Source organism: Triplophysa dalaica, chromosome 14, assembly GCF_015846415.1.
Source record: "Triplophysa dalaica isolate WHDGS20190420 chromosome 14, ASM1584641v1, whole genome shotgun sequence".
Lineage (NCBI taxonomy): Eukaryota > Metazoa > Chordata > Actinopteri > Cypriniformes > Nemacheilidae > Triplophysa > Triplophysa dalaica.
This window is the reverse complement of record NC_079555.1, coordinates 3,610,240-3,754,418: the sequence shown is the minus strand read 5'-3', so window position 1 is coordinate 3,754,418 and position 144,179 is coordinate 3,610,240. Positions and strand designations below refer to the sequence as shown.

General features: G+C 38.8%; 5 protein-coding genes and 1 pseudogene across 6 annotated transcripts; 2 read left to right on the top strand and 4 right to left on the bottom strand.

Annotated features, from left to right (window-relative positions):
• The first annotated feature begins 44,385 nt into the window (after positions 1-44,385).
• Positions 44,386-79,714, top strand: grm3 (glutamate receptor, metabotropic 3). The gene is given in 8 exon segments (XM_056766460.1): positions 44,386-44,506; positions 45,146-45,251; positions 56,499-57,106; positions 59,026-59,050; positions 59,053-59,898; positions 71,734-72,809; positions 74,652-74,829; positions 75,629-79,714. Coding segments are annotated over 6 exon segments (2,661 nt in total). The 5' UTR covers positions 44,386-44,506; positions 45,146-45,251; positions 56,499-56,647; the 3' UTR covers positions 75,706-79,714.
• A 3,399-nt stretch (positions 79,715-83,113) lies between these two features.
• elapor2a (endosome-lysosome associated apoptosis and autophagy regulator family member 2a) lies at positions 83,114-98,795 on the bottom strand. The gene is made up of 22 exons (XM_056766457.1): positions 98,608-98,795; positions 96,572-96,692; positions 95,612-95,801; positions 95,199-95,346; positions 94,303-94,392; positions 94,064-94,169; positions 93,825-93,977; positions 93,621-93,709; positions 92,918-93,098; positions 92,702-92,830; positions 91,908-91,998; positions 90,765-90,867; positions 90,416-90,553; positions 89,687-89,950; positions 89,442-89,615; positions 89,181-89,364; positions 88,175-88,271; positions 87,923-88,024; positions 86,997-87,123; positions 86,708-86,886; positions 86,438-86,609; positions 83,114-84,094 (listed from the first exon to the last, which is right to left on the bottom strand). The coding sequence occupies exons 1-22, from the start codon at positions 98,773-98,775 to the stop codon at positions 84,032-84,034; spliced, it is 3,069 nt and encodes a 1,022-aa protein (XP_056622435.1). The 5' UTR covers positions 98,776-98,795; the 3' UTR covers positions 83,114-84,031.
• A 1,987-nt stretch (positions 98,796-100,782) lies between these two features.
• On the bottom strand, positions 100,783-106,191 carry LOC130435680 (uncharacterized; annotated as a pseudogene).
• A 273-nt stretch (positions 106,192-106,464) lies between these two features.
• si:dkey-5i3.5 (uncharacterized protein LOC565091 homolog) lies at positions 106,465-112,976 on the bottom strand. Of its 2 annotated transcripts, none has more exons than XM_056766458.1 (3): positions 112,702-112,976; positions 107,620-108,118; positions 106,465-107,239 (listed from the first exon to the last, which is right to left on the bottom strand). In XM_056766458.1, exons 1-3 carry the CDS (start codon positions 112,867-112,869, stop codon positions 106,878-106,880), a joined length of 1,029 nt encoding a protein of 342 aa, XP_056622436.1. In that variant the 5' UTR covers positions 112,870-112,976; the 3' UTR covers positions 106,465-106,877. The 2 variants fall into 2 exon arrangements, with proteins under 2 accessions (XP_056622436.1, XP_056622437.1); XM_056766459.1 differs by lacking the exon at positions 112,702-112,976 and adding an exon at positions 112,113-112,196.
• Positions 112,977-115,347: 2,371 nt separating this feature from the next.
• On the top strand, positions 115,348-125,222 carry prrt4a (proline rich transmembrane protein 4a). Its single transcript, XM_056766485.1, has 3 exons — positions 115,348-115,597; positions 117,660-118,391; positions 122,214-125,222. The coding sequence occupies exons 2-3, from the start codon at positions 117,734-117,736 to the stop codon at positions 124,118-124,120; spliced, it is 2,565 nt and encodes an 854-aa protein (XP_056622463.1). The 5' UTR covers positions 115,348-115,597; positions 117,660-117,733; the 3' UTR covers positions 124,121-125,222.
• A 146-nt stretch (positions 125,223-125,368) lies between these two features.
• On the bottom strand, positions 125,369-140,156 carry impdh1a (IMP (inosine 5'-monophosphate) dehydrogenase 1a). The gene is given in 16 exon segments (XM_056766486.1): positions 125,369-126,651; positions 127,689-127,772; positions 127,909-127,957; positions 127,960-128,051; positions 128,304-128,448; positions 128,574-128,717; positions 129,735-129,830; positions 129,990-130,080; positions 131,862-132,061; positions 133,102-133,189; positions 133,518-133,724; positions 133,889-133,963; positions 134,058-134,159; positions 136,004-136,052; positions 138,418-138,516; positions 138,888-140,156. Coding segments are annotated over 15 exon segments (1,542 nt in total). The 5' UTR covers position 138,516; positions 138,888-140,156; the 3' UTR covers positions 125,369-126,629.
• Positions 140,157-144,179: the final 4,023 nt, after the last annotated feature.

Below are 144,179 nucleotides of genomic sequence, written 5' to 3'. Positions count from 1 at the left end.
CATTATATGTCCATGACCTAATGTCTGCACTTCTGTTTGCATTGGTCAGCAACCATATATCACTGTACCACAGGGATACCTTACACCCATTCATCCATCTACCTCAACGGAGGGCCCTCTGCCTTCAACCCCCAGCAGACATCAAAAGAAAATACTGTCATTGCACAACACGACAAATGCTTCCAGCTCACATCCGGCAGGCCAGTAAAATTCCGCCGGAGTGCTGTTGTACCGGTGGCGATGGCTCTATAATCAATCATATTTCCATAATCTTTTCTTTTTCATCTGATTAGTTTCCCGTGAGCATTGCATTGGTCTCTGGAACGAATTACAATAAGCATGCATATGCAGAGATGGCGAGTGTGATACATCACACCTGTCTAAAAGACAACACGATGGTTTCAGTTATAAAGCAATGATGGATGTGAGAGCGATTTCATCACTTGTGACTAAAAAAGCAAAACAGTATTTTTGGGACTCTAAAATTCTATGCATGATTAAAAATATGTAGCCAATCAGGTGATTTGAATCTGGAACATGTCTGGGTCATGTTTCACCACAAAATGAAAATAAAAATACAATGTTTTGCAGAGAAGCCCGTTTTAGTTTAGTTCTCAAAAATGTTAATCTCAACATATCTCTTAATCTAAAAATAAAAATAAATAAAAAAGTGTTAATTTTGTATTATTTAGTATTTAAGTCTTTCACATTTAAATTAAATTAAACTGAGTTAAGTAAAGTTGAGTTTATAAATGTAATAAATATATATAGTCTACTGTTTTGAGCCAATTGACTTAAATGTTTCTGAAGGTGTATGCTTAAATGTTTTAGATTACTTTTGCAGATGAACAAAATCTAAATGTGCCAACCTATTAATAGTTTTCAGTAAGTTAAGTAAAATGTTCCTTAAAATAAGATATGGTTTAGGAAACGGGAATAAGAGAACAGATGGGAACTTCTTCAACTCTGTTTAACATGTTTGGTTAGACTTTCAGAAGCCAGTCCATAAAATACTTTTTTATAAATTCAAGGCCAAGGGTGTCTACTTTAAAGATATAGTTTTGATTTCTTGAAATGCTTTTAGTCACAACATCCCTATAGTTACATTTTTTGTCCATTTTGCCTTTATTACTTTAGTTTTTTTAGAGCGAAGTTACAGCGAAGTGGATGAGAGAGGGGAGCGATCGAGAAAGGACCAGGAGCTGGGATTCAAACTCAGGTCGCCCGGAGCGCAACAGCTCCATATGTCGGATCACTAACCACTAGGCTTAACGGTTTCGACTGGAGTTACAATTTTGTCATGAGCAAGTTTTTTAAAGCAATATAGAAAGAGAAAGCATGTGTTCACCTATATCACTCTTGGAGATCTGTGACACTATTTCATCTGAAGCCTGTGTTTAAAATCCTGCCACAAAGAGCAGACAGAAGCCAACTGCCAACAATCCAGTCGGACGAACTAAGTGAGAAACAGATGAAAAAGAGGGAGAAATGGGGCACTCTTGGCTTTTGATGTGTTGATGTTACATGTCTGGTGGTCTTAGGTAAGACCGGCCGACTTAATAGTTTGTCAGATAAACACACCTTCTGAGGTCTCGTTTGCAGTACAGGAAGTGACTTTATACTTTCCACTCAACCTGTTCTGTGCATTTTTAGGCCTTTAACTTTTTGATGTCCAGGTGACAATTTTTCAACCCTCTCAATCTTAATATGAGGGCTAACAAATGTAACTCAATATTTAAAACTAGTGTGGCCAGATGTAGAATTTACAGAACTAATCATTAAACCGTCTATATAAAAGCATTTCCAGAGGGCAAAAAACTGTACCCATACAAAAGAGAACTGATACACAACTCCACTGAAAATAAAAAAAACCTGTAATCCGAAGGAAACAGAGATGAAATGGAGAACATCAGATTTTTGTGTGACATACACGGATGCATTATGGGTGTGTTCATATGGACATCCTGATAGCACCAGTGATGCATGTGGAGATGCTAACAAGGTCACAGAGTCATTTTCAGTCTGTTTCCTGTATAAAGGGTGACCACGCTTTTTGTCCAACATACACACGCATTTGGTGGGCGTTCTGTTTCTTTACTCATAGTTTGTCCTTTTGGATGGCATGGTTCATTTACATGACACGTCGAAGCGCCAGAGGTCCTGCTGATTGACGCAAACTACCGCCAGACTAAACACAGCATATTTGCTCTCTTTCTTTCTCTACATCGCTTTCACACACACCATGACACCGTCCGTAGGCAAACACGTCCTGTTTCAGTGTGACATTTGTTTTTATATGCGAGCGCTGACATGATGATAAAACATCGCTGAGGGAAATCAGACACTGACACATCTTTCATATACAAAACCGAGGGAAAGGTGTACTATGTTAGTCGGCCAGTTCTGACCTGTGTGCCTCTGTCTTTTTTCTTCACCAGAAAGCCAAATTAAGATATTTTGAAGAATATTGGTAATCGAACAATTGAGGTACCCATTGACTTGCATTGGTTGTGTGTCCATAGTCAGAGTGTACTGCCAAAATTTCTTTTGTGTTCAAGAGGCTGAATAAATCATGACAGAATTTTCATTGGTCATGAGCCAAATATGAGGTCTGAATGTCTGTAGTTACCTTTCCAACATTATTAGTTCTATACAACCGGTTTTAAAATATTTTCTGAAGAAATGTGAAGTCGTACAACACCACCAGCAAGTTATTCACAAGGTTTTCACAAAAAATTGGCTGAAAGAAACAAACAACCTTTCCCCAATTTCCACTCGAAATTTCTCAATAAACGTTTTAGAGCTGACGGTTCTTGTTAAGCCTTGACCGATCTCATTTGCGCTCTATTAAATGAATAACTGAATAGCCGTTTCAACTTCTCGCTCTAGTCTAGAAAGTCCAACTGTTTAAAGTTAACAGCCGTACTCTGCTCATTACAATAAAAGACAAAAGGTTTTTTTTACGGGGCTGATTAAAACCACAGATGTGTGCTTAAAAACTGCTGGTTTTGGCATTAAGCCTATGAAAAGTGAAATGTCTTTGACAGTAAACCAGCAGGGTTTTGCCCAGTAACACAGCGACGTCCCCATTACTAAAACACACACTCGCCAAACCATCACCACAGCTCAAAACATCCACATTAGAAGTTCATTACAGAGTAAATATTCCTTCACTGTATCATCAACATCCAAAGACTTCATTTTCTATTTAATCACAGAATGATTAACTATCTACACATTGTCAACAGGTTATGATACATTACATGAATAATAAAACAGCAGTGTTTATGTTTTCATACCTAGAGATTTAATCAGTAACTCAAAATGCTGGGACGATGTCTCGTGGCTGGTTACGGAAATGTATTTCTCATTGTGAATGTTTTTGCATTTAGATCTTTACTGATAATTTGCACTCGCGCCAGTATAAACCTAGATTCTTCAAAGGAAAAAGGTTCGTTTTTAGCACGCACTGACCCATCCGAGCAACAAAATACAGTGAACTGGATTTATATTGGCTTTGTATGTCTCATTATTAACCAGAAACAGGTGTGCCTGGCAGACCAAGGCCATAATAATACATATTGTAATAAAAGCACACGCTGAAAATAATTTGGCCAAAGTTAAAAGAGAAAGAAAGACCAAGACATTGACCAACACAATCTCACAGAAATTCATAAATATTTTACGAGTTGGCTTATTTATTTTTGTTACACACTATGATAGTCAACTTTATGCGATACAGAAATGGATTTATTCTTAAGGTTTATAATTTTTAGTAATCTTTTAGAAATGCCGAATGGAAAGATGAAATAGCCTCAAAGTATCTGAACACTTAAGCCAAGCAAAATGTTGCACAATTGGATTTAAAACATCAAACCAAGTGGCACCTGCAAACAAATAAAGCTTGCTTCTAAAAACCAACTTTTCTATTTTAGACGATTCATTTTAAGAACAGGACAGCTTCTGAATATGTATGAATTTTGTTTCCTTCAAGAGCTATTATAGTTTTGATTTTAGTTTTATTAATATTTCAAATTAGCTTTATTTAAAAAAATGTTTTTGTGTAAATTGTAGTTAAATGTTAAGCGATTTTGGTATATGCTTTTGTCATTTTATTGTTTTATTTTTAATGTTGCCACACAAGATTATTAAAAAATAAGTTTTGTTTATTATAATATTTTTACTGCTTTAAACTCATTTTTGAGGCAAAATTAAATAAAATCCTGGAGTTAAGTTTTAAAAGGGGTCAGTATATTTGATTTGATTTCAATGGACAGGAACGTTTTTAGTAAACTAAAATAACCTTGTTTCCTTCAAGTTCACAAATGTGTCCTAGAAATGTAACAATGGGTGTATTTTAAAATGTAAAAGAATGTGTTTAACACCATATCAATTGTTTTATCAATTAAAACCTATACTTAATTTAATGAAATGTTTTGCTTGAAAAGCGTGCGTACACTATCTTTCTTTACAATAAATTGCACTTTTTTATCTCGTGCAGTAACATTCATATTTTTAGTGTCTAAATACTTTCTGTGTCCAATGTGGGTGTCAAACAAAAATGAAATATATACATACCGAGTTATGCTTGAAAATTAAAGCCTATAACGGCGGATCTAAAATGTAACTTGTGTACGTTGTTAGCCAATCCATAGAGCAAAACTGCAAATGTGTGTGTCTGTGTTAGTGAGACAGTGTGTATTCTGAGTAAGTGGGAGAGAGAGACAGAGAGGGACTGACATCAAAAAGGAATAGAAAGGTATCTGAGGAGAGGGTTGTGAAAATCTTGAGTACAGTTGATATTACTGCAGGATAAATAGGTTTAGACTTACAGCACCTCTTAAACTTAAGTGAAAATCCCTCCTCACTACAGTATGCCATAAGAAAAAGTATGCAGTAAAGTAAAGTATGCCATAAGCTTTCTCTAGAGGACAAAGAATGCATCAGCAATAAATTTGACACCCCCTCAACTGTATCAGACATCTCATCACTGTTTTACTGTATCCACACATGGGGGCAGATATACGGGCATCTATAAAGCATGTGAAAGAAGTGCAGACCTGTGAATTGAGGATGTAACGAGAAAAACAGGCCTGAAGTAAAAATGTCCAAAGATGATGTGCATTGATATTGCATTGCACCAAACGTGTCCACAATTGCTTAGGGAGATGTCTAGGATATTTTTTTATAAAGCATAGAATGCAAATGTTCTGTATTTATAGAATAGCATTAGATTTGCCCAAATGTAATTTGGGTTTCACATATTTACACAAAACTAATTAGAAATGCAAAATGACTATTAAGAGATCTCTGGTTACTATCAAAATATGAAGAATTAAACTATTTTAAATTTTACAGTACATAATGTTTACTCTTGCCATTTAATGTCATAAGCAATGCAAAGATTATACTGCACGGCATGCATAAATAAACAAGACTAGTATTTCAATCCAAACATGGCACAACCATCTTGCGGTGTTCAAATACAAAACTGCTTACAAATCTCCCAAAGCTTCACTGCTTCAGGGGAAAACATGCCAGGTGTGTGTGTGTCCAGAGGAGATATTCACAGCTGACTCATCACAGGACCACAGGAAGCCCTCCAGTCAGTATTATCAGAGACTTTAAACCCACACATGAGAGAACTCTCGGAGTTGCTTGTGGAGAGGAGGTGATATGACTGGAATAATAATTCCACATCAGAGACACACAAACCGTAACTTCATTCTCTCCACTTTAAGAGATAAACAAAATGCTAACTGTGCTATCATACAGCATGTTTTTACTGATGCAGATTATGTCATTTTTTATTTGATAATGATAGATAAATATATTTTAATTCAAAGTATCTGGTCATCGAATGACAAACTACTGACCAGAAAAAGAAATGACAACTTTAAAAACACATTCAATACAGGACTAGGTCCAGATTGGGTTGTACTTCTAATTTTACAAAAGACTGCCCTCTACTGGGGTCATACGCCTAAAAATGATCCTGGGAAAAAAGTTATACTCACCATCTATAATCCCAGAAGTTAAACTTGTTACCAAGTAAAGCTGCTTTTTCATTCAATGATCCAGCAATCCAAGTGAATGATGAACTGTAAATTATAAAAAAATAAAAATGAATTTAATGACACATGCCTATTATTTATAAACTTCGGTGGTTTTACATAATGCCTTTAAGCCCTTTGCACAGTTCTTACCATTCATGACCACTAGATGTTAGTGTTGTTCATCTTGTAACAGATATTTTGAGGAATTGAACATCTCTCAACTTGAGAATTATACGCTTAGATATTTATAAGTCTTTGGGAAGTGTATCAATATTTTTTTCACTGCAGTATCTTAGTCACCTTTTCTAAATAGAGAGAACTGTCATAATCAAGTCAAGATTCACTTCTAAACTAAACAAAACAAAGCAAACAAATGACTTAATGCCAAAAATGAATCCCTTCAGGAGTTAATTATGATCAGATCAGTCTCCTTTGTTTTTATTACCTCTGGACCGTGGAAAATATGATTTTTTTAAACATATTGTTCACTTTTTGATTAAAATTTCATGTGGATATCTGAAGAAGTGACAGTGTTAAGGATGATGTATTAATGTCCCCTGTGGTTGAAGTGCACTTGCAACTATGCCATAAAAATCCTTGTACACGGAATAATTACTTTTTGACCGCTGTCCATTGTAGTGACCTCTATGAGGGAAAGGGTTAACAGAATTAATAATTAAAATGGAAATAAAATTTGACCGAAACAGAATCGGAAAATTTGTAATCACGTTTGAAAAGAACACAATACAATATGTAATTAAACTACCCTAAAAGAAGTCTAATTGTGTCATGAGAGTAGATAAAAAGGCAAAACACTGCAGTCTAAATGAAACAAATATGTGAAATATGCAAATAATTTAAGCTCTAATCAGGAAGAGCTCAGTGAAGCGGAACCAACTTTTGGTATTATACGCTTGAATTTGCTGCTGTAAATTAAACAGCTGAGCTTATGCTCTAAACCAGCCTTGGGTATATTAAAAAGCATTTAAGAAATCAGATACCCGAAACAGTGGCACAAAACAGGTAGGATCAGTCATTCACAAAATTGTGTGCAGGTGTGGTTTGAAACTTCACAATTCTATCTGCAATGGGACAATTTTTCTTCCCTCTTGGTGTTCCACCAAAGGTCCTATTTAAGATGGGACCCTCCTCTTGAGCAGCTGACACACAGATCTGTGAGGTGGAACATTACAGGAATGACTAAAGCTGTCTTCTGGGCAATGAGGTGAATAATAAAGAAAATCTAGAGGTCTTAAAAAGGTCAAGAGCACTGGCTACCATTCCAAACTCATCCACACACACTAGTTTCTGTGTGAGTAGTGAGTGCATGTGTATATGATTTCCTTCAATGATGAATATTATAGCATCCTTGATATATATTAGATAAAACAACGTAAAAGTCTTTAACCGCTCATGTTCTTTCCACATCAGAACTTTCCAAGAGCATGACTGGATTGACAAATCCCAACCTGTGCCTTCCAGTATGTGGACATCTTATTCTGTTGAAGAATTCAACTAGAAGAACCTAGACCAAAACAAACCATTTTTTGTCAGCTGCCAACTCGAGAGCCCAACAAACATTTAGGAGAAGCATCATAGAAGTGACAGAATCGGTCAGCAAATATCAGGGTGCAGTTTAGAGAGAATAAGGCAACTGGGATATTTACTGTTTGAGCATGCAGTATGAGTTTGAGACAGTCAAGGGACATGTTTGTTTTGATTTACCACCTCCTAAGTAGTCATAGAGGTTTAAAGCTGTCAACCAGGTGCAAGGTCAAACTGTGCATTCTGTATTTTTGGTCAGATAAAAGTAAGATGCATAGCATGAATGCATTCAAGAAGTGATAATCGTAATGTCCACTCTACTGAAGAAAACAATAGAAACCATCACAGAAATTCTAATGTATTATATGGAAATTGTTTTGGTTTTAATGGGAGCTATAATGTTATGTGGAATGTTATATGGCAGAGGGGAACCAAGAGAATAATAAAACCCAAAACACACTACCAACATTTTGTATTGGTTTTAATGGTAAACAGGTGATATTTTTTAATTGAAACCATAAAACAAAGGATAACAGTTACATAAATGTACATATCTGAACTTTTCTGTGCCAGTCTAAAACTTGTTTCTTTTTTTAAACAAATCTGGCTCATTTCTAAGTGTGGTTTGGATCATTGGTTTGCTGTATAATCCAACTGTGCTGTACTGCTTATGGTTGGGCGAGCAAACAATCTTCTTAGATTGCACAAAGCAATGTGATGTATGCTTCCGTTTGGTTGTCTGGGACTTTGGACAGAAAAGCAAATCCACAAAATCAAACTACCGCCACAAAATATTGTTCTTACCAAATGGAGGTGGAGTGTGTCATTTATGTGCTACTAGAGTCAGAATAATGACTTCATTGGTTTCCCGAACGTTTCCCGGCCATACCCAGTTTGGCCAAAATCGTGATGATAAAACAAACGTTGATTTAACAAGATTGTGCTGATTTTAATAGCGCCACCCGGAGTCGCCATGTTCGCTCAGAAATTCAATAATTCCCACTTCAACCTGGACATAATTTATTGAACGGCGCATATAGTAGGCCTACGTCAGCGCGGCGCCTCAATATGAGTCCAATCAAGACTTCCCTATAAAGGCATAAAAGTCAACAAAGACGAATTTTTTTTTTTTTTTTTTTGTAATACACCTAGATCTATTGGAACCAAAGAAATATAAACGTATTGTGTTTTTTTGTCCAGGAACACCCCAACTCCCCGTGCAATAGTGCAGTCTTGTCCGGTCCAACATGGCGGAGTCATTGAAGAGTCGCAGCACGGATCAAAAACGTTCAGTGCGGCTTCTGTAATTTTAACCTTCACCATTTCTCAAACGATTCTTGTAATCGATTTCAAAGAGAAGCAATAACACTTCAAACGCACGTTTATATCATTTTGTAGCATGATTTACCTGTAATAGATATAATGCATTTCCCCTTGAATACTGCAACATTGGGCAAGCCTACATGAGACGCCGTAGACTTGGAGATCGCTTGTCAAAAGACTGGAGAATGAGTTTCCTCAATCCAGATGATGACATTATTAAGGTAAACAACAGTTAAAAACTTACACAAGTAATCTTTATGTAACACACACATCATGAGGAAAATGAACCATGGTTTTAAAACAATAGTTACAATAATATGATTAGCTTTTTTATACATATTACTACAAATCAATATATATTTACTTTAACAACACACTAGAATCAAACCTGCACATCCTGTTATGAACATAAATAATAACATATTTCCACAATCCAAGCAGGTTTGATCCAGCATTTCCATTTGACACAACACAGGAGTGGATGTAATCTAGTCTGTCTGTGTTCGACCCTGCCGACTCCATTTATCCCTTTAATTTGGGTAATTTAAGGTGAATACGATTGCTTTTTTCTCTAAGGACCAGAGAGTGTCAAACAACTCGGTTCATTAAATGAAGTAGAGACGTAAATAGAGGTGTGTTTATTTAAGTTATTTTCTAACTCATTAGGTTTTAGTTAAAGTCTTTTACCGATTCGTTTTCAGAGACATACAATACATAGGAATTCAGTAAAGAAGAAAATGATTTCTTTTGTATACAAATCATATTACGATGGTCCGACTTTTATGTTCGGCAATGCACATTGTATTGCAAATCGAGTCTGCAACAGTTTTATTTTCGTTTTTCGATGCAGTGGTTTCACATGGCATGACACTTCAAAAATTGCTTCATATCTCATTCCACTCAAATGTGTGCAGCTGCGCTATATACATTGACTGTTATGATTTTCACTTATCCTCTCTCTGTAGACATAAAGAATGTTGTGATGTCTGCCAAACATGGGGAGCGTTGCATTTGCATGGCAACCAAAACCTCAACACTTTGAAATGCAAAAGAAAAATAATATTTTTGTTGTCACATTGTTAGTAAAGATGTTTTTAGCTCATATTTTAAGTGTTAAACAAACATGACACAAAACGTATGACCTGTCTTTGCTGATGCAAGGTTCGGGTTAGTACCTTTTGCATTAAGAAGTGTTTCAAAACTCAACTCTGATCAATGTGTATGAGACTGCTAATATACATACGTTTATTTATAAAAAACGGTTGATTATAGAAATATATAGCATTTAATTGATACCCATTCTCAAAGTTCTCACCTGTCTGAAAGCTTTGTACTAAGGAATGCTGGAGGCTCTGATAGTCTGATCAGCCACCGGACCATACAAATTTATCTAGAGTTTAATCCACATGTCCTCTCACATGTTTAGTTTAAGATCTTAGGGACACACTGGATCACTTAGGGGGTACATTTATTATTCATTAACAGCTGAACTGGGGAAGCATCACCAAGCATTAGTTTATTAAAATAGATGATTGTTTTTGGAGAGCTGGGACAAACTCTGCTCACACGGCGCTCTGCTAATTACCACAATCGTCACTGTGTTAAAGTGAATTAAAAAGCACTTGTGGTGTATCCAAACACTGCTTCCATTCTGGGAATTTCAAGATGCTGTAAGATATACTCTGCTGTTTCCAACACGAATTATTTGTGTCTGAATGAGTTACTGTTTTTTTAATGGAGTTTCGAGATATCGGTGGTGCATCAATCTTGATGGTCTCCTTCACCATCCCCTCCCCCCAAGATTCCATTTAGATTAGCAGGAGGCCGAAGAGGAACGTGAAAGATTGACAAGGCCAGCCTGCTTTATCTAACTCCCGTAAAAAACACAAACCCACAGGCGAGAAGCTTCTGAATATGTTCTCATTGTCTGCAGAAAGTGAAAAGCCTGTGGACCTCCAAATCGAGCGTCAATGTCAGATGTGACACGCGTATTGTTGGCTTCTGAATTGAAGCGGTGTAAATTGACTCAACTTGATTTAAATGTACTAACTTGTACTTTTGTTGTGTATTTGATTTGAATTTTAAGTGTTTAAAGTCAACATGAAAACAAAATCCTCATCTATAACAAAATTAAGCATAGTTCACCCAAAAATTTCAATTCTGTCATCATTAACTCACCCTCAGGTTGTTCCAAATCTGTATACAATTTTATTCTACTGAACTAAAAGGAAAATATTTGAAATAATATCAGGGACAAAACAGATCTCATCCTCCATTGACTCCCATAGTATTTAATTTCCCTACTATGGCAGTAAATGGGGGTGAGATCAGCTGTGGTTACTGACATAGAGACTTCCTAGGGTCATGTCGTGACCAAGCATTATTAATATTTTAAATAATCTAATAAAAGCATGCATTTTTATTTCAGTAGAGTTGACTATTAGTTCATCACTTTGACATCTCCATGTTGAGATGCACGATTCACTTACATGATATACAGACCTTCCTGTAATTTAGTTTTATACCGAGAATGTAAATGTACAAGTACTGTAGCATCTACACTCACAAAACGGCTCATTGTGTAATGTAATTGTGTAATTCCGTTCCGTATGTGCGTTCTCTTCCACAGGATGATCAAAACATCTCTTTTCATGGGCAAATGGTGGAATACATTAGACAGATCTGAGCTTCAAATGACCAAAGCGCTGTATCTGCAGGTATCATTTTCGCAGGTGCATCAGACCTTGTTTCGTGATAATAATGTGCTTTGGTGTGGACAGAGATAATGCAAACCAAAACAACAGGACCTCATAATGCAAATATCATCACAATTGAGGCTATTGAGGACACCTTTAGAGTCCCGCACCTGCAGAATGTTCAACCCCGTCCGTGTCGACATCATCAGCCATTTATTTCACAGACGCGACCGGCTGCTCTTCTAAACAAAGACGCTGCACATATCGAAACAACAGCCCCGTCGTCTACACAATCCCAACCCTCAAGGGCCTTCTGTCTGAGTGGAGAAAAATAGGAAACAGAATTGGTTTACAGAAGGTAAGGGTTTGAATTAATTAATGTCCAGATGAGGAACTCTCCTGTTTAGCACATCACAGACTTGTGTTGCATTATCACGGCTTTGATTAGCCCAGCTAATGAATTAATGTGAGCCGGCATGAAACAGACAAGTTGCCCAGGTCAAGCATAATGTGTGGACACAATTAAAGAATGATATTCGCACTTCAGGTGTTTGAGATCTGGTATAAAGCCATTTCATTGATGTTCAGCCAAAAACATTTAATTGGAAGGTAGTGTTAGTGAAAAGGTGATCGCTAAAAAAAGCAATACTATTAGTATTTGGGTTGTTAAACCTGATATTTGCATTATAAAGGTGAATGATAACCTAAAATTGCATGGATGACATTGGGTGTGCTTTTATTTAGTTCAGCTCACTTGAGGTTTTAGCATCATGGATGAAAAACCGTATAATTATGGGACGAAAATGTACAGTTATACTGTAAAAGAAGCCAGACCTCTCCAAATCAAAGTTTTGTAGTGACAAATCTTTTCACTTAATTTATCACGTGCAGAGCTGTACAAAACTTTTCTATGTAAACCTGCTTTTGATTAGTTAATTAAATGTCTCCTTATACGACCACTTTCAACAAGTTGGTATGATTTATTAGGGTCTTCACAAAATGTCTGCAAATCAGTTTAAAATGAAACTAACCTGCGGTGTTCGCCCCTGTTCATTTATAAACATTTTAACGCACATAATGTATTAATATTCATAAAGTTAAACTCCAAGTGTCAATCTGCATTTATATACAGCAAGTTTAACACTGGTTTTGAATGTTCTATATAGCCGATGACTATTTAGCTCCATTCGCTATCATATGCTAACGTTATCCTCCTATATATACGGTACATTTATCGTTGAGTCAATTCAGACTGTTGATATATTTTACTCATATCAGCAGTTTTGTCTAGATCAATCGGCCTTCAACTTTGAAGCTAATCCTGCTTGTGCTGTCCCAGGTTGAAAAAGCGCTCCGGTTTGAAATGATTCGCCCTAACAAGCTGGTTTTTACTTATGGTTTCCACTAAAAATAAAATAAATTCACCGCTGTCACCTCCTAGGTTTGGCGACTACATGTTCAGCAACTACATTGCATGTGGTCCATGAACTTTAGCCATGGCGTCACGTACACCGCTGTCGCTTGTGAAAACAACAATGGCGGAGAGCGGTGGGTGGAACTGTGTAGATTAAGGGGCGGTAACATTATAATAAAATCCGCTTTGGACATCAAAACAAGAGCTAAATCCGAACGACTCAATTTCTCACATGCTTGCAGGGAAAGGCACACCAAAAACAAACTTACTGGGTTCTTACTTTTCATGTTTTCTGGGTTGCTTGATGCACCCGGGGCCCGATAATAGCACTTAAACACAGAAAAAAAGTGGGGTTTTCATATGTTGTCTCCTTTAATACCTTAATCATATTTGCCCAGTTTCATGTCTGCATGCGTTTTTTATCAGGACAGGGTCAATGCAGAGTTTTGAAGTGAGTTGCTGTGAATAGAAAAAATATGAAAACAAATGACAGGGATGGACTGTGTGGGTACAGACAAGGAATGACTTCATTTCGGGGATAATGGTACACAGAATCACGACTCTTAACAGAAATTGGTTTGCAAAATAAATTGAATCCTTGACGTTCTGTGGTTTTGAATATTGGTCACCAAGGTGACAGATTGAATAGAAAGATTTAGTCTAGATTTAATTTTCTATGCTTGCCAGTTTTACCAATCTTAAATCACTGGAATAAAGAGTGTCTTTCGAGGTAAATTTAAAATGATATTTCCATTTATATTTAATATTCTGTAATAATAATTCTTCATGTACTCATGTTGTCCTGTTTGATTTTCTTTCTTCTCTAAGAAAGTCATGAGTCTTCGCAAAAGCAAATTGATAATTTATTCAAAAGACCAAGATACTACTCGCTACAGCAACACTAAACTAAAAGCTTCATTTACACATTGTTTAATGGACAAAAGCCATTATTTCCTACCTGTGTGATGTACATTTCATAATTGCTGTGCAAATGTGTCTCCAGATGTAATTCATAACTGTCAAAAGCACAAAAGGCTTGGGGCTGGACAGGGCTGGTGTTGAACAGCAGATGGGTCCCTTAGTATTACCAAGTTACACTGTTCTGTACACTGAAATGGATATGTGCTCTTTTGTTAGTTCTCTTAATAACATAATTAAGTCTACATCAAATTTAAGGTATTAATTGTAAATATATGATTAAAATGTCCAAAACATTTTGGCATCAAAACGTGTAAAAAAGACCATTGACGATATTGCTGTTGCAGAAACATGGGATGTTTTTATATCTCTTCAAATAGGACCAAAGATAAAGAAGTCTGATTAAATTGCATATATTGACACTGCGGTTTAAATCTGCTTCAGCAATAGTAAATCCCAATAATTTATTATGTTTCTATAAGGTGACAATGTCTGATTACAGAATAAGATGTTTTATAACACTATAAACAGTTTCATCAGACGAATAATATGCATAACATAACAATTTATTTTAGAGTTAATTTATATTAATATTAAATTAATAATATTTTATTGTATTGTAGTTGTATTTCATGATTTTAAAACTACAAAAAAGTTATTTATTCTGTTCAGAGGTCTACGGGACTTCAAGTTGGGGCCATATAACGTTTGGTTATGATGTTGCTGCTGAAATATAATTGATACTGTAAACACAGGACTGCTTAATGCTAACATTTCTGGTTTTTATTTGTATCGTACTGGGGAAGGAGAATCAATACTAAATGCTGTCCATGCTGAATTACTTTGCAACAGACTGGTAAGAAAACTTTGCTTTGACAGCATCATATAGCTCGAGAGAGAAAGAGAGAGAGATTGATGCAAGCACAAGTGTAACTTTATAATCTAGACCGAAAAATCTATATTAATGGTGTTCAGAGAAAAGGGCTTATTGATTAAACACGAGGGATGATAAATAATTGTTACATTCTGAAAATAAGTGTAAATCAGTAGGCTGGGATGCTTTGTGATTTTCATATTGATCTTTCTCAGTCAAGAGGGGCATTATAAGGCATTAGTTTTGTTCAGTATCTGATAAGGATATTTATGAGTGGTGCTTGTGATGAAAATATCACTGCTATTGGTAAATAAATCCTATAGACCCCGATAAATAAAGAGAGGGCTGTCTAAATTATAGCTTGATGAGCTTTTTGTCTTATGGCAAAGAAACCACCTACCGTCTAACAATAACCTACGACAACAGCATGACAATACTAAAAACCACTCCTTATCAACAAAATAGCACACTGGCCACCAACAACATCCTAGGATTGTGTAGCGAGTTTTGCAAGAGGATGCAACACTTACTTTTTCTGTAGAAAATTTACAAATCTGTACTAACTTGTCTATTAATCTCTTTTCAGTATGACAAGTTGTTGGGTACTGAATTAATAGTCCATGATAGTTAAGTTTGTCTTCTATTGTATGCAACAAATGTGATTTTCAAGAAACACCATGACAACTGGCATGTAAGTGATGTTCCTGTACTTTGATTTTCATTTACAGTGGGACTTGTGTTGTGGGATGCCATGGCACATGTTTCAAAGTAATGCGTATTATTATTTCAGTTTATTCAGATTTATATCATTCAATGTTTGAAAACATTACCATCTTGGTCAACAAACCATCAATTATGATTTATAGCATGCTTAAACTCAATTACACGCTGAAGCATGTGTGCTGTTATGCAATAATCTTATTGCCGTAATTCTAAGAAACAACATGACATATTTGCTAGAAATTTAAAGTAGGGTGCAACATGCGATGCACGAGATGTGCAGATTTATTAAATACATCATCACCATTATTAATTGAGAAGGCTGTAGATTTTCATCTCTTTTTAATATTCCAATGGATGACAGATTGGCATTTTAATTGAGTTCATTGTTTTGATGGGTGGTCAGGGAAATTGTGATGGGATCTGATATCGCATTCCACGAGCAGATTCTACCACCAGACGTCCTGTTATTTATAGGGGGGAGCGCCAAGATAAGGTTGGGATCAGTCCAAGCAAAAGTAATGAACAATTTGCCAAGAATCATTTGTATTTTTGTCTCCCAGTATAGATGAACATACAATAGCAAAATAATATACAGAATCCCACAGTTTGTATAAATACATGTTTCCTAAAAAATACATGTTCATTTTTGACAATAGCAATAACTATTACATTTTTTAACTGTAACCAAAAATGATCACAATGATTTTTGCACTTTAAAAAACCTGTGACTAGCCCTAGGAAACATTGCATTGTAAATTTCTTTGTTCTGTTGAACACAAAAGAAGATATTTTGAAGAATGTAGGAAAGCAAACAGTTCTGGGGCACTTTTTACTACTTTTAACAGTTTGGTTACAACCATTCTTCCAAATATCTTTTTCCATGTTCATCAAAACGAAGACATTAATACAGATTTGCTTCTTTTACTTCCAAAAATGTATAATAATGCTTTGCTTAAACCATGGGAATATGCAAAGAAATCCTTTCAGCCATCAATTTACTGAAACTTCTCTGTGCTAAAAAGAGAGTGTGAATCATCCAAGCGATCACTAGAGAGGAAAGTTTCTCACTATGTGACACGTATTCCTACATTCGAGAGAGTTTCTCCCAGGCCTCTTCAAACATGTGCATGGAGAAAACGGTGAAAGAATTCATCTAATCTGGGCATTGGCAGTTGTTTGTGCGGCAGGATTTGGGAATGGCTGGAGGGGACGGAGTCAATGAGAAGCGGTGGGTATTGTGTTGCGGATAGGAGGCTGGAGAAGTGGTCTCCTCAGAGGAGCTATAGAGACAGAGGCTGTTCCCATGCTCCAGTGCTTTGCATAACTGTGCAATGTGTGGCCTCTACTTCAACCCACCAAAAAAGCCTCTCCTGACCTCTAATTACCCACAATTCTCTTCTCTCCCATCTTCATTCCCTTCTGTTTCTGTTCCTCTTTTTGTCTCTCATCGCAATACAATTTTAAGTGTGAAACTTTGACATGTCAAGGTTTCATCCGACGTGCGATTATTTACTCTGATTATTTCCTCCTTGCATTAGCTGGGTGCTTATTTTGTGGTTTGGATTTAATGTGGGAATGTTTGCTGCATATGAAGTGAGCTTCAACAGCCAAACAGAATTAACACAAATTATGTGAGGCAAGTCCATAGATCAAATGATACAAGGAGATTCGTCAAAAGTTGAAAACCTCCCCAGAAAGGATATCACTGACTTTACATCACAAGTCAACTTATCACATGTGGTTACATGAATATTTAATGTCCAGTATAGGAAAGATGAGAATACGTCTTGTCTGAAATATGGATTTCCTCATTGGGGCTAATAAATATTTGACTTAATAAGAAGCGAGACAGATTAATGATTAGCTGAGTTTAAATAGTTAATAGGGGGCAGATGAAGAGAGACGTGTCATTATGTGAAGTCGTTGCTGTCATTAAATCATCAGAACTGGAGAACACGATAATGAACCCGACTAATCACGCTGATGATGCTGTATAGTCCCCGTGGCGCTGGTTCTTAATTCTGGTCTTGAAGACCCACAGCATCGCACTGAAATGTAAGTGTCCCTTATTTAACACACCAGAGATCATAATGGGAATTATCCTGAGCCTTGAGTTTAAAATTTTGCACACATTTCATCCTTAAATTAATAGTTCCCTTCACCCTCATGTCATTCTTTCTTCTGCGGAACACAAAAGGAAATATTTGGGGAAACTTTGGTAACCAAACAGCATTCTCCCCAATAGGCTTCCAAGAACACAAAACCACCTTAACATTTCTTAAAAATATCTTTGTTTGTGTTCCACAGATGAAAGAGTCATTTACAGGTTTTATTTTACATGACACGAAGGTGAATAGATTATTTTTGGTAAATTAGAATAAACATATACTACAAACCTGAACTGTACTCGAAGCTTAGATAACAGACAGGCATGCATTTACACAGAAAGCAATTATCTTGTATAACTATACCCAAGATTTGTGTGTCACTGTGGGCCAAAGAAAAATCATAAAAATCCATCAATCTCAACATGATGTCCCATAAAACTAGTTAGAACAAGCCCTCTTTCATTTGACACTTTATGCAACAGGAACAGAAAATCCATTTATTTACGATGACCTTAAAGACTGCCGCCTTCTTCTCTTACAATTACTTCTGCCGAGCTGAGATACATCTGTAATTTTACTTTTGGTTTAATGGAAATATGTTTCCAGGAATGTTAAAGCTTTGCTGAAAGTAGTTGTCATGTAAATGCTTGAGTCAGGTTATTTTACCTCATTGTTTCATTTCTAAGCCCATTACTGTTACTTGTACACGGTGTACTTGTGACTATAAAGTTTGTTGCTTATAGAAAATGAATTGCATTAATAAAAAAGTTGACTTTTATTACTTTTAATAATATGCAATAAATTGTATTATTATTATGTCATTTCAAAATGGTAGAAGAACTGGATAGGATTACCTCCGATCAGTGGAGTAGTCGGGGCCATAAGCACGTATACACGGTATGCTTTTTCCATAGCACTGTTTGCGTATAACGACTTATGAAGATCTATATTAGGGAAAACCCAGAGCCGAAGAAGAATGAGCTTGTTTGAGAAGCATTAGCAGTGATAGCGGCAATTAAACGGTCACTTGTGTTGCAGCTTGAGATGTTAAATACAGAAGCACACATAATTTACTTAGATAATTCATTCGGAAATGCATTTGAGTAAACATGATGCTATCGCAGAGTTTTTTTGACCTCAGGGAGGGGTTCAAACAGACCAATCACAGCGCTTGCGGTCCACGTAGGGTCTGCATTGAGTTTACCCGTGGTTAATTTTTGGAGAGGTGCGCGTCAGGCTAGGTTAAGAAAGAATGCATCTTTCGTTTCTGACACTTTCTTTTTTACAATTATACATGCATGGGCACATTATAACACACCAAAGACACAGAAAAACACGTATTCGCGACATATGACCCCTTTAGAAGCTCACGAGTCAGAATTCCTTTTTTTACGTTTTCTTTGTATCCTCATTCCCTTTACAGTTGTTTTAAACCTCCTCGTTACGTATTTTCACAACAACATTTACTTCATCTATTTATATCTTCCCCTTAAATGAACAAGTATGCCTATTCACACAGAGATGGCAGTAGAATCTTGCATATGTATTATATCATATTTTGTATGTGATTTATTAAAAACATGATGCTTTGTAAAAAATATTGTATTTGGTCAACAGTACTGGTATAGACCTTTTTTTTTCCAAAGCTCATTCTAGAAACATAATGCTCTATTATGTAAGGTCTTTATACACCTTTAAAGAGACCTTTTGTTAATCTAGGTCAATCCTTAAATGCATTACAGTAAATTCAGTAAAATCAGTGTGTGTGTGTGTGTGTGCGTGTGTGTGTACGTGTGTGTGTGTTGTATGCTGTACTGTATCTGCATTGTTAGCTTACTAACATGATCAAGTCAGACACTATCAAAATCATATGTGTTCAACAATATATATTTGCCTGAATGCATGTGCACAAATTCACATGATCAGCGCTAGTTTTGCAGTGAGTTGCATTTCACATCCTTTAAATCAGATACAGACCCAGCTCCAGCTGTACCTCCCTGTTGCTATCTCTCCTTTTCGTTCAGTCCCCTATATTACAGTCATACAGCAATGTAATTGTGTGTGACAACTGGGGTTTTGATGGTACCTTTCATAGCTGCATTATTTCTTCAGGGCATATTTATGTGTGTGTATACTGTAAAATGGTGCAGATATTCAGCGCGCATGCTCACACGTGGGTACATGCGTCCCACTGTGACTGAAGCCCACTTTGGGCTTGCATGTCAAGTGATGTGTGAAGATGATCCCGGGAGATCGAATACACTGTAGTGCGTGTGAATGTTTTTCCTCAAAATAAGCAGCACGGATATATCCACTCTGTGAAATATTACACACTCCTGCACTATCCCTGTCTTCCTCTCACCATATCTCTCTCGCACACACACAAACACACGAACAGGCGTATGAGTTTCTCTCCTGACTCACTCATCAGTCACTCCCACTCTCCACGCTTCCAAACAGCAAGAATAGCCAAGAAAGAATAAACAAATATTTAGCAATGTTCTGTTTCCAGGCCTGCATGAGAGACCCTGTCACCAGATATATGTTCATTATCCATTATACTGGCACATTTACGCTCTGTTTCTAACCCTGCTGAGATGTCTTGCTGTCTGCTGTCTCTATAGGTAGCTTCCTAACTCAAACGAAACCTAATTGGGGGTGGGTCTTTATCTTGCCACTGCAGAAAACGGTATGTTGTGAAAAAGGAATTCGGGCACTAACAGAGCCTTTATGATAAATATTGAGACACTGATGATTCAATTTCCTGTGACATGATAATAAGCAAACATAAATATTAAAGGTCTAATGTGACATTTTTTGGAGGATCTATTGAAAGAAATGCAATCTAATATATATGTCTTCAGAGTTGTATAAAGACCTTATGTAATGAAGCGTAATGTTTTTATTATCTTATAAAGAGCTATTTCTATCTACATGCACTGCGGGTCTCCTTACATAATTCATCATGTTGTTTCTACAGAAGCTCTAAACTGACAAACTTGCTTAACAGAGCACGTAAATATTTCATAAATATTATCTTCTTTGGCAAAGAAGTGAAAAAGTAATGACATCTTAGTTCAGTGTCAGCCACCGTAGTGCTTCAAAAGGGAGGGGTGGAGTGAGCCATTGGTTGCAATTTACAACCTCACCTTTAGAGGCCGCTACATTCTCCACATCGTTCCGTTGAATTTCATCCCCAATTTTTCCTCTCAGAATGAATTATTCTCTGTTTTTGTTTTTGTAAATGTTACTTACTCAACTTACATTTATGTAGTTTTCTCCTTTGTTTCTCTCCAGGATTTGTTTATTGCTGCAGATGCCAATATGACACACAAAATTAAAATTCAATAGAATTTCGAATTGTTTGAGAGAGAGAGAAGGACAACAGAGTTAACTATCAATTGTACTGGATATCGAAAAGAAAGAGGCGGTAGTAAACTGAAAGAAACAAAGCGCTGACTTTAGAAGGTGACCGCGTACATCTCCCCATCATACTGCGACATGCAGCGAGTTTGTCTTCGCATTCAAATGCATTATTTTCATACCATTCACTCGCCCACTGCAGACTTTAAGAGCTGCCTCTCCTGTGGGCGATTAAACAAACACAAACACACGTCTGCTTATCTGTCTCAGTGCGCTTGAAGGCACCTCCACGGGCACATTGAATAGATAAAGACTTACGTTGTGTAAGGCCACGGAGAGATTTGTTGTTTTATACACTCAAGCCTGGCAATAGCCCCCACTGACTATTGATTAGTTACACACCTACGCATGTACACGCATCCCCCCCGACCCACACCCGCAGCCCATATTTTCCGTTTTGTTCCTGTGAGGCTGTGACTGATTTCACTCCAGGCTTTGCATAACAGTGTTTTCAGACTCGTGGATGATGGCAAAGACGTCTGCTGTGAGTCGGGGGGTTTCTCTTTGGAGCGGCCTGGCGAAACTTGGACGCTAAGCTGAATTTGACTGATATAGAAACAAAATACAAATCATGTCCATGTGGTGACTGAGATTTCGCCAAGCGGTATGTGTTTCTGGACCGACATCATTGTTGACCCTTGTACAGTATTGAGTTGGCGACGCAAGGGTCATGGGTTCGATCCTGCGGGAGGACATGCATTAATAGTGTAAATGTGGGACCTTCAACAACATCCTTATCAACCTCTTGTTACTTTTATTGCAGTTGATAGCACTTGACTTTGTTTGTTTGACAATTTGACATATAAAGGAAGACACAAATTACAACTCTGCATTTCTACACAGCTCCATTGAGACAGTTTGTATTGTTAAAAGTGCAAAACAAACTTGAATTGACTTGACATCGACTTCCCATCCAAGCGTGATAATCGTAAACAAACCCATCTTGATTGAATAATGGACTTTTACAATCCCATGAAGTTTATGAAGCGCAGGCTGCACATCGAGCCGAGATAACAGAGCGATGTTGGCGTAAAACGTCCGTAATTCAAAAGCCATCGCATTAAACGAGAAAGCATTTACAGCACCAACATTCAGGCCATCGCGGGTGATCACATTAACCGGCTTTATTAATGGGCCATTGAGTTTGGATCTGATTGGCCGTACGTTCCATTTATTTATGTAAATAATCAGCTCACGAGGGAAATGTGCCATTGCACAGCTGAATGCTGATATGATTAATGTATGACGTCCCAGAAAACATGACGGGCGGACCTGAGGCCCAGCGCGTGCCTTGCGGTGAAAGAATTAAACATGAACAGAGATGACAGAGAAATGCCGCGGCCGATTGGATGCGACAGCTGCTTTGATAGTCTAATTCAGAAACGTATTCGACTTTAAGCCACATGATAAACAAAGGAAGGGACGTCGCTTGATGGATGCGACACAAGAATCTGAAGGTGAAACAAATTCAAACGTACACAGGCTTGTTGCCAATAAGGAAGGAGAAGGTCGTAGGTCGCTTTGGATAAAAGCGTCTACTAAATGTTAAATGTAATGTAAATGTGTGAGGAAAAGATACTTGAGAGCGCTGTATTCTGTTCAGATAGAGACACGGATTCTTGCTTTGCCTTCGGCGTGTGTTCATCTCACAACAGAAGTCATCAGTGAACAAACGCATGCGTTTTGTCTGAGTTTTTCCGCACGCATTGAACGTTTGTGTACGTGTTTAAAGTCTGTGCAGCCCAGCATATCTAATCCAGCGGGGACTCTCTCTCTCTCTGTACGCAAGAGGTGTTGTAAAAGTCAACCTGTGATTTGGACAAATACATATTCTGAAGTCATACTATACCAAAGGTTTATGCCAAAGGTTTATTGCTGGTGTAATGTATAGTTTCCTCTGGATGGGTATCTAGATGGTCAGTCTGTCCGCAGGCTCTCACCGTAGGATGACACTAGGTGTTCCTACTTGAGAGGGCATAATCTGTGGTTTCTTTGGGATGGGTATCCCGAGGTAAGGGGAGGAGGGCAGGTAGAGAACAATTAGCGTAGCTGCTGTTCATTTACTTATGAAGAAGAGATAATACTGGTATGCATCATTTGGAATACATGCTTTGCTAAAATGATGTGTTTTTAATCTAGATTTATATGCGAGAGTGTGTCTCACCCTCAAATAGTATAAGGAACGCTATTCAAAAGTTTAGGTACTACTTATGAGAAAGCTGTACCCCCTTTGCTGGATTTAGTTATTCTAGGTACTATCAGAAGTCTGGAGTTTTGTGATCGTAGAGAGCGTGGTGGGTTGTAGCGTGAGAGAAGCTCTGTTAGATAAGCGGGAGCTAAATTATAAGTGATTAGAATTACTTTACAGTCTATACGGTACTTAATGGATAGCCAGTGTAGGGCTGATAAAATTGGTGGTATGTGGTCGAATTTTCTAGACCTTGTAAGAACTCTAGCAGCTGCATTTTGAACTATCTTTAGTTTGTTTAATGATAATGCAGGACAAACACTAAACAGTGCATTACAATAATCAAATCTTGAAGTCATAAATGCATGAACTAGTTCTTCTGCATCAGAAATGCACAGAATATTCTGCAGTTTGGCAATGTTTCTAAGATGGAAGAAGGCTGTTTTTGTGTTGTTTGAGATGTGGTCTTCAAAAGATAAGTTGCTGTCCAAGGTACCGCCAAGGTCTATAACTATATTTGCCAAGGTAACTATGCATCCTTCTATTTGCAAGTTTTAATATTCTGCTTACAGGTATTTGGTCTAATAAGTAATATCTCTGTATTATCTGAATTTAGCAGAAGAAAATGACTAGTCATCCAATGTTGTATGTCCTGAACGCACTCTTCTTATTTTCATTTAGTTTAAGTGTTTCAAGTAATATTTAGTCCAATACTTAGTTAGACAATTCTTCGGATTTCTTCTGAATACAACATCCAAAAAAGAAAGTCACATGTATTTGGAAAATGTCAGCATTCAAACATCAATTTTTCTACACATATTCCTTATTTTCCATATATTTTTCTCTAATGTACGGATTGGGAGTGTACGAGTGTTTAATACCTGACCTATTTATGATTTTCTGATATTTTCAGATGAGATAACACTAATGAATGTTTCTTACGCATCACAACAGACTCGCAAAACAGATTCTCAAGGACTCTCTTGTGATTTAGCGCTAATTTCAGCCGTGAAATGTTTTTTTGGCAGGGCCGAGAGCGTGTGATTAGAATGTTATTAAATGCTTTTATGTCAATGCTATTGAACTGACTGCCAAAAGAGACCGTGTGCGCCTTTAGCGTCTCAATCTGCTGTCACAGAACACACAGCCCACGGTTTGAAATGAGTGCCGAACTCTTGGAAAACAGAAGCAGTGTCGTGATCTTTGCTGCTGTTTTCTACGGTTTCAGGAAGATAAATACAATTATTGATTTAGAATAATTTCCTATACCTTTTTAAAAAGTCACATCAAACAAATAAAAAAGTGAACTGATACTTTGGTATAGCAACTTTTAAGTATGTTTTAAGTAAGAAATAAAATGACTATACGTTTAAGCTTAAAATCTATTCTGCAATCTATCATTTGCAGCAATAAACACATTTTTACTACTACTACACGACTACTGCAATGCTCCAGAAAGGGACAGTTCAACCAAAAATGAAAATTCTGTCATCATTTACTCACCCTCCGGTTGTTCAAAACCTGTGTAAATGTCTTTGTTTTGCTAAACGCAGGAATTTATTTGAAAGAATGTCAGTAACCAAACAGATCATATTCCCCATTTGCTGCCATAGTATTTATTTTCCCTATATGGCAGTGAATGGCTGATGAGATCTGTTCGTTAAAGACATTCTTCCAAATATCTTCCTTTGTGTTCAGCAGAACAAAGAAATAATTTTCAATTTCATAATCTCATATAAAGATTATTCAACTTGGCCCTGGATTTCACAGATGGGCTCACATGTACAGTTATATGAAGATAATAGTATGTATCGCTTATTGTTATTATTATTAGTGAAGCATGCTGAAGCAAGCCTCACTATAACTGTTGCTCACAACTATACCCATCATTTTGCCTAATGAATTTATACAGTGAAAAAATATCAGCAAAGCTGCCATCCACTTCCTCTTTTTACAGGAAATGAAAAACTTTCATATCACATGCTAAAGCAATGATAAAACGCGGCAAAGTTTTATTAGAAATCAATCAATGTCAAATTTAAAATGAATCATTTACATAAGCAAGAAGATCTGCGTGACTGTGTGTTCAATGGAATGCTGATTATACCATGGTGTGCATCTTTCAATTATTGTGCCTAAACAAATAAGTGAATATCATCCATCATCTATCCACTTTGAAGAAGCCATTTAATATTAAAAATCAAGAAACTCCCAGCATGTTTGTCTGTTTGACACAGCGATTGCAGAGTGTAAGTGGAACGATAAGGAGATATCTCGTGACAAACAATACAGCGCTCTCTTTTGTAAACCTTCACAGAGTCCAACAGTCTGGGTGACGAAGACAGAGATGGATGTAGACGTCTCCGCGGCTGTGAAGAGGCTATTTTCATGATGAGCAGAAAGACATGAGGGGCCAGTGTGTCCGCTCTGTCAGGAGAATCTGTTTGTGCTTGTGTGTGTTCCACTGCCACCTCAAAGTCAATGCTTTGGCTGTGGGCATAAATGTCTTTGTCATGCTTCCACACAAGTGTACATTGTCTTCATAAAACATACTGTAGAAGACACACGTGAATTGGATCGTTGAATGAACAGGTGTCTACAGTGAATCGATTTCTCTGACTTAAACTGTAGTGAGGGATGATGACAATAAATAACACTTTATAATGCATCTTTAAAGATCTGTTACTTGTTTCACAAAATAACATGGCACTTTCAATGTGAAAAGAAATCAAATTTGGCTTTCTGTCTCTGGAGGAGGTGGTCCTGTCCAAACGGAAGGGAAGATGCCAGTAGAACTGTCACTAGAGACAGGTGGGTGGCGGCTTATATAAGCTTGAGTGATGATTGACAGGAGAGAGTAATCAGGCTTCAACTTTTATTCATTATTTCTTAACATTTCTTAGTCAAATAGTATTTTTGGTTGTATCTCAAAAACTTGTCATACTTCAACTAAATAAAACTCCAGTTTTGTGCTTTATTACTAGCTGAAGTGTGCATATGTCATTGTTCCAATCATACAGCCTTCATCAAAATTGATTGTTCCCTTTCTGTCGGTCTCTCGACGTTGTGTCGAGAACGACAGATGGGGTTCGCCCTTGAGAACCAATCAACTCTGACTACTATAGAAAAGGCCAATGAAATTTGGCGAATGCAATTTGCATGCCGGGCTCCGCCCCCGGAAATCCGGTATAAAAGGAGGCCGGCGTGCAGCATTCACTTACCTTTTGTTCTTCAGAGCCATCGCTCATGAGTACAACTCAGGATTCAATCCTCTACAACTACACGCTGGTGCTACGACGTGTTACAGCGGATCGTCCCTTCCTGCAGCGACCTTCCCCTGGGCGTCTCGGCGGTTCCGGAGGTGTTAGAGATTTTTTCTAAAAGTCCTTTTCAGGACTGACTGAGCATTCTCCAGCGCGGCATGTCCCGCTGTTCTCTTGGGTGCGGCACCCTCATCGAGGAGGGGGATGGACACGATCGCTGCATTAGGTGTCTGGGCGTCCAGCACACTGAAGCAGCGTTCGTTGACACATCTGCCTGCACTGCGGGCAGATTGTCATTCAGAAGTTGCGGTCACGGGTGGCTGTCTTCCTACGGGAACCAGCCACCATTTCGTCTGCTACCCGGGCTGTGACATCTGTGGCTACGGCCCCGATGACCACCCACGTTAGCAGCGTTAGTGATACGGGGAACTCTGCGAACGTAAACCCGCCAGCCAAGTGCTCACGGGCCGATCGCACCCCGATTCGCTCTTCTGAACGTTCCCCAACCGGCTGTGGCATACCGTCCGGATCCTCACGCACACACTCGGAAACGATGTGTGACGTAGATGAGATGTCGCTCGCAGCATCGGAGGGAGACTGGCATCCGACTCTGCCGAATCCAAACTCCACCCCCAGCGGTCGAGTTCAGGAGGAAGCAGAAGTGATGTCATCCGTGCTAACCCGGGGATACGTGGTTCCCGAGGTCGGTGCGCGGTGCAAACCGCGCCCACCCCGGGTGCCATGTTTTTCCCGGAGGTGCATGAGGAGCTGTGTAAAACTTGGAACGCTCCACTCACGGACCGTTCCAGTGAAACCAGCTCCGGCTCCCTTACTTCCCTCGATGGTGAGGCAGCCAAGGACTGCGTCGAGATCCCCCGGGTGGAACGTCCGCCTGCGGTGCACCTGTGCCGCGGACGGCTACCACCTGGGGGGGGATCGACCACTCCTACCGTCCAAAGCACGTAAGACTTCGGCATCACTGGTGTCGAAAGCTTGCGATGTTGCGGGCCAGGCTGCCTCCTCTCTCTATGCCTTGGCCATCCTGCAGGTCCGCCAGGCCAGGGCGTTGAGAGGGCTCCACGAGGGTAAGGCCGACCCGGGTATAATGCAGGATCTCCGTGCCACCGCTGACAGCGCTCTACGGGCGACTAAGGCGGCGGCACGGGCCCTGGGTCGGACGATGTCCACGGTAGTGGTCCAGGAGAGACACCCCCGGCTATACCTTGTGCAGAAGAGTGACAGCAAGGAAGTCCGCTTTCTTGATGCACTCATCTCGCAGGGTGGGTTGTTGGTAACACCGTCGAGGACTGCGCTCAGCAGTTTTTTGACGGCGAAGCAGACAGTGGCAATTAACCACATTTTTTTCACGCCGCGACTCGGCCGCCTACAGGCCTCCGAGATCTCACGTGACGTCTGCTTCCCTGCAACCCAGGACCCTTTCGGCATCGGCTCCGGTTCCTGTGCCCCCACAGGCGGCAACCCGGAAGCAGAGGTCGAGGGGGAAACCTCCACCCCGTCAGCAACCTCCTCGCGAGAAGGGACACTGACGGGAAGACCCCAGGGAGAACAACATCGGGCCCGAACCTTCACAGCCACGGCTCTGATCGGTCGGTACGGGACGACTCCTGCCTCGTCACCAAAGCCGGGCCCTTGTTAGGGCTTGGCGCCCACTTACTCACTGAGTTTTCTGTTCTCCCCGGGTTTACTTGCAGCCGATCGCACACTCCACTGGACTGTGCTCGGCGAACCGACCTCACACCCTGGCGAGGCGTGAGGTCGTACACATACGACAGCCGTCACCACTCTCAAACCGACAGTGCGTGCCGTTGTCCCGCCAGGCAGGTAAGCAGGCGGAGCAAAAACCTTCCCTCCGGGGACTCCCCGCGACATGGTTAGCTCCGCCAGCCGACGAACCACCCCCCGTGGGAATGATGAAGCAGACCGTCCCCTTGGTCACCCTGTCACAGTCCCTGGGAGCTCGAGAGCTGCCCACACTGTCTCGCTGGCTAATGAGGGCGGTCCGTCTTGGTTACTCGATCCAGTTCGCCAGAGACTCACCCAAGTTTCGGGGCATCATCTCTCCCTCTGTCAGAGGCAGGGACGCCTCCGTACTTCGGGTAGAGGTCACCACCCTTCTGGCAAAACAGGCATCGAGTTCGTCCCTCAAAACCAAGATGTTCAGTGGGTCACCACCCGCACTTCATCGTTCCCAAGAAAGACGGCGGGTTGCCCCCAAAGGCTGCGTACCCTGAACAGAGCACCTTCACAAGCTGCCATTCAGGGTGCTCACACAGAGGCGCGTCCTGACATCTATGAGGTGTCAGGATTGGTTCGTGGCAATCGACCTGAAGGACGCTTACTTTCATGTCTCGATCCTCCTCGACACCGGCCGTTCCCACGGTTCGCGTGCGAGAGGCGGGCATATCAGTACAGAGTCCTCCCTTTCGGTCTGTCCCTGACCGCCCTTTCTCCCTGAGAGGAGGAAGGCGAGCGGGTACTAAACTATCTCAGCGACTGGCCTATCTTGGCACACTCGCGAGATCTGTTATGTACACAAAGGGACCTGGTGCTCCGGCACCTAGGTCGATTGGGACTCCAGGTCAACCAAGAGAGGGGCAAGCTCTCCCCAGTGCAGAGCATCCTCTTTCTCGGTATGGAACTCAACTCTGTCACCATGTCGGCACACCTGTCCGCAGTTGTGCCCAACCAGTGTTGAACTGTCTGAAATGAACATTTTAGGCAGACAGCGGTCCCCCTGAAACAATTCAGAGGCTCCTGGGACACATGGCGTCCTCGCGGGCTAATACCCCTCGAGTTGATGCACATGACACCGCTCCAACACTGGTTTCAGAGTCGAGTTCCGAGGAGAGCGTGGCACACCGGCAGCAGGCGCATGGTGATGCCGCCCTGCTGCCGACGCACCATAACCCCTAGTCTTTATGACTTTTTCGACGGACTCAGGTCCCTCTGAGCAGGTTATGAGGCAGGTCGTGGTGACGACTGAAGTCTCCCTGCAGGGGTGCGGTGTAGTGTGCAACGGGCACGCAGGTGGGGTGTTGGACGAACCCCCGCCTGCGCTGGCATATCAATTGCCAAGAGTTGTGGGCTATGCTACTTGCACTGAGCAGGCTACGGCCTCTCGTGCGAGACATACACGTGCTGTTCCGAGGACAGCACTATAGCTGTAGCGAATACAGATCGTCAGGGTGGCGTTCGCACACAGCAGCTAAACACAACTTGCTCGACGCCTCCTCCGGTGGAGTCAACAGGTGACTCGTTCCCTGCAGGCCACACACCCCGGGCAAACTGAACTAGACAGCCGACGTGCTTTCTCGCCAGTTTATGCCTCGTGGAGAGTGGCGACTCCACCCCCGTGCAGTCCAGCTCATTTGGAGGCTGTTCGGGTAGGCCCAGGTAAAACCTGTTCACCTCCCGTAACACCACCATTTGCCCGCTTGATAGTCCCTGCCCTCGGCACGGATATCCTTGCGCACAGCTGGCCGCGGGATGGGCGGAAGCACACCTTCCCCCCCCAGGAGCCTTCTTGTACAGACTCTGTGCAAGGTCAGGGAGCAGGAGCACCAAGTGTTATTGGTTACACCACACCGGTCTAACCGCACTTGGCCTCAGAGCCGATGCTCTGGATAGCGACTCCCCCTGAACCATTCCCCTGACAGAGGACCTGCTCTCTCAGGGGAAGGACACGTTCTGGCATCCCAGATCAGACCTCTGGAACACCCATGTCTGGTCTCTAGACGGGACGAGAAGATCCTAAGATGGCTACTCCCCCTATACGGCTGAGACCATCACCCAGGCTAGGGCCCCATCTACTAGGCGGTTACACGCCTCTAGACGGTGCCTCTTCTCGTCCTGGTGTCTTTCTCAACGAGAAAGACCCACTGAGGTGCTTGATCAGGATTGTGTTCCCCTCCTCACGAGACTGGAGACTAACATCTCCCTTCCACACTGAAAGTGTATGTAGTCGCTATTGCCACTCATCACGACTCAGTCGGTGGAAAGTTTCTAGGGCAACACGACCTGGTCACCAGGTTCCTAAGCAGCGAGAGGGCGGAATCCGCCTCATCTCCGCTCCATACCCTCTTGGGACCCTAAGTGGTCCTGGGGAGCCTCAGGGCCCCCCAAAGAGCCCCTCGGAGGTTCCGATCTTCCTCATAGAGTAAGACGGCCCTCCTGACGGCGCTCACTTCCTTCAAGAGGGTAGGGGACCACCGAGCATCCTCCGTGTCCCTGGATTGCCTTAAACTCGGCCCTGGAAACTCTCACGTTATCTTGAGACCCAGGCCCGGATGCGTGCCCAAGAAGTTCCCACTATTCCCTCCGGGGCCAAGTGGTGAACTTGCAGGCGCTCCCCATAGGGGAGGAAGACCCAACCCGATTAGTGTTGTGTCCAGTACGTACTGGACCGCACGCAGAGCTCTGAAGCTCTGACCAGCTCCGTGTCTGTTGGAGGACAGCAGAAGGGGAAGGCTGTCTCCAAACAGAGGCTGGCGCACTGGGTCGTGGACGCCGTTACGACGGCATTCCGATCTCAGAATCTCCCATGCCCATTGGCAGTGAGGGCTCACTCCACACGGAGTTTAGCCACCTCCTGGACACTGGCAGAAGCGCCTCTCTAGCAGACATCTGTAGAGCTGCGGGTTGGGCTATGCCCAAACACCTTCGCAAGGGTTAACAACCTTCGCGTAAACCCGGTGTCAGCCCACGTCCTGCGTGGCGACATGTAGGACTGGCATCCGGGGGGGCGTATGCCTGCGAAAGCACCTTTCCACCCTCTAACAGGTTGGGTCAGTGTGCTATTTACCTTTTCTTCTTACCCGAACACATCGCTAAGAAACTGGTACCTCACCAGCCTCCCTTCTTACCCAGACACTGGTTAAGAATAGGCATTCCATCCATCACCAAACAAGCACCCCCTGGGGGCTGGCTGGGCAGAGCAGCCTTCCCCCTTAGGCCGGGATACCATGTGAGCTATCACAGATAGCTCTAACCGGACCTAGTGCTACCGGACGTCTGTAACACCCCCTCCGTGGGCTGTTCCGTCTGATGTATCCTCATGAGAATGGTTCCCACTCCTGGTAACCCATGAGCTTCCCCAGGTGGGCCTCCACCTCGCGGTTAACTACTCAGTCCGCACGTTCCATGCGTTCTCCTCCAAGGACGAGACCATACCTATATCCACCATATTCCTCCCCACGGGTAGGAGGTGGCCTCTGTAGCGCTTCTCTGATTAAGAGTCGCGCTTACCCGGTGTAAACTGATCTGGACGGCCTCTCGCCTATAGAGAGCTAAGGCCCCGTCCGTGAAAGTTACCGGTCAGGGCTGTACCCATCTTTCTCCAAGAAAGCTCTGGAACCCCCCGACCACCACACTGGAAGGTTACAGTCTCACGAAAGCTTCGAGATGACACGCCAAGGCTTGTTACCGTCGCTTCGCTAGAGATTGTGACGCGATACAGCGTTGTGGCGTTTTCCATAGGCAACCCCATCTGTCGTTCTCGACACAACGTCGAGAGACCGACAGAAAGGGAACGTCTTGGTTACGTATGTAACCTCAGTTCCCTGATGGAGGGAACGAGACGTTGTGTCCCTTATGCCACGAACACGTATCGTATTCTGCTGCAGTTTGAGAGGTCTCAGGCTCTTCAGAACAAAGGTAAGTGAATGCTGCACGCCGGCCTCCTTTTATACCGGATTTCCGGGGGCGGAGCCCGGCATGCAAATTGCATTCGCCAAATTTCATTGGCCTTTTCTATAGTAGTCAGAGTTGATTGGTTCTCAAGGGCGAACCCCATCTGTCGTTCTCGACACAACGTCTCGTTCCCTCCATCAGGGAACTGAGGTTACATACGTAACCAAGACGTTCCTCCTTTTGATAATCAAAATATTTATGAACAAACCAGTATATAGCACTTCAGACATGACTGACAACCATATTCTAGAGACGTTGTTCTGTGTAGCAACTTTCGCAAGGTACAATGCCAATTACATGTTTAGAGAACAGACAGTCTTGGCACGTCTCTGTTTGGACACCTTCCGAATGCTAAAGATGGCCAAAGATTTCTAACTACCTGAATCCATAACAGCAGGGCTCATAATGACATAATAAGGGGACAACAAGCCAAACCAGAGGAAGACGAAGAGACCTGAAATGACTCCATTCACAGAAGTCGCACTCAGATCAGTGAAGAGCTTTTCAAAGAGGAACAAGTTCTTCTCGTGGAAAGTTTTAGTAAGAGCGGGTTGACTGACCCTCATTTCCCCTGAAGCAAAGACAGAAGTGAGAAACCTGATGAAAAGGATGTAAAACTTTGGCTGGTATGAAGATATCGGAGAGGTGAGGTGTATAGTCATTTACTCGTTTAATTAGCCGTGTAGTGTGTGCGCAAATGACGGAGAGCAGCACTTACGATAAAGACGGCCACAGAGGGGACATCTGAAACTATGAGATCAGCATCACAGACTTTCGGTCTCTCTCTGGCACACATTGAGAATTCCATCAGTCTGGCCATATGCTTTATTCACACAGACACATACACTTCTTTGGACAAGACTCCAAAATGTCAGACACAAACAAGTCCACTGATAAGTAAATTACATATTTCTTCAACAGTATCAGATATGTCTGTCATTGAAATGTGTAACTATCTAAGACTCTAATAATGTAATTTGTGTTATTTGAAAAGTAGCCTAACTTCTTAAACTATATATGTACAAATTGTCTAAAAAGATGTGCTAATCTGCATTGTTTAGCACACTCACGTCACATTATACATATAGTATGTACCAGTACTTGGCCCTTTTTTCGATAATACCATAGTATTGTTAAAGTACGAGTGAAATTTAAATATGAAATAAAACATGGGAAACTTAAGAGACCACTTAACTTTTCCCTTTAATCAGCATTGTGGCAATTCCAGTCCAGTCTCTGGAATTTGAAAGACTAAGAGAGTGAAAAGACCCATGGATATTGTGAGAAAATCGTATTCCATTATACAATCATTTTTGAAAAGAAACTGTAATACTTTAGCATTGTGTTGAATAAACATGTATATATACTTTTTTTATTTATTTTTAAATTCATTGGAATTAGGGAGAAACTATTCACACCTTACAGAATGAAAACATATCTTTTTTAAATTATTTAGAAGTTGTCTATTATTTTTTTTCACAGCTGTATGTACAATTTCAGCTAAAAGAAAGACCCTGCATGCCGAACTCTATTAATACCTTGAAATGATCAGACAATTGTACATTTTTTTAGTTTTTAGAGCTTTTAGAGCTTATCCTTAATTTAATGTGATTGTAAATGTTAAGTAGCCAAATTCGAGCAGAATTGTGACATTGACTGTGTGAAATTGTACTAAATGTGCAATTTTCATGCTTCTATTGCAATTCACAACATGCTCATTGGAACATTTTCAGAACACGCTGGGATTACATGGACCGTCAGGTTTAGTATAAACTTTCTGAGTTCATGCCAGCTCAAACACGTTGTCAAAAGACTGGACACACAAATTCTTGATTTCAAGTATGTGTTTCTTTCAACTTTTTCCTTACATTGTAATTCTGATCATTCATAATGTGATTTGGTAGTGAATCAAATAAGCAATAATAAATATAACTAGTTACTGCAAAACCCTCTGAATCGTCACTACCATAAAACCACATAATACTTTTTAGGTCAATCCACCTAAGATGATTTGAGGGTGTGAGCAGAATCTCTCTGACCCGAGGGAAGCCACCAAAGATGAAATTAATGTCTCTGTGTTACGATGAGATAGATTGCTTCATAAATGTTACATCTTTTTTTATCAAATCGAAGAATTAAATATTCAAAAGACAGATAATGAACTGCGCCATTCTCTCTCCCAGCACACTCCTCAACGGTTCTGACAAAGTGACTAGTAAGATTGACACAACAGACCAGCCGTCAATAATCCTCGCGTTAAACCGCAGGCTGAATCTATCAGCCTTTGTTATTGGACCGGAGATCGTTAAATCCCGCAAATCTTCATGTTTGCGAAGTTGAATGAGAATTTTCCAGTTATTTCGGGCTGAGCTTTAAGCTTATATAATAAAACATGTCAGCAGTTCCTTTTAGTTGCTAACAAAGGCTCGGTAGAGGAGCTAAAAAGAGTCTGGAAGCTTCTTCTCCTGTGTGACATTTTCCCCATTACAGTTGTGACTGTGGCACTGCTGAGGATGAATCTGTGGCAGAGATCTTAGGCGGCGCTCACAGAAAGAGAGAAGATTGACACTATCAAAGAGACGGGGCCGTCAGGAGCCCAACCTGGGGAATTAACTTTCCGTCTTCGACCTACAGAACAACCCAGAGAGATAGTACACCCACTCGAAACACAAGCGTGCACACACCATTTCATAACACTGACCACGTTTACATGGACGTCAGTAATCAAATTATTTACCTTATTGTGAGTAAGCTAATATTACGATTAAGGTGTTTACATGAGTTGCTTTAATAATATACCTTTCATGAATCCTGTTTACATGTTTCACTACATAGTTTGATTTATGACACACGTCATTACATCCTTAATCTAAGCCGTTCGACGTTCCCTCCATAATTTAATGTATCAACAAACAGTTCCTCTTCAGTTTTGGTTGTTTCACTTATTTTCTAGAATTGTTGGCATCTTTCTTGTTTCCCGTTCGGACGAAAAATGTGCTTTCTTCCTTGAAGCCTTAAAAGAAATGGCTGTCCACTGCCGTGCATGTGTGTAACCTGTCGCAAAGTGCCGCGAAAGTTCCTACGCACCGGTTATTAAGGTGTATACATGTCTATACCGCACTTCGATAATGCGACTAAAATAGGAGTACTCAACCTGTCTTAATTCTATTTGTGTTTACTACGATTATGAGTTTATGAGTAAAATGTTTCGCATCCTTATAAAGGGGGTCAATGTTGTTCTGTTCCCAACGATCTTCAAAATAAAAACCATACAGGTTTGGAATGACATAAGTGAGTAAATGATGTCCCTATAAATTTGGAGTGTTTATAATTCATCAATGCACCATATACAATGTTTGTCTTCACATTTCTCAGCCTTTAAAACTTTCTAAAATCACCAAGCCTTCTTATTTTACATCCCCACCGACCATCTGGCATGTAGTGTCCACTTTACACCCTCCAGTAAATTCAAGATGGATAAAATCCCGACTTGGAAACATATCATGCTAGGAAACTATGGTATACATGTTTACGTTTTTTTCCTCTGTCTGCAGCACTATTTTTCTGTTTTTATTCTATGTCTGTCTGGCTCCAAATGTGTCTCACGGACAGATTGATAGCCTTCCGACATCGTGGCCTGTAGCTTCTTCTAATGTTACGCTCTGTCGCAAATATCATATGTTAATGGTGCAGGTAATCAAATTAGGTCTACGAAGAATCCGTGAAATGGACACATGCGATTCAGGTAACGTGATAAAGAGGAGCAGAGAGAAGACAGCCGGGGTGGCAGATGTCTCCTCCATAGGCGGCTGAGGAACGAAGGCATTCGAGCAAGCCCGGCACAGTTCTCTCTCTTCAGGATTAAGCATCCAGCTCAGCTTCGCACACTGTGGGTCACCTCCAGAAGTTAATGACCCTCTCTGGTCTGAACTTGTCCACCGCAGGTGGCGCATTAACCCCGCGGCACGGCAGAAGTGGCCTGTAAACTTTTCCCAGCTTGAGGACAAATTTATCAGTTCTGTGTGAGCAAAAAACATTGACAGGCAGGACAGCTAGACAAATCTCCTCGATTTACCCACCATCCCTCAGTGCATGTCACTGCGGTCTCCTACCTACAAACGGGTGAGCATGCAAGTGTCTTGATAAAATTGGAGTGTGTGTGACGTGTCGACCAATCGCAGAAGACTTGTATACTGTCTTTCTAATGCTTGTGAACAGCTGAGCCGAATTATTAATCAATAATTCAGTACGAGGAGTTAATGTTTGATGGTGGCCATGCTGGTTAGCAGGTTTCGATTAGGTTTAAAAGACGACAGACTGTTAGAATATGCAGAACAGAGAAAGTACAATTTAATAAAATACAAATTCTGGCATCATTTACTAACCCTCATGTCAAGCCAAACCTGACTTTTGAATAGACTCGGTTACCAAACAACATTGGACCACTTTGACTTCCATTGTGTGGACACAAAACCACTGAGACATTTCTCCAAATGTCTTCCAAATATGTCTTACCCATGTCCTCCATTGTTCGCACAAACCGGTAATCGCACCTCAAATGCATGCCATTGATTCAGACGACAGGGGTTTTCCTTCATAGACAATTTTGACGCCTGCAGTTAGAGGAGGAGTGAAAACAGCACAGGCAAGACGGACACTTCCCAAATCGCGTTGTTGAATTGCCTCTGCTTTTACATGAACGTGGTTATGAGGACAATATATTTTTACACAGGTGTGTTTTTTCCACATATAAAACACAAGAACTACTTCAGTTAATGGACTTATTAATGGAACAGTTAAGAAAAAAGATATCAACTGACATTCTCGCCGAATGAGCTTTTAAGCTGTATTGTGTTTCCCATTGTGCTTTTCATCAACACAGTTGGGGGGGAACCAACTGCGCGTGCCTGCGAATTTCGGCCAGGCCGCCTCGCCTTTGCAAGAGTTTTTTGCCACACTTCAGCGTGACATCAGAGCAAGACGGACGTGACGCGGACACATTTCCAACCAACATTCCTCTTGCACTGATCACCTGTGATCGACCCTGTGTTCCAACTGGGATATATGACCCTCTGAAGGGCCCTACTGAAGGGTCGTTCCAAACCGAAGTGCTCATGACCGGCCACTTCAAAGGGCCCTTCGGAATGAAGGATTTCCGGAAGGTACAACTGATGGTCACTTCGGGCTCCCATGATTCTTTGTGCATATTCTTTGCATGATGACACGCCTCCTTATGGAGGCGGGATGGCACGGAAGGGCACCTGTGTTTGATCCCGTACACCCTTTACCCCTTCAAAGCTCTCACTCCAGAGGGTAAACCATTCGAAGGGCTTAGGGCATAGGGATAAGCCCTTCGAAATGGAACGCAGTGCGATTCTGCTCACAATTTGCCCATCTCAAACAAGCCTAATGTGATCAGTTTGACACGCAAATGAAGGACTTAATTAAACCGAATCATTTTAAAATCAGTTCAACATCTCAATCGGAGTTCAGAGAATCAGTTGAAGCTAATAAGTAATCAGATTCACCCCAAATTATACAAGTAACAAGGTAATGTCTATTTAAATACCACAAAAAATCAGTTTTTACTGATGTGAGAAGCAATAATGGACACAACAGATCAGTTAAAAGAGAATGGAAATAATAGTGAGAGAGAGGCAAGCGAGAGAAAGTCGTCATATTTTCTTTCATGTATGGCTGTAGTTCAATTGAAAGAGCATGGTGCTAGCCACAAGGTCATGGGTTTAATCCCCAGGGATTGCAAATACTTCAAATGACTTTATAGCATAGAGTGGTCTCAGCCCACAGACCATTGCCTAAACGTCTGATGCATTAGGCACACTTTTCTGTAAACACTTCAGCATGTTAGAAGTCGTCCTTTGACACATTCGTGAATATACACCGGTTTGTTACTGCTAGGACATTTCGACACCTCTAAACATGACTCGGCACGAAAAACGAAACGTGATTGGTTGCTTTACCTGTCAGTCATATGGCCTCTTGGGCGGGCCTTGGCCAAAGATAGCGGCAAAAGCTTCTGGTCTGGCTACGTGAGATTAAACATCATCTAAATTGCTTTGGCTAAAAAATGCTTATTGTACTTGGAAAGTATTTTAATCTTCAAATGACACACTTCACCTTACTTGTTGCATAAGACTTGCAGGACGTTCGGCGTTTGTCTGCCAATATTTTTCTGAAAGACGCACAGCATCAGGCGAGTGCTGTTACAATGACATCTTTGCTTTTAACGGAGGGAAAGAGAGATGTTTTGGCATGAAAGACCACATAAACACTCATCGATGCGTGTCAGGTGGCTCTGTTTAAATGAGACCCTTCACACTTCACTTCCCTTTTTGAGAGACCCTGGATTTCACCTTCATTAAAATAAGAGCGGCATTCTTTAAATAATCCATATCCAACTTTGAAGGATTTTGGGACTGTGGTCTCAGACGTTCATTTAAAAGTGGCTATATTGAAGGACGGGGACATTGAAATGTGTTGCTGTGGCGTTTGATATGTAAGAAATTGACTTTTGGAACTCAGTCTCTGACTTTTGAGTTTTTTAAAGACGGTTTATAACAGCTCTTTCCCCTTAAAATTCCCCAAAGTTGTGTTTGTCTAATGCATGTTATGTAGGTCAGTAGCTTGGAATCGAAACACTGTGAGGTCAGTGACGTTGTTTGAGAGATGGTGAGGACTTTTACAACCTCAATCTGCTGTTCATGCTTCTGTTACCACAACTCATTGTCATCCAGCCCTGCAGTCATTCTCATAAACTGTCCCCAGATGAGCCAAAACATGACGTTTCACCTTCACACTCGCTTGCCACTGACACCTGAGCACAGCATGCAACAGGTGTGGTCAAGATTGGCTCTACCTGTGAGCGTCAGATTTCGGTAAATGTCCTTTTTAACATCCTCGCCTTGGAATTATAAATTGACATTTTGGTCAAAATTGATTTACATATTCTTATTCTGTGACAAATTATTTACATCATGCAATGTTTTTTCAACTTCACGTGTGGATTTTGGATTTTTGTAAGAAAAAAAACAAGTTCTATGTACAAAGTATGTACAAATATGACTTGCTATAAAGGTGCTGTGTGTCATTTTTTGAGGATCTTTTGACAGAAAAGCAATAAAATATAAATAACTTTGTCTTCATAGGTGTATAAAGACCTTTCATAATGAAGGGTTATGTTTTAATTACCTAAGAATGAGCTATTTCTGCTCGCATAAACCGCGGGTCCCCTTACATGGAATTCTCCATGTTGTCTCTACAGTAGCCCTAAACGGACAAACTGCCCTATGGAACGCATTTCGTAAATACAGTACCTCCTTAGGCAAAGAAGCGAAAACGTGTCAGCCAAAGTGGTCCTTTCAAAGGCAGGGCTGGAGTGAGCCGATGTGTGCCATTTTCAACCTCACCGCTAGATGTGGCTGAATTCATAAACTGGACCTTTAACTTTTAGAATATAAGCAGGTTTGTGTGAGGGAAACTTTTAGGTGTGATGAGATTAAATGTCATTATCATAATAAGAAAGCTATTGAGTCCATGAGATGCCTTCAGTAATATAACTAGAGCCTGTGGGGCATTTTGGTTTTGAACAGCCTAAAACGCACAAAACAATGTTTTAATGAAAATGCAAAAATGTCAAAGGAAATTGTGAGGAATAGCTTTGGGGTAAAAAGTAAAGAAATATCATTAGCAAAGTGGAAAGCATTCAAGCAGAGACGGTAAACCATCACCGTGTGTGGGATAGGAATAGTAATACCAATGAAATAATATAGGGGATGGAATATACAGTTTGTACAGCATAAAATATATTACTTCTATTAAAATTCTCCATTAAACGCGTGCGTGCGTCCAATGCTCATGTTTATTTGAATATCAAGTCAGTTGTAAGTAATTTGCTTCAATATAAAAAGAGACTTTGGATTCAGAGCTCTTAAAGACAATATTGAGGATTTTGTTAGGACAAACTTTACTCGCTGTGTTCTGCAAACCATACTTGCTGTAATAAAAGTCACATGAAGAGGACTTCTTGTAGATCACTTCTCAGAGATGACTCTCAATATCCTTCCAGGAAATAATCATCCTGTTTCAGTTTAGTCAAAGTTGGGATTTTTAGGTTTGTTATGTTGGCTTTGAGGCCAGAAAAGCCTCGGTAACTGAGCGGCCGTGCTATGCATGCAAGATGGTGTGCATGGCCTGAGCAATAATCAAACGGTGGAGCATGGCTGCCATTGTGCATTTGATAAATTAGCCATTTATAATCGTATTAATACGTGGACTCAGCTGAACATTAAGGCCATGCGTGTCCACAAAGGAGATAACAGATGGACTCGCCCTATGTGGGGGAAGTGTCAATGTCTCTTTTTCACTGTCTTGCTCTCTCACTTTCTCACACTGACTCTAATTCTGCACATTAAAATGTTTGTGGGGGGACGTGTGAGGCGGTGGGCCTCTCTATTTTCTGCTCGTTTAGGTTCCTATCTGCCTTCTTTCCCTTTTCTTATGTTGTTTTCCCAAATTTTGTCTTTCTTTTCCCTAATTTCCTCCTCCCTCTTTTACCAAACTTAAGCATCACTTTTTACTTCCGTTTCCTCTTTTCTCTTTCAGATCATGGAGAGGCACCATACAGAATAGGGCCGGCTTTACTCTGTGTGTTTGTGTGTGTGAGAAAGAGGGAGAGAGAGAGGCGTTTGACCAAACAAAGCAGTTCTGTCCAGCATACATCCATGCAAACGTACAAAGCCTCTATTCTTCAGAAGCCCTGAGTTGCCTTTGAGCCGTCCATCAAAGCTGCAGTACCAGCAGCGGGGCTCTGAGAAACAACATCGGGAAACAGCTTTGATTGACGGGCTTATCATAACACTCATACCTATTCAGATGATGAGAGGCAGGGGTCAAGGGCAATCCAGTTAGCCAATGATTCCTGTGCTTAACGATTTCTCTCTTTTTCTGTTGTGTTTACAGAACATACATTTTGTACTCTATTTTTGTTCAATCAACATGAAACTGTATTTAAAGGGTGAATTTGCAAAAGCATATAACTCAGTTTTAAAATATGTTTTATTGTTTATCATGTTTTTTGTTATTAAGCTTTATTTTTGTTTTGTTTTTGTTTATTTTAAACTACTGCAGTTTTATTGATATGACTTAGAATTCACAATAAAAAACACAATAATTGAACATTTTTAGGGCTGTCAAACTATTAATCATAATTAATCAGATCCAGAATAAAATTTTGTGTTTACATAATAAAAGTCTGTGTCTGTGTACTGGATATTAATTTCGTATTTCTAAAAACACATACATACACACACACACACACACACACACACACGTATGTTTAAGAAAAATATAAAAAGTTATTTACTATGGGCTGTTTGAATACTCAATTCTGATTGGCTGGAAGATGTGCATTAAAACCGCTTAATCAACAAACTTGTGGATGCGATTAATCGCAATCAATTTGACAGACTAAAATATTTGGAAAGAGAGTTATATGTTTTTCCAAATGGACTCTTCATTTACACCCATTGCAGAAATGTATGTTTCTACAAGTTACTTCATTGGTCAAGTATTGCATACACCGATCAAATGTTTACCTTGAATCAAAGGTCACGTTGGATAGAAGTGTCTGCCAAAAGCGTCAATGTAAATATATGATTGGATTATACCTTTGACGCATTTTTTAAACAGCTTATAATTTTTTTGTCACGTACAGGCATAACTTTTCTACCACACTGATGAGCTGATGAGTCATAGCCTCCATATTTTGTTTTGTTTAGCTAGAGGCAAAAAACTGTAAATCTAAAATGTGTTTGTTTGCTTAAAGTTGACTTTTAGGAGTACACTATAGCTAACAGACATGTACTAAAACGCACAAAATAACAATGTTATCTTCATGGGGTTCTTGATGAATTATGTTCAGTATTCACAGCATGTTGTGTTAAACGCTGTAATTTTAGTAAATTTTGCCCGCAGACCTGTTTGTCGATCATTATGCATGCATTCACATATCCATTTGTATAAACGCCACACATTCCACCTCTGAAAACCGCAGCGAGGACTTATAAAATCTGCGATTACATGCCTCAATAGACATATTAAGCAATGACATGGAGGTTACATAATTCACATTGGCGACTCATAAAAGTCTTCCATCTGGAAGTCACAATTCATTCCCAACAACATGCATCCCCATGCAATAACGCAGGCGCATTTGTAAATCTCATATGTAGCTGTAAATGGCCTGTTAGATTATCTGTCACTTTTAGAGGACACTGCGTGAGAGAGAGAAAAAGTGAGAGTGAGGGAGGTCTAACAGCGTACCCCGGAGGGTCCTTGCTGAAATAATTCCTCTCAAATCTCATTTGTTTAGAGACAGCCCTGGTGTGGTATTAATAAATGTTGCCTATTCACTTTCCCCCGATGCTCGTTTCTCATCTAAAACATACACCATTAGAGGTCAGTCACCATTTAAATGCCGGAAATATCCCTTCTAGGCCACCAATTTGTTATGTACGTTTAGATGTGAATCATGTTAATAAGTGTTTTTGGAGTCAGTAAGTAAAATTAAGCTGACATGTGTTTAGTGCATGATGATACACGCATGTATAGCTCATATGAACTCACTGAAAAACTGGTTTATATTTATGAAAGCTAAAGTTGTTTAAAAACATTTCGTACAGCCATTTTATGTGATTTCTAAAAGGTTAAATTAGACAAATCGTGTTTTGATCTAAATCTAATAATGTCCACAGGTCGGTTGTGGGAGAGTTAGGTTTAGAGATGGGGAGTGAAAAGAAAATATCTTCTTGTAGGAATGTAATGAAAGTCTATGTGGGGTTGGTATAGTGAAACAAACCTCGATGTGTGTGTTCGTGTGTGATCCGGCTGACAACAGTTCTTGTACGACATTAAAAAAACACTCCGCCTTGCATGCCAAAAAGCTTATCACACGCACACGTAATTATTACTTGCTTCCCTACAATACAGGAATTAGACATCCACATTTTCAAATTCTACGCCACACCTCACTAGCCTCAGAAAAGTGGCATGAATAATTAATAGCGAATCAATTATTGCATTTCTCCCAAATTAACATTTCGTATTTTTCACGCTGTTGAGCGTGGACATAGGCAGAACGGTTCACGCACGCGCCTCTGGCCCGTCCAATTCCAGTCCATTCGAGGGGAACCACAGGCTTAAATACTTGCATTTTAATGACACACGATGACATGGCAGAGGCAGAATGGAGGGATTAGCAGAGCATGAAAGCGACAGAATCCAACTACAGATCTACAAATATCAGGACCAACACAATGAAACAGGAGTGTTTAAACACACTATGATATGACAGATTGCATATATTAAATAAGTTATCTTAACAGAGACATTAGATGACTGTAATCTCTGTTTAGTTAATGAGATCTGAGATGTGACTATTAATGGATGCTGAATGAATGTGATTTGGCTGCATGTCTAACATAAATGCGTACTGCTGTGGGCTGAGTGCTGTCCACACAGAGCAGTTGATACCCCCCACCAACAACCAGTCAGTGTTTTGTTGCATTTAAATACATTTTATGACAAGGCCTTTATTGTTTACATTTTAGCATTAAAGCATAAAAACTTTAAATGCTTTTAATGTTTGAAATCTTGATCTATGTGTTAATATAATAAATTACTGTTTATAGCCAGACAAATAATATCAGTGCCGAGGTGACCGCATACAGCACACCTGAGACCCTGACCGTGTGCTCTTTCAGGTAAAGTCTCTCTCTCTCTCTCTCTCTCTCTCTCTCTCTCTCTCACACACACACACACACACACACACACACTCTTTCTCTCTCTCTGTTAACCTTGCACTTTTTAATGCATTATAAAGGTAACTGTTCCATGTCCGTTTGAGCGTGCAGTTCGTATTAATTGTTGAAAGGTGACTTTCCCTTCTTTGGCCAATAAAAATTCATCCTCTCTAGATCGATTGTTGTTGCTAGGAGACAGAAGCATCCTGAGGCGAGGCAGCATCCCGAACGCCAGACGCGTGTATTCTACAGCAACGGCAGAATTTCTCTCTCTCACTCTCTCTCTCTCTCTCTCTCTCTCTCTCCGATGGGTGAGAGGAGTGCTGTCAGCTTCTCTGCCGCGCTCCCCACTTGCGGACCCACACTAACGGAGTTAAGGAACAGTTTGAAATAACGCACAGAAGAGGGAAAATGCGCGATTGCCAACAAAAGGAATATCTAACCAAGGTAACCTAGGGGGAGTTTTTTCACGCAGAATATTGAATGAGGTTTGCTGCTGTTTTATCAGAATGGAGAGGGTGCGTGCAAAAAGAAAATAGCCTGACATAATGCTGTAGATCAATGTGCTTTATAAATCGCGTTGCGGGTAGATGTGGCATCATTCATTTATGAGTAATGCGTAAGAATGTGCATAAAACTTGATGACAATAATTGTTTCGTGTCTACATAGCCTAATGGTTTAAATGTTACAGGTTCGGAGAGAAAACGACACTTTCTAATGATAGGACTACACAGGAAAGTTTTGCGTTGCATGGCTTTACTCGCATAAGATCGATCATGGCAGGTTTTGTGTCGTAGTTTCCACGAACGCCATGCGTAGAAGTGCGTCTTTGCTAAACGTAAACACTCTAAAGAGAATCAAAACTTCTTGGTGAAAGGTAATGTGCTTAATTTATTCTGATATCTGTTCATTCTTGTGCGTAAAGACATCCCAAAACTACGATGTTTGTGAATTTCATAAAACAACGTTTTTTTGTTAAATTATAGGAAAACTGAAGATGAAAACGCACAAAAGTTTCGTTGAACTTCTGGGTCGCATATTCATTATGATACCATGTTTATTTTCATGTTTGCATGTTTGTTTAGGGTCTCCAAAGCGTGTTACCTGTAGGGCAACTGGTGTGAACAAAACCCATCATTGTGCCCTTGATCAAAGCGCACAACCTCCCAAGGTGCCCAGATGGGAACTAGTGTAAGTTTACTGTAAGTCCCTTTAGATGCTGATGGACTAATTGCGTCTCTCTTTTACACGTTCTTGTACACCAGTGTCATCATCACCAGTGTGGTTGTTTTGCTTTAGATTTCACCTGGATCTCAACGATAACCAGAGAGAAAGACGAGGATGATTCATAATTTATTGCGTCGGGGGTCTGCGCTGAATTTTAATATCTGCGTTACGCTGGAGCAATGAATGTTATAGTGGGATGTGAGGTTGTAAAGCTTGATGATGTGCTGATATTCTGCGCGCAACAGAGATGGGGCTTTAACTCGTATGGAATAACAATTAGCAGAAGTAGGTAACCAGGAGAACGCAACAGAACAAAGCACACATTAGAAGAGAACCTCACTTTCACTCAACTCCACATAGACAAACACTCGTTCAACGTCTGGGTTGCGTGTACAGAATGCGTCATTAAACGTCTGTTATGATGCATGTATTTGATATGTTAATGTTTTGTGCCTAATGTTTACTATGTACTTCAAAATACGCCAAAGCATTTGCATTTTTTATAAATAAGAAAGATATGTATTTAATGCGTTGATGAATTGGTCAACCTAACACATATCTGGTTTTGAAAATCAGCAATGTAAATCTGGTTTGAGTGTGTGCGCACACTCTTTGTGCTTTGAAATCAGAGTTATGTTGGACTGAAGAAGTTGGCCTTGAATAAGCTGGACGACTATTAATATGCACTGTGTGTATGTTATTCTTTGCACACATTCTATAGGCATGCATATATGTCCATGCCTTGGAGTGCTTACAGCTTGTAATAAAATTGCACATGTTCATGAGTGCACATTATAGCCTCTGCTAATAAGTATTCATCCAAGTTGTTAGTGAAACTGTCTCTTGGGATATCCAAGTTTATGCATGTGTGCACAACCGTGCTTTTCTCCACTGACACGTTTAGACATTTGTGTGTGTTTAAATGAAGGACGTGCAGTGACTTTCAGTGCTGTGAATGTTCTTGCATTAGAACGGAACTGAATTGATGGTGCATAGCTGAAACGCATTGTGGTATAATAATAATTAGTCTTTCAACAGCGTGGTTTGCTCGGCGCATGCAAATAAGTTCTCTGAAAGCATATCAGTGCAAATAAATAAAAACCTTTTTAAAAAGGATATCACAAATGTAATGTTTTGATCACCTGAAGCGCAGTTCTGTTTGGATCTTTTTTCATTTTTGGATCATGTCACCAAAGATCTGCACATTCGAACAATCCAAAACAATCCAAACACGTAAACCACGGTTGAAGTATTTGTGCAGTGATGCGTGTGCTGTTTATCTCCATAAGCGTTGAAGAATCTCGACTGCTTATATTTTTTTCCTCCCACGCATGTGTTCTCTAAGCTTAGCAAATCTACCTTTGTTAGACGACTGCGTTTTCTCCCCCGACGAAGCCATTGGGTGCAGAGCTCTGTTAGAAATTCTGCTTCAGTGAGAGACTCCAAGGCCCTATCAAGCTTTCAAACGCCTTGACTTCATATTCATTAATATGGAAAGAGTATGGAGCTGTAAACTAAAGATGTCATCAATGCGGCGTATGTTGCTCTTGTGGTTGCGCACGTACACAAAAACAGCACACGGATGCACTTTCAAAGCGCGTCCCTCTTATGGTATAAGCGCTCTGTAATTACCTGAAGCATGTTTCCATTGACAGTTCATTGTGATATCGTTCACAGTGAGAAAGTGATGCCCGGCATAGAGGCAGCCAGAGTGTGCGTTCCCACTGAAAATATTTTTTTTAAGTAGGCTAGCCTCTTTAAAACAGCAATTCTGTTACATAAGTCATGCATCAAATCAATAAAGAGATGTTCGAGTGTGTCTGCTTTGTGCACGCAGAGCAGAAGGAAAGAGAAAGTGATATGCAGAAATTTCAGCAGTCTGCCAGTCCCACTCGCTGCCAAGTAAATCCATTTCTGAGCAAAAAGAACAGCTTTGTAGTTTCTTTTCGGTTTCAGAGGAACGACGCTGTTTCTGCGGAATAGTTGTATATTATACAGATCTCTACAAGTTCCCGTAGACAAAGCAAACCGAGCCACGAACAAGATTTAAACACACAATTAGCATGAAAGTAAACAAGAGTTCTGAGAGTTGTGGCTTATGTCGATTAGTTTTCGGACCTGACAAATATATTTTTTGCGAAGAAAAGATGAGCATATATTTAAATATCTATTGACTCCTTTAGTAGGAGAAACGACTACTGTACTACATATTGGAAACAATGGTGACCCAAAACGGCTTAGTTACAAATAGCCATTAAAATAGCTTTAATCTTTATATTCCTTTAAAAGTAATGTGTAATTAAGTAATAAAGTAATATCTTTAAAAGTGATACTATTCCTTTAATATGTAAATGGATTAGTAGTGTACTTAGCCTAAACTAAATGTATTTTAAATACATTTTAGCACATTTATTTTTCACCGCAGAAGATTTTTTTCATTCATTTTGTTTCTTCTGTTTGTGTTGTAGAATGCAACATCAGCGTGTTTTATGACCTTATTTATTTTATTCAGTTTTGCAGTGTTGATGAAGTATCTCCCTTAAAATTCACTTTAATTGATGTTGAGTGACTGAACCAGACAACATCTCAAGCACCGAAGATGTTAAACATAGCGTAACGCACATCTCTCCCAGACTGGAATGAACTTTCTAATGATAGTAATTACTGACAGCGACGGCTTGGCAGGAGGGATCGCAGTTTGAGTGAAAAAGTTTGCGCGTGTTGCCCAAACTGAACGAAACTACTTTTGTGTTCTCGAAGAGCGCGCTGCTGATTGTGTGAGAAGATTGATCTATTTTGTGTGAGTGTGACTAAATAAATGATGTGTTTTATCAGCTCAAGCCTGTGGCTTCTGAGGGAACTTCTGGAAGTCGCCACTGCAGGGCCGCGTCCCCTGCTGAGTCACAGCATCCTGACATACTCGCTCTCTCTGGAATCTCTGAAGGAAAAGTTCCTCGTCCCAAAAAAACATTTACTTGTCATTTTGAAGCCATATGCTTTTCTATTTTTCATTGCAAAACAGAAGTTTAAAGTGGCAGCTCACCTCAAAACAAAGTTGAGCCGTTCTTTGTAGCCGATATATTAAAGGTGAAGTGTTAGGATAAAAGTGTTATGTGATGTCACTTTCCCATTTTTCAATGCCTCACAGACCTCTCACCATTCAAGTTAAACTGTCCCATTAATTCACAGAACACTATACAAAATAATAATCTCTAATCTCTGGAAATGTGCCGTTCCCTTAGTTCTACTCAAGGACTTGATAAAACACACCATGTAGGTCACTTGGTCTTGTAGGACTTGTCCTCGTGTTTAGATTTGCTGTGTTTGGAGTTTTTCCCGCTGCTCAGCGGTTTGTTTGTGGATCAGTGGTTTACATCTGCTATACTGTAGATGCATTTTTTATATTTAATTTACATTTAGTCATTGAGCAGACGCTTTCATCCACATTTATATTTAGTCATTTAGCAGACAGTCTTTTTATCCAAAGTGACTTACAAAGAGTGTAAGGAGCAATAAGCGATATGTCATAAAGGAGCAATAATGCAATATGTGCCAATACAAAGTTACTGGTTTCAACAAATGCTAGACCACTACCTGTTGAGAATTGTTGTGTCCCTCGACTATGGCTTTTCAAAAGGTATTCTCTAATCTACAATGCATCTATCATCAAACAGCCATCGTTTAGTATACAGCCACAGAAAAAATGAAGTGACCAATTTCAAAATCACTTCTCAATCAAATTTTTTAACTTACTACAATAGGTGTGTGTTTAGTGACCGTTTTTGTTTCATTCTGTGAACTAAGGATAGTTCTCCCAAATTCGAAATAAAAATGTTGTTTTGATTTGCATTTATTTGCAGAAAATAAAAACTAAGGAAACAGGTAAAATAAGATGCTCTGTATTTGATCCGACCTCAAATATTGCAATGAAACGAGTTCATATTCACTTTTAAACAATACAACAGTAATAATATTTAAAAGTTCAAAGTTGTATTATCATGCTGTCAGTCTTTCACATTGCTGTTGGATGTTTTTGTCACTCCTGAGGATGGATTTTGTTGAATTTCAACAGACACTGGCCTGGAATGGCCACAATACAAAAATGCTGATAAAAGGGCTAAAGCGAATATTATAATTTGTTTTAGATGTAATTGTGTACACACAATTTAACGTTTAAAAAAGCTGTATTTTCCACATACCGTGCATCCTCTGAAACGACCAGATATTTTACAAAGCTCATCGCTCTAAAAAGCGAGGTGTGCTATGATTGGCCAATTAACCTGTGCATAGTGATTGGTGGAATACTGCAAGAGTGTGACGCAAATGTAACGCCTCTTACCATATTTGAAACATCAGGTTCAGGAACTGACAGGTACACACACCTTACTTGCGTATACTTTTGGGCAGTCTTAGTCACATCATACCACGAACTGACGTAGATTTGTGGGGGTGTGGTTACACGAGGCGTTTCAGGCAGGTCTAGGTGAGCATTCGCTTTTAGAATGCATCTTTTGTTCCTGCACTTTCATTTTTGCTATTTTACGTATCTATATATTATGTATCTATATTTTACAAAGTATGAGGAATAATAACATTTTTACAAGAATAATTTCAAGGTTTTAAATGCCATTTCTTTTCATTGGTTTTAGGGACTCATTTAAAGCTTTTTGCGATAGCCTACATTTATTTCAGAGTCCATCTTGCAAAGCAACTTTGATAACAATATGTGGCTTCTTCCAAAGCACAATGGTCATGTGAGATTTAACCTCTGGTCTTTGAAGTAACAGGTCAGACTCTTGGCCACCACAGCCCCAAACAGACAGCATACAAATGAGATTAAGCTACATGGGAAACAAATGAGGAGCTCTTTGGTTGTGAATAGCTACTTCCTTTAGTGGTGCTTGATCCATCAGGCTTGTTGTGGTGTCAGGTCTCAGGTTTAGTACTCCGAACCCAACGCTGATTGTGGGAAAGTGTACCTAAAGACATTGTTTAAGAAACATACTATATGCACAACACACGTCAATGTACTTTTTTGTCATACTTATATTACTATACTTGAAGGGAATGTTCACCCAAAGATACAAATTCTTTCATAATTTCTTTACATTTATGTCACAAAATGCAGAACACAAAAGAAGATATTTTTTCAAGAATGTTGGTAACCAAACCACAATGGTCCTCGTTGACGTAGATTGTATGGACACAAAACCACTGAGACATTTCTCAAAATATCTTCTTTTGTGTTTCCACCGGAAAAAGTAATAGCCTATAAAATATATCAAATATTATATTTTATGTAAAAAATATTATATTTTACATATGCTGGGTTGCATCGTACCTATATGCTGGGCTGTTTTAACCTATTGTTGCATCAAATAATATTACAATTCTGGGTTAATATACCCCAGCGGTTGGGTTCGTCTCTTTTTTACCCAACACTAGCTTGAAATAACCCAGCATTTTTTAGATTGAAAAAGATTGAGCTGAAGTCATGAAATGATTCTGTACAAACCCAGAGACCTGATTGGATGACCTCAACTATAGTTCACATGATGACTTTAAACAGATTTAGATGAAAACAGAGATTCGTAATGAGTTGTATCTGTTATCATACGCATGGGCGAATAAAATGTAATTTGTCTCCATTTTTAAAGCATGCGCTATAGCTCAATACAGTGTGCTGTGGTAATGTCCTCCCTTGATCTGTTTGCTGATTGGCAGATGAATCGATTGGCATGCTGGTTAAGACTCTCCGGCGTCTCGTTTGGTGCGTTTCATCATCTAAGGAGAAATTCACAAAGGGGACGAGTTATCAAAGATCTTGTGCATGTTACAACTTGGCAAATGCAAGTTCTGATGAATGATTGGACGATGTCAAATGTGTCAGCCAATCGCAAGCTCTAATTTTGCTGCAGTAAATCATTTTTGTCTGTACTGGGAGTTATGGAGTCTGTGTAAAATCATAGATGGTGTATTTGAAAAGGTTTGAGGTGCTTTGAATTCTGGTGACATTCTGAGACAAATCATGATTTGTAAATATTAAATATAAAAAGTATATGAAAAAATATTTGTACAAAATTTTTAAGTGACAAAAAAGCCATTACATTTTGTGAGCAAGCAAGTGAATATATGTTAAAATTGAGTATTAAAAAATTTATGATTTGTTTAAAGTTTCTTTGAAAGCGTACATGTACATCTACAAATTACCTCTGTGGCAGCTATAAATTCATACACTGTTGATCAAAACATTACATTTGTGTGTTCTTTTAAAGTGTTTTTTATTTATTTGCACTGATATGTTTTCACTCCAGAGAACTTATTTGCATGCGCCGAGCAGACCACACTGTTGAAATTGTTATTCTTGCAAAACCTCACCTGTGTAAGAGTGACAACATCATATTTACTAAATAACTCAAATTTCAAATTAAAAACTATCATGACTTCGCCAACACAAATCCTTAAGTCTCTCATCATGCCTTCCTTATTGATAATACCAAATATTACTTTTGAACACTAAGTATATCATTTAGTAGAAGGCATTTTGTTCCAGAAGGAGTAAGATTGTCTTCATTAAAGATCATCTCCAAATAATAGTTCCTTTTTTAACCTTGTAGCAAGCAAAACAATTACATCGTTGTCACGGATGAAGAGCGTGATGCTTACATAAGCGAGAGAATTTTGATATTTTTTCCCTTTCTTTTTTTGGCACAGGATTGTGGGATTGATTTTCTCGAGCTGACTGTTTGATTTAAGCATGCTGTTAAGGAACTGCCTGCGAGCTAAATCCAATTAATTCCTGAGCCTCTCTGCACCCAAAAACGCCCCGTACCGCTTTTCTTTCGTACCCCTCTTACCTAATTAACATGATTAGCCAAGAGGAACTGTTTAAAGACAGGCTTCAGTAGGTGGCTGAGGGAGGGAACGAAAACGCCTGCGACTTCCCTTCACCGAGATGTTAATACTGTGTTTTGTCAAAATCTAAGCGTTTTGATTAGATTGATAATGACGGTCTGGATGAATATCATAACTCATTTTCAAAAAGCTGACCTTGGGTTACCTTTTCTGTATTGAGGTGTAGCGCACACTAGAGCCGTGACTCAAGAGACGGCCTGTTTAAAAATAAAATAACTTGTTTGAATTTGGTTTTTAATGAGCGAAACTCAAGGGTTTTAAATGATTATCTCCCTAAAATCCGGATGGCTATCAAATGTGATTAATTGGCCCTCTTTGAGAAGTTTTTCACATGCTAACACCTGTTCTTAAAATTAGATGCCAGCTTGGTAGAATATGTAAATAATTCATTAGCATCAATTTTGCATTAAGGCTCCCTTTGTGTACGATAACGTACAGCTGGTTATTATATTCTCACCGATTTAAGACAAACATATTTACATTTATAAGCTTATAATTTGGTGCTTTTATATTGAATTAAACATGACACATACTGAGTCGACATAAAATGGTGTTTGCAAATTTAGCATTATTTGAGGACGAACAGCATGCAAGAACATGCACCGTAAATTGTGCACAGTAAGACCATTTAATTAAGGAATAGTACAAAAACAATTATATTATTTACTCATCACCTGTAAGATGTTTTTTTAACTTAAGCAAAAAGAAGACCTGTTGCAATATATAATTAATGACAGAAGTGACGTTCTATTCCACAACAAATCATTCTATTGTGTCCAATGTTTCAATGAATTAGTTGACCCTGTCCACAAAACCACTCTTATTGATTTCTTTACAAAGTAGACTTATTCAATTTAACTCACTGATTTAATTTTCCACTGCTCAAAGTCTTATGGGGGTCCCAGCTGAGGATTTTTTTAGGTGGGGTGAAGGGATTGGTTAGTCCACAATGAAGTGAATGTGTTTAAAGACCTTATATAAGGAAGCGTTATGTTTTTTATTGAGATATTTCTATCTATTCTACATACACTGTCGTCTTGCATTGAATTTGCCGTGTTGTTTCTACAGGAGCTCTAGACTGACAAACTGCTTTAGTTTCCCATCGCTAAATTTCATACACTGTACCTTTAAGGTGACTTAAAATTATGAACACAACAAAAAAAAAGTATATATAAAATAAAAGAAATAAAGTAAAATAAGTATTAAATAAGATTAAACAACTAAAAAACATAAAAGTTCTTAGTTTTTTTTTTATTATTCTACAGAAAATACAACACACAAGTTTCGATTGATATCATTTTTTTATTTTGAGTGTTCTGTTCCTTTAAGAAAGTTAGTAACAGTCTCATGATTTGATGTTGACTGTTAGATCTTAGTATGTCTATGGTCTTGATTCAGATTTCTTTCAAATACAGATAAAAGCCTCAACGGTGTCTCTAATTAAACAAACACAACTCAGGCAGATCCACACGTGAACCTGTGAGTTATGCTCAGCATCAGGGTGTATGTAGGGGGAAACAGGCGCACATTTCTTGTGTATTCACAAAGATTCAATGTGTAAAAAGACACCAGTCCACTTCTGAAAAGCCGTCTCCCTCCCGTTCCCCCGGCCCACCAGATCCCCCGCTGGTGTCTCGGGAGAAAGAGGAAGACGCTTTAAATCGATGGCGGCCGCGCAGCTCTCGCTCAGCGAGGGCACCATTGTTACTGTGTGGCTGGTAGACTGAATCGCGACAGTGGAAAATAATGACTAAAGCTGCCGATGGTGTGATGCTGCCAGAGGCCTTCATGTTGTGCTTTGTGTTGCGTTGTGCGGTGGAGATAGCATCACTGCGGTGGAGGGTTATCCAGCCCTGAAGCCCATCTCCGGGCCAAGCTGAGAGTCTTTGTGCATCTGCCAGAGCTCTGGAGCCATCTCGCACACTTTGTGAATCCATCCCCCCGCCTCCATCGCTCCCACTCGCCCACCGTTCCGAAAGGGAAAAGAAATCAGATTATGGCTGTTTGTTTTTTGCAAGCCCAAAGATCAAAACCAAGGTTTAGATATCAATCCTATGGGTTCAGTGTTTTACGGCTAATGAAGCACACGCCCGACATCAATTAGTGCCAGATAACTTTCTCTCTTTGGTCGAGCTCTCAGCTCTCAGCTTTTTATCCGGTGACTAAATCTGTAGGATTTTCTAACAGTCGTAGGTTTAAGATTTAATTAGCGTTTCATAACTCTGTCATCTGAGCTCCAAGTGAACAATGGGAAAATCCAGGCGTTTCCGAAAGTGAAGAAACACTAATCTTCATTTAAAAGATGCTACAAAACATGACGTACAAGACTTAGCACCGTGTGTTTTTTTGCTTGAGAAAACAGGTGCTAAAACATCAGCGGATGCAGTTCTTTCCTGGCGAATTCCCCCCCTCTGAGATGTTTTTCTCAAACCTTACGTCTTCACCTCAGCAGTTGTTCTGAGCTTCTGTGCTGATGAGTTTATCATTCTTGGGTGTTTTCCATACTCAGAGTCTGTTTCGACAAATCTGTTCGTAAGGGTTCGGGAGACGCGGGGGAGTTGGTGATGGGTGCGTTTGTTGAAATTTGTTTTTGTGTTTGGCAGCCTGTTTTCAACAGAATCTTCTTTCAGCTGTTAACGGTAAACTGTGATTACAGAGCTGAACACACTGGCCCTAAAAAAAACACAAGGGAGCCTGAATTATGCTTAACTTTTTCTCATGTCTTCTATATTGAACAGTTTTATCAGTTCGAAATAAAAGTATACGGGAAAATATTTTTATTATCAGTATTTCTTATGTATTATTACATATACTGCAATGTATGTTTTTAAAAATATATGTAATTATTTAATAGACATACATACATTTTTATATAATTATAAAGCATGGCGCTAGCAATGCCAAGGTCGTGGGTTCAATCCCAGGGGATGGCACATAGTCAGAAACCAAATGTATAGTACAATGCTGCTTTGGATAAAAGCGTCTGCCAAAAGCATCAATGCAATGCAATGTAAATATACAATATTGACAGTTGATATATAGGAAAAATATATTTTCCTTGACAAAGGGTGTCTGTTCCAGCTTGATAAAGTGATAAAAAAACGTCAAACAATATGGGTCGGTTTCCAGACACAGTAGCTTAACCCCGGACTACACCGTAGTTAAATTAAGATATTTATGTCGCTTTTATAAAAATGCCTTAGAAGAAGACATTACTGGTGTCCATCTAGAGACAAAACAAAGGCACTTACGTATTTTAAGATATTTCTAGGCAAGTTATATTCAGTTAAGACAGGTCACACATCCTTTTTAGTCTGTGAAACCGGGGCTGCGGTGTTTAGATCAACAACACCTTGCACTGAAATATCTTCAAATATATTTTATATCAAATAGGCCTAGTCCTGTTTTAACCTAATCCCTGTCCGGGAAGCCGTTCCTATTATATTAAACAATTTAGCGTTTGTAAATTGCATTATACCATCTCAAGCAAAATACAATTGAATAAATTGGAATTGAATACATAAGAAAATAAATACATCTTCAGAAAGGTAACATGGTTGATAGATTTGAAGTTTAATTTGATTTGATTATTTCAATACAAGCTCAAAAGAATTGTATATATATTATACAGTATATTTCTTCAAATATACTTTTTACTACAAAACTACAGACAAATATTACAAAACATTTAAAAAAAGGTAAGGATGTCAGTGACAACTCTGTTGCACAGTTGCAACATATTATTTTTAAAATAAAACCTACACACGTTCACAGAAATAATAAAGAAAAGGGTAGTTTTTATGTCTATATATTGTTCTCATAAAATAAAGATATTAGCAATGGGAAAACATAAATATAAAAAGGTTTTTCCATTTTTATAGATGGTTCCAGAAGCAACACCATAAGCAAATGTTATGTGACGCAAACTTAACTAAGGGTAGACCTACGCTAAGAATCTACTGTATAAAAACTGTTGAGTAGTTTTAAAATAATTTAATACCACTTAAAGTACAATGAAATATCAATATACATTTTAAATATTATTATTAACTTAATATAAAATAAATTGTTATTACAACCAAACAAAGCCTGGAAGTTAACTTCGGACCAGGCATTGCGTCCAATGAAACCGTCTATACCTATAATCAATAACATAACTTTTTAGTACAGACATATATCAAAGTATCATAAAGTTCTTTTTACATTGCTTTTAATATTATTATCTCAATTGTACAGTAAAACATTTATTTGTGTAGCTTATACATATGTCATTTATCCCTGTCTGTTTCTCTGCAGCTCAAAGGCAAAATCCAATGCTGTGGATCTCCATGAGTATCCAGAAGGAACTCCCTGCTGCCCCTTCATGCCTCTTTCCGGTCTCTGACATCCTCTCTTCACCCTCTCTCTCCCCACCTGACCATCACACCTCTTCAGTCTTCCCTTAAATGATGTCGTCCGCAGTCCGAGCTCTTCTCCTGGTGCTGCTGGGGGCCGGGGTGCTGCTCTCCAGCGGAGACTCTCCCCGCAGGGAAATTAAGATAGACGGAGACCTAGTCCTGGGCGGTCTCTTTCCCATCCACGAAAAGGGTCAGGGCATGGACGAATGCGGCCGTATCAACGAAGACCGTGGTATCCAACGTCTCGAGGCCATGCTCTTCGCCATCGATCAGATCAATATGGACGTGGGTCTGCTGCCCGGTGTGGTGTTGGGCGTCCATATCCTGGACACGTGCTCGCGGGACACGTATGCTCTGGAACAGGCACTGGAGTTCGTCAGGGCGTCTCTTACAAAAGTGGACGATACTGAGTTTATCTGTCCAGATGGCTCCTACGCATTTCAGGAAGACAGTCCGCTAGCCATAACAGGTGTCATCGGAGGATCATATAGCAGTGTCTCTATACAGGTGAGAAGAATCGACAAATTTAACTAATATAGTTCATTTCTGGGGGTGATGCTCTTGTATTTGTGTGCTGTTTGGATGAATTCATCGATTGGTTTTAGTGAAATATAAGGCTCTAATTTCTTTTGAAGCGCACTTGGCAAAATAACAGAGCCCTTTAAGTTTACCAACTACAGCATAAGATACACAATCCGTTATTTAAAGTGCCGCCCTCATATAAAACTGTACCACCCCTTTTCCAGTCTATCCCTGTGAATTCAGTTGACTCTTTTTCCTTCATTCTTGTGCATGTGGATGAGTGCTTCAGTTATGTGTTGCTTTCTTGTACCTTTGGTGACAGAAGCCTGTGAATTTGCATACAATTTGCATAACACCCTCCCATTTGTGGCTCAGCAAATGCTGACTTCCAAAATCCGTATCTAAACTCCCTTACGTCCTATTTCCTTTTTCGCTTTCTCTTTCTGTGTTATTTTATCTAGAGATATTGCACTTCTGGCAGAGAGCTAAGAGTGTTGCGACCTCATTGTGGTCTCTTGTTAGATAACCATTGTATCTGTTTCTTTCATTGCCAGCGACCGGGCATTGTTTTCTCTCACGACGCCAGCTGTTGTTTGGCAGTCCAGCCTCCCTCGCTCTGGCAGACTCTCTCTTTTATTCCTCTATATTCTTTTTAGGTTACATCACAGCGTTCAAAGGGGTAAAGTAATGCATGTTGTTGACCCAGGGAGAACATTTCAATTAACCAATCAGATTTGAGGGTTAGGTGCTTCTAGCCTATTGATATTTATTTATCATTTCCTTTTGATTTTAGACATATATCATGGTTAGGGTTTCAGGGTTTATCTATTTTTATATATCTCTCATCAAGCAAAATTTGGTTTTCCTTTACCTTTTACTTAAATAGAAGTTTTAAAAATGGGGCAACATTTTTCCAGGAGCAATTTGGGACTCCTGAAAACCTCTCCGCTGATCAGATTTTCTTCATTGTGATATTTAAATATAGCTATTTTTACACCCAATTACCAACAAGTGATACCTTTCAAGTCTTAAGTGGTTGTTTTAGCAGAAACTGTAAACATTTGATCCAGTGTTCAAGACTGCGGATAGATAAAAATCCAATCAATCTGTTGACATATGCAAATCATTAATCTGCGTATTAAGTCAAATACATCAATATTTGAGAAGTTAATTTGCAAGATCAGATAACTTGAAATGAATTTATCTGTTTTTGCAAATTAACTCTTCCTTTTTCCGGAGGTAAGCCCACAGATAAAGAACATTAAACAATATTACAATATTGAGTGAAGTAAATCATTTACAAAAACGTAATTGCAGAAGACAATATTTAGTTTAGTTTTGTTTCCATATCACTGAACAGCCCATCACTGGCCAACAGTCCACAGACTTCAATTTGTCAAACTATTAACTTATTATAGAACGGTGCACGGGTCAGCAGGCATGAGTGATTGCGTTTTTAATTAATCACATAAAATGAACATGTTAAATTGACAGCTCTGCTTATATTGTATTTGAAATAATTAATGCATTCGTCGGGACCGAACTGTCAACTCTCGCTTTGACGTAATGAGTTAATTCAGTGCCGCAAGCTGTGATTGTGCACGCCATCGTTATGCGGGGAAAGAGACGTTATCTGCCGCATTTCTGCGCACTTAGCGTGGGATGTGTCATATGGACGAGCCAAGCTGTTTCTCACCAAAGAGAAACATTTCCACTCTGCTCAGCCCTGCTGAGACTGCCTGTGTGCTCTTAATTGGGCTAATGTGACTTGATCTATTCAAATAAAATAGAAACAGAATATTTGATATATTAGAGACTATGAAAAATTCATTCATAAGTGTTAACTTATTGATTTAAACAGAGTTTGTAATGCAATGCTCTATGTGTTTGTGTTTCTCTCCCAGGTCGCCAACCTGCTACGGTTATTCAAATTCCTCAGATCAGCTACGCTAGCACCAGCGCCAAGCTCAGCGATAAATCCCGCTACGACTATTTTGCACGCACCGTACCTCCCGACTTCTACCAGGCCAAGGCCATGGCCGAGATCCTGCGTGCCTTTAACTGGACCTACGTTTCTACTGTTGCCTCCGAGGGCGACTATGGAGAGACAGGTATAGAAGCGTTCGAGCAACAAGCCAGGTTGAGAAACATCTGCATCGCCACATCGGAGAAGGTGGGCCGATCTAGCGCGAAGCGTTCTTCGTATGAGGCGGTCATCCGTCAGCTCCTACAAAAACCCACGGCTCGCGTCGCTGTGCTGTTTCTGCGTAGCGACGACGCACGAGAACTTATAGCGGCTGCTGCCCGTCTAAACGCGTCTTTCCTCTGGGTGGCCAGCGACGGCTGGGGGGCGCAAGAGAGCATTGTGAAAGGGAACGAGTTCACGGCGGACGGTGCGATCACTTTGGAGTTGGCCGCTCACCCTATACCTCAATTTAACCGTTTTTTCCAGAGCCTAACCCCGTTTAACAACCATCGCAACCCGTGGTTTAAAGATTTCTGGGAGCAAAAGTTTCAATGCTCACTGGGCGGGACTTCCTCGGCAGTGACCGGGACACCAAAGCCACCGTGTGACCCGGAATTGACAGTGAATGATTCAAACTTTGAGCCTGAATCGAAAATTATGTTTGTGGTAAACGCCGTGTACGCCATGGCGCACGCCTTGCACCGCATGCAGCGAAGTTTGTGCGTCAACACGACACGGCTATGTGATGCCATGCGCAGTCTTGATGGCAGAAAGCTCTACCGGGACTACCTGCTTCACGTCAACTTCAGAGGTAACCGAGCACGATCGATTTAACACACTCTTTATTTTTTCATTTACCTTCTTTAACTACTTCCTCTCTGAAAACGCTACTGAAAACCGGCTGTATGTGTTTGCCGTGTATGGTGTCACTCTGCGGTAGGGTAAAGACAGGTTTACAGGCTCTGGAATTAGACACAGTGTGTCTCCCAGTTGCAATCAAGCAAGAGTCTGGCGTCTTTTGTCAGGGCTGCTGAGAGTTTGGCTTTGACTGACAGCTGAAGAAGAGAAAGAGAGAGAGGCAGGTAAAAATAAACTATGTAAAAGTGCTCTGCACGCTTAGGCTGGCAGGTAGATGGGATTATGCCACACTTATCTGTGACTGTGCACAAACACATTGAAAGACAAACTCAGAGCGGAGGAAAGTGCTTGATAGCAAGTTTGAGGAAAAGTTGAGGATTTTAGGGAAATAGCAGCACAAATACACAATAAATGCTAAAAAGGAAGAGAGTCAGTTAGCCATTATCACAAAACAAACTCTGACAGGACGCATATCTGAATCAGTGGGAATTGATTCATCCTGAAGTGGTTTATTTGATGCATTTACCTACTCAATATGTACACTATTTATAAGAAAATAAATAAATGAATATGAAATATTGATTAAAATCATTTCATTATGTGAGAGGAATGAGAGAGATGTGACAATAGCACAACTGTGCATTAAATAGTTTTATACCACGGGGCTGTGGAATGCTTGATTCTGATTGGCTGACGAAGGTTCTACAGGTGTGCATTATTTTTCAGTCAAACTCACACCTATGAAGTAGTTCCAGATCTGTCGACCATACAGTTCGTTATCACAGCGCGTTATGACAGATTTATCCTGTAGCTAGTCCACCACAAACAGCATTGAAGACGATTTAAATTTCCAGAAAAATCTTTTAACATTTATGGAAAGTAAGAAAATTTCCGCAATTGGGCGAAATCTGTACTTGACAGATTGATGGAATAAAAAGGTAGCATTAGCAAACGTCATAAAACACTCACTCAAGATCAACTAGACAAGATTGAAGGTGAAAAACACAAAAAAAACACCAAACAGACAACAGTTTGGGCAGTAAATGTGTTCAATGAATGGCTTAAAACAAAAAATACGTCTGCTTAAGAGGTTGAGGACAAACACTTTAAACAACCAGCTGCGAGCTTTCTATGCAACTTCGAGAACTTTAGCTGAGACTAAATGAATAAATAAACATCGATTGAATACTTGTTCCGTTTTTTACATCATGCTTATAACTATAAAATACCAACAAAGTAATTTGTAAATTTGAAAGCCTACTTTTCCGGAGGGTTTTGTCATTACTATTACGTGTGCATGCGCGCTCTCTCTCAAAGCCTTTAAAATGACGTCTTGGAATAACCGGCAGCTTCGGATGAGAAGTACAGTAGCATTAGTAGCATTAGAAGAGCGGCAAACAAAACAAATCTCTTGGAATAAAACACCTGAAAATTACTTGTGACGTGGTAACCGTGGTATAAGCCGAATAATTAACTCCTGTCTTTCAATTAACGAAAGTTAATGCACACCAGAGGTGAAAAGGGGTGTGCATAAACTTTCGAAAATTGAACGGCCCGTCGTCCATTATTCCTTACATATATAAGACCCTCTTAAAGGTACATTCCAACCCAAAATTCTGTCGTATTTACTCACCTTCTTGTCATTTCAAACCTGTATGACATTCTTTCTTCCGCAGAACACAAAAGAAGATATTTTGAAGAATGTTGATAATCGAACCATGGCGGTGACTTTGGTTTTGTGTACACACAATTTACTTGAATGGGTACCGCTGTCGTTTGGTTACCAACATAAAACATCTTCTTTTGTGTTCTGCAAAAGAAAGTACGATGTGAAATGACAAGAGTAAATGATGAAAGATTTTTTGTGTGAACTATAAATAAAGATGCTACACGATGCCTCAGAAGAACCATTTTTGGCTCCGGTTCCACAAAGACATCCAAAGGACCTTTCTGTTTCAAAAAAGGTTCGGAAAGGGTTCTTGCAGGTAATCCTTTGACAGAATGTGGTTCTTTGGGAAACCAAAAATAGTTCTTCCATCGCATTGCTGTGAACCTTATTTAGTTCAATGAACGTTCAAAACAAACAACTGATGATGATGGTGGTTACAGTATGACCATACTGTACTCTTGATTGTAAGATTATATGCCATTATTTACTTTACATTGGAGTATCACATAAATACCATTTGAAAAAAACATGGTTTTACAAGCGCTAAGGTCACTGGTTCATATTTAAGGGATGACAAATACTGATAAAATGTACAGTTTGAATGCACCGCAGGCCGTTTTGTGTAAAAGCATCTAATAAAGCATTAATGTAATCGCACATAAATATGATAATCATCCATTGCCATGGTAACGCAACAGTATGCGCGTGAATGAAAGACAGCAGAGAGATATAAAGCTATGTTCACACACAGAAAAGAGAGAGAGATAGAGCAGATAAAATGACAGTAGAGAGGTTGAGTGGGCTGGTACGCATCAGAAGAAGAACATTCTCTTTGAAGTTCACCATCTTCATTTTTCAAGCGCAGAATCAAAGACATGTGGGGTTTGCTGTCTGGGGCGATTGAGAAAGAGGCTCGAGGCAAAGCCATGCAGGAGAACAGGAGGAAAGATCGTCATCATCGTGCAGAAGGATATACGGAGGGAGAAAGACAGAGGATGGGCAGCTTGTGGAGAGAGCGAATGATTTTGGATGTGCTTGGAATCACAAGGAGGGAGTTGGTAGATGATCTGCTATGAAAAAAGGGGCAGGAGAAGGATGGAGGGAAGAGATGAGAGGAGAAGGATTTTGAGTTTACAGTCTTCTGCCTGAGTCAAAGTCCCTCACCATAACCCAACATTCAAACTTACAAGATCACACTATTGCTGTTCGCTTTCTTTCTGGATGTAGATAGAAGTCCAGTGGCACCTGAAAGACACTGCTGAAAAAGTTAGCTGTATTTATCATATTTCAATTTAAAGTGCTCTAAAATTATTTTACATTTTTAACTTATTGAAAATAACAAATTAATGTTTTCAGACCTCAAATACTGAAAAAAAAACAAGTTGTTATTAATTTCTAAATGACAGCCTGCTAATATTTAAAGTGTTTTTTAGGAAGAATTATATACAGTGTATATGGTTCTAAAGTGAGATACTATCAAAAATCTTTCAAAAATCAAAGATTACTGCTTACTAACACAATAAAACACAAAGAACATGATAACATAATAAGAAACATGATTTTTGAACATTTTTGATGTTTGTTATCTCATTTTGGAACCAAACTCTTCATATAGATATGTATATTAGGGAGAGCATATAGACAGTATACATATATAGTAATTTATAGTATAGTATACTATATATACATATAGTAAAGTATATATTAGGGAGAGCATATAAACTGTACATATAGCTGCGAAAAAATTAAGAGACCATTCCAGATTTTCATTCAATCAGATGTAGTCTATATGTATTGTGGTCATTCCAGTCCAGTGAATTTTAACAAAATCAAACCTCAGGAGTGGCCTCAGTACATCCAACAGCAATGTGCAAGACTGACAGCATGACAAGACACTTGAAAACTGTGATAAATCTAGGTCATCACATCATTTTTTTTCTAATTACATTTAGAAATGTTACTGTTGTATTGTTTAAAAGTGAATATGAACGTTTTTCTACGATATTTGAGGTCTGAAAATATATATTTTTATTTTGACCAGTTTCTCCTGTATTTATTTTCTGCAAATAAATGCTAATAGAAACAATATTTTTGTTTGAAAGTTGGGAGAAATATTGATAGTAGTTCACAGATAGACAGATTTTTTACAGTCTACTGTTTCTAATCTATAAAAACTGAAAATAATTTTGAAATGGTCTTGTGCACACACACACACAGTCAGAACAACAAGAACGATGCATTGTTTGCAGATCTTGAATACTGCAAAGAAAACTCGTTCATATTCACATTTAAACAACAAATTACTAATGTTTAACAAGTTTTTTGGATTGGTTTTGAAATAATCATATGATTTAATAAGGCTGATTTTTTTCACAACTTTCATGCGTCTTTCACATTGCTGTTGGGTTTTGTTATTGCTTGTGTTTGTTTCCGTTCAAATTCAACAAACACTGGACTGAATTTGTCACAGTAGATACAGAAATGCTGAATTAAGGCAAAACTGGAGTGCTCTCTTAATTTGTTTCCGTGTTTGTACCTGTACACATGGTGACCCTCACCTCAACAAAATTTCATCACAAGATCAGCCCATGTGTTTATACATATAAAGGAATCCTCCCCAGTTTCATTTCTGGATCCTTGCATGTTAAAAGTGTTAGAAGCAGTTAGCTAGATGTCACAAAGTGTGATTCACAGCACAGTTCATGTTGACAGTAGTGTTGTGAAGACCTTACCCTCTGCGTCAGAGTTTTTCTGTGTTGTGAGGAGCCTGTCACATCTCAAGTCGCTCTGTTTCTTGAATACCCTAACACGCTGTGGCAACATGACGTTGCTATAGCAATTAGGTCACCACATGGCATCAAGTGATGAGGTAATCCAATAAGATAATACGAGGATGTTTTGTCAACTGTTGAACCAGAGCACGAGAAAGGAAGTTTAAAGGAAAGTACACAATGCTGCTTTTGTTTTGTGGTCAAAGCGAGTAATCTTAAATTGCAGCATAGTTGTACTTTCCACATTTTGGAACAGACTCTTCACGTCAGGTTCACCCTTAAGATGCTTTAACCGTCTACGAAGGTCACCGAGGTTTTGAAACAGAGCTATACACAAAGACACTCATGAGACACAACAGGATATTTGTGTTTTTTCCTTTTCTCAGACACTTTCAACCCACACACCATGAAACAAAACAACTGCCCGCCCACCACCGACACACAAACACACAGGGAGACACACACAATGAAAGCTGAGTTTTACCCATCACCTCCATCCACAACCACTAGATCACTTACAGCTAATTAACCGCCTTTCAAATTCACCGATCCCGAGTAAATATTTATCATGCCTCACAACAAAAGATTATTATTTCAGCGCTACTGTATTTCAGGAGCAACAAAAGCGCCTGGCGCTGAGCGTCTACTGAAGAGATTTCACCTTGCGCGCACACACAGCAGCATGATAATACACTATGAAACAAAGCAATCCCTCATCCACCCACCATTAACACAGACACACATTACTCACTCACACACACATTAAACAGCCATCACAAGAAAAGGAAACTCTTGTATTTGTTCTATGGAAGATTTAATGTGTGTGTATAGTGATTCGGTAAAGCTGAGATTAGATATCATCTCTGTGCTCATACAATACACACTCCTACACACACACTCCAATGTGCAGATTTAAGTGTTGCTATTGTATGGCAAGGTGATTAATTTATTAATGTCTGGGTCATTATAGTTAGGAAATGATCATCATTAGCAGTTTAGAACTATTAAATGTAAAAAATGATGTCTTGCTTATATTATGTTAAATGCACCTATTTTATACTTGATATCGGATCAAATATAAAATATTTGATCATGTTTTCAACAGCAATAATCCTATGGGACTAATTATGATAGAGATGATTGGGTTTTTATCCGATGTCACACAGATAATGATAAATAATATATCTTCTAAAGGACTCTCATCGGACTTATTCAAATTTAACACCGGTGGTGTCACTTATGTTTATTAATTTGATTATATTTTTGACTGAATATTATAGATAAGATTTCATTCGTCGTGTACACAGTTAGACACTCTATTAAAAAAGGTGGTTCACGATACCATAGAAGAACCATTTTCGTCTGAATGGTTCCACAAATCTTTAACATCTTTTCTGTTTTCCAAAAGGTTCTTTGTCGTAAAAAAAGATTAGAAAACAGTTGGAAAGAACCTTGGTCTTGTAAGAACCTTGGAGTAAAGGGTTCTTTGGGGAACCAAAAATGGTTCTTTTATGGCATTACTGTGACAAGTTTACAACCTGTAACTAAACGATGTAAAAAATAGTTTTTAGTGTTTAGCTAAAATTATCATCTTTGTTTCATTCTGTAAACTACTTACAATATTTCACCTAAATATAAAAAAAATTGGTAAAATATATTTATTTGCTGAAAATAGAAACTAATAAAACATCTCAAAATAACAGAAGAGATACTCTGTATTTTTTCAGACCTTAAATACTGCAACAAAAACAAGTTAATATTCACTTTTAAGCATTACAACAGTAACATTTGTACATGTATTGAAGAAACTTTCAAAAAAATTTTTTTTGAGTGATAACCTTTGATTTTTTCATGTTTTCATGTGTCTTGTCATTCTGTCAGTCTTCCACATTACTGTTGGATGACTTAACGTCACTCCTGGTGTTTGATTTTATTGAAATTCAACAGACACTGGACTGGAATGGCCACAATATATCAAGAAATGCTGATTCAATTCAAATTTGGGATGGTCCCCTAATTTTTTCCCATTTTGGGGGGGCAGAATATTGGAAGTTAATGTTCAGACAAGTTGCTTATTGTTGGAAACATTCTAATGATCGCAGATGTTTAAATGTATAGTAATGTGACAATCAGGACCAATGAGACTTTAGAGTGGGCGGTGCTACCCCATGCTGCTTATTCCAAAACACACTTTCCTCTCCGACTCAAACACAGCAGTACAGCTGAACAAACGTTTCCGCACATAGCTGGTAAAAGCTGTGGATGTGTTCATGACTATCTCCGCATCAAACATCTCTCTGTATCTGTTCTTTGTGCCCTGGTTTCTGTCTGAAGGAACTCTTCAGAACTCAAGTGTCAATCTCAGCCCGTCTGTGTCTTTGAAAAGAGGGCTGTATCTGAATGCTGACTGTCAGTTTAATAGGTGTGGGCGGTGAAGATTCATTGTTTTTTGAACCCCTGAATTTCAGGAAATGTCTCGGATGCCAGATTGATACATTGCAATACCTCGAAGTGGAGTGGATCACGTACAGAAGTGATGTCACATCATCAGTGCTCTGTGTCTCTGTCAAAAGTTAGAATAATGTTACAGTGGAGCTTAAAGAGTAACTGGCGTACGTTACCTGAGAGAGAGAGAGAGAGAGAGAGAGAGAGAGAGAGAGAGCAAAAGTTGCTAATGTGACATTATATTTATTACCACCGTCCTCAAATTGAGGTTAGCACTATTCTGTTGAACGCAGGGGTGATCTGTCATACTGAAGTGTCATGCCAGGACATTTGCATCTATAAATAAAGTTATTTTTAAAAAGTATAAATAAATAATGAACCGTTTTAAAACCCAATAGGGCAGAAATCAACCATCACACTTTCTGCATATAACTTGCTTTAAATAGAAAATCGTCTCAGCATCTACCCATCATCACATCACTCGATTATATTATTTTTTGCTTTTGGCGCGCAAAAGGAGTTTTATCAATATGTCAAGGATGTTTTTTCATACAGTGTAAGTGCATGTTACCACCGGCTGTCAAATACAGCTGCAATTTTGGTTTATTAAAGAATAACATTATATATTACATCGGGATTTGAACCAGGTCCCTTTGCATGCAAGCTGAAACCTGTGCCACTACAAGAGACTTTCTTACACTTACAATAGAACAACCGTTTTATTTTTGATGCAATGCCAGGGCAACCGCTGATGTGACCTCAAAAATAAACCCACATTTTTTTTACACTTACAATCTTTTGTTTACGCATCAATGTTTCAAAAGCTGTAAACATGTCCATAGCTTCCAGAACATTTGTTCGTTACAATGAAACAGGTAAATTAGAAAGTCACGCTCTCAGAAATCATTCCGTAAGGAGACCTCGTATCCCTCTGCGCTGTAAACACGGATTTGTGTTGAACACAAAACTCAGTTCGACGGCTCAAACTACTTTATATGTTAATACTTTAAAATATCAGGGATGCAACAATATTTTGTCTGCCACAAATTGTCTATAAACATGATGTGGCCATGAAAATGTACATAAATCTATTTTGTTTGTAGAACGAGCATCAATTCTTATTATGATGTAGAAGCCAAATGGCATAAAATACTGCAAGATCATACTGATAAAGTGATAGTCAGCCAAAAAAATCACAATTCTTTCAGTATTTACCCTCATGTCATTTCAAACCCGTATGACTCTCTTTCTTCTGCAGAACACAATAGAAGAGCAACCTGATCTTACGGTAATTTTACAAGATGGCTTATTGGTATGAATTTGTACAATCATACAAAAACATACGATTACTAGAAAAGAAGCAACACTAAAGCCCCACCCTTACATAACTGGCACAAAAGCAAATCTTACTAAAAGACCACATCATAGTACTTACGTTTTTGCTGTGAGATTGTGTTGGATATTTTAATGAACGTTGGTATCTAAACAGCATTGGCCTCTAATTACTTTAATATACCACAGAGACATTTCTTCAAATATATATTTTTGTGTTCCACTGCAGAAGAGTCATATGCAGGTTTTGAATGACACAAGGGTTAATAAATGATGACAGAATTTGTATTACTGGGTGAACAATTACTTTATGAATTGGAGAATTTATGAACTGTAACTTTTGCCTCCATATTGCCAGCGCGCTTTAAAACACAAAACTGTAGGTTAAACTGTAAAACTTTGCTTTAGTTTTGCTCCAAGTTTGTCAGTAACTTACCGTAGATTTAATTCACACTTCAGTTCAAAACACAAACTTACCTAGTTCTTATATTTTCTTTCATGAAACAAGACTTAATATCTTAGATCACTTTTCTTGATATGTAAATGTATCGTAATTTAAGAACTTTCAAAAACGTAAAAAAATACAAAAACTGCTTAGGAATAATGTCATTTATTGCATTTTCGCTGTGCTATTATCAATCTCTTCTTGCTCATTTTGAATCTCAAAAGTCAAAGTGTTTCTATGTAAGATTAACTCAAATCAGTACTGAAAACAGTACTAATAGGAAAATGATTAAATCTACAGTAAAATACTGGCAAACCTACTGTAGGTTTACTTTCTTGCTCAAAATTACCCGGCAGCTCAAATTCTAAATCAGTACGCTAATATAAGCTTGCCATTGTGAATTGTGGTAAGGTCAGAAGACATTTTTTAAAGAACCGATTCTTGTTTATGTTGAATTAATAAAAAAAACATGTTTACAGCCTGATAAAAAAAATATTTATTACAGCAATAAGCCCCAAAAAACAGTTGGTTACAGTGCATTTTATAACAGCTATATAGGGCGTTGTTAGGCACGATGTGAAGCGGCAAATACCAAACACCTGTTTACCTTATTCTTCACTCTTCATTTGAACAATTTCATCCAATAATAAAATCCATCCATCCTACAAATACGAAATCCTCGAAATCTAACATGAAACACATTTGCTGTTTTATGAAAGGTGCGTCCACACTCTCCAAGGCTCGGCGCAAACAAATGAACTTCAATTAGTGTTTGTGGGGCGTAATTATATTACACTTCATTTTCCTTTTAGCTGATTATTTAATACAGGGTTGCACTCTGCATCCGTCACCAGTGAGAGATAAGTGCACGCTGTGTGGCATCAGATCTGTACGTGAACAGATGAGCTACAGAAAAATAAACTATGGGCCGCAGAAGGTTAATCTGATGCAGTGCACGATGCAGTTCTGGAATACAGAACGCCGGCACGAGGGTTTCATCGCACCTCAGCTGTATGCGTGTGGGGTACACGTGGGTGTGCGAGTGTTGACGTTATCTGTGAATGATGGGGTTCATAACATCTAACCTGTTTTCCTTATCTGATGAATCATCATCCTCCACGTGGTTCCCAGAGACCCTCTGAGCCATTACACAGAAAACACACTGCACCAGGATCAGCTGTAACCCTCCATTTGTGTCTGTGTGTGTTTCATAAAAAGTCTCATGGTATTATCACAGTTTTGTGGATGTGCTATCAGCATGGTGTAACGGCGGTATTCTTAAAAGATCCTATTTGTACAGCATATGGACCATGGTATACATCTCCTCTTTCTTCTGCCAGGATGAAAATATAAGATGTTATATAAACAAAAGTGACAAGTTCACCATCATCCCTTGAGGACATTTTCTTCTCCTATTTTCTCCTGGTCCACAATATCTTACTCCCCGAGGCTGAAAGCAAGACAGAAGCATCAGCTCATCTGTGCTCATTTAGCCGTGTCTTATTTGGCAATGTGCTGACCAAGGACGCTTTCTCTCAGAGCCCCAAGGTACAGAGGTGTGTGGGAGACTTCATATGAGTGATAAAAATCATACATAAACCCTGATAGAGAGCAGCTTGAATCTAAGCCACTATATATATTCTCTCTTTAAAGTGAGATGGCCATTCTACAGAAGCGCTTGGATATTTTATACACCAAAGGACGTGTTCATGCCAAAAGATTTCCTCCAGTTTGTTTGTTGCACAGATCGAGATTGTTATTGTTATTAGTTTACTAAAACTATTAACTTGATAGTTCACCCAAAAATGAAAGTTCTGCATTGTTTATTCTTCCTCTTGTCGTTTCAGACTTGTTTGACTTTATTCTGCAAAACACAAAAGATGTTTTGAAATGTTGTTATCTGGCCCCCATTCACTCGCATTGTGTTTTGTGTCCATACAACAGAAGTGAATGGGTGCCTGCGCTGTTTGGTTACCAACAATTTTCTAAATATCTTCTTTTGTGTTCTGCGGAAGAAAGAAAGTCACACAGGTTCGAAATGACAATAGAGTCAATGATGAGAGAATGTTATTTTTGGAGTGAACTAACACTTTTTTGTTCATAGAAATTTAATAAATGCTAAAATGTATTTCACTTTATTGCCGAAGTAACGAAAAACTTAACTAAAATCAAATAAAAAACTCACTTTATATAACAACATAACTAAATAAATGATACTAAAATTATTTAAAAAATATAAAAAAAATTATTTACTAAAATTAACATAAAACATAAAAATAAACAAAAACATAAAAAAGCACATATTTAGATATACTTTTAGATCAAATAATATGTGAAAAAAATGAACAACTAAATTAACGAAGTAAAAATATTAAACTAAAATCTAATTCAAAACATTAAGACAACTACAATAAAACTCAAAACAAAACTGTAATAACTCTAAGTTACAGATCATAAAACTGATTGTTTGCAAGTTTAGAGTAATGGTTTTTCATTAAAATAAAAGTTGTTGAAAGAAAACTAATTAAAGCTGAATCCACTTTGTTTGTTAGGGTTGTATGCTGCACAGTAGAGGTCTGCAGTACGGTTCACATGGGGCTAAACTTCTCATGCAGTCAAATGTTGAGAAGGGTACCCTGTGATGAAATACAAAGTTTGAAAATGTAAAGATAAAAAACTACTCAAGAGTATAATTTCACAGACGTGGGTGGGTGTGAAATGAATCTCTCAGTAGTGGGATGCAAAATCAATCCATACAGACATCAACACTGCAGTGAACCAAAACTTTTCTCAACAAGAGCTCGAAAGAGCATTTTTAGCAGAATGAGATGTAACTTATGTTAACTACTATAAAATACATAATTATTTTCTCCCACATGTCGTTCAAAACCAGTATATGACTCACTTTCTCTGTGGAACACAAAATAAGATATTTTGAGAAATGTCTCAGTGGTTTTCTGTCAATGGAAGTGAATGTTGCTTATGTTTTCCGACATTTTTCAAAATATTTATTTTGTGTTCTCCAGAAGAAAGACAATTATACAGGTTTGGATTGACATAATAAGAGTAAATGATAAAAAAATGATTGCCACGTCTATTTACTTATTTACTTCTCTTTCTCTCCAGCTCCATTCTCCCCTCCTGGCTTAGAGAACCAAGTCAAATTTGACGCATATGGTGACGGGATCGGACGCTACAACATCTTCAACTATCAGCGTGTAGCAGGTAGCGACAAGTATACTTATATCAAGGTGGGAGAGTGGGCGGAGAGTCTTTCCCTTAACGAGGCCATGATTGGCTGGCCGAGGGGAGCAGACGTGCCCACCTCTCAATGCAGTGACCCTTGCGCCCCCAATGAGATGAAAAAGATGCAAGCGGGGGAATACTGCTGCTGGATCTGTACCTCGTGCGAGCCCTACGAATACCTGCCTGACGAATTCACCTGCATGCCCTGTGCACCCGGCCAGTGGCCCAGTCCTGATCTGACCGGATGCTATGACCTGCCGGAGGACTACATCATGTGGGAGGACGCTTGGGCCATCGGGCCCATCTCCATCGCATGCGTGGGCTTCATCTGCACCTTAATGGTCTTCGTCGTTTTTATCCGGCACAACGACACGCCTCTGGTCAAAGCTTCTGGTCGTGAGCTGTGTTATATTTTGCTTCTGGGCGTCTTTATGTCTTACACGATGACTTTTATTTTCATCGCTAAACCGTCGCCTGTCATTTGCACGCTACGCCGGTTAGGCCTCGGCACCTCGTTCGCCGTGTGCTACTCCGCCCTACTCACGAAGACCAATCGCATCGCTCGTATCTTCAGCGGAGTGAAAGAGGGCGGGGCTCAGCGGCCGCGCTTCATAAGTCCCAGCTCGCAGGTTTTCATTTGTTTGTCACTGATCTCAGTGCAGCTGTTGCTGGTGTCCGTCTGGTTCCTGCTGGAGGTACCCGGCACACGGCGGTTCACTACACCGGAGAAACGCCAGACTGTCATATTGAAATGTAACGTGCGGGACTCTAGCATGCTGCTGTCGCTGAGCTACGACATGGTTTTGGTGGTGCTCTGCACAGTCTACGCCTTTAAGACCCGCAAGTGTCCGGAGAACTTCAATGAAGCGAAGTTCATCGGCTTCACCATGTACACTACCTGCATCATCTGGCTGGCCTTCCTGCCCATCTTCTACGTTACCTCCAGCGATTACAGGGTAGGTTTCTCAAAATATGACACAAGCTGAAATACTGGTTGTTTTTAAAGTCCAGTTCAGTGAAATGTAAATGCAGAACGATGCAAAATATACAATGCACAGTCTAATGAAAAATCACAGGTATAACATGACAAAATTATTTGAAGCTAGTCTATCCTTTAGTCTCAATTTAATTTTAAGTTGAATATATTAAATGTAAATCGACCTTGGTAAGTTCAGTTTACTAGTCCTATTTAAGTACCTAGAAAATGGAAAAAGCATTTATTTGAATAACTTAAAACTTTCTTTAAAGTCCTTTATTAGTTAATTGTCCTCCTACATCAAACCCCAAATTCTACTTTTCTTAATTTTACTTGTTAAATGTCAATACTGTGCAATGATGTTATAAATATATACAACTTTACAAAATACATACGTATATGGGTGGTTGACAAATATACTGTGTATACGATGTTAGTGTCCTATATTGTGACAGTGAAAATGTATAAAACAAACTGTTAATAATATATTGTTTTATATTATTAATATTAGTATAATAATGTAATATAAAATAATATAAGATATATTTTTCTTCATTGTTCGTTTGTTTTCAAAAAAAATGCTGTCACACCATACGACGCATGCATGGTTTATTTGTCAACTACCCATACTGTATGTATATGTTTATACAATATAAAATATAAAATAAGAAAATTAAAGAGTAAAAATAAAAACAATATATTTTATAATATACAATATACAATAAATCTTCTATTGTACAATATAAATATTAGTTACAAAACCTGCATTAGCATGCAAAAAATATGTTTTGTTACCTTGCAGACGTGCTTGCGGGACCTCGAGATGCCTGCTGTTCAGATAGCTGTTACATGTATTAGAAAACACCCAAAGCAAGCAGAACTGTCAGATAAAAATCTGTTGAGAAATTTAAGTCTGCAACAAAGTTCTTAATAGCTTATTGACGCAACAAACATATCACGGTGAGCGATTTATTGTGACAGTACCTGAGCGTCTTTATAACAGCGTCAAGTGAATCGAGAGGAAAGAGTCTGCTCTGATAGTATCTCAACAGCATTGCCGCTCAAGAGACGTGCAGGGAATGGACTGCAGACATCCACACAGACGTCCTGCTGACGCCAGGGGGAATTCTTGCAGATAGCAGTGAGAACGGGGGTCTTTGTAGGCCACAGTCAATGAAGTGAGAAGAGATGCTCAGAGAGCACTCACACGAAACGCTGATGCCTGTGCTACCAAAAGAGAGAGCTTTGTAAATCGCACACACTGATTACATTGCAGAAAATCACAGCAGATTAGAAACGGATCGGACCAACAGGACGGCTTATCTATCCGCTTATTTTTAGTTGGACATAAACGCATGCACGTGGGTAACAGGCCGTGATAATCCGAGACTTCATTTAGTTTCGGTGAAATCGTTTCTTAAGTGAAACATTGTTGAGCTGTTAAAGAAAGTCTAGATTTGCCCCGGGTTAAGAAATTCACACTTAATTCAAAGCTGTTTCTCTTATTCTACGCACGGCTCACAGTGGCGTGCCCCGCAGAAGGCCTTGTCAGAGGAAAAATCTCTCAAACCGCATGGAGGAAAATTGTGTTGCTAATGGGAGATGTTCAACTAATGCCTAATCAAATGGTATTTACACAGCACTTGTGCTAAACGTCACTGTTATTATACCCCCGCGCTCCACCTCCCCATTAGCACGAGAGCTTCTCCAGTTCCCATTAATAGCTTCTGATTATTGGAATGAATGGGAGTCACCATAGAGACAATTGAAAGGGTGACCGAAGTAAAAAATGAATTGCGTTTTTCATCTCTTTTTATCTAAGGTCCAAACCACGACCATGTGCATATCTGTCAGTCTGAGTGGATTTGTGGTCCTGGGATGCATGTTTGCTCCTAAAGTCCACATCATCATGTTCCAGCCGCAGAAGAACGTCACCAGTCATCGACTGAACATGAATCGCTTTAGCGTGAGCGGGCCCACCACCAGCTATGCTTCCCATGGTAAGACCTACAGTACAAAAAATACATATTAACATTGGAGTGTACAGTATACATTAAATTGTTGTTTTTAGTATTGTTTTAATAAGCTACTTACCTGTTAAACTTCACTGTGATGAGAATAATCTTCATCGTTTGTATGTTTTTATACATTTTCACTGCCATTTTGTTAGTTCTTTTTTCTAAATCTTTAATGTCACACTATAGGACACATGTATGGTTTATTTGTCAACTACCCATACTATATATAATATAAAAAAGTCAAAAATAAAACAACACATATCATAAAAATATATTATATCATATAATATGATAATATAAATCTTGTATTGTACAATATAAATAAAAATATCAGTGTGTTTTGGACATGCATGATATATGTCAAAGTTGCGTAGATAACTCAAAACAACCACATATAAAAATGCTAAACATAAAAAACACAAACATTTTTGAAAACACTGAAATATGTTTAAAATATGTGGTGTCTGTAATGGGAAGATGCAAACCATAGAATGTTAAGAATTACGAATGACAGGGGTTCACTGTTTTTTCACATACTTTTTTGGGTAAATTATAATTTTTTGTTTATTTTGTGCCTTATAAACAAGAAAAAACATGCAATTAAGTTAACAAGCCAACAATATTAGAAGTTGAGTTGCGTTTTGGAGCTAATGTTGCATCACATTTTTATGATAAATAATAAAATTATCTGAATAATACTTTTTTTTTTACAAATATCTGATTTTGGTTTTCAATAAATGTAATATGCTCAATTTCTGTCTCTTACTCTTCTTTTCTCAAGCATCTGTGAGCGCCAACTACGTTCCCACAGTATGCAACGGCCGAGAGATCGTCGACTCCACCACTTCCTCTCTGTGACCCCGCCCCCTCCAAAAACTCCTCCTCCATAGCGACTGTTAGCAAATCAGCACACATTGTGCTCCGCCCAAGAACTAGGTCTGCCTACAGTGTGTAGAAAGTGTGTATTATGAGTACTATTAAATTATTTTTAGGGCTCGTTGTAAATATTAACTGACATTGTTGTAGAGAAACAAAAGAACAAAAAAAAACCTTTTTAGAGAGATTTTGGAAACTTTTGTTTGATAGATTTATTATGTATGTTGTTAACGGCCATGACGTGATGATGTAAACGTTTTTCATTGGGCCACAGTAGTGACTGACAGACCGGCTCCGCCTGCAATACTGGACACAATTTGTGGTTGTTTTCTTTTGTAGGCCTCATTGTAATACCCTAAACTGTATGTATTTATATGTTGTATATATTTTGTACAGAATCTAAACCGATGGTTTTAACAGCACAAGTTGACAGTATTAGAGTTTTTGCTGATAGGGTCACGCAGAGGGCGAGCGCTCACGCTTTCAACTTCACGTCGTCTCATCGTAGGCATTGGATGATATTGGAGGTTAAGACATCATTAAACTTTCAAAACGTGTAAATGCATATTACATTAACTGCATCTAATGAAGCGACATGTTTATGGATGCGAGCATGTTTATGTTGAGGCGCAGATATGCATTAATGTTTACACTACCTGTGATGACAACCCTTCTGTGAATGAGAGAATAAGCGCTGTAGTGAGCTATTCATCTTATCTACAGATTTGATAAAGTCAACATACAGACTTTTGTCAGGTGCACAATCTGAAACTGTTCTGCACAAGTGAACCTTTGAACAGCAGAACGTGGGCTGGAGAAAGCACCGTTGTTGAATTTCGCTGCTGTCTTTCTGAAATCTCCATATTTCGTGATTTTTAATATATCTTTATAATTAGTCACCCCTTTGTCTTGCAAATATTTCACAAACAAAAAGTGTTTGTTAACTCTGACAACACAATATATAATCATTTAAGAAGTTTAGTGTTTTATTTCCCCGAAAACAGCAAATTTAGACATACAAGGTTTCAAAAGGACAGCAACGATATGCTGAATTACACACCAGAACCTGTGAAGTCGTAAATAGAGTTGTTTGACGTAAGTTTACGAACACACTGCAGAATCTGAAATGTTTTTAAAATGTAAGAAAAGTAAGAGAAATCTCAATATTATAAATACTGTTTTTAAATCACCCATTCAAAAGTTTACAAACTTTTAAAAGCATTATGTTGCCTTCAGTGAATGTGTGAGTCTCTCAAATGTCCAACGAGTCCAAAGATCTCAACATTCATACAGTCACTGTTGCAAAAAAGTCAAGAAAGAAGATGGAAAAACAGGCATTTTTCTAAAGAACAGTTAACAAAGAGACAACTATCACAAAACATTGGAAAAATCCATTGTACTTCAGATAACATTGCAGAGTATTTAAAACCAAACATTATTACACCATTAAACTGAGTTTTCTTTGTACATTTGGTTATTATTGGTGTCGTAAACAGTTGTAAACAAAATTCCTATTTTTCATGAATTATCGGCATTTTCAGATTCTGCAAGATGTATTTAAACGTATAACCTGAACTGTATATAAAAATACAATTTGTGTTTATTTACAAAATGTTCTTATATTGTATTTTCAAATTACATTGAATTCTTAGGATATAAAATAAGTTCTTAAAAACTAAAAGAAAACGTGGTAAACAAATGTTCTATATTGATGTAAAATGAAAACATATTTACATGAAAGTCAACACATTCAGGTCCAAACAAGAGGTTTCCAGATATCCGTGAAGACCGTCACCTCCGGCACAATTTTAGTGAAATGAGTCACATTTCTGATGTGTGGATTGCTTTGTGATGCAGTGAATGTAAAATGTACTCCGTCGTTTCGATATCGGCTCATTGTGCCTTATCATTTGTCCTGTAGTTTTAATACGAGAGGGTCCTGAGAGCCTTTGAGAGGAAGGGGCCTGAGCCATTTTTTAAAGATGTCTTTTTTTACATTTCAGAAGTTTTATACATTTTTGTGTGTTTGTGTTGGATCGTGTGGACGAAAGGATGCTCGGTGACGTTTATGGGGAGCTATCGTTAAAAGTGTGTTTGTTTTTAGTTTGGGGTCTTTGCGGGGTCCGGGGGGATTGTGTAGAATACCACTTATTGTCTAACTGTATCATGGCATTGTTGCATTGTAAGATCAACAATTCTTGGCGTGTCATAGAGACATAGTAAACAAACATGTAACAGTAACCTAGAAATGCTAAAACTATCAACATTCATAATTCATCCGCTCGGCAGTCACTGGCGTGTCATTGAACAGCACCGGGAGGTGAAACAAAAGCAAATAATGGTGAGGAGGGAAATAATAGCCAATCGAGAGCAGATTTCGTCTTCCAATGGGATCAGGATGACTTGCTTAAGGCAAAAAATACAAACGTACACACACACACTTCATTAGTTCTGGCTATAAGACACAGTCCTGCTATTAACACAGAATCACATACTGGCAAAACCATAAATGGGTTTTATGGTTTTCATAAACGTTATCTCCAATCATGCAGATTACAGAAGAGACTTAATTTTACTTTGTGGACAATAAACAGGCAGAATAGAAACCCATAAAGGGATAGTTCACCCTAAAATTCTGTCGTTAATCGACCCTTAAGTTGGTTCAAAATTAGTTTGTTCTGTTGAACACAAAAGAAGATCTTTTGTAGAAAGTGGGAAACCAAAAAGTTGTGGGCCACCACTGCCTAGGAGTTTATTCTCTATTATGGAAGTCAATAGTGCCCGAGATGTGTTTGGTTATAACATTCTTCCAAATATCTTTGGGTTAAATTAAATTTATACAACTTGAGATGAACAACTTCATTTTTGGATGAACTATCCCTTTAAAATAAAGAAGGGACCAGAGCCATATTAAGGGACCAGAATCATTAGGGACTCTTTACGTCGGCCAGTAAACAACCACCTAACAGTGCCCTATACTCCAAAAAGATTTGTATTGTTTCAATTCATGGTTGGATCAAATTCTGACAAACCTTTAAATTTACCTAAAAAATAAGCATGTTTTACCAAACCATGTGTTTTAAACCACCTAGTTTACTTTAAACCCAACGGTTGGGTTGAAACAGCATTTTGCATTTTTCTAGAGACAGGTCACCTTAGCAATCTATATCAACACCCCAGCAACCACAAACAAACAACCTTGCATCTTTTACACAAGACGCACCCCTTGCATTCGAAACCAAGACTGTAAATATGTATGCGAGTCTGTATCTGGTTATGTAAAGCAGTCTCCCGTCCCATAAAGCATCCAGCAGAACGCTCAGCAACCCTGCTCTTTTGTTACGAGGCTTACACAACACCCTCCCAAAATCCGCACGTAAGTTAAGTTGCTAGGGGACCTGGTTCCGGCATTAGCCTCTTAAGGAATGTTTTTGAGAGAAGTCAAAATGTAGCGGTTTCGTCTGAGTGGCTTACAGTCGGTTTAGGGGGGAGTGGAGACTGCAGTCTGCGCAGAAACCAAGAGAGAGAGAGAATCTCTTATCCTTTGTAGGACTCACCCACTGCAGCAATTTCATTCGAGTCATAGTGTGGATAGAGGGCTTTACTGCAAAATCAGCCGACTGTGTCTGAAGCACACTGTACGGGAACATTTAAAGCAAAGTTTTAGAGATTTAGTGGGATACATGTTTCAGGCATAGTCTACGTTCACACCGCAGTTGTCAGGCCTGTTTGGGGATCCAAACACAGTTTTGATCTGAAATGTGGGCGACAACCACATTCTTTAAATTAAGTTATTGCCTAAAATTTAAGAGCATGTTTGGTTGATACAAATAGATCTGCAGTCAGATGGTAAAAAATATCGCCGCTGTCCTTCCAATCTCTAGATTTTGTGATTTTTATTTTTCAACATAATTCAGTTATTATTGGTCGCCCTTTATGTTTGTCACGGAGTTTTGCAAATGTTTAACCAATAAAAAGTATTAAAAAGACATTTATCATTTAAAAAGAACAGTGTCTTTCCATTTCCTAAAGAAGAATTGAGACATCTGAGGATTTGAAGGACAGCGACGATATTAAACCTAGATGAGATTAGGTTTAATATCGTCGGAGCTAAAAGCAATATCATATCAAATAAACAAACATTCAAGGGGCAGTTTTAACACGGAATATACCTTAAAAATGATGCCAATTCTCTGGAACGTTCAGCTGAATTCTTACATTACTGGTTACTGCGACACTAGGATTGACTTCAGTTTCGTGTCCATATAGATTTTCAATCAGCTTTGAGCTGCTAATGGGTGTACAACCGTGAATCTCAACCTGTTTCACTTAAAAGCCCCCCCAGTGTCCAAAAAAACATTCACCACGTTTTTACAATATTCAATTAAACCTGATAAAATATTCTACAGCTTGGCATATATTCATTCAAAAACACTAACAAACTTGATTTTTAGTTTGGATTTTAATGCTTGTTTTGTGTTCTCCAATCATTCCAAGTCATCTTGAGTCCCCCAGTTGAGAAACACTGATGTACAGGACAAATCAAGAGTCCTTTTTAGTAAGTACGGTCGTCAATGCCAAATGACCCCCTTTCTGGTCTGTCTCTCATTTTGTGCATCAATAACAGTTTAAAATGACATTAACTTGTATGTAAGGGTTCAAGAGTAATCACAAAAAACGAACTCAATAAGGTACAAAAGACGTGTACTTTATGATGGCACTGAACTTTTAGGCTTGAACAAAAAGCAATAGAACAGTACCCATGGTGCAGTGTGCAATAAAAAGGACATATGACATCATAATAAACAAAACGTAACGCTTCATAGTCTCCGTTTCTCTGATTTCTGTCACTGTCATTTGGGTTATGTGGTTCATGATACACAAACCTATATCTCAATTCAGACACACTGACACCATGTACTCTCATCTCAAACGCGACCACTGCGACGGATTCAGACGTCTCACAATGACTAGCCAGGTCAGCGTTAAATCACTGTAATAAAGAAGAAGTTCCAAGGGTGCCATCTCGACCTACCAAATTATTCTGGTGTGGTCCAATCGACTGGCTTCCGGGGACGAAGTGGAGATTATGAGCGGGGAAAATGAAATGCAATTTTTGGGCCCGAATAAAACATGGAAAGTGCTGCGTCCTTTGAAAAGCTTTCCTTTTATCAGCCACATGGCTTCCTCTGAAGAGAGCGAGGAAAGGTGAGCGAGAGAGGCATGAATGAAGTGAGGGAGGTTGGCGGTAAAGCAAAGGCTGAGAGAGAGAGATAGTGAGGGAGTTTTTCTGGCGAATTGAGCAAATCGCACTTTCCTCGTCCTCTGTGGAATTGTAATGGCTGTAGAGTCAAAGCTTTTATGGGAGATATCAGCACCGCTCCACTTTTCCAGGTTAGACACGACCTCCTTCTCCTCAAACCACATTATCTCTAAAGCCATGAGAGGAGGTACAGGAATGAGTGATGGGGAAAATCAAGAGAGAAAGATGAAGAAGTGAAGAAGTGATATACAGAGAGAAAAGAGAGAGAATTGAGCGAATGAAGACAGCTTTGGGGAAACAATGGTTTCAATCCCTTTTCAAATATTGTAAAGGAGTTAAACAACAAATGAAACTTTGTTCTTAACTTTTTCTTTTAAACATTTTTGATTATGCAGCTTATTATAATTATTATTATTATTGACAGGTAATACAGTTTATAGACCACTTTGCAAAATCCATCAGCACCTCCTGTTTTATTTTTTTACGTATAATATAACATACACTGTTAAATCTTCAAGATATTGATTTACCATTTTGATTTGGTTATAGACGGTTTTATCGGGCGCACACGCCTGGCCCAAATTCAACATCCAAACTGTATTTGGTTTTAATAACAATTTATTTATTTCATTTATATGAATATTTATAATATGATATAATTTACTTTACATACAATATAATTTAAATTATTTATGCATTTATTTAAATTAAAACTACATAGAAGTTAATTCTTTGTGTAGGTCTACCGTAAGTTAAAGGGGTCATATGGCGCGAACACGTGTTTTTCTGTGTTATAAGTTGCCCATGCATGCATTAAGTGTCGGAACAAAAGATGCATTCTATCTAAAAGCGAATGCTCATCCTTGACCTGCCTGAAACGCCTCGTGTAACCACACCCCCACAAATCTACGTCAGTTTGTGGTATGATTTGACTATGACCACCCAAATGTATAAGTAAGTAAGGTGGGCGTGCCTGTCAGTACAATTGTTTTGGAACCTGATGTTCCAAATATTGTAAGATGCGTTACATTTCCGTCACATGCTTGCAGTATTCGACAAATCACTACGCACTGGTTAACTGGCCAATCATAGCACTCCTTGCTTTTCAGAGCGATGAGCTTTGTAAAAAATCTGCGCATTTCTGCGAGGCAGAGCAAAGAGGAGATACAAACATGCACAGTATGTGAAAAATACAGCGTTTTTTAACCTTAAATCTTTTTTACACATCACATAACATCTAAAACATACGATAATCTTTGTTTAAGCAGTGTCATATGACAACTTTAACTTTGGACCACATAATATTTGTTTTGTTGATTGTATTATGTTCAAACGTTTGTGCAGTTTTAAAACACTGGACCAGTGTTGAACCAGCTTTGTTCACGTGGTCTATAGAGAGTTTATGTCAAGCTGCAAATAAAATACACAAATAAAACACCACAAAAGTAGTCCAGGGTTTTGTGCATTCTTCCAAATCCTCTAAAGCCATAAACTGTCTTCGGAAGACTCCGAATAAACAACATGAGTCATAGTGACTACTTTACCGGTGCTTGTGTGATGTATCTTGTCAGACGCAGTCATTATGAACAGTCATACCTTGTGGGCTCCATAAAAAAATGACTGCAAGGTTTGAGAAAGCAAGGAACAGAAATAAAGACGAATTTACAAACTTTCTTAAAAAACTGACTGCATTGAACTCGTTATGCAGATATTACCTACAGTAAACGTTCCATAAGGCACAGCGGATGATCATCAAACCAGCCACCAGGATACCTAAACATACGATTATTGGTACAAACCGATTTAACAATATTTAAACGCATGCAAAAACTTTACTTAAGATGGAGAACGTGGGACTACAAACTTGATTGAGAGTGCGGGGTGACTGATTCGATTACGATATTCGCGAAGCTTCCTGGAAGTGGGCAGACACCACAAAGATCTATTTTCCGAGATTCCCGTTTCCATGGTAACAGCAACTTCTCGTTGATTGATCTCACTACGAGCGGTGATATGAAATTTGAGGAACGATGCAAAAACTAAATCATCGTCGGTATGGCGTTCACAACATGATTAGAAATTCAAGATTTGGCGAAATGAGATATCAACAAGACGTTTTATACATACGAGAGTGCAAACAATCCTTTATTATATGTTGTATCAAAATCAAAAAGTTTCGGGACACACATCTGAACATGTTTCAGTTACAAACACACACACAAGAAATCACAAAATAAATGATAATTTTGGCAACATCTAAAAAATGAATGATGGGTTTGACCTCAAACGAGAATTAATGTGCCCGTCTTTGCTCACAAGACCGCACGTGGTCTTAAAATTTGATGAATCAACCCCCCGTCTCCCCCCGATCCAATCACTTCATTAAGTTTCTTAATTAGGTGACAAATCCAGCAAATATTTCATTACTTTCAAGTGCAGCTGCTGTTCTGTATGAATTTCCTTCCCTCTAATCTCCCGTGTGTTTGTTTTTATATTGTTCCCTAGTCACAATGACACAGAGGTGTGTCACAAATCACAAAAATAGCTCCCGTGGAATGCCTTCTGCCTCTCCGTAATCTCTTTATTCATTCATTTCAAATGTCGTACTCCATTTGAAATGTCACCGTCCCGCAATGACAACGGCTACCTGAGCCAAACAAATAAAACATGTTTATTTCTGCTGCGTTGTTTACCCGGGATTGGAAGCGTCTGTCAGTAAAGCTTAATGTCTGGTTGTATTTGTGCGTTTCCCGTGACCCTCGGCTATATTTGCTCTGACAGGGAGGAATCCTGTAAAGTTGTGGTTGTCGCTCCAAAAAGCTTACTGAGGAACACGGAGGGAGGGAATGTTCATGCATTTACAACAAAAATACAAGAAACGACAAAATAAACCAACTGTGAAGAGACACACGTGGTTACGTACAGAAAAATACATGGTGACACACAAGAGTGTTTCTCCAGTTCCTGAGGGCGGGTTTCACGCCAGAACTTCACGGGCATGTCTTTAAGGCCGCTGTATGTGATTACGTCCCGTTTCCTCTTCTTCTATCCCCACACAGACTTCTCTGTATGGCAGAGTTGGACAGCTTCTCCGCTCTTCTTGTTGCCCTAGAAACAAGAACACGGATTTGAAAACGCAGCTGAAACGGGAACAAATCATTGAGCGCCAGCGCGACAAATGTACACAAACAGAGCGCAGAATCGCTCCTCGTCGAGGTCAGCTCTCTTTGAAAAGCCTGCCCCCCCGAAGGCCAAGGACTGTCCGTGGACACCGTGCGTTGCCAAGGCAACCAGCGTGCAACTCAGAGTGTTGCGGTAAACCGGGTCTGTTAAACAGAAAGACGGATGACCTGCTTTAGGAGCCTCGGTACGGCAGAGATGCTAAAGAATTTGCGCGATTCACAAATAAACTGAGCTATCTGAACCCGGGCGATTTTTGTCTTAAGATATGACAGAAAGCATCAGGACAGATATTAAGAGCATTTTAATATACAAATATTTCTCATCTTCATTCCTGTGAATGGATAGTTCACACAAGATGAAGGTTCTTTATTATATTTATTATTATTATCTTTCATTTATTATTTACTCACCCTCATGAACACAAAAGAAGGGTTTTTGACGAACGTTGTCCTCCAAAAAACATTATCCCACATTGACCTCCATTGAATGGACACAAAACTGACACATTTCTCAAAATATCTTCTTTTGTGTTCCACTGAAGAGTCGTATACAGATTTTGAACAACAAGAGGGCGAATAAACAATGACAGAATTTCTGGGTGAATCATCCCGTTAAGACAGCATCGCTTTACACATTTTGCAGACGAGGCAATCCCAGAATGCACTTCCACAGAGACATCCCTGATAACACGCAACCGAACTGACACTGCATACTGCGGGAGATCCGAGCGCGTTCCCACGGGAGGTCGTATGGCATCTCTTTGGAGTGAAATTTTAAGTGACAGTGGAAGTTCTGCTTGAAGAAAACTACTTTCAATCTCTTCTAATTGGCTGCGAACACAGCGTGACACGCCGCACCTGCCTATACGACTCAACAGTCTTTAATTTTACAGATGTTTGTGGAAGCCTCTCAGCAGCTCCTTCAATGGCCCCAAGTAAAACAAAAAGATATAAACACACATACACAGATTCTCACAGCGAGCTTCTGACTGAAGTCACTCTGAGCGAGGGTGAGAGAGACGGAAGGGGTCGAATGGAGGTGATTTCACTAATATAGACACACGCAGACGGTGGAAGGGAGTAATTGTTCAGGACTTCAGCACTTCCAGAATGACCAGTAGAGGGCACATAAATAACAAACACTTGCAAGGTGATTTTATGAGGCATAGGTACTCAATTTCAAAGGGAACTTCTCTAAACGTATAGCCACGGTTTCAAGATTATTTTCAGATAATTCTGAATTTACCATTTATAGGTATGTGTTTAGGTAAATTGATCATTTTTGTTACATTCTATACATTTTTTTACAATATTTCTCCAAAATTTCCATAGAAAACAGGAGAGACAGGTCAAAATAATAGAAATGAGGCGCTGTTTTTTTTCAGACCTCAAATACTGCAAAGACAACTTCAGATTCACTTTTAAGCAACACAACAGTTGTACATGTATTTAAGAAACATTTTGAAAATAATTATGCGATTACATTGAATTTTATCAGAGAATGACAGCATGACGCGAAACGAAAACTATCACGTTGCTGTTGGATGACTTTGTCACTCCTTAGGTTTGATTTTGTTGAAATTCAACAGACACTGGACGGTGCTGGCCACAATACATCTAGAAATGCTGATTAAATGTAAATTTGGTCTCTTAGTTTTTTTCGTGGTTGAACATGTACACAACTGTACAAAATTCTTTATTGTTATTCTAAATGTGGGAAAATACTCATCATAACAATGAAATATCAAAGGTAACTATATGAATAATGTTATTCAAAACTCTTTAAATCTGTACAGATGTAATATTTTAGAATCTTCAAACCACAGTAGGCCCCAATATGACTAGAATTTGACTAGAAAGTTCTCCAGGCATCTTATGGGCCACCATCTTGGGTCTCACCATCCTTGAGATGCTTTTCAAAAAGTATTGAAGGACTTCCATTCTGGGATATTATTGACTACTTTTATGTATTATTCAGGCCATTTTACCAATTTTTCAAAACATTTTTAAATAGAAAATAAAATAAAATTTGTCATTATTATTATTATTGATTACTTTTACTAAATGAATTTCAAACATTTAAGCAAACACCATCAGATCAAATGGGTTTTTTTATCTCATAAGAAACTAAGCTTTTGAATAGCAGTGCATAATATAATTTCCCATGATACAACTTTGTGAGGTTCAGTAGGCGGGAAAAAAGACATATTTATAGAAAAAAGCTGAAAGTTTTAAACAACATTTAAAACGATGCTGTGCTTTGACTCACCTTGGTAGTAATAGCCTTCAGTTTGTCCAGAAGAGATAATCTGTTTGCAAAAACCAGCTCCTCTTCCTCATTCTCCTCTCCCTCTCCTTCCATGATGGCACAGCTGTCTGCCGCTGGTAACTCGCACTCCTTATTGGCTGACATCACCAGCTTCGAATATTTATACTCCAGCCTATCAGAACCCAGAAACATGACGCTTGTTACTAACATTTACAAGAGCGATGATTATGCATTTCCTAATAACGTCTGAGATCAACAAATATCTCATACTTCTTGTTCTTCTTCCAGATGTAGCAGGTCAGGGAGACTAGCAGAACGGCACATAAAGCTCCAATTCCAACTCCAACCTTCAGCCAAAAGTCTATTGATTCACATGGAGATGTTTTCTTCGGGGGTAAAGTCAGTCCTCCAGTACACAGGCGAGGTTCAGTCCACACATATAAAGTGTCCTAAGAACGAAAACACATCACACACACACACACACACCAGACATGTTTTTATGAAACACGTTTTAATAAGACTTCAGGAGAACGTCAATAGCACTAATAATGTGAAGTACCTGAACTCCTGCCTTGCAGGCTCCTTCTATTAAGTGATAATCTGCACCGGTGCAGCGTGGACATGCACTGGAGCTCTCCCACAGGAAGTAGAATGTGCAGCCGTCACACGTCCCCGCTGGACATTCACTGACAGAGAAAGGGCACGTTAGATCTACACGTTATCACAGAAGTGTGCACGAATACAGAATTAAGAGGAAGATTAGACCATCTTCATTCGCTTATATAAAGCTAATTTAATTAGCGAAAAAGAAAAACAATACTTTTTTTTTTTAGGGAGTGTTTTAAGTTCTGCCGTGTTTGCATGCATTTTCTTAAATAAGAGAGTTGAAACATTAAATAAACATAAACATAAATTCCTTTAGAATAATTGTGTTTATATAATATATATATAGACAGTTTCATCAGATGCACAAGCCTGGGCCGAAGTTTTGTTTTTCGGTCTGGCTAGAGGCTAATAATATAACTATAAATATTTTATTTATTTAAATTCATATTTTATTGTATTATAATTGTATTAAATAAACAATTGTTGAATTTTATTGTATATTCATTTATAATTTTTTAATGGGTTGTCTAACTTTGTTGCATTTTGCCACCGGTTCTTCTGGTAACCCAAAATAAAACTGGCTAGACATACTTTTAACTTGCTAGCTTATGTAATTTACTTCTTTGTAAATAATGCACAGGGACTCTATTCTTTGCGGATGTGTACCGGAAGTTAAGTTCGGCTCACATAAGCGTGCATGCAGTCACGTTTGTTTATGTTGTTGCTTTAAAATGGTCTACGTAATTTTTTTTGTGTATGTCTTCAGTCATTTGTTCTGACGGGGACAATTTTTCATAAATGAGAAATGAAATTGAAATGAAACAAAATATTAAACGCATTAAACGACAGTGTATTTGCATACAGTATGTGTTCGTGTACCTCGGCACGGATATGTCTCCCCTTGCCGTTTTCTCCAGATTACAGCGCAGTGACACCACTGCATTTCTGCCTCTCGGACAAGAGGTTGTGACCTGTGTAGAACTACACAAATAAAAGACGCCATTAAACACATAAGCGAGGACAAACAGCACATCCTATTATGAAAGCCGTAAAACTTAATCCCTAGACAGCCGTCCGTGATAGAGGACACGAGAGGCACTTTGGGTTTGATGACAATCTTTCTGCCAGTACCTGTAGAAAAAGTGCACATCTGAGATTTTCCTGGACGGAGATGGGAAAAGTTCCGGTCTGACGGTTATTCCGTTGAGTGATTTCTCCACTGTGGCTCCTGTGGCACAAACATGCAAAGAGAGCTTGTGTTAGAGGACGCGCGTATGACCGCACAGAGAGCTTTATTGAGCGGGTGGGCTTTCTGTGATTTCAAATAAAAAAATCACATATGTCATCAAACAAAAACACTGGTTATTATAATATGGTTATGCTTCCTTGATGTTGCATTATTGTAAGAATGAAAATCAAATGAAAATAACAGCCTCTTTGAAAATATGCATCAGTTCAGATGCATTTCAGCAGTTAATGTTAACCATTTCAGATTTGTCTGAAATTCACCTCCCAGTTTATATCTACATTGATTCCTTTAGCAGACACGTTTATTCAAAGCGACTTACAAATGAGGGCATTAAACATTTTGCCTCGAGAGCCAACAATAAGCATAGACACTATTACATTCATAAGTAAAAAAAGTATTAAAGCTGCAATAGAAATGAAGAGTATAAAAGAGATGTTTTTGACAGCAATAAAACAAAAATGATTTTTTAGCATTAGCGTAAACAGAAAAAGTATGTCAGTATATTTACCTCTTTAAAACAATTGTGCATTTAAATATTACAGACGTAATGAAAACAGTGCCCTGCGGTCTTCATTAACATCAGTAATAGTGTCTTTCTCATGGGTGATATTTTATATTTGCTGTATTGAGCTTTGACTCCCTTTAAATTCCGCTAATTCGCTTCTTTTCCTTAAAAGTCCCTTCTGGATTTGATTTCCAATTAAATAAGCCATTAAGAAAGCAATTACATACTCACAAATGAGAGTCTGTGAATTCATCTCAAGTTAAAACTTTAGCAGCGTTTCCAATAATTCATTCGAATGAATAAAAGCATGAACGTACTTTTCTATATCACAGTCAAAACAAATTTCCAACTTTCCTTCAGATATAAAGTGATCTCTCTCTTACCCTGAAATGTGTCCGCAAGGCTCATGGACTGAGAAGAAAGGGCTGTTCTTAAGCCCCGCCCGTCAGAAGGTATAATTGTTGATTGACAGATGAAGGCCTGCACTGAACTGCCCAGCTGAGCACCTTCAGCATCGTCGTTGGGAAGGTCTGTAACGTTATCTCTGCAAACCGCTGACTTGCGACCCTTAAAAATGCAGAACGAATATAATTATTTTTAATCAGCAATGTACATCCTATTCATTTCAGGTGTGTGTGTAGTACCTCCCCTCCACACAGACTGACGTTAAAGAGGTGATAATACTTTGTGCCTTTAGCAGTGAAGCTCGGTCCGTTCATAATGGACCCCGCGGAAACCAGAGCGTTGAAGTCAAACTGAAGAGTCCGATTCCGCTCCGTGTGTGTGAACAAACAGTCGCTAAAACACACGCTGTGCTCCTGTCATTCAAATAAGACTGGTTATAACCTCCATCCTTATTACACAACTGTATCGTATATAAGGTCAATACCTTGTTGGTTTTGCTGCCTGGCCCACATGGTTGGCAAGCGTCTTTGCCATAGATGTGATGCCCAGACAGGACGGTGTTTGGAGGGCACTCTAGACACTGGTTTGTCTCTTTATCGATGTAATGCCCAGCTGGGCACGGCACACAGGAAGAACCGGGCTGCTGTGACCTCAGGGCACATGCCCTGCACCCCGATGCCACCCCGTCTATGGCATTAGTGACCGATATTGAGTAAATCTTCACCATGTCATTCGCATACTGACGTACCTAATGGACAAAGATAGAGAAATAATGAAGTCCTTAAGAAAAGTATTATCCAATGAAAATCTTTCTTACAGGATCTAATTGTGTTGCTATGCTGTTGCTAAGGTGTGCCAAGTGATTCTTTTAAATTTTGCTATGTGGTTGCCACTAAAATACTAAATATTGTTTTAGAAATATTTGAAAAGTTTATTTTCAAAAACAGCTTTTTTATTTTCGAAACGACCCCATAAAAGTTTGATATTACTTGGAACTCGCAATAAAAAGAACATGATTTTTGAAAATGTGTGTGTTGTACAACAGCTTGTATGTTGGCCGGTTCAAGAAAAACAACAGCTGATCTGGCTTGGAGTGGCTTTTATGCAGTTTATTTATAATGCATTTTATTCTCCAGATAAAATCCTGCATTTCAAAGCATTTTAAGCATACTTTCCATCCATCCGTGTGTGTGTGTGTTGTTTGTATACTGACATCATTAGCTTGGCTCGTCCGCTGAAAAGCCCAGGTGAAGGCGATGCTTGAGTTTTCAGTCATGATGTGCAAGTAGCTCTGTTTCGTTGCACTCCCTTCCCACGATTCAACCACATTTGTGCTCCGTCTGTTCACATCCTGCAACGTCAACAAAACCAACAGCACTTCACGTTAAGACTGGAATATCTGCCCACGCCGAGGCACAAATAACTGCCCGCTTTCTGTCAATCACAGCACGGTTGTTGGACAACACGTACATAAATCTGTAATAGCAACCACCAACATACAGAACATTGTGTGACACACATACGCTGCGTAAACACGCTCGCACAGATGCCAGTCAACTCACCATCATGAAGTAAAACTCACAGTCTGCCGAGCAATTGCTTTCAAACTCAAAACTGATGCGGCCGTACTCACTGCCAGACGTCCCTTGTGCTGACATGGGCGATCTGATGCAACAAACCATACAAATGTATTATAGACTTTTCAACGGAGCACATGTTTCTTACACTTAAAGGTGCTGTGCAAAAAAACAAAAATCTGTCATAATTTACTCTCCATCGAGTTCATCGAGTAAATTTCATTGTTTTGATGAACACAGAGAAAGATATTTGGAAGAATGTTAGTAACCAAACCCTTCTTAGCCACCATTTACCACTATAGTAGAAAAAATTACAATGGTAGTCAAACGTGCCTCAGAGCTGTTTGATTTCCTATATTCTTTAAAATATCTAACAGAACAAAGACATATATTTAGTAAAATTTATTTATAAAATATATGTTAGTCAATAGTGGCCAAGGACAAGCACTCTTCCAAATAGTTCATCAGAACAAAGAATTTTATACAGATTTGGAAATTTCATTTTTGGGTGAACTGTTCCTTTAAAGGTACTGTGGTGACTTAAATTTAGACTTCATTTTATTGTAAAGCATGTACTCATATTATTTATTGCTTTTAATAAACAAATACTCGACAACATTAGCATACAAATCTTTATTAAAGGCATAGTTCACCCCAAAATCTAAATTCTTTCAATATTTACTCACCCCCATGTCATTTTAAACCTGTATGAAGATATTCTGAAGAACGATGGTAACCAAACAACACTGGACCCCATTGTATTCCATACAATTTCTCAAAATATATTCTTATGTGTTTCACAGAAGAAACAATTATATACAGGTTTTAAATAACAGGAGGGTGAATAAATGACAGAATATTTATTTTTCGGTAAACTGTTCCTTTAAAAAGCATCTCTAAGGGATAGCATTGGACAAACGTGTCCCAAATGTATTATGCATCCCTGGCATTGCTTGCCCATCATTGACCATGACTATCAGCACTAAAAAACGTAATGCTTTACAAACAAGGATAGGAATCCGTCGATGGCACAAAGCTGTATTAAAACAGTCAATGAACACAATGTTCTGTGGGCGGCACTTGAATATCAGCGTGCTTATGAGAAGGTGGGCAAGTGCTCATACTCACTTGAATCCAGGCACTCTGAGGGTTAAGATGAGATAATCGTTATCTAAACGTCCTGTTCCAGAATGAATGTGATCTCCTGCTACCTCCCAACCTAACAGACGCACACAACACGCAAGGAACTGAAATTAAGCTTTTGTGGACAAATCTTAAGGCAAAAGAGAAAATAACAGAGGACAGATACAAAGAATCATAAACTGAACACCATACATTTTCAAAAATAGACAAGATAAGCATTGTGTATTGTTTTCCTAAAGAAGAGGTTTTAAAATTGACTGAGACTAAGAAATAAATATAAAAGGAAAAAATAAATAAATAGGTCCAAATAAATATTAAAACATACATTATATTGAATTGTAACGTGATTTAAATTGAAAATGATTACCACTTATTTTATTGTATAAACTATATTCTATTAAACTAAAAAGACTACTATACTGTAACTAAACAACAGATTAAAGGCATAGTTCACCCTTACTCACCTTCCAGTTATTCCTATTCTGTATAAAAAATAATCTTACTCAATCGAAACTATCAAGTTTCATAAAAACTATAAGCTATCAGATAAATGCTTATTAAAATTTAAAACTGGGGTCCCTTACACACATCATTCTTGGAGGTCAGTGGAATCTAAGACCACAAACCCCTGCCCTTAAAGCCCTTCTTCCAAATGAAGTGATAAAATCATCTCCGTCTTTCACAGAGCAGAACAGAAGCACAACAGCGGCATCTACTAACAGAAACAGGCATTACAACCGCATTCTCTAACACCATGCTATCCTCATGGAGTCTCTCACCATTCAAGCCATCACATTTGCTGTTGGCCACGTTGAAGCAGGATGTCTTCATGTTGGCAGGCAGCACGTTCCACCACTTATATTCATAGCCTAGGACAGGCTCTGTGCCAGCCGGGCAAGGTTGGCAAGCTGCGGATGCCACACAACCCAAGTATTGTTTAAAATCATATCCATGCATATGAGAATCAAGTCAAAAAATGAAATTTTAGAAGCGACCTTTAACCCCATCAGAATAGGTTCCAGGTGGACAGGGAGAACAGGTGGCTGTGTTGTTGTTATAGAAACCAGGATTACAAGGAGGACATGGCTCCAGTTGACCAGAAGGTGGCAGTGTTGCTGCACCCGGAGCATCTTTCAAACAAACCTGAGGCTCTATCCATTTATATATGACCTGAGTCTGAGAGAGAGAGAGAGAGAGAGAGAGAGAGAGAGAGAGAGAGAGAGAGAGAGAGAGAGAGAGAGAGAGAGAGAGAGAGAGAGAGAGAGAGAGAGAGAGAGAGAGAGAGAGAAAGTCTTTTTTTATTTGTTCGGATCATTATGTAGCAAAAGTAAGTGGTAGATTTACATTATCTACCTAACTTGCTGAATCTTTTAAAACAAATACAACAATATCTTTTGAATTTTTTGTCCACAAGAAGACTAATATTATAGACTTATAATACTATTGTAAACTTATATTCTGCGAGTAATAGAATGTGGATCTGGCATACATGTAGTTTCAACTAGGTTTAAATATTATCCTACATTTAAAGTGTTTTCAGACAATATTTCTGATATTTTCGGTTTTGTGTACAGATTAATTTATTCTTGAAAAGAACCTGGTTGAAAGAGCCCAATGGAGGTGGACAGTTTCTCTATCCCCTGCATATCATAACTTGATTCTGTCATTTTTCACATTTTCAATATAAATAAAACGAACCTTGCTCTCCTTGTCGCAGGTGCTGTAGGTCTGGATGTAGTCTTTTTCTGAGCATGGAGGTCTGCTTCTGCACATCGAAGAACCTTCAGCTGTTAAGAGACACATCGCACGAGAAATATTATATGAAAAACATCACCATTATTTACAAATTGATCAAATGGAAAATGATTTTAAACACGTCACATTACACAAATATTTACTCACAGGCGTAGTGTGTTTTTGTATTGCATGGAGTACAGGAGCTGGCCCCTCGGCCAGAGAAGGTGTCCCGGGGACAGGGCTCACAGGAGGAGGAGCCTGGGGTGCGACTAAAAGTCCCAGGCTTACACGGGAAACACTCGGATGTGTACGCAACGCCTGAGGAGCAATTGAGAGAACAGTCTGTGTAGGCTCTCAGTGACAAGAAGTGAATTTCAAAGAAGGAACTGGTAAAACCTTGTCACCTTCAAGTCTTATGTCTTTCAGAAGCACAGGTTTGACTGCTTTAGCCCCGAGTGTGATTCTTATGGTCCTCCAGTAAAGGATATTATTGCCGGAATTCAAACTGAACTGAACAGAAGACAATCATCTTCATTTCTACACTTTAGATGTGATGTTTAGGTGCCACAAACAGAAATTAATAAATATTTACAGTATATTAAGCATGAGAATGTGAAAATTTTTGAACGTGCGTGTTACTTACAGTATGTGTTCCCCACTCTCCGTGACTGGTCAATTTGATCCATTTTTTATTTGAATCCTGGTCCATCTCTTGACACTGGTCATTCTGAACCTGTTCCAAATATATTTAAAGCACCAAACAAAATAAAAAATTATTTTAATGGTTTTAATTAAAAGTAGCATTTCTACTTGTAAGTCCCCTTGAACCGGAAGTTACAAGCTTTTTTACTTCTGTATTTTGACGCATTTCTGCATGAAATAGAATTTCTACTGAGAAACATAGTGGCCGTGGCTTTCGTCTTTCTCTGCAATTTGATTGGATGTTAAAAACAGCCGTTCCCTACGAATTGATTGGAGGTGTAAAGATAGCTGTTGCATTTTTAAATGAAACTGGTAGCATACGGAACATGAAGGGGAGGAGTTAATGGATGCTCCGCCTAAGCCGTCTAATTTATGTCATTTGAGATGGATAGTCATCAGGTCGGAAGTGCATTTTTAGATTTTAACTGAAGATTACGAGAGTACATGAATTTTAAAAACTAATATTTAAAAAATATATAGTATAATGCAATGTAAGTCGCTTTGGATAAAAGCGTCTGACACATGCATTAATATAAAAAGAAAATGACCCACATTGATAAGCTATTTACTCCTAAGAAAAAAAGAATTCACATTTTTAATTTCACTGGGAATTGATGGATAGTCATTACGGGAACGAAGTGCATTTTCAGATTTGAACTAAAGATTATGAGGGCATTAAAATGTTAAAAAGAGAATGACCCACATTGATAAAGTATTTACAATAGACGCTGCAATATTTCATAAAAAAAAAATAGGCATTGTAATTTTTTATTTCACTGGGACTTTAAATGTATTTTAAACATCCCTCACTGAATGATCTGCTCATTGCAAACTCACAAAGAACTCAAAGAAGATGCTGTTGTCCACATACTGGTAGTCGAATGTCACAGATCCGGGTTTCTTTAAATGCACAGTGTAGATCAGAGACACGACACACTCATCCCTGTGGGACTCTAGATACGAACCCTGTGAAAGCCACTTTGCGCTGCAAACACAACAAACCGCACACATCCTTGTAACTTTTGATTAAAAAAGGATCACTGGATAGAAAGAATCATAGTCTCAAATAAAGTTTCTTAAAAGGGTTCTTTAAATGCACTGTAGTATTTAAAGTTAAGTTTATTATTATCAGTTTAATACTTATTCTTTGATGTCGCTGAATGTGTGCGTGGTCCTGGTAAACATTTCTTTGTATGGACAGTTTTACTTATTAGTTTCCTATTGTAAAAATACAATATGATGTCACTCACCTGCTGCAGGTGGATGAATTTTGTCCACTGTGTGAGTTATCAGGGTTTGTGGCCAATGTGCTGAATCCAGGAGGGATGTCGTCCCACTCATCGAAGCGTAGGCCACTGCCCAGAGAGTAAGTGCCGGCAGCACACTGTGTGCACTCCTGAGCAGACATTTCTAGAAACTCCCCGGCCCCACATGAGAACGCTGATGAGAGGGAGGGGCGTAAGGAGAGACAGAGGTCACACTGAAGCATTTGAATTGATGAAATGTTAGATGTGTCAAACAGTTTGTAATAGATATTTATTATTGATACTGGATCGTAAAAAGTTAATAGGTTGATTCTTTCTTAGACGAAGATTACCGAATTTTTGTGGAATATCACGTGGTCACTTCCATTCCATTGCAATCTTTATTTTTGACGATAATTTCTGGTTTTGCGGAGCCAGAAGTTTGTAATAACTGCCGTATTTCTTTGTTTTGGAAACTTTGTTCTGCTATCCATTTTAGTTTTAATTAAATAGTAATCCTTTTTGTCTCTTGTTGTGTTTTTTAACACCAGTCAGAAGTAGCGCTCTTGATTTTGTTGTATACAGAGAGACAGTATACAATGATAATAAAGGCTTTCCATTCAATTCAATTCAATTATAAGATTTATCAAAATATGGGTGATATGTTGGATTTAATGTCATCTAAAATTGCAGTTTTTGGTTCATATACAAATCATCGCGTATGAGCACACTCCAAATACAAGGGCATAGGACTTTGGGAAGAGATTTGAAGAATTTATTCATGGGGGCTATAAACATATTTTCTCTCAGAGGAAATTCCTCGGTGCTGATAAGGGATGACCAAAAGTTGTTTTAAAAAAACATGCTTTTGGTGACACAATTAGGCAGAGACATTTATGCACAGCCACACAAACACCCACATAGACTGTCAGTTTCTTTACACACACACACACTATGTGAACCTACTGCAGTCTGTGCCCTGGACAGGATCTGGTAATCCTGTACACTGTTTGGGGCTTAGAGGAATGGCCACCCTCCATCTGGATCCTGTGCTGTCACATTCTGTGTACTGGTAGTAAAAGTCCCCCTACAAAAAAACATCACAATCGAAAATTAACAGAAACCATATGTGTGCTTGTGTTGTGGGTGTATATGTGTGAAGTTTGGGTAGAAGACAACAAATCACATGGATGTTAATACTTCCATATATTATATCTAATGTTAAAGTTTGTGTTTATTTCCCTGCTGCACCAGCAGAAAATGGAGTACATATTTCATTGCAACACAGTGAAGACACTATCCTCAATAACCAACAAAGCATTGGATAGTCTCGACGAGAGAGATTATTGACCGTCATCATGAAGTCATGTCCACTTATTTTGGTGTAGAATTACCCACTTAGACAGATAAAGATCAATATAAAACACTGGACCCACTCTCAATTGAGTTTATGTGCCGATGAAGCGGCAAATGTGTTCTGTCCAATATGCATGAGAAAGACAGTTAACAGACCGTGGATGTCCTAAGCGGAGACAAAGCCATGTGGGTCATGTGCATTCATGCAACTTATGTATAAGAAAACCTCTGACCGAAGAAAAGGCGTTTAGTAAACCAAGCACACTTGACACAAACAACTCACAGTTTACGATACTAAACAAGTGAATGATACAGATTTACAATCAATACCAACACAACAATGATTCAGCTGTTACTCACTAACAGATTCGTTGCTTTGTGACCATGAGGACTGGCCAAATGCATTAGAAGACTGCCAAATCATTTTTAATACTGCTGTGCTGTGGCCCTTCGCCACTTATTGAGTGAGTGGGAAGGAAAGACCGCCATCAGGAGGAAACTGATAACGAATCCCAGAATGCTCTGCGGGTCAACATACGGAAGGGCAGAGATTTGGACTTCAGACTACTTCCCACAAGTTACCATGCAAAACACCAGCGTGTCGACTTGAGAACAGCACCAGCTTGATTTATACGACTTAAACAGTGCGCAAGCATTGATATGGTTGGGAAAGAAAAAATAGAGTAACAAAAATGTACAACAACTGCAAATGCAAATGAATCAGAACGTTAATTGAAATTAATTGTACAGACATGTTTTAAATAAAGGGAACTGTGTATTAGTGCATATTTTGATTAATGCGTAAACCAACAAGTTAAATATATCTCTCTCTCTATATACATATATAGATCCTTTTCTAGAATTAAAGAGACTGTAGAGAATTCAGTGTCAAAAGGATTACAGAAATCTCAAGGATTTTAAATCAAAGTTGTTGCCAAAAAGTAGATGTCTGTATTGCCATAATTTAACGGAGCACACAAGAGGCCAGAGGTGGTCAGCTCTTGAGGAAAGCTGCTTCAGAGAGGATATTTTTAGCATCATATCATCAGGCTCCTGAGGTGGGCACACAGTGCTGACATCTCTGTGATAACGCTTGACACTCAAATGGAAACTTATTAAAATAACATTTAAGATAAAACACATCAAAGACAGATTGTTAACACCCAAAATATTTCGTAGATGTCAATTTGAAAGGGATGTTTTGGGTAAGTATCCAAAAAGGCAATCTGACACCAATCGATATATTTCAGATAAAACCCAGATCAGTTTCTATATGAATTAGAAAGAGGTTTAAAGAAATGCCACTGTTTAAAAAAAACATATAATAAATAAAAAACATAAATAATCTTCTATAAAAATAAAATTTAAATTACTCAAAAAAAGTCCTTAATTTTTCCTAAGGAAACCGATGGTTACCGATGCACCTGCCGATGTTCCTTCCGAGTGTTTAAGGTGGAGGTCCCCAAAAACGAAAACGATGAACTCACGTGTCATTTTGTAACTTTAGCTTGTCATAAAATATAGAAAAAACACACGTATGCTAAGCACAGTCGCTCAGAGGAGCACACACGCGCAAACAAACAAACACGAGAACTGTCGCACAATTTACGCACAAACTCTGGGAATGATGTCAAGTTGTGTCTTACCTCTTTACACTGTCGGACACGATCAGCAACTACGGTGGACGCGTTGAGGAGTAAAATGAACCAAATCCATGAGCAGAAATTGGGCAGAAAATCTTTTCGGTTACAGAGGAAGGCTTTCTTTACACGCTCCATCTCCCGGTGAGCGGAATAACCGGACTGTCCCATCATTTCTAAGACGTCAACGCGCAACGTCATCTGACGGAGCCAGTGGATGTGACGTCGAAATCTTGTTTCCCTGTCGGTTACCTGGGCACTATTAAAGTAATGCTTGAAAAGCTTACTGCCTTAAACATCATGATAAGGGAACAGTATAACACAACATGGAGAACAGACTAGATTGCACGAATAATATGTGTTGTAATATTTTGTTAACTATTTTTGTAGTATATTTGAATAATACAAAGCTTTACATTACATTGACTAAATCATTCCAAGAGATATAAATTTGTCCTTGTTCAGCGAACCACAAGATGGCAGTCGAGAGACTGAAAAAGGTTCAACATAAAGGTTCAAATGTCACTTATATATATACACTCACCTAAAGGATTATTAGGAACACCTGTTCAATTTCTCATTAATGCAGTTATGGTGGTGGTGTAATGGTGTGGGGGATGGGCATCGTTTAAATGCCACGGCCTACCTGAGCATTGTTTCTAACCATGTCCATCCCTTTATGACCACCATGTACACATCCTCTGATGGCTACTTCCAGCAGGATAATGCACCATGTCACAAAGCTCGAATCAATTGGTTCCTTGAACATGACAATGAGTTCACTGAACTAAAATGGCCCCCACAGTCACCAGATCTCAACCCAATAGAGCATCTTTGGGATGTGGTGGAACGGGAGCTTCGTGCATCCCACAATTCTCCATCAACTGCAAGATGCTATCCTATCAATATGGGCCAACATTTCTAAAGAATGCTTTCAGCATCTTATTGAATCAATGCCACGTTGAATTAAGGCAGTTCTGAAGGCGAAAGTTGGTCAAACACAGTATTAGTATGGTGTTCCTAATAATCCTTTAGGTGAGTGTAGATTTCATTGTCAACATTTAATTATAGTTTATTGTACATTAAATGATTCACTGTGTTGCAGTCATTCAGTAAATATTGTTCAATACGTTAGTCTTTCATTTATGTGTATAGCTGAATATGATTTTGACACATAGTTTACTCCTGTGAAATACTATTTAATTATATGATTTTTTTAGGCAAAGAAGATCAAAACTAATTACCAAAAATACATCAGCATGAGACAATCTTTGGCATCATTTGAAAACTGTCAGATCTGAACACGTATTTACATTTATCTGCCAACATCGTGGAAGTACAGATTGGCACACAGACACAGAAGAAACATGGAACCTATGGAATAATAAATAAGACCACGGAACTTGGGATCCAGATCTCCTTGACCATACCAAAATATCTGAAATGAAAACATCAAATATCAATGATATTATTAATTGACAGTTTATTTTTAGTTGTTATTTGGGATAGCCTAGACCGTAAATGTTTCTGTTAAACTTTCACGACTTTGCAAAAATGCAGATCTTGATAATAAATATTATGAAATTGTAAAAATAGTGAACAGCACTAACCAGCACCAATATAGAGGAACAGATCATGATAATGCAGAGCATGAAGAAGATGTTTAGTGATGGGGGTGGAGGTGCAGGAAAGACAAAAGAACTGATGACAGTTACCTGGAAAAGGAATAAAATATCAGCAGATCACAGCATGCATTATTAGAATATCTGTCAAGCAAACGTGACATAACAATGACATTTACTGTGTGTGTTGCCACTATAGCCAGTCAACAATACTTACAAGGACAAACACAGATGTGAGTCCACCAACAATGAGGTTTACAATTTTGTCCTGAAAGAAAAACAAACATGATGTTGAAAACGTTTAAGTTTGTGAACAAGCTTGTCTGAGGAACACATTGAAAGCAAAGCACTGCTCATTACTTTTTTTAAACAAAAAAAATAGATTTTTATAAATAAAAGCCGCTTTTCTGTTACCCGCCCCTGTGTCTCTCCAAACGGCGGTCTGTTTTGCGTGCCATTGATCCGCGTGCGTAAATCATCCATGTTGTTGTATCGAGAAGGGTTGTGCTCATGAGAAGAGGCTGATTTCTGAGCTCTGCCCCGGCCTTCTGCACTCATGATCAGCTCTCCAGAGAGACAATCATGCCTCAGGTCCAAACATCACTTACAAGCGTAAAGAACCCATCACACTGTGTCTAACGGAACACAGTTAAACTTTGTTATGATAGTCACGAGGTTATGTTTGGATGTAAAGGCAGCAGAGAAAATACTGAATCGTGTTGTCTTTGAAGCAGTTTAGATGTTATATTTAGTTTGAAACATGCTGACACCTGTGACGTGTTAAATCAGTAGGTGTGCGCGATGTGGAGTTGCGCAGTGTTGGACACTTTTGGGCAGTCTGCTCTCGCGCTATTTAATGTGATGTCGTAAGGAGCGATGCATAAAATGCCAAATTTACATTTCTGTCTATTGACGTATAGGCTAAATGAAAACCTAAATACTTAATTGTATGGATTATTGTAGCCAAATTAAAAGAAAATGAGTTAGAAGAGTGTTTCTAATCGTCTGTCATATATGTGACCCAAGACGACAAAACCAGTCTTAAGGGTCAATTTTACGAAATTGAGATTTTTACATCATCTGAATGCTTAAGGAATAAGCTTTCTATTGATATATGGTTTTGTCAGGATAGGACAATATCTGGAGTGACAACAACTGTTTACAAAGATGGATTCTGAGGGTGCAAAAAAACCTTTGAAAATTGTCCATCGTAGGCACTGTTGCAGGCCATCCACTCACAAAAAGAACGTTTTTATACATTTATGGTAGGAAATTTACAAAATATCTTCATGGAACATGACTTTTACTTAATATCCTAATGATTTTTTGAATAAAAGAAAAATCTGTAATTTTTACCAATACAATGTATTTTGGGCGATTATTAAAAATGTTCCCGTGCTACTTAAGACTGGTTTTGCAGTCCTGTGTCACATTTATTCATGTACGATCGCGCCATCTTGAGGCTCATAACTATACTGCGCACTTTGTATAGTATTTAAATGTGCATTAAAAGCACAGGCATATTTTAGCATATTATCGATGAAATGGATTTTACATACTTCACAAACTTATAGAAGAGCATGCACAGATACGGTGGAAGATTTGTGTACAGTGTATTATAAACATCATTAGACTTTTGGCATCATTTTCATTGGCAGGTTTGGACAAGTGGCTTATTTAGCCTATTTAAAAACATAGATTTAAAATGAAAATGTTATTTGCATAGTCAAAATAATCTTCACTACCAAATTCATTTTGAGATGAACTACTGTTAACATTATATCCTGAATATTTACCCCCAAAAAGATATACCCTCTTAAATGGACAGTATGAGATCTGGAGGATTTGAAGGATTGTGGCTTTAAATACTTGTGCAGCAATTAAGCAAAAGCACAGACATGTTGTTGAAACAAAACTTGAAATATTTTTATAAGACTTGCAAGGATTAAGAAACACTGTTCAGTTTTGCAACAAAGAATCTGACCTACTACCGCCTGAACCAAGAAGAGCAATAGGTATAGTGACTGATAAAAACCAGGCTGATATGTCTGATATTTATAAGAGAATGTGAAGCTACGTCACGCCGTGTTGAATGTTGAGAGATCCTGTGAGGATGGCTGCTAGTGCGTTCAATGCAGAGTTTTGTTTTTCTTATTTGATTAGGAAATATAAATGGTAGGTCGGTCTTACTGTGATAAAAAGTGCAATCGCATTGCACATAGTCACCCATGGTTCTTTCACTTTCAATTTCTCCATATATCAAACAAAACAAGTAACGGTACATATCAAAACAATGACAGCGGTGGAGTATGATCCTCCCAAGATGGCGGCGCCTGCACAATGCAACATAGGCGTGATGTCAGCTTCACATTCTTTATAAAAGGCAGAGACTATTTGCACTAACTTTGCCCAGCAATATGTGATTGGAATAGAGAAAGTGTAAGAACGACGCCATTTCTAACAGCGACTCCAAATAAATATACAGCTTTTTCGATTAGTGTAAGCATATCGCTTAGAAATGCTGCTATTTTCACTTAGTGTAAACAGAATCTAGCATTTTAACTTTGTGTAAATAGCATCTATTGCTATTTACACTTAGTGCAAATGGCCTCTGCCGTATTAAAATGAGTGATAATCACTCAAACATCAGAAAACCAGTTTCACATTTTGGCCTTCAGAGGCACCTAGTTGAGAGATTGCACAAAGTCCTCCAGTGTGGACAGATATTCCTGTGGGTGGGTACGTAGATGACCAGCATGAATAGACTTCTCCCATTTCTTGCTCTCCACAGTAATGCCCCGCTTCCTCCAAAACTCTATCATCTCCTCCAAGCTCTTATAATCACACAGCGCATCATTCTCAGAGAAGAAGAAGAGGGCAGGCTTCTTCACGGGAGTGTTCCAGAACACACTGACTCCCAAGTTAAAATAGTCGACTGTCTGACGTTTAAAGGCACGGAAATACAGACGGCACGTTCTACTCACAACACTTTCCAGCCAAGGGGACATGATCTTACCAACACCTGGAGAACAAACAAACCACAAAAATGATAAGAAGTGTGACGGTTTTCAAGAGCTAGTGAATCACACTGAACCAAATTATCAAGTTTCTGGAAGTTGCACTGGATCGCATGGTTGTCTTAGGGGTTAACAATTCATAGCTGGTCAGCGATCAGTTTGAAGGGGATTTACAAAATTTTACATTTATTCATTTGGCAATTTTTATTGCAATGTTACTAAAGCCCAATGTGATATTTTGATAAGTTAAGAAAAGGAAGAGTTTTGCACTTTATATAACATAGCAATCAAAATTTCTAAATATATTGTTATAAACACAATTACTGCTAAATTATGAAATCACTCATTACTCATCATTATAGCATTTTAATTATGCAACCATGCAACTTTTTGAAATGAATATACAACACATTCCAAGTTACGTACCGACAGTCATGTGATTTAACGAACCCATGACCAGGCTGTCGAAGATGTGACCCCTTATCCTTTTCGTCAGCTCTTGGCAACGCTGGGTGTCTTTTGCCAAATGAATAAGTACCTGATTGAACAGGTATCCCCCTATGGAAAGGGCATGGACCAGCAGGGGGCCCTGAGAAAAGCGCTCGCTCTCTAATAATTTAAGCACATGGGCACCTTATTCCAGGCCCCAACGAGGCCATAAGAACTGGCTCAACTCACTTTCCACGACAAGTATATCGAAGTCATTGCGGATGTAAATTTCACAATACTTGGCGATGGCCTGTGGTCTGGCGCCGAGCCATGGCAACAACAGACACAAAGGTTTGAGCTGACTACTAGGTGGAACGGCAGACGCCAGAGTTGCCACTTGGTCATTCCTGAGGAAGGTGATATGCTTACTGATCTTGTGGGCTGTCACCTGTCTGGATGGCATGATATCAGGAGAGCAGGTGAGCTAAAAACAGAACAAAGTTGGGAAAAAACGATTTCTAGTTTGTTAACAGAACAACTGTCATTGACAAAGCGTACCTGCTTTGTCAATACTGCCCTCAGGCCACATTTATGTTGGCACGTTTATGAAAAACTTACTGACGTGATTGTACTCAGCATGGTCTGGGATTCCTTTTAAAGGGATAGTTTACCCAAACCATTCTTTCATCTAAACCTTACGCTATTCCAAAACAGTATGACTTTCCTTCTTCTGCAGTACACAAAAGAAGATATTTTGAAAAATGTTGGTAGCCAAGCAAGACTGGCCCTTATTATGGACACCAAAGCACAGAGACATTTCAGGTTTTGGAGAACCTGAGGGTACATAATTACAGAGTTTTCATTCTATCCCTTTAATTCATTGCCAATAAAAGGAAAAAGCCAACCAAATGCGGTTGTGTGTACTCAAAGGTCAACATGAGCAATGTGTGCCTGTATTTTGATGCAGGTCAAAACATCAGTGGTATGCTCTTTAATAAGAATGTTGACAGACCTCCAAGCACACACAGTACCGAACATTTCACATGGACTTGACTGTATTGAAAACTAGCTAAATGATCTGCTTATTTACACAACTAGTACAGAAAGTACTTAAGAGTACATCCCCCTGTGTACTCGTTTCTAAGAAACACATGTGATGTTCTTTATTGCATTATTTAGTTATTTAGTAAACTGCATGTGTGCTCAAAAGTGAAGGTGAATCACAGTGGCAAGAAACTGAATTTCTTTCATGCCAATCATCCAGCAGCATCCGCCCCTCGGAGTTCATTCCAAGCCATCAAATACCATGTACTTAAGGTCATAAACTTGAAAATCTGCATACTCTTTTTTTATTTTAGAACATTCAATGAAATGATATGTATGCTGCTGTATAGCTCTTAATATTGTGCCTTGTTCTAGAATTGCCGATTTGCATGCACATGGATTTTATGTAGTCCACATATTCTGCTCTTATAGTTCCTATTTTGAGCTGTGTATATTAAATAATAACATAACACAACGATAAAATAATTTAATATTGGCTAACACATGCCTAAAGCATTTAAATCTTACAACTCATCATAAACAAAATGTATTTCTATAGTGCTTTTATAACAATTTAGCTTGATTAGAAAATACATTTTAGATATAGAAATCAGTTATAGAAATAAGGGGGGTATAGAAAAAAAACATAATACATTTCACTTACCAGAAATTCACTGAAAGTTAGGTCAGCTGTTTCAATGTTTCGCTGTGTTTTGCATTTATAATATTTTAAAGTCGTCCTTAAAACAACAATAACTACGAGAACCGCTGCAACAACCTGAACCGACATTTCTGCACTTGCTAAATGGCCCATCGGATGGAGAGAAGGCTCTACACAAACACTGCCTCTTAACACTTGAGCCAAATACGGGAAAAACTTAATCCATGTAGTCAAGTGTAAAACTGCAAGCGTGGGTTTTTGGCGAGAAAAGCACGCCTGCCGTTAAAGGCGCCCCGCCGCCCCCCCTCCGCGGGAACGCGCATTTGCTGAAATTCTTCTAAATATAAAAGGCAGAAACTGCAGTGATGTTTAAATCCACTAGATGACCTCAGTGTGTTAAATTACATCAATAAAACCCTCGAAACAGTTAAAAAATGCAATTGCTTTTATAAAACGGTTACTGCGTAGCATGGTTTCATAAATACAAATTAGGCGTTTTATAATTTTATCAAGCAATTACAAAAGCTCTATTCTGACCGCATTGCCTATTGGTGATCAAATGTATGCATACGGACAAACAAAAAACACTCTACTGTGCTTTAAAGTGGTCAGAACGGATTCACAATTTTGGATTTGTCGCCTGTTAAAAAACCCAGAGATCTCTCAACTAAACAGTTATAACGTTAGTTAATCCGGCCGGGAATTTTTCCGCTGGTGGTGAAATTAAAGACCGACATTCTTTTACATTATCTATATACAGCCACTAGTTGACATTATTCATAAAAACGTTGACTACGTTTTCACATCTGTGCTGTTGATATAGATTAATGTAACCGCTCCACTTCCGAATTGCATGCTTTAAAGTGCTCATTCAAAGCGACCTTGTGCTTGTTGAAAGGCGCTGTATAAAAATTAATGTATTCTAAAGAAACAATGGCGCCATCTTCTGGCTCATAGTCATTACTGCACACTTTTAATAGTATTTGAATGTACTGTAATAGCATGTCCTGAATTCACTTTCCTCAAGGCAAAATGAATATTAAATCACATACTGACATGTAATCGGATTTTACATACTAGTTCAAACATGCACAGATTAAATGGAACATTTATTTTTATAAATATCATTAGATTTTGTTATTTGCAAGTTTTTTTTCATATTTGCAAACAAGTTAATAAAAATAATCTTCACAGTTACTTCATTTTAGATAACACTTCTATTAACAATAATATATACTAAATATTTACAAAATAATGTTATACAGTTCTTCCTGAATGAACAGTACTGTTGAAATCTGGATGGATTTGGGATCTTGTACAAAATGAACCAAAAGCCATTTTGTTGTGTTATATCTTTGAAAACACTAATTTAAGGATTAAGAAACACTGAATCTGACCAAATATCACTTGAACCAAGAAGACAAAAATGTCTTGTGACTGATAAAACCCAGGCACTTCAGGCTAATCTGATATTTGATCAAATAAATGACAGTGACAGCAGAATCACATTTTGGCCTTCAGAGGCACCATATTGAGAGATTGCACAAAGTTCTCCAGTGTTGACAGATATTCCTGTGGGTGGGTACGTAGATGACCCGCATGAATAGACTTCTCCCATTTCTTGCTCTCCACAGTTATGCCCCGCTTCCTCCAAAACTCTACCATTTCCTCCACGCTCCTATAATCACACAGCGCATCGTTCTCAGAAAAGAAAAACAGGGCAGGCGTCGTCACAGGAGTGTTCCAGAACACACTGATTCCCAAATTGAAATAATCGACTGTCTGGCTCTTAAAGGCACGGAAATACAGATGGCTAGCTCTCCTCACGATACTTTCCAGCCGGGGGAACATGGTCTTACCAACGCCTGGAGAACAAACAAAGCAACAAAATGGTCAGACAGTATAAAAGATGGAAACATTTAGTCTGACAATTAACAGCACATGAACGCACAAAGGTGCGGTAATAAAAAATATTAATCCATTAAGATTATTTAAAGTATGTGTAAAAAGAGAAGTATTAAAACACACTGAACCAAATTAACATATCCTTGGAAGGGTCAAAATAACACTGGATCACAGTCTTGTCCGTTAACAATTAATAGCCTGTCAGTGACCAGTTTGAAGGTTATTTAGGTAGTCACTGCAATCTGAACATGGTGAATTTACTATTGAAGTTAAAATTATTCATTAGATAACACTTTGAAAATTGAATACACACGTTTTGAGAAAAATATACAACACCTACCGACAGCCATGTGATCCAATGAACCCATGACCAGGCTGTCGTAGATGTGACCTCTGATCCTATTTGTCAGCTTTTGGCAACGCTGGTTGTCTTTAGCCACTTGAACAAGAACCTGACTGAATGTGTACCCCCCTATGGAAAAGGCATGGACCAACAGAGGGCGCTGAGAAAAGGGCTCGCTCTCTAACAATTCAAGCACACGGGCACCATTTTCCAGGCCCCAACGAGGCCATAAGAACTGGCTCACCTCACTTTCCACAACAAGTATATCAAAGCCGGTGCGGATGTAAATATCACAATACTTGGCAATGGCCTGTGGTCTGGAGCCCAGCCAAGGCAACATCAGACACAAAGGTTTGGGCTGGCCTGGTGGAATGGCGGATGCTGGAGTTGCCGCTATGTCATTCACGAGGAGAGTGACATGCTTACTGATCTTGTGGGCAGTCACCCCTACCATGATTCCCGCTCTGGAAAGCATGACATCAGGAGAGCAGGTGAGCTAAAGAGAGATCACAGTTGGAAAAGAACAGTTTATTGTTTTGGAACAGTACACTTGACTTTGACATACTATACTCGATGTGTCAACTGGCACGAAAGAAATATGCTCACTACTGCCCCCTGCCCCTGCCACAGATATGTTACTTTGCATTTACAGTTATGCATTTGGCAGATGATTTTATTCAACGCAACTTAAATTTTATTACACCTTACATTTGTTTTTGAGTATGTGCAATCCCTGGAATCGAACCTCTGACCCTGGGTTTGGTAGCGCCTTGCTCGAACCAATGAGCTGGCACATGTATTTAAAAATGTATTGACCTGTGATTGCTTTTGAGGGGATAAAATTATTTTATTTATTTGCCGTCCTCATGTCATTTTAAACCATTAAGACTTTAAACCTTCTTTCGTCTGCAGAACACATAAGATGATATTTGGAAGAACGTTGGTAAACAAACAAAACTTGCCCCTATGACTTCCACTTTATAATTATTTGTTTCATTATTTATTTAACCAGGTAAAAAAACTAATTGAGTTTAAAATCTCTTTGACAAGAGTGACCTGGCCAGAATGGCAGCTACATATTACAAATATACAAATTTACAAAAAAACACCTTACACAATCATGACTCACAACAACAAATTATCAAGGGACAAAACACATAATTTGTTAAAAGTGTATTGAACTCATTTAAAGATGGAAGTACAGTCAGCTTTAAGATGTTTGTTAATGATTCCAAGCAAAAGACGCACTATATATATATAAATGCTTTTTTCCCTAGCTCAGTTCGAACCCGAGGTAATTTAAGGTGTAAAGAATCGTGTGAACATAGAATGTATCTTGAATTTCCATCTGAAAAACTAAGAAACAAGTGAGACAGTGTTAAGCCGTAAATTGATTTATAAGTAAAACAATACCAATGAAAACGTAAAGCACTGTGAAATACAGTATCAAGTCTTTTAAGGTAATGAGCATGTGCATTCATGTATAGCAAATCTCTTTTGTGTTCCACAAGGAGTCATATATAAATTATGATATGAGGATGAACTTTTGCTAAACTATCCTTTCAATGCACTGTCAATTCTTGATAACAAAAGGAAAAATGAAAATGGCAGTTTCCCTCCCAGTGGAAAGTTGGAGTATTATTGCAACAAGGTCAAATGCAGTGATAACATGTGTGTACTCAAAGGCCAACACGTCAATACCTGGCTGTTAGAAAACATGCACATGTACTTTGTTGGGGGTCAAACAGCACTGGAATGCTTTTCCAAGATAATGTTGAGAGACCTCTAAGCACATAAAGTACTAGAGGTGGGTGGAATGGCCAAAAATCTATTTCACGGAATGAGCATTTTTCATTAACGGTAACGATATATTTCACGGTAACAATCTCACATTATAACTCTATATCTCATACCTAATTTTACTTAGATTGATTTCCTTTATTTATTTATCACAGTTCATTTAAATGCCCAGATTAAGTTCTGATAATGACATTTATTATTTAGTTATATTTATCTTCCGATATATCATATACGTATACAGTTGGAAGATAGACAACATGTATAACAATGAATATATGCACAAACAATGAGAATACAGTATATGACTGATGACTTAACTGGTGTTCATGGGGTCTGTTGTCTTTAGGGCTCTTCACTCTCTATTAGATGAGCATTGTGTGTTGCAACTATTTGTCTTTAGGTTTGTTTATTCTGGCGCTTGTCATTTCACTGCGAGTCTCTGGTGACTACACATGTGTTTCCCAAAACAAGGAAAAGCGGCGAGTCACATTAAAGTGCATTTCAACGCAAGTTTCATCTGAGCTCGCCTGAAGTTAAACTTTATTAAAACTATTAACAGCTTCACAAAGCAATCTGACTTCTGAAATACGAGCTTTTTTATATGCTTGCACAGATCCCTTCACCCCTGTATAAGCACTGCGGGTGAGAGAGAAAGTGCCGGACTTGAGCAGATCACAAAACTACGGACTGAAAGAAGGTCAAGAATTTAATTTAATTTAATACGTTAACTTGTTATGGGTGGATTTATTAACTTGTTTTTTCAGAATAACACCCAACTTGCAGAGCGCCGAATTAGCCAAGCCTACTTATTTACAACGAGGTTGACATTTTATTGCACGGTTAAGGAATATTCTGTCATACCGCCCAGCCCTAAAGAGTGCATAACAATTATTTACTTTACTCAACACTAGATATCACCCACAAACTTACACTTCCAGTAGAGAAGCGTCTGTTAAAATAAGGTGTTTAAAGTCACCATGAAACGTAAGTTGCGATTGACTTCTTTTCCGTATCTCGACGTGTATCCGAGTGAAACAGCTTCTGAAATTTGTAAAAAATGTAGGGCAAGGCTAGGGCTGATATGGGGAAAATATCTAATTGCGATTTTTTGGACAGACAATGCGATTGCGATTTGATGTTTCTGAATCAAGCTTCAACTCTATATTGTCAATAGTGTGCCACACAATATGGGTATAGTTACCCTGCTGAAAAAAATAAATAAAAACCATAAGAAAAATTATTTTGATTAAGGAATTACTGTTTCCTCTATAGGTTGTCAACTGCTAGATTACGCCACATCAATAGAATAGAATGAACACTTTATAGTTTTCATTCAAACAAATACAATGCCCAGTATAACCCTTAAATCCATAAATTGTATCATTGAATTAATACAATGGAAAATAGGTTATACAGTTTGATTTATACAATTTTAAAGTAAGCCTAGGCCTATATGTGACTAGTAAAATGTGAAATTAGTAAAGCAGTCAGATATAGTTTACATTTGTTTGAAATGCAGAGCCAGGCGTGAGTTGACACAGGTGCGCTCGTGCGTAAATGCTCGTCCATAAATGCTCGTCCATATTGCCAGATACGCTTGTGGAGACATGCGGTGTGGAGCCAGACTCAAGTATAACGGAGACGCGCCGCACGGGGCGGAGACGCGCGAGTATGACAGGTTGTTTGTTCGCGTCAAGTTTAAACGAAGCGCGGGCACGGGGCGCACGAGTTAAATGTTAACGGAGAGACGCGCAAGATGGGGCAGAGAAGCACGCCGCAAGCGCGTCAAGTTTATACGGTTTCTCAACGAGTAGCACAACGCAGGTCAGAGAACCGCGAGTAGTCCCACTCTCTCTCCCGCAATGTTTATTAATGACTGAAAATAATATGTGATAAATCATTTATAATGATCACTTCAACACTGTGTAACTTGCACGAATATCTAAGATACACGACTTGCTCCTTTACAAACCATGCTTTGCAAATATAACCGGTTTTACTGCATTACTTAAATGGCTAATCTAGTCCACTAAAACTGCTTATGTGCATAACAGTCAAGGTCAATGACAAGACACACAGGCCCCTCGTGCTTAAAGAGAGATCAGCTCAAAAACAACTTACTGATCGGTCCTATACATTAGAAAACAAATGATATTTATAAGAATGTGCATGTTATTGACCAAAGTTACAGTAATGGCCTGCTTGCCTTCTATATGGTGTTTTGTATGATGTTTAAAACAAAACCCTACAAATATATTTTGGAAAAGAAAAATAAACATTTCCGACAATTGCCATCTCTTAAACTCTGATGAAATGTTACATACTCAAGGAGGGAATTAATCTCTATTTATTCAAATCAGCTAACACAGTTAGTCACAAACTGTTATGTAAATATCGAAAATGATGATAAATCAAATTAAAGTAAAGACAAATGTCTGTACGATACTGTACTCAAAGTGCACTTTAATCCTTCATATATAACGTTAGTTACTAAGAGCATTCGGTCGTTGTTTCAGCGCAGTTTCGTGTTAGCATGACTAGCTTTACATTAGCAACCCGCAGAAACCACAACAAACCACAAAATAACACATTTCCCCCCTCATTTCAATGAACAAATATCAGGGCATAATTCCGACACCTGCTCGTTAATTTATCTGTCGATAAAACCTATTAAACAACACTATTCTTACCTGCTTCTGCGCTGAATTGCAAGCACTGGCGGATGCTGTAGTGACGTGAATGTGACGCCGTGCGCGGGGATGCAGGCGCGTGCACGAGGAGATGAAAGGAACTACGCGACGATATTATTGAACACACGGGCTACGTAACGTGTAATAGCATTTCATCAACGTATGGCCGGGTACCGATTCTTCATGCATGCTGTCTGACAGATGAGTGAGAGGATAAACATCACTGGTATAAATGTATCACGGCCAAGCCATCAATAGACTTCAATGAACTGTTAGATACATACTGACACGGACGCGTATACAAATTAACCTTTTTATAAACTTGCAAATGTGCACACATATAAAAATGACATGTATGCAGTTAGCTGACGTTTATTTCACGTTATTGCGCCTCGTTCATCCCTACAACCGAACTGCGTAACATGATAAACCTTGTTTCAATGGAGATACGTTCAAAACGCATTTCTATAGTGCGTTTTAAGTTTTGCATTGCTTTGTTTAATGCTTTACAGAAAATGAATCCCACAACCATCAAAATAGAAATAGGGGGAATAAACTCTAAAATACGTAGGCTATACATTTCACTCACCTGAAACGCACTCAGCTCATCTTTTTCAGAGTTTTGCTGTGTCCTGTATTTGTAAGTCGTCCTAAACAGAACAATGACAACTAGAACCGCTGCCACGATCTGAAGAAACATTTCTGCAGTTGTTAAATGCGCGCCATCGCTTAATGATAAGGTTCCACACACACGCATGCTGTCTTCACACCCACTTGAACGAGTACGGAAAATTCTTCGTGCATGTAGTGGTCAAGAGACAAACAGCAAGCGTGGGTACGCGGACAGTCTATTGCAGTTGCATTTGCTTGCTCTTGTTTTACGCATGATGCGACAGAACAAGCTTGATACGGAGGCTATACTACACTTTATTCCCGGCAGGTGGCGTAGTGAAAAAGTGCACCAGCAATCACATCTGTCCAAGCTTTTGTCAGATAATAGTCACTGTGGGTATTTGAGGACACTTTTTTCCATTATTTGGCATTCGGGGATACTTCGGGATTTGGACATTTCTTAGTCGGACTCTGTGATATATTTACTGCAATTGCGTCACAATCCCATCTGCATGCTTAGTTTTTACTGCAGAATGATGGTAGTGGTGCTGTCTTGTTCGCACAGCATTGCTGAATGGGTTCACAATCTCACAAGCCCCCTTCACATCAGCACTGATGCATATGATTGGTAAGGCCATAAACGCAGCCTGTAGCCTGGGGGATCTGACCATGCACCGGGCTGATGTCATATGTTTAAATCAGCTCATCTGGGTCATTGTTCAAAACCAAACACCCCTTTAGTTCCAGCTCATTTGGTGCCTTCCTGTACACAGAGCGTGTTTAGTGCTTTTAACCATTTTGTAGTGTACAGAATCTGTTATGTCAAACTGAAAGGTTAACCTGATCCGAACTATTTAACGTAGGCATGAATATAACATAGAATTGATAATAAATAATATATATTACGCATAATCAAGTAAGGCTTTAATGCAGAAAGTACAAGGATGTTCGTTCATGTTTTTTTGTATAGGATTACGAGATATCATCATCAGTTTACTTACTAACATTTTAGTGCATGAGCCCTAACCATTCCTAATACAAGTAGATTTTTATGGGACTGCCCCAGTTTACATTCTCTCGGGGTCTGTTTTAATAAGGATTGATCTACATCCTGCTCATTCTGTCTGACCACACAAACCGGTGAATCTATCTGAACCATCTAAACCGGACTCATTAAATTGTAAAATGATAGTTTGCACAAAAATAAAAATTCTGTCATCATTTTTTTACTATCATCTCGTTCTAAACCTGTATAAGACTTCAGAAACACCAAAGAAGATATTTTGAGAAATGTTTCAGTGGTTTTGTGTTCATACAACAAAAGTCAGTGGGGTCCAATGTATTTTCGTCACCAACATTCTTCAGAAAATCTTCTTTTGTGTTCTGCAGAAGGAAGAAAGTCATACATTTAGAATGAAAAGAGGGTGAGTAATCGATGAAGGAATTTTATTTTGAGGCGAAAATGCCTTCAAAACACATCAAGTGTTTATGTGTTATGGAAGTGTTTGTTTACACTAACACTGGTGTGGATTTCCTGTCTAACAAGATTAGTAAATGGAAAAAATAAATTATTAATATAAAAAAGCTAAAATAATGGACAGTTCACCCAAAACTTTATTCATCCTCAAGCTGTTACAAATCTGTATCCAAATCCCATTTCTTTGTTCTGATGGACACAGAGAAAGTTATTTGAAGAATGCTTGTAACCAAATAGTAACTGGCCACCATTACGGTAGTAGGATTTTCATTTTTTTTGTTCAAAATAAGATATTTAGAAGAATGGAAAATAGTTCTGGGGCACTTTTGACTACCATTGTCATGTTTCCTTCTATGGTAGTCAATGGTGGCCAAGAACTGTTTAGTTACAAGCATTCTTTCAAATATCTTTCTCTGTGTTCATCAGAACAAAGAATTGTATATACAATTAATTTTGGATGAACTGTCCCTAAAGTAAAGACATTTTTATCTGTAAATGAATTTGCAAAATCAAAATAATCGAGATACGTATTATGCACTTTCACATATTCTAATGACACTCTTGCCTTTTAAAGTTTGCTCCTTTTAAAGCTGCACTGCCCAGCCTGAAGATATCCTTATACTTGACAGGTCACATACTGCATGAGACTTATAAGGTGAAACCAGAGACAGAAAAGTAGACTGGTGAGAAACGAGCACATCAGCATCTAAAACACAATGTTTTAATGTTTCAATTATTCAAATATTATTTTCATAATGACCAGCAATGCATTATCATCTGAGGATACAGAATAACACAAACAGTACAAACTTAGATACATGTAGGAAAATAAAAATGTTCTGAAGAGTTGTGGCCCTTCAACACACTGATTCATTGGCTGTACATTGATCTCAGTCTCTCTAAGGGATGCAGAAAATTACATTTGATAATGTGTATTGATCCGGTTAACTGAATGGGCTGCAGAGCTTTATCCTCTTTCATTTGAAATATACTGCCTCTCTACGGTTTTCCTTTTTTCAGACCATCACTGCAGTGGATAGCTTGCGGCTTCTTCTACACCAGCAGTATGCTCAGTGATATAACACAGAAAGTGAAACATAAACATGGTTAATCCAGATCTGGAAGAAAAATGGGATCAGACACCTGACGCTTTGGGGCAGACGCGGATGTTGTGAGAACAGAGAGAGAGGGGAGATGGGATACAGATAGGGGGTGTGTCAGATAGCGTGTGTGTGCCCATGCGAAAGGGACTGAGATGTGTGTGTGTGTGTGTGTGTTAGAGAGAGTGCTAAAACAGACGCCCATGCAGGCACGGACAGAATCAAATATTTTCTGCACCAGGACGGCAGGAAGAAGGATTACTCTTATTTTAAACTCTTTATCCATACGTCCCAGGGTGAGCACCTTTCTTGTATCTTAAATCAAAGTTTGTGTCTGCGTGCGTTTGTGAGTTGGATTGCTGCGGTGTGAAAATGTGTCACTGGATGATGCCAGAAGATGCAGAAACAGTGCTTGCTCGGTGTGCATACCAGCATCTCTTTCTATTCCCCAAACATAAAAGATAAATGCCGCATCGAAGATCTAGAAAAAAGAGTAAATAGAGATTAAATGCTTCTGGTAAAATACTGCATTAACTGTCCGATCATTTCACATAAATCTAAGCATTAGGGAGGCTATTCACAGTGTAATAGTCTTAATATGTTTTCAGATCTCTTATCAAAGACTGTTCAGAGTGCAATGTATATAACCTTTGTTTATGTCATAGGGTATAAGATATTGAATATTGTCTAAGCATAAGAAAACTGACAGTGGTATACTGTACATCAGTGTGGTTTTTTAATGTCCCTGTCCTGCTCTATAAAGTAGTGATTTTGGTCAAGTGATCTTGAGTGTCTAAAGCATGCAGGGGTTTTTAACCTTTAAAAATACAAAGGACACCAAACCTCCCTCCTACCCGGAACCTGCAGCCAACCCTGGGAACCCAAATACAAAAAAGTTTTTTCCACACTTTATAACATATTTCATAAATAAACAAACAAATAAATAATACATTATGGAAATTCCAGCGTTATGGACGTGACATTTTGCGTTATGGGCGTTACATAAAAATGCTCAAAGAATGAACCACGATTATGATTATTTTGAACCATCTGTTTATATTTTACTGAATCCTTGTTGATAGAGTCTAAACATCAAAAAATGTCAGTCTGTGAAAAAAAAACTATTTAAAAAGGGAAATAAACATGCGTTATTGAATGTGACAAAAAAGGCAAGGTTTTTGGGAGACAATAAACTTTGTAGGATTTCTGTAAAATAAAATGCACAACCCTGAAGCAATAATACCCAATGAATGGAGAAAAGATGCCTCTTTATAGAACATCAAATAATTACATTGTATAATTTTTCATGGTTCCATTTTTATGAGGAATATGTAGCGTTATGGATGTGACAATCCTGAAAATGGCACTTACCTGAACATGAAAATGTATGCATTAAAAATAAAACAAATGCTTTACAAATTTGAAGAGAGATCTCACATGGGTATTTGAACCACCAAATGTTAATATCTATGCTGTTACCATAGTAATAACCGCTGGTAAACACATACTTTTTTCATAGTAAGGTTGACGTTTTCATGGAATTGCCCATTACGTGTTTCATATAACATTACATTCTATTCCGCTGTTCAGATCATTAACTAATTCTCCTTTTTCGCTCAGAATTTGACATGTTTTTCATATATAGAAATATACAAATCCTAAGAAATATACTTTAGCGTAAAAGGATTGCTCACCCAAAAATTAAAACCCTGTCATCATTATTCAACCTCTTGTCATTTCAAACCTGTATGACTTTTTCTGCAGAACAGAAGATATTTTGAAAAATGTTGGTCACTTGTTTGGTGTCTATACCTATTGAATGGGTACCGCCATTGTTCGGTTAACAACATTCTTTAAAATATAATTATTATGTTTCCTTAAAAGAAAGAAAGTTTTACAGGTTATTTTATCAAAATTAAAACTTTGAAAGCATGTCTGTTTATCAAAATCAAATCAAATATTCCCCTTAAAATAAAATGTTTGCCTCAGAAAGAAACTGAAATAAGTTTAAGGCAGTAAAATTCCAACAATAATCTAAATCATAAACAAAAATGCATACATTTTTTAGAGCAACATACAAAATATTCAAACAAATAATAATAATATAAATATAAAAATAAAAAACGAAAAAAAAGCTAATAAAAAATATAGTGAAACAAAAACTAAAAACAAAACTATAATTCTGGTTTGGTATGACAAGAGGGTGAGTAAATTATGACAGAATATTTTTTGGGGGTGAACTATCACCATAATTCCGCAATGGACCAAGATATACCCAAATGTAAACAAATATTTGTTTGAAATCTGCATCTGTTTACCGAAATTCAATGATCTGTTGTCATTTTGTGTACTCTACAGGTTCCGATCCAGCACAGAATGTGAAAGTAGACCAGTGACTTTCTGGGATGTAATATCTTGAGTAGTGTGTCAGTATGACCCCTCACGGCCGAGCGCTCCTGCTGGTCTTCAGTTTCTGGCTGTGTGGTAACCTGAGTGCTGTATCTCTAAATAGAGCCCTCTCTTCCACCGACACAGTCACAACCCCTAATTCAGCCAGCAGCCCAGCGTGGACGTCATGGCACACCAAAATGTTCATGACTACTCCAACCATCCTCAGTTTATCCACAAAATTATTAAACTCAAAGGAGACCGCCAAAGGTAAAGTGACGGCACTTCCGGTCTTACTTTCAGCCTCAAAAGCACCATGGACCAAAAGTTCTTATCCTAACATTCCTTTAGACATCCAGAGAGATGAAGAGGGACCTCAAACGGAAACATTTGATGAGGACAATATCAGCATGAAAGGCAAAACTGCGCAGTCATTTGAAACTCATTCATTGACAACACTAAAGCCAGATTTAGGACCCCAGAACTGGAGTACAGAGTCCATTACACCTATTGCTTATGCAGCGACATACACATCCCAGATTTCTACCAAACAGGGAACTTACCAGACACCCTGGAAGTCCTCTGGTACTGTTCAGACACCATATGCCAGAGGAACACTAGATGGTACGAATCTGCCAAGAGGGCTGATAGACTATGTGTGGCCATCTGAGAAAACAAAAGACCTGACAGATGCCCCTACAGGTAATTGAATTAACAATCTTTTAGCACCAACTACTTCATGACAGACCCATGATATCGTGTGAACAAACATGACCAGTTTAAACCATCATGAATTTCAGTGCTGGCTCAGACTGGTTTATACTGGTCCAACACATACGCAAATGTACTTCACTGTACTTGTAAAATCCAAACTTGTAATCATATGAACACATAATGTCCTTTAGATAAATATACAAACATCCACGGCATGTGTACAACAGTGCTGTATACTCAGCTGTTAAACAGCACCATGTGCTCGGCCTAATGTTCCTGAAGCTGCAGTGAAAACATCAGTATTCCAGCAGCGAACAAGCAGTCTATCACTGCAGATGTGAGCCGGCTTCACGCCCCCTAGTGACTCTTGTCAATTTCTACTGAATGTGATGTAAAGCTACAGATTTAAATCAGATGGAATCAGATTATTCAGGGAGAATAAAACACAACAGATCTACTGAACGATGATGATGAGGTACCGGTTTAGCCGTATGTCTGTCAGAAAGCATGAGCTCTCGGTTTCACTTCACTTGTTTAAAACAGGCTTGTATCTCTCTCTTAAATATGTATACAAACTGGAAAAAAAGAATAACAGTAATAATATCTCCAGGTTAAAAAGGGACAATGTGACCAACCAACTAGTATAGTGATCAAGGTCACAAAGACACATCCTGCAGATATGCAGTATACTATTTCATTGTCAAAACCTTTTTACCGGTTTCAGCGGCAACAACATATAAAAATTTTATGTGGACCAAACTTCCGGTAGTCCTTGGCAAAGAATCAATAACTGTTGAGTAGTTTTAGTTTAATTTAATATACAATTAAAATATTGGAGTGTCAATTTACACTTAGGTTTATGGTAAGTTACGGGTAGGTGTAGGGCTTTAATATCTCAATAAATTGCCATCATTTTAATAACTTATAAATATAATGATTTACACTTATTGCATAATGTATATGCGCAGAAACACTGGGGTACAAATAGTAACGTTATACCTCTATGTGTAAGTGCCAATAGCATCTAACTACTATTTCTACTTAATACAAAGAAAATACTGCTATTTTGGTTAGTGTAAATAGCACATCGCTAAGAAATGCTGGTATTTTTACTTAATGTAGACAGAAGCTACGGCTAATTAAACTTATTTACACTTAGTGCAAATAGCTGCTGCCATAAAATATTAATATAAAATAATATAAAAAAAAAGGATTATAAAATAAATTGTTATATTTTAACCAAACACAGACAGGAAGTTACTCCGGGCCAGCCATAGAAACTGTCTGTAGACTATTTTGCAAGACGTTAACAACACTGAACCAGCATCACTTCCTGTTTATTTATTAAGTCCATTTAGCAATTTAATTAATTTTTTTAAGTTCTGTTGGTGGTGTAATGTTTTGTTGTAATGCATGTATAGTTTCAAAGAACTCAAACAGGAAGTGCTTCCAGAACAGTATTGTTGACATCTCGTAGAACCGGCTTTAATGTTTCCTTAGCGTTTCAAGGACCAGTGCTTGTTGACACCAGGGTAAATCTTACTAACAGTTAGAACAAACAATAAAATGATGCTCCCGCTTGCCTTACAAACCCAACAAACGACACGATTCTGTGAAGTCTATGAGGTAAATTTAATCCTTAGAGGTAGTAACACAACCCCAGATCCTCTGACCTCAGATAACAACTGCTCTCAAGTACTGCTGACTCAAGTTTCATCCCCTGTGGCAGAAATACTTACTGATGATCAAAACAATTCAATCAACACTGAAAACAGAAATGAAGTGACTTTGGATCAACAGTGACCACAGGGTATATGTATAAATTTGGCTGTTTCATTTTGAAATACCAGGCTGCTTCATTCAGCCACCTTTTCGCTTGCAGGTATTTAGGTGACATCATTGACAAGTGTGTCAGTTGCTGGGTTTTAAATAGTCACACACAAGAGAATGGCAGAGTCAATTGCCTCTTATCTGTGCCGCATGTGTGAATGTGTGTCAGGGAGGATGTGTACGACCCATTTAAAACAGCCTACTTCCACATCTCATCCAGCTAATAAATCATAGCCTTATCGCTGCCGCCCTCGAAAAACCACTTACCACTTGCATTAGCCATCGTTTTTACTACAGATATCTTAAAGTTTTGTCGATGATTTCCATTGTTATTGCCGAGGATAAAAGATACAAGTTTACCGAGCACACGCTGACCTGGCGACATGCATCTAGGGAACACGGTCACAGTGCAACCAATCTTGCCTTTATGCAGCGCTGCGCAGTCCGATCTGCGCATGATGTCACAGTACAGCGCATCAAAACTGACAAGTTACAGAACTGACATTGGTGACAAGTGCTGTTGTTTCACACTTGGAAAAATAGTTTGTACAGAATTAGTTAAAACTATGCACACAAGTATTTATTAAACATGGTCTGTTGTGTTTTATGTTAACTAGTGGTGGGCTGTTAACGGCGTGAGACTCTTATCGCGCGATAAAAAAAATGTCGCCGTTAATCTATTCTCAAAGTTGGGTTGGGAGCTGGGTCTATACTACGCAAGCTATGATGACTTTCACCTTGATATTTTAGCGCGGATGTATACCAGCTTAACTGCACTGTACGGGGCGAGAACGAGATTTTTCAACTCGCGTGATTCGCGTCATTCGCGAAAGCAGAAGCCGCCTCATCATCTCATAACCAGGGCTTCATTCGCGCGATTCGCGCAGCAAGTAGGTCTATTGGCTTTTTGCATTAACATATAAATCACTCGCGCTTGACGCGCCATTCGCGTTTGGTCTGAACACAACATAACGTTACTGTGAAATTACCGCATCAAACGTGACGTGCTAACATGGATGCAGCTCTGAAGCCGCCGGGTTTGCTTCAGGGAATATTAATTTTTAAGAAGCTTCCCAATAGAAACATCGACAAGACTAAGGTTGTTTGCACCTTGTGCAATGCGGAATTGGTTTAAAAAAAACACTTTCTCTCAATAGGTAGTGGTCTAGCTTTAGTTGAAACCAGTAACTTTGTATTGAGATCTAATGTATTATGGCTCCTGTATGACATATCGCTTGTTGCTCCCTCACTCTTTGTAAGTCGCTTTGGATAAAAGCGTCTGCTAAATGACTAAATGTAAATGTATTGTAGGAGCTCTTCCAGTCTCAAGTACCACCTAAACGCAAATCATCCCTTAGCTAATGCGGAAGTAAACACAAGTTCATTTTATTGAACATAATTTAATTTTCATCACCAATTATCATAGTAGAACAGCTTTCTCAAGCAGTTTGTGATGCATTTTGGAAACAGGAGATGAGCCCCTGGTCTAATGCGCCACCTGGCTTGAGAAACCCGTTCTCAAAGACTTACTTTTAGTCATTATTTGGGTATCACACATATTCAGAATGCCTTCGGCAGAATTCAAATGAGCCATTTTAATCTAGATTAATCTTGGAATTAATCTAGATTAATCTAGATTAAAAAAATTAATCTATGCCCACCACTAATGTTAACACACATTCATTTATGATTTTAGTGATACACCTTGCGTTATACTTTGTAAGTTAAATGGGGCATCATGGAAACCTTATTTGTTATGCTAAATTAATAATATGTGCTTTAATATAAATTCTTTAACAGTTTTAAAGTTTCTAGTCTAAACAGGCTAGAATCCAGCATTTTGTTTCTCATGTGTTAACAAAAAACGTTCTTTATACTTTGAGACAATTTGCGGTTAACTTTCATTTAGCTTTTTCGCAATTCTAAATTTGCAGATATAAAATGCCCCTAAAACTGTATGTTTTGTTCTGTGACTTCTAGGTGATGACTGGCAAGACACTTCTACAATTCCAAACTGCAACCTGATTGGCCCTGGGATCTGTCAGTCCCCTGATTCCTTGAGGAGACATGCAAATAACACCACATTGTCAACCCCACCTCCTTTGACTGAAACCACACCCCCTGGCATCATAACCCCATCCGTTGATGCCCTGACCCCACCTCTATTGGTCCCTCTGCTGACTGACTGGAATGCTGCCATGGCCACATGGGGCCTGGCCTGGGAGCTGCAGGTTTATGGTCTCGGCTGCGTGTTCTCCCTCGTGGCCATGCTTTCCGCTCTCAGCCTGATGTGTTTGCCCTTGCGCTGGCCCTCTGGGTGTGCCTACTTCAGCCTCCTCCACCTCCTCCAGCTATTGACAGGTTCGAGCCGGGCCCTGTGGCTGCTCTATGATCCTTACGGCCAAAAAGATCGCATCCCTGCAGGCATTGCGCGACTGCTGCACGAGGCCGCCTACCCCTGTCTTGTGGCTTCATTTGGCCTGCTGCTGCTACTGCTTACCGCACGTTCTTGCACTCAGCTTCTTTCCCAGAATACCTTGCAGCGCAGCTCGTGCCTGTTGGCAGCGCTAGTCCTGTTGCACTTGGCCGTGGTGATGGCTTCCGTAGCCATTCTGCAACTTTTCCCCACTCTTCCAGTTGTGCCTCTAATACCTCCCGCAGCCTTCTTGTCGATGTCCGTACTTTTGTCCATGACGTACCTGCTTTTGTACTGCTGCGCTCGTGCAGACGCCAAGCACATCTACCGGCTCAGCGAAAATTCCCCAGAGCGTCCGGCATGCCACGCCAGTCGTTGTCCATTCACAGAGGCACGTATGTGGGAGAGGGCAGCCAGGGCGGGGGTCTTCTCTGCTCTCTTTCTCTTAGCATGCGGCGGGCTCAGATTGTACGCCATGCTTTACGCGGGAGGACTCACCAATGGAGTCATGGTCGGTCTGATGCCCTGGCCTTGGTGGGCCTTCCAGCTTAGCTGCAGGGTGTGCGAGGCGGGCGTATGTCTGACCATCGCTCTTATAATAACTCACCCCCTCCTCTGTTGTGGTGTTCCTCTCACCAATTCAAGTGGCTTCGGCTCGCTTTTCAAAAAGTCACAAAACGAGAGCGGCGAGTCTGCAAAAGCCACCATTCTCACGAGTCGATGCGGATGGTCGCTGAGGCCTGCAGAAAATTTTGGATTGTGCGAGGGCATGACGCGACGAGAAAGCGAGAGCGTGCCACTCTACACTCTGGTGGAGCTCCCGCACAGTGAATCCCAAGGCTTGGACTTCCACTATCCCAGCAGCCCTCAGCACAAGCTCTCAACCCAAACCGCAAACAAGGGGAGGGCATCATATTCACCCTCCTTCGCCAGCCTGGATGCCGATTCGACGGCAGATCTGCGGCCTCCTTCTCCTATCGACCTACGACGTAGCATCGATGAAGCTCTGAACAGCGAGGCACTCTTTCAACATAGCTTGTTCAGCTCTTCCCAGCTCTCTCTCAGCACCCGTGGGCTACCGGATGGACAGCCCTGTCGGGGAAACTCGACAGCCGAACCCATCCTGTATCGTACGGCCTCTTGTGGGGATGTGGACCCCCCTGTGGTACTTACACGAACGCGGCAAGGGAGCGCAATCGTGGTGAGACCGTCTGTCAGTGGAGGCCAGGACTCAAACTATTGCAGAAGGTTTAACTCAGAACAGCAGTCACAGAACAGCCTATACAGGGGCTCTCAGCCAGGGCAGCAATTCCAGAGACGGTACAAGACCCTGGGTTCAACTTCCTCCAAAGGGAGCTTAGATGTGGAGACAGATTCGCATGCTGATGAGCTGGCCGTTCAGGCTGAATTCATTCATGTATGCAGGCAAATAGATGCTCTGAGTGTCAGCAGTGATACCATTGAGCTGTAGTTTAACAGCGGAGATGATGCCCAACCTTAACATCTTTACAAAAGTTTAAAAGACTTTATCATAAAGAAGAATTTGCTGGCGCATACTTAAAAGAAAACCATTAGGAGTTTCTATTATAGTGAAAGATAGCAACCATGTTTTTTAAATGGATTGACTATTATTTATATTAACATAAACTATAGTTATTGTGGTGGAACCATGTAAATAACTTGACATGGAATACTCAGAAATTACATCCATACTTGACATATGCTACAGTTTATCCTATTTAACCTTGTTTAATAGCTTGGATTGACTAAAAGACTTATTCAAGATCATTTAAAAGAGAAGACTATACATAGGGCTTTTGAGTACCTTTCAGCAATAAAGCTAGCACTTATGAAAATGTTTTATGATAAGAAGTCGGTCAATGTGTTTTGATTCCACTAGAGACATACATTCATTGCAACATTATTATTGCAGCAAACCCAGTGAACTGTGGCAGCTCTGTCTCTTGGGTAACTTTTTTCTGGACTAAGACATTGTCCTGTTGGCACATGGGAAAAGTATTAAAAAAAAGTCTGCATGAAGACAAAACAAATATTCCTGCTATTTTATTTGTGCTTAGTAAAGCTAATCAGCCATTGTATTTATATGGCATCTGCTTTTGTTTAGCTGTTTTTTAATAAGTAGTATTTCTTTCCTTTATGTTCTTTACGTTGTTTATACAGACTACGTCACTTTTTCTTTAAAAAAAGGGTCATAATTTTTTATTTTATTTTTAAATACTGGATAAAAGTCAAAGATATAGTCAGTATTAAACTTCCAAGTTATATTCGCTGTACTGTACTCTCTTTCTAAGTTTGAAATATCAAACTATTATATTTATTACACCCTGTAGTATGTATACAGTTTGGTCATTTTCTGTATGCAAGAAAGACCTGAATTTGCTCAAATGTGCTCGACTGTAAAATGCAGGCAGTATGGATAATTGCATTGCACAATGCAATGCATCAAACTGAAACCACTTCAAATTTGACTTATATCAACCATTATTTTTACTAGTGGTGTATTGTCTTCCCCAACACATTATTTAATCAGATAGACAAAGTGTATGTTTTCAACAAAACAGGATTAAAAAAGCCAAATTACCATTTTAAACTGGCTCTATTTAACCATGCATATAATGAAGATGTTTTACATCAGTGTACCATAATATTGCCAAAATGTTCCTCATTAAATCATATACATAATTTTAGAAAATATAATGAGGCTGTATTGTGTGTGTTCAATCTGCAGTGGGCAATACACTTATTTCATTTTGAACACATCCTCTGTCTTTACAAGCCATTTTCGTTGATCAACACTGCCCCCTATTGGTTGTGAAGGCGAAAATAAATACATGAGAGTTATACCAGCTTATGCCACTACCATCTTTATTAATGCAAATTCTTGTGATTGACACCTTTAGCTTCCTGTACATCAGTAGATTAAACAGCAAAAAAAAACAGACAGATCAATAATCACCTTTCACATCCTTGTCCTGGTGCTTCTCACTTTCTTTCCGCTTACTAAAGACACATTCAACTATGTGGCAATAAAGTCCTCTTATTTACATTGCTCTTCATGCATCTGTCTTTATAAAATGGTATCTAAATATATCTCAAAAATTAAGCAATTATTCTAGTCTTGGACATATGGAGACAAACAAAATAAAGACTATAAAATACAGTTTTTGTTCTACGAGACAGAATAATTGTATCCACAATCTGATATACTTTTAAGCGTGTTCACATTCTGACCTTGTAAACTCTCAAATGTTTACTTTTATACTGTAAAATGTTGAATATATGTATGTGCAAATGCTTTTTTGAATGTTTTTTTATGCAGATGTGTAAAGTTACGAAATAAAGTTATGGCAGTCTCTAGTGTCTATGAACCGTGTTGACTAGAGTAAGGCATGTAATAGTAAAGTATTCCTGATTTTAAGGCTGATACTCATAAACCGGCATCACTCTAGTTCTAGCTAACTTACTTATGATGTGAATTATAGTGAATTGTGACCTGAAAAGAGAAATGCGTTTCTTTAACATGCCTTAAATCTGAATTCATAACACTCTAATGGCAAAGTGCCTCACCGAAAGTATTATTGCTAATAAAATAAAATACAAATTCAAGACCTTGACAAAACGACTAACATCAAACTCTGCTAAATCAAAGCTAATGAAAACATACTGTATGCTGTATACACACACATGATGATTATGTGGTACATTCATATTTTTGGACATCTAATTTTTTACAGGGAAGCCCGGACACAGATAAAATGAGGAGCATCAGAGTCAGTACTTTCAATTCTATGTGAATGTGTATTTTTTTTCCCAGTGTAAAGAATTCTGTATTTTGATGTGTGTACATTATATCTCAGAGAGAAGGGCTCAGCTTTTGTTCATAGTTTCAGCTGATGTGATTGGTGACAGCTGGTGATGGAACGTTGGGTCCGGATCTTACTTGCCCCTTGCTGCCCGCCTCAGTATAACCGCTTCTCATAACTGACGGAACAGAAAAAAAAGGTATTATGTAAAAGTCGTGAGATGCTTTATTGATATTACATTGGTCAGAGTTAGACAAAATTTTAAAAACTAATAATAATAACGTTGCACACCCTTTTAAAGGAATAGTTCACCGAAAAAATCTCATTAAAAGTTATTCATTTTTCCCCCTTTTTTGCATCACAACCCAAACTTAAACCTGCAATTTATAACTTCTGTCTTTGAAACGCTACTTTACACCCATATCTTTTCTTTGATTTTAAAAATACATTTTCAGCCAAATAGTACCTCTATTTATAAATCATTAATATAATCTTACTGTTTTGAATTGCCGTAAGGTAAGAATAGGTTGCATACTTTAATTTTAGCTAAAAAGGTGAAAAATGAGCACTTGAAAAACTCACAACTTTACAACAAGAAAAAAAGTCACGTTTAAGACGACATAAAGATAAGTCCACATTTTCAGGTGAACTATTCTCATCAAGTAGAAATAGGTTTGTCAGTGTTTCTATCCATATAATCTCAAAGGTTTGACAAGTCCCAAAGAAAGTGCTACGAGTAAACACCCACAGCGGGACAATGGGATAGGGGACACTGTCTTCATGACATGAGAGAATGAGGAAATTACATCAGATGAGACATGCCGTTTCGATGCCCCCTAAAGATCCCAGACCTTAGCGATCTTTCCAACACAATCCCCTCCACCGAAACTCAAAAGCTTCATTATAAGAGACATGAGGACTAGGTACTTACATGGCACAAAAGAATATCTATGATGAGAGCATAAGAGAAAAGAAGGAAAGACATTTCACATGAAAACTTTACTTTTCCATGACTCTGTATGTAGGATTGGTTTGGGGGTGTCGGGGAGACACTTAAAATCAAAACAAAGAGTGAATTGTTAAGTATCTGACCGCTAGACTGAAGTTGAATAAAAAATGTCAAATCATCCATTCTGTTGAGGGTATGTGCTGTGAGGAAAGGGACGGTGACGGGTCAGGTGGGTGGGGTTAAATCGTGAGTGGGCGGAGACTTACGAATGCAGTCCATGAACTCCGCCCTCAACCTGTGCAGACATGGTCCTCTTCTCAAATTTCAGCTCTCCGGAATACATCATGGATCTATATAACGCAAGTGAGATTTACACAGACGAATGCAAGCATGGAGACAAACCCTGAGAGATCGGTCTGTATTCCCAAGAAATGCATATATCTACTGCTACAATTTATTAAAATGTCTAATAAGTGTTTCTCTCACCGCAGAATGGACAGGCTCTTTGCACCAATATCCTGGCAGCCATGTTGATTCCGGAGATCAGGTACGGCGCAAACTTGTGTATTGAGCCTTTATCTTGAACTGAGCCCGACACTCCCTGAGCGACCTTCACTTTGTCACCCTCACTGAAATACACAAACAAAACCTTCATTATCCTTAAAATGTAATACCACAAAATAAACATTTCCATCTATTAACATCTTTATGTACACATGGATTTATGTGACTGTGATGTGTCCTTGACTAAGTTACATTATAAATAAAAACAGTCATAACTGGATTAAGAAAAAGCTAAAAATACATAAAGGTTGAAGCAATAAATAATATTAGTTTGGAATAAAAACAATGAAAAGTCCTTCCATGATCAAATGATTCACCTGAAGTAACGCTTCTGGCTGCTGTTATTTTTCTCCATGGCATCCAATGATCCCATTCCACGATACTTCTTTAGTCGTACGCCATCCGAGAAAAAATACTCACCTGGGGCTTCTGTGGTTGCCGCTAGCAACGAGCCCATCATCACTAAAAGAAAACAAGCAGAATGGAAGGGCACAGTCTGACACCAACAGTAAAATGTTGGCAAACAAATTGCTGCCAATAATAACAATGATCGTTCAGCCAAATCAGCCAGAGCGAAAAACACACACCTGTGGACGCTCCCAGCGCGAGGGCTTTGACCACGTGCCCGACTGTTTGAATGCCACCGTCTGCAATGACTGGAACTCCGAAACGACGGGCGTACTCCGCCACCTTATACACGGAGGTGCCCTGTGGCCTCCCGCACGCCATCACTTATAATACACAAATCCCACAATGAACATTCTTACTAAAACCTTGTTTATTCATTATTTTTAATCATTTATTTAGGAATTTTGAACTGATATCTATTGTTCTGGAATAAAATAATTACAAATACTATAAACCAGGTTTTTTTAACTGGGGACCCCCAGGGGGCCTACACAATGTTCTAAGGGGTCCCCAGAAAATGTTTGAGAAACAAAAAACATCAAAATTCTACTATTTGTCTAAGAGTTAAAATGGTTCTTTATACAAAAAAATGGACATGTATTTCTAGAAAAGGGGTCCCCCGCAAAAGGTTTACCATATTTGGGGTTCCTTGGCATTAAAAAATCTAAAACCCCTGCTTTAAACTATTCGTTTTTATATTTTATCAAAAGCATTATTGCAAATTATAAAGCATTATTATCAGGGTTATTATTCATTATGATCTTAATGAACTGTGCTACTTTTAAAGTTTGGCCATGGGTTGTTTTTTGTTCCAAAGGTTGAAGCTTAAATGCATTTAGTTTTGCTGTCATTCTTGAGTGTTCATTATTATTACTATACAGCGATTTTCATTAAGAAATTGTGTGTAATGCATAACAGTGACTACAATATATATATATATATTTTTTAGGTATGGGTCTGACATACTTTAAGTTTTGGTATTTAGGCTAGGGTTAGTTTTGCAAGGCGATCGGGCTGTTTTTGTCACATAGATCTGGCAGCCCTGGATATTGTAGAGTAGACAGTTTCATCATACACACCCGCCTGGCCCGAAGTGAACTCACAAACAATGTTTGGTTGTAATATAACAATTTATTTTATATTCAATTTATATTAATATTTTTTGTATATTAATTGTATTAAATTAAATACAAATTTACAGTTATTGATTTTTGCAGAGGTCTGCCAGGAGGTAAGTTTGGGCCGAATAACGTTTGTTGGAAACGTCCATAAAGCATTTCCACAACTTCAGGGACTATCAATCTTCATAAAAATTATAAACTTCAAGAGCACACACACACCTTCCTGTGTGATACAGATGGATCCACAGCCCATGCCCACTCTCAAAGCATCAACACCTGCATCTATAAGATTCTTCGCCTGAGCAGCGGTCACCACTGTGTGGAAGAAAATCAAATGATAATAAAATGTAAAGCAAGGTTATTTAACTCGGATCCTGGAGGGATGGTAAGTTTTGCTCAATAACACACAAGTCTTTATAATATCTTCAAAAGTACAGGTGTTGAGTTCATAGGGTTCAACTCAAAACCACTCACCATTTCCTCCTACCACTTGTAGGTCTGGATATTTCTGTTTGATGTAGTTTATCATGCTGATCTGAAACACTGAGTTTCCTTGAGAGGAGTCCTGAAACAGAGAAGCCAACACACATCCAGAATCACACATCCAGATCACCTGATTCAACTCAAAGTTAAGATCAAACCATGCATTTTAGTCTAGCCTTAAGCCTTATCTGTGAAACCAGGCATATACATATACGTTTTATATTCTTACAGTTATGTTTCAAACTGCTTTTGCTTAATGTAACTGGGAATGGTAATTGATTCAATTTCGATTGAGTATATATACACAGCAAAAAGAGCACAGGATACGTAAATAATAAGGAAACATAATTGCATTACATTTAATTATGTAAATGATAAATATTCAGAACCTTTGTCTTAAACAAACTAAGAAAATTATGCAAATACTCAAACAGTAAAAATGGCCTTGTATTTTACTTATTTATTGATTGTGTATTTGTGTGTGTCTTAAGCTCTTTCTATGATCATTACATCTCTCACAAACAGCTGGTATCAGTCTACCCTGACAGTGTGCCATCCTGCAGAATGTAGGTCCAACCCTTCATAGAAAACAACTGTCAGTACTTTCTAAGTAAACCCAGAGGACTGGATTAGCTAGATCAGGTGTGTTTGAGAAAGGATAAAACCTAAAGGTGCGGTAACCCAACATTTACGATGTGTTTGAATCGCCTCCTTTCTCCTATATAGTGTAGGTCGGGTGTCTGTCATTTTGTAGTTCGCAGTAAAAAACTCCCAATTCCCTACATTTTTTTACTGTTTTTTACCCACAATGCATTCTGATTTGGAGTGTTCACTCGCTCACTCAAATTTCCCATGATACAACGCGAATCAACCGTCTGATTCGAATCGGCTAGAGGAGAGTGACCATTAATGGGAAGAATTTATATACTTGTGTTTGTTCTTGTTGACAGTACTACTTTTTGAGAATAAACTGATTAAAAATATGTAATATATATAATTTTATATATAATTAATTTAATATATAATAAAGAAATTTTTGTTCGTAATAAACGTGATAGTAAACAAACGTGGCAAACATTTCTTTTGTTATCTTTATTAAAAACGAATACAATAAACGTGACAAATAACGTAAAAATTTACCATTTTACAATCCATAAAGCCACACATGTATTATATAAGCGTTCTGACAAATGTCCGCGACAGTACTGTCAGACACAGGATATATTACGTCAGTGTCTGAAATTGATCACTCATTTTCATTCACTTCTTCCCATATAGTGGACTATTTAGGATCCACTATATATTGAAAAGTGAATGAGTGAACAAGTGAACGAATTCAGACCCAGCTATAGACTTTGCTCACAATAAATCAAATTTCTTTTTTATATTAAGACCGACTGTCCACATCATAAATGCAGGAGAATGGGCACGCAACGCTTTCCGGCTTCTGTTATGGAGTTCCCAAATTCATCACTACACTGAGGGATTGATCACACCCTTAATTTTCTGTCCCTGGACCCATAAATACCAGCGACGGCACTGTAATCTACAACAAGTCTGGCCTGGTAAATTAACATATCGAGCCACAGCTCAACCTCTTTTCTGAGAAAGAAAACAAACTCCAAAGCAGTTTTACTGGAAAATAAAGTACATCATGTGTTCATTCCAAATAAATGTCCTAGATTGTGACGCCGTATTTCACTTCATATCATCCTGCATAATTAAGTTCCCACCCTGCCCTAACACATCTGGCAGTATTTCAAACACACACACACCCAGAAGTTGAAAAGTTAGTTCAGGTGTGTTAAATTCAAGACGGAGTTTACACAAGGTAAACGCTCACCCATTCCTATTAGAACCCACCAGAACGATCACGTCCACCCCGGCCTGCATGAGCAGATCCAGGCGGTACTTGTCGTCCTCTCGGGTGCCGATGGCAGCTCCACACAGCAGCTGTTTGCGAGAGTCTTTGGAGGCTAGAGGATAATCTCTGTTCTTCTTCAGATCTGTGCGAGCGATGATCGCCACGAGCTCATCGCTGTCATTCACTATAGGCAGTTTACCTGAGGTGTTGAGTGAATAAAAAACGTAGATAAAAACATGCTTTCACAATGCATATTGATTTAGAAAAATCATGTTGTTCGAATGGGTTAAAATCCTTGATTAATCTTCGTGTCATTTCAAATCTGTATGACTTTCTTTCGTCTGCAGAACACACTATAAGATATTTTGAAGAACGCTTGTAACCGAGCAACATTGGCCCCTATTGACTTCCATTGTATGAGCAAGGGGACAAGACATTTCTCATAATATCTTTTTTTTTGTTTCACTGAAGATAAACTCTACTACAGTACCAATTTAGAGGAACATGAAAGTGAATTAATGTTGATTTTGGGGTGAACTATCCATTTTAGTTCCATGATGTCTCTATTTTCAAGGAAAATGGTGTGTTATAAGTTGCCCATGCATGTATGAGATACGTAAAATTGCTGAAATAAAAGTCTCCGAACAAAAGATACATTCTATCTAAAAGCGAACGCTCACACAGGCCTGCCTGAAACGCCTCGTGTAACCACACCCCCACAAATCTACGTCAGTTCGTGGTTTGATTTGACCAAGAACGCCCAATGTATACGCAAGTAAGGGGGGCGTACCTGTCAGCACAATTGCTTGATGTTTTAAATATGGTAAGATGCGTTATATTTCTGTCACACGCTTGTAGTCAGTTGAAATCACTACGCACTGGTTAACTGGCCAATCATAGCACACCTTGCTTTTCAGAGCGATGAGCTTTGTAAAAAATCTGCACGTTTCATCGAGGCGGGGCAAAGAGGCGATACAAACATGCACTGTATGTGGAACATACAGCGTTTTTGAACCTTAAATCGTGTTTACACATTGCATTACATCTAACACAAAACAAAATATTAGTTTTAGCCGTGTCAAATGAACCCTTTAAACAATATTAGATGCAATCTTTCTTGCTTCAGTATCATGTTCCTGTATACTAAGTCTCAATCGTAAGTAATCCTCATTTGTAAATCGCTTTGGATAAAAGCATCTGCTAAATACATGCAAATTTGATTGAGATTAGTGGTCACACCTTTTTTACTGCGCTGCAAGATATCATTGGCTTCTTTTAACGTTACGCCGGCAGGAGCGACCACCAAATCTTCTCTTTTTGTCATAGCCTGAAAGACAGAAATATTGGGTTATTATTTATTATTATTTAATATTATTTAATAATAAATGTATTATTTATTATTTAAATTATGACTATTTAAAAGATGTCAAGTTTGTTTGTTTTTGACATGATTTATCAGTGTATTTTATATAAAAAATATGATCATCTTTCATCAAAATCCCAATTTCTGGATGCTATGTAGCTTTCTTTAGAAAGCATCTGCCAAATTCATAAATGTAAATGTGTTAACTGGAAATACAAGTGCTGGTGTGTTGCTTTCAATATTTAAAACTAAGAATTGTGATAATTGTAAAACAAAGTTACATATCACAAACCTCTACCAGCGCCCTGTCGTAATCTTTCTCTGACAGAAAGTCGATGTCTCGTGACGTAATAATGCCCACCAGTTTGCTGCCCATCTTGCCTGTTTCTGTAACCGGAATGCCGGAGAAACCATGGCAAACCTTTGCTTCAAACACATCACCGACCGTGTGTCGTGGACTCATCACCACGGGGTCCGTGATGAAGCCCTGCTCAAATTTCTGCCAGTAAAAACACAGGACATTCCCAGTCATCACGAAACATTAACTGGTTTTAGAATGTTATGCATGTCATTTAATAACTGCAGGCATAATGCTAATCTTAAGTAGTACATTGTTCATTTACAAATGTAATTTAAAATGCACATACTAAACGTTTGACTAACCTTGACTCTCCTGACTTCATTGGACTGGAATTCAGGTGTGCAGTTATGATGTATGATTCCTATTCCACCCATAAGCTACAAGGCAAACCAGTAAGGGTTAAATTTGCAAGCGTTCGCTGTTTAATACATGCAAGGGGCAAGTGTAATTCCATCAGTGTGTGTATCTTACAGCCATTGCGATGGCCATGGAGGACTCAGTGACTGAGTCCATCGGAGAGGAAATGAGCGGCGTCTTCAGAGTAATCTTCCGGGTCAGGGCAGAGGTCAAATCCTAAAACATCATAATGCATGACAGTCATACACACACAAAAAAAGAATAAGTGCACAAATTGCATGTGTAAACTATGGGCTTAGATGTTATAATAACACTATCTACCCCAATTTTGTTTTCTTATTGACACTCAAAGTAATCAAGGATAAAGTCAAACTGTGTTTTTTTAATTATTTTATCAGATGTTTTAACAGTGAACATTATTAAATGCTGTTAATACACATAAGAGCTGTTGTCTCGCATGGACCCGGGTTTGAATCCGATCCCACTTTGACCATGTACTTTCCGTTCAACACTTAAGGATCCTCTTAAGAATAAAAAGCAAGCAAAAAGCAAAAAAAACGTTAAAATGACATAAGTAGTTATGTATTATATTATGATTATGTATTATAGTATTATATATTATGTAATTATATTTAGAAATTTCCCAAAATTCTACAGAAATAAAATAATGATTTTAATGCTCCGAGGTTAAGAAAAATATGTATATACAGCCACGTAAAAAGTAAGAGACAATTTCAACAACCATTTTCAGTTTTTCTGAAAATGTAGAAGTGAAGTGAACTATTTGTCAGGTATGGTGACCCATACCCGAAATGTGACCTCTGCATTTAACCCATCCAGAGAGTAGTGAACACACCCAGAGCAGTGGGCAGCTATCACTGCAGCGCCCGGGGAGCAAGTTGGGCTACGGTGCCCTGCTCAAGGGCACCTCACTCGTTACCCGCCCGCCCTGAGGTTCGAACCGGCAACCTTTTTGGTCACGAGCCCGAATCTCTAACCATTAGGCCACGACTGTATAGTTATGTGTTCCAATTTTTTATGTGATACCCTTGATTTTTATCACAGTTTTCATGTGTCTTGTCATGCTGTCAGTCTTTCACATTGCTGTCGGATGACTTTATGTGACTCCTGACGTTTGATTTTGTTGAAAGTCCACAGACACTGGACTGGAAATGCAACAATACATCTAGAAATGCTATAATTTCTCTTCATTTTTTCTGCAGCTCTATATATACTTTTTGCAGGTTCAATTATTAATTCAACAGCACCGTTGTAACTATATTAAACTTCAAGTTGCGTCACTTGTTTTTGTCAACTTAAGGACATGTCATATGTCTTCAGTTCTGTCCTACACCTGTGGCCCATCATTACCCGCTGCTCAGCTTAATCTCTTAAGTGCTTTAAAACAACAGCATGATATCCTGTACATCTACTGTGCATCAGCAGGACATTAACCTACAGTAACTGCCCTACAGGGATAGAAACAAACATTCTTCCAATAAACGCTTAAATTCACAATTACTCAAAATACAGAATGTACACAAATACTCAACAGAGATAGAAACACAGTCGAGAGTGTCAAATCATAATCTTACAATATATCATATATTATAAGTCATCAAAATAGTAAAAAACCAGGCAATCTGTTGTGAGTTCTAACTAAGTCATCATTACTGTAGCTTTAAACTTAACCCTTGAAACTGAACTCAATGTGTCTTTAATTAAAAATGCGCTTAAAGTTTGGGTTCCAGGGGGACTTGTATTTGTGTTGTCCTCTGGTCTTTCTCACATCCCCACAGCTGATCGTCTCTGCCTGTGATAACATGCCCGGTTCTCCCGAGAACATATAGATGCTAACACAGCCCTCTCATCAGCACACACACACTGCAGATCTTCCACCTCACTAAAAACCCAAGATCTTGTTTTCCATCTCCAGAGCAGATAGTAACGGTAAGTAACGGTGATTAAAAGTAACCCCTCCCACAAAATGGTTCGCTTGCAGTAGAACAATTGATGTCTGGTGTCGGTTGTGCGCTGTTCACCTGGATGTTAATACTCACCACTTCATCAGATGTGAAGTCAATGAAGCCAGGCAGTATCAGAAAATCACTGATGGAAAAAGGACAGATGGTAGAGTTGACGTTACGTCAGCAATTTATGAATCAGAACATTATTGAAATTACATACAAAGAGGCTTTTATAAATCACGACATAATAAAAAATAAGCATTAAACAAACCAGTATTAAGAAAACCGTCTACTATTAAGATTTTTCCAATATGATATTTTCTTGGAACAAAAGCCCAAATATTCACAGTATTGTCAACGATGACTGTAATATAGATCAAGATCAAAGATAAAAATTTTCACATTTACATTTAGTCATTTAGCAGACGCTTTTATCCAAAGCGACTTACAAGTTGTGTAAACAATGGAAGCAATTGGGTCAAACATTGCGACAAAAAAAGCATAAGTGCAATAAAAACATCTCACAAAGCCTACTACAGTGTACAGAGCTATGTTTAGTTTATCTAAGATTAAATAAGCATGCTTTTTTATATAGATTATGTAGAAAAGATATAGAAATCAGAAACGATTGTGCAGGTGAATTTAGTTCCATACATTTTAAAATGTAGATATTAATATTTTTTAGATTGATCGATTACTCTTCACAAAATGCATGTGTACATTTATGTTTACTTATGACATGAATACTTTAAATATTTCTGGTCTCGAAAAAAAAGAAGCTTCAGAATATAATCTCTTATAGAATGTGGTTTTCAGAGATATCCTGGTAATGGTCTTAACCACAGGGTGTGCCTAATAAATCCACTTCAAATGTTCAACCAATAAGTTTATGACTCAAAACTTTTGGTATCTAATAAATGAAGTAATAAATGAATCTGCTTATTTTTCTTTGGTTGATCAATAAGAAAGCTACACTTCTTTCATAATAAATACATTTTATTCTCTATTTTTGAGTGAATTAAATTTTACATTTAGTCTTTTTGCAAATACGTTTCTCAAAAGTGATTTCACACAATAACCAGCAATGTTTGAACTTTCTGTTAAAGCTGTATCTTATAATAACTTTCTAAAGTATAAAATATCAAAGCTGTTTAAAGAAGAAATAAAATGAAAAAGAAAATCAAACCACAATCAGTGTAAAACTTGTTTTACCCACAGTATGTAGAATCATAAGCAGGAACACACATGTCTTTTAAAACGTAGAATTGCATGTGGTAAGTGGTAGAAAATGTGACACACTCCTTTATTATACACATAATAATGTTCTGATATAGAAAAAACTGATTGGGCGTTTTTGTGAGTTAAGATCCCACGGAGTATGTGTAAGAAGACAGAGTTCAAATAACCTGTTTCCTGTGGCATTATGCTCATAAAACCTCCATTAGACCAGATTAAACATTTCAGCGTGATAAAAATAGACACGGAGACCACTGCTGGGCTAAAAAGGTTTGTAAAGCAAAAACAAGCTTGTTTTTTTCATGCAAACGCTGATATCAATGCCAAGCTCATGGGTTCGACCCCCAGGGACACGCAGTTCCTTAGAAGCATTTGCCAAATGCATGTTGTCAATGTAATGTTTACTACTGCACAAATGTACAACATCCTTTAAAGCAAACCACAAATTTTCTAAATAAACATGTACTTCATATTAAAAATCAAGTAAACATGCTATGATGTCGGTCTCCTAGATAGAAAACAGGGGGACTACATGTACGCTGGCTTTTGAATTGTGCCATAAAGATGGGCTGCATGTGTTGGGACCACAGATCAATATAAATGACTGAATTGCGCCTAGAACGCTGAACCAACAGCAGGAGGTGAAGCCACCGGAAGCGATCGCGCCGCCATCTTGGTAAGCCCAGCAAAGAAGTTTGTTTATTTTTGGCAGAATAGCGATGTCTATAAATGAAAGTATGTAGGTGAGTTGCACACTATTGTAATGGCACAATATGTACAGTAAATGTTTAGAATTAAAGCTTCATGACTTAAAGAACATGCCTGTATTTATCAGTATTTAGTTTTCAGAATATGCACATTTGTCACAGTTGAGGTGTCTCGTGAGTCTGCTGATCTGATATGTACGATATCTGACTTCACATCTAAAAACGGGGACAGGTAAGTTACTGTTTTATCATGAATATGTGATAACTCCCTATTCATTTTAAAGAACGTTTGGGCATACCAACATGGCGGCGCGGTAGCTTCAGTGTAATGACGTCATGAGCAATCCAGTCATTTATATAGATCAGTGGTAGGGGCCGAGCACTTGAGCTCCCCGTTGCTATGGAGACACAGAGAGAGTTGCCATGGAGCTGAGAGATCTCGCTGACCAGAGAGATACCTAACTGAAGCACACATGGCAGGACCTGCTTTGAAATGATGCTGTCCTGTGATGATAAACGATAAGTCTAACATATGACAGTAAGTCTGACACTGCAGCGACTTACTTGTATGTGAGACCATCCCCGATAGCAAAGAGTTGCTGGGCAGTGAGTCCATCCTCAGGAACATAACCAGTTCCCCCACTGATGAGGTAATCGGCCATGCTGCAAACATACGCACACGCCACAAGAGAACAAACACAATAGATTGTATTAGAATATTTACTTAATAAAAAGTTTCCTGCACTGAAGACTGAAGATGAACACAAATAAGGAAGCAAAACTTAAGTAGATCCACCATTTATTTTAAGACTTGAATACTCAAAATGCATTCAACTCAACTGCACTTTAACCACCCATTGATACAATAACACACAGTTCACAGTCAAACTGTGATCTTTAAACAAGATAAACCTTTTCAAAAAATGCAAAATGAAGACATTTCTATTTCCAAAAACTAACTTCTCATTCATTCCAAACAGATCCAAACTACGTTGTAAGCACGTACGATTTAAAATAAATGCAAATCCACTTACATCTATGAGTTACTTTTTCTTTTGGTGTACACACACTTCCTTCTGTTAACGATTCACTGAGATCTAGATCATCTCACATGATGACAGACGGCATTACAGATCAATGCAGCTGTGTGACTCTCCCATATATGTGCGAGGGTCTCGTGTCGAGACGCGCATCCGTGTGTCCAAGAGCGTGTGCGGTGACGTCACATTACACATAAACACTCGCTTCTCGGAGAGGAAAGGGGACGAGTTTCACAACAAACACAATCTGCTCTGCTTCCTAAACCGCTTGCTTCCACACACTACACGGTCATAAGTGCTGTGAAAAATGTGTACTATGTGCGAAACCACAGTATGCAAAAACAGTGCCTACTTCCGCCGAGAATTTTCAGTACGCGTACACTTTTCTAATCCACGGAAGCTGGGTAGCCGCAACATTTAAAAGGTTAGTAATTTAAAACAATACTGGAAACCTCTAGGTTTTATTCCTCGTGGTTAAACTGTATTTGCTTAACAACGCCCGACTGCATTATTTTCTGCCGGAGCTGTCGAAAAACAGAGTTGCGACACCGTTTGATCTAGCCGCCGGGTGGTCACGTGGTTCACGGAGCTGTTTGAATGGGTTTAAGCTGGAGAGACAGTGGACCCGCTGTATTTGCAACAAAATGAACACGATAAACAATTCAGATAGTACGAATTTGTATTATGATATTTATATAGGGAGAGGATATATAACATGAGCAGGCTTTATAGAAAATCATTCATCTGCACAAACAGACACACAGAAAAGCCTTTATTGGGGGGGACATAATATTTAGTTTCAAAAACATCCTTATAGTAAAACTAAAGTTTTACGGAGATGTATTTTATCAACTTATCTGCGAATGTGTTTGGGAAACAGTTAAATGAATGGGCTTCAATGCATTGTTTGGAACTACGGAGGGTACGGACGTGTCGTCACTTTACCCGTGAACACCACGTGAGAATGCCGGAGAGCGCCCCCTTGGGTCACGGTGGGTGGCAAAACGCTCAGCAAAATGACTGCTCTCATTATGAGGAAACGCAATTACGTGCAACATTTCAGTGTCCGGAAACAGCTGATTCCTTCGTAAGTCGTAGTGAAGCCGTAAGGTTCACCGTCGGGTCCGGCTGCTTGTAAGTTCAGGAAATAATTGCGTGTTTAAGTCCCGGTTTCTTTGTTTCTCCTATTCTCCTCAGCCATTTGTGTTTTGCCACTCAGGGAGCTTGTCCTAGGGCGTGTCCCCCGATATGTTCACGTGGGAAAGTGACGTCAATGCATATCCTCTATAGAGCCCTCCATGACACGAGTTACTTCCGCATTCCATTCTTCCACCGGACGTCTTTACTAGTGTAGCAACTCTGTTTTTCAACGTTGCTGTTTTAGACTACTTTATCAATAAAGTGACGTGAGAATAAAAAACATGGTGTATATTTACCAGTCATCTGCTGGCAAACCATTTAAATAATATGACAAGATGCCCGGGATATTTTTGTTAACATTTTGGCTCTCACATCTGCAGAGAACTGTTGCTTCCTGCCACCAGGTAGACTCCGCCCACAAAAGACGTAATCAGCGTCGTTATAATGGTTATAATAACAATTTTTGCTCTAGATTTTAGAAGTTTAGATATTTGCTTTGTGCTAATAAAACTTTATTTTCATTTTCAAATGTTTTTTCCTATATGGATACAAATAATAGTAATATTTGTTTGTTCATATTTTTATGATGTACATTTTTGCATTGCAAAACGAGACAATAAACCCTTTGTATCTTTTTAGCCCCTTAATATTCTTGTTCATTGAAAATTAGTTATTGAAATCTCAGTTCTTGCTCAGGATTTATATTTCCAACATGAGTTTATGCATTTAGTTGTTTACGAGAGGGCCTATATATTGCTCTGACCACAAAATCCTCTTCGATGTACCGTAGTCGACATCGAACATCCAAATGACTCTAAGTGGTTGTTGCTGATGGACATTTAATCTTTCCCTGTCAATTTACACACGCGCTGGTTTTTATCCCAGCAGGATTTATACTCGATCTCAACTGCAGATTAGACCTACAAAGTGCTCTACAAACTCTAATGGTAAAATAAAGACATGTGAAAGAAAGATGAATCCAAGATGACAAACTGCTAGATTTCATTATTTCATCACTTTGCATCATGGCACATTTCACTGCTTTATTATTTATATACACTTATATTATCAATTAGATGCCCGAATAAGGTTTCTTGATATGATTCCATGGTAGGGTATAGGCACCAATGTACTGTAGTTAACCTCCGATGGCATTTTATTTGGAAGGCTTGTATTGGATCATCAGGTTTTGGTGTCATTGCTCTTATGAGGTTGTGCATTGTGCCAGATCCGCATGGAAGCTCAGTAGGTTTATTTAAAGTAATTCTGTGGATTTACTGTCATTTTAAACTATTCTACAAATTGCATAATTATTCACTGATACGTAAAAAATGTTCATGTACTGAAAATGATCTATAATGATTGACCATAAAAATATAATTAAAAAATATTCTATGAAAGAAAAAACAGACCAAATAAGCTGCCTCCTTCCATCTGTCACTCAAATCCACACCTGTTGCTTTTCCATTGCATTGTTAAATACACTTGGCCAAAACAGTTTAAAACAAAAGATGTGATTCATCCACATAAACACAAAGGGGGCAAATCAACATGAGTTATTCAATAATTAATAGGTCAAACTATGCATCATTAATGATGCATGAAGTAACCTACACTAATGTCATAAGCGTTTAAATAATAGCCAGACAGCCTCATTTATTCTCATACTTCAGAAGTAGCACTTGAGTATGTCTCACCTCTCCGGCTCATACCCTGCCTGTATACGGGTGGCACTGTAGCGCTGGGCAGCCGTCTCGTGCCCATGACCGTGCCCATGCCCATGTAGTGCATTGTGGGTAAACGGCCCTTGAAAGTGGTGATCCGAGTCTCGTAACGAAACCCGTGGCCTAGCGGGTTCCGTGTCCCCCACAATACGCCGGTAGTCAATTTGGTAGCAGTCTCTATCCCCGTCTGCATAGCGGTCATATGCATGTCCATCCATTTCTGCAAAATCCAGCGTTGCCCAGCTGCCCCTTCCCAAAAACACCGGACCTTTTTCTCTCCCCCCTTACCCAAGACCACCTGAGTCTCTGCTGTGTGCGCATACACCTGGAGTCACACTAGATTCGACCCCTTGCGCACATACATACAATAAAATAAATGTGGTTATGGGCGTCCTCAATTAAATTTGTATCCAATTTGCATGGGCTATTAGCATCCTTTGAACCACGGGCCAAAGTTTCGACGCTGTACCCGTACAAAGTAGGTTTGCTGGAGCAATACAGTCTATGTTAGTAAAATTTTGATCAGGATCACGATAATGTCCAAGATGAAATAAAGTATGAAAAAAAAGCTTGATCTCCAGTTGTGTGGCTTGATGTAGTCCTGAAGCTGAATGCAGTGGTACAGGACGACAGAGAACACTACACAAGACCAAACTGTACTTTACTGGATGGCAGGCAAACAGAAATTGAATGAGTCGCTTCCTCTCTCTCTCTCTCTCTCTCTCTCTCTCTGTATTTCACTTCAGCTAAGCTCTGTTTCTGACAGTAACGCGTCACTTTCACAAAGAGGATTGCAGTATTAAGTGTGCATGTGTGTTTGTTTCATCAGTGGGAGGAGCTTGAGGTATCTGTCTGCCCCACCTCTTGTTTCAAAACAATTAAAATTACACACTCTGCAGTTGCGCATTGGAAAGTTTGTGTATATAAAAGTTTGCAGTTGTGCCATTTAAAGTTAAAGCATTACAGTGCGTGTGTTGTTTGCGTGTACCTGCATGCACACCTCTATCACTATGTGTACGCACAGCTTGGAAACGGTTTCCTCACAAACAAAGTGAAATCCCATAGTGCATTGATGGAGTGCTCGGCCCTGGAGAGGCGTCTGGTTGGAGCAACAGAACCAGAAAGAGCCTGGAGAGAGGCTGCTCTTGACCGACTAATTACACACAGACTCTCCACAAGACGTGATGAAGAACTGTGGCTTGAACAAACATGCCCCCCTGATTGTGCGCACAAATGAGTGCCCTCCGTTACATCAGGCACTTGTATTGTAATATTTTTGCAGAGGAAAAGTCAATTTGTCTTTAATTGGGAAGAAAATGTTATAATGTAGCAAAGATGTTTCTTTGCTACTTTGTAAACGTGTAGTATGAAGTGCCTGATTCCCAAAATCTCGGCCCTTTCAAACACCTATTTCAAACTCTTAAATATAAATAAGTTTTGTGAATTCAATCCTCAAACCAAAACATATTTAAATATGTATATAAAGTATGTATTTATTGTATAAAACAGTGTAAGCACAATGATGAGGTATATACTGTAATTATATATGGCTACATATGTTTTGTAAAGAGTTATAAAGATCTATGATTTTGTAAGTAAGTATATTATTATAAAACAAAAAGTGATGTGATATATGCTGTCTATACAGTACATATATACATATATATATACATAATATAACCCAAATTAAATTAAACATTAATGCTGCACATGAGTTGAGTTGAAATATGTGTTTTTTTTCACCATGTGTTCTACTGTATACACAGACCAAAGATTCATAATTGTATTCCTGTTACTTTTTTTATAAATACAAGCACAACTTAGATTGCACCTATTACTCTCTGTTGTTTAATACGGCTCATTAACGACATTTGCACTATAAAAACCACTTAAACTCTTTATTTACATGGTACTGTATATTGCACTTACAGTAAGAATTGTTATTGTACTACATTACATAGTAACCATAAAGTTGAATCTAATGCAACAAACCGAATGTGTTGCTGTTGAAGGAGAAAGGGGTTATGGGTACAAGGGTGACACAAATAGATGTTTATACTCCAGGATGTTATCTGCAGGTCAGCCGGGTATTCAAATCTCTTGACGTACGTGTATGTCTCCTCTTTACTAAGCAGGATGAATTAACAGACTTATGTAATCGTGGCAATTGCTCTTACACTGCCACCATCTGGCAGACTGAGATGTGTGTTTGTGTAACTGATGAACTGTGTAATCTTAGAGGTCATCCTGGCTGGAATGTACAATTCTTAAATCAATTACCTTTTTAACTAAATACCACAGTGTATAGTTGTTGTCTTCCTTTTTTTCATGGTAACTTATGGTATTCTGAATGATTTAGAGACAAAGAATGTAAAGTATAGTGCAATGTAAGTTGCCTTGGATAAAAGCGTCTGCCAAATGC

Excerpts from the sequence above, each read along its gene's own strand:
- elapor2a (XM_056766457.1), bottom strand. The coding sequence starts at position 98,775 with ATGATGGGACAGTCCGGTTATTCCGCTCACCGGGAGATGGAGCGTGTA. Across the intron at positions 96,693-98,607 it reads GTGTCCGACAGTGTAAAGAG|GGGGACTTTTACTACCAGTA; the intron begins GTAAGACACAAC and ends GTTTTTTTGTAG. Across the intron at positions 93,710-93,824 it reads TACAAAAACACACTACGCCT|CTGAAGGTTCTTCGATGTGC; the intron begins GTGAGTAAATAT and ends GTCTCTTAACAG.
- prrt4a (XM_056766485.1), top strand. The coding sequence starts at position 117,734 with ATGACCCCTCACGGCCGAGCGCTCCTGCTGGTCTTCAGTTTCTGGCTG. Across the intron at positions 118,392-122,213 it reads CCTGACAGATGCCCCTACAG|GTGATGACTGGCAAGACACT; the intron begins GTAATTGAATTA and ends TGTGACTTCTAG.
- si:dkey-5i3.5 (XM_056766458.1), bottom strand. The coding sequence starts at position 112,869 with ATGCGTGTGTGTGGAACCTTATCATTAAGCGATGGCGCGCATTTAACA. Across the intron at positions 108,119-112,701 it reads ATGAGCTGAGTGCGTTTCAG|CTCACCTGCTCTCCTGATGT; the intron begins GTGAGTGAAATG and ends ATCTCTCTTTAG. Across the intron at positions 107,240-107,619 it reads ATTGGATCACATGGCTGTCG|GCGTTGGTAAGACCATGTTC; the intron begins GTAGGTGTTGTA and ends TTTGTTCTCCAG.